Raw genomic sequence first — 144,179 nt, 5'->3', positions numbered from 1 at the left:
AGATGCACATAATATTTTCTAACATGTAGCTGAAAGTATCAATATTCATACCAACATATTGGTTCTTCGTAATAAATTCTTCCTTTATTTTATTTAAATAAAAGTAAGAAAAATGACCCCAAATTTCTTAAAGGCAGTAACAGTCATAAGCGCTTTTCATAATTATAAGCAATAACATCATTTAATGCACACTTTAACGTCAGAACCCAAGATCAATATCATGAACTTAGTACAGACACTTCATTAGCTATCCTTTTGTTTTAATTAGCCAATCAATAATTGTCTAGTAATACTTTATTGGTGACTTATCAACTTTAGATGTTAGAGAAACCTTAAAGTAAACATTATCAGTAAACATTCACAGGCAATTCAAAGACACGATAAAACGACGAAAACCCTTGAAACAATGGTTTATTATCGATGCCACCTCAGATTCGAAAGCAGTACCAATTATAATGGCGAATTGAAAGCAATTCGATAATCACGTCGGAACAGTTATACATACATCATAATCTAGTCTTTCTTTCAAGAAAATTATCCGTTCAAATATCCAGGCTCTTGATACCACATGTAAGCATAAATTATAATTCTACCAGGATCTTGAACATGATAATCTTACATGTAATCGTTATAGAAAATATACATGAAGCGGAATCCATTATTTTGAAGCGGAAGCGTTAATTCAAAAACTGGTTTCTCGCCCCTTGCCCTAACTTTATGTTACCGCCGCCTTTAGAGATGAAAGAGAGAATAAAGAAAATACGATAACCCTAATGGGTGGGAGAGGACCAATTTATAGAGGTTCTCACTTAATTTGGTACGTCCATCAAGTAACCAATCGGACGGATGAGATTTGATAATTAATTAAATATTAATTATGGGCCTTAGACCTATTGGGCCACACATACATAGGAAAATAACTTACAATTTTTACTAAGAGACTTCGTGCTCTTGATTTTGGTTAGTAATATAGTCCAAAATTACCTAATATTTCTGAATAAATAATTAGGTCACGTATTTTAAACCTTAAAGTAATACCTAATTTGTGCAAGTTAGACGAGTTAATTACATATATTTATGGATCTAGTAAATACAATATTGGCGTGTGAGATGCGTGGCTGGTCCACATATGGAAAATAGATGCTCATGTTACAATAGGCAATTGCTATATTCTAAGATCATGATTTTACACGCTAGAAACTTTTGTGCAAATCCACCACAAATCTAGTGTTATCTATGTGCATCAATGGAATCGAATGTATTATAGTAAGAGTTAACAACAAAAATTGATACAATCTTGACCCATATATGTGAATGGTATTAAGAGATAACTACAATGTAATGAAATATATAGCAAGATAATTAAATGAAGAATCAAATATTTACGATGTGTATGATTCAAACTAATAGTATTACAGTTTGAATTGTGACCTCTTGATCCGTACAAGATCGTATATTTGTTATTGTACGTGTACCAAGTCAACCATTAGTGAAAAAAGGATCTTTACACAAATAGCTGATCATATTTATTGTTTATTTTTTTCCAATCATATACATAAATTATGCATTAATTATACATAATTATATATATGTAATGCATAAATTATGTATATATTATACATCCACCGACTATTTTTAATTTAAATGGTCGGATGAGCTGCTATGTGGGTTAATATGAAAAATTGGATTGATTTTTTTTTGTTGGACACTAAGGAGTCGTTTGGTAGGGTGCATAAGAATAATGCTGAATAGAGTGTATTAGTAATGCTGGTAGTAGTTATGCTGATATATTTCTTATCCATTGTTTGGTTTGATGTATTAAAACATTGTACAATTTCTAAAAGAATTATTTGTTTATAAAAATGTCCTCTTAACTAGTCCACGCTCTAACTTTTTAAAAGTAACATATGTTGAGAAATGTTTTTATATGAAAAAGTTTTAAAAAAATTATTTTATTTGTCTACCCATATTGTAAAATAAAATTAAATATTTATTTATAAAAAAGGAAATATGCTAAGTATTTATTTACTTACTAGGGATATAAATTTATTTCTTACTATTTGGATTATTTTGAACTTGCATTAATATACTAACTAGCATATTTTACTCAAGCATAAATTTTAAAGGACAATTTTATCTTTAACTAAGCTAATTCATGCATTAAACCCCATTACATTGTTAATACCATTGTTTTCTATGCATTAGTTATGCATAGGATAATACCAAATAGTATGTATAACTAATGCTTGCATAACTAATGCATATGTTCAAAATGTCTACCAAACAATATATTATTAATACGTAAAGTTAATGCATGCATTAGATTATCTAATGCATCCTACCAAACGACCCCTAAAAATAATTACTCCTATTACCTTTTTAGTTATTTTTTTTATAAAAAAAAAAAGGAAGGAAAAGGCAGAGATTCAAAACATGAAGCATGTGTAAGAGAGACATAGATAGAAGGGCAGTGTGCAGTTGTGCCAGTTAATATAAACCGGTATATTATACACCTTTTCCCACTTTCCTCCCTTTTTTTAGTCAAGGTCAAATGTTAATAAACATATGTAAAATACCACTAATGTACTTGTCCTATATTCCTGTCTTCAACCTCTTATTAATTACACTAAGATTAGTACTTAATAATCTAACCTAATTAATAATTCCAAAATTTTCTTAATCATTGTATTATAATTTCTTTTCCTAAACATTATATTATAGTATTATTAAAGGGCAAGAACATTAATTTTGCGATACGGTATAATCTAGATTATTAAATTAATTATATTGACATTGATAGGGGTAATAAAAAATACCCGGTGCCATTTTAGTAAAATTACCTCCCTACCCACCCAACAAAACCCTTCTAACGCTTCCGCCATCTATATAAACTCTCCCATCGTATGCTTAATTCCTTCCCTTTTCTCCCTCTCTTCCTCTCTCTCTACTCCAATTTCAGTTTCTTGCTCAAAAGCAACAGCTGCTCCAATTCTCCAGCAGTTTCTCATTTTTTCTTGTATGTAAGTCCTCTTTTTGTTCTTCTTGCTCTCGTTTAATTTTCTTTTAAACTCGCTTTAATTCCTTTATGTTTACAGATTTACGCATCTCTCTCATTCCCGTCATTGAATCAATCTCTGGCCTGATCACTTCCTTTGAATTTTATTAAATTCATGCAAAAAAAATTCTCTAAGTTGTTATAATTGTGATGGTATATGATCGGTGTATAAAAATTATGATAATCGTCTTATATGCATTCAACTTTCTGATATCGCTGTCGTCGTCAATGGCGGTGGCATTCTCAGGTGCTAGCGTTGAGGTCATTGATTTTGTTTTTTTTGTTTTTTTTTTTGTTTTTGTATTTTATTTTTTGTTTTTTGTTTGTTTGAAGTAGGAGTGGTTTTTTCCTAGTGATTTACGGCGTATTTGAGTGACTAAAAATGGTATTTATGAGGGCACGAACAAACGAAAAAGCGGTTGGTGTTCGTTTTCTTTTTTACCGGAGGACCAACTTGAGTTCCCACGACCTCACGCACGTGAAGTGTAATCGCTTGATTTAACCTCCCGAATGTTGGCGTTCTTATCACGCGCTAGGAGTAGTGTTAAGACTCGCTACTTCGAGACTTTTTCGGTTACTTTACCGGCAGTTACGTGTGGTATATGCACTGTACGCGTGTATTTCATGGGGCCCACAAACTTGACTGGGCTAGGGTCCATTTTTTGACCCAGGAGGCCCACTTAACTACAAATCTTATTTTAGGTCTTTCTATTTTTGCTAAATAGCCTAGATTTTGATAACACGTATTTTATGACTGGATTGCACTTTCAGTTAAGCCCCGGGCTTTTTTAGTCGGCGGCGGGTAGAGATTAAGAATTCGGGCCCCATTTGCCGACCCTTTGGATATCCTTTTTTTGCTGGATGTTGCTTTTCGTGAATCAAACTTCCACTTAAACCGTATTAGCTGTTATATTGTTAAGAGATTACTGATATTGGTAGGATGCATTGGATTTAATTATCCAGATAGATTTTGGAGATATTTTATGCGAGAGGGTGGGTGTGAAAATTTAACCCTTTTGGGATTTTCTCGGTACGAGGACTTCATTACATAGACGAATACAGTAACACTATTTTCGACATGGAACATATATTTATATAAAAAATTTATTAAAATTTAATTTATATTAGATTCATAATTTTAAAAGTACAACGAATTTTAGTGTAAGGAATTTACCGGTCAATTTCAAATCTTCGATCCACAATTCCACATATATCTGAGTCCCTCCACCCTTTCGTGTTCTCTTTTCATTTTCTACGACGTTTTTTTAATTTCCCGGAAATTTCTCTCTTTAACAGTCCTCAGGGAACATCCGATTATACTTTTATTTAATTTTTTTGTTGGTTTGACTTTATTATTCATAGCCTTTTTGTTCTTGAAATTTGAATTATTTCTCGTTCACTGATTTTTAAAATTCGTTCAAAGCAAGACATTTTTTTCTCCTCTCATTTTCATGTAATATCAAATTCATATGTTTAGCTAGTCCCATTTTTTAAATTTATTTGGTTTGCTCTTGTACTAAATCTTTCATCCTGGATACACAGTTTTCTGACTCGAGGTTTTTCACAAGGGAAATTCAGTTAACAAATGACTTGACTGTTTCTAGTATGGAATCTTTTTTTCTCTACCTAATAAAATTTCTATTTTTTCAATGAGGAGCATCAAGGTTTTATTAAAATACTAGTTTTAATAGTGTTTTGCGTATGAGATTGTCACTGTTGTTGCTAAATAAGAATACTTGGAGAAAGAGTAATTGACCAACTATGATTGGATTAACTCATTGTACTTCTGATACTCTTCTTTATATAAAGTATTGGGACCACATTTTTATTAACCAAACAGCGTGTTTCTTGGCAAGAAAGTCGTTAAATATTTTGATAAATCAAGTGATACATCACAACACCTAATTTCTTTATGTTTCCTTCAGTTACTATGTTGATTACTTGCTCATTTTTTACCTAAAATATTAATAGCACTTTGGACTTTGTCGTATGTATTAGTTGAATATATACTTATCATTATTCTAGATCATATTCTACTTCTAGGTAGTTTCTCTGGACTTCTTAAGAGTCGTCTTAGTCGTTGTCCCATGTGTGTCCCTTTTGTAACATCCATTAAAAAAAAAAAAAAATACTCCTATAGTTTTAATTAGTCACTTTCTTAAGCCTTGTCCAAAAGGGTATCCTAATGTGTCGAGTTTATAATCCTCAAAATGCCCGACCTTCCCAATGATCTTTTCCTCCTTGTTTGTGACACGTAAATAATCTTTGTCGTTTTGAACCTTTTTCTTAATTAGTTGAAAAATGGTCCTATGACTCTTGCCTTCAGTTTCATTTTCTTGTTCACACACTGACACACATACGCTTTCACAAGTCAAATCACCACCTCGTTTTTCACTCCACCTTCTTTTACTAATAATAATTAAATAAAGTGTAGATGCCCTTCATTTTCTACACGTCTTAGTTTTTTTTTACGTGGCAAAGATGTACTGGTTTTTGTGTCCAGTTTCATGTGATTGTACATGCACGAGCATGTTTTAGTTGGTAATTTTGTGGGTCGCATGAATTATGAAGGTAAAGTGGTGGTGGCTCCTTCTACACCAAAAGTAGAAAAAAAGAGAAGCAAAGATAGTGGCCGGAGTACATTCTGTTGGGACCTAGAACTCAATAGATAAGATGAGATTGAAGAGGTCAGAAATAAACTGGGGTAAAGATGATTAATTTTTAGGATTCCTCTGTATTACTACCAATATAGTAGTAAAATAAACTCCAGAGTAGTTCTTTTTAGGGGGTTGACGCGATATGTCATAATTTTGATTGAATTGTTAATGTTATTTATTGCAGAGTCTTAGATATTAATGCAGGGTTGAAAATTGACAAACTTAAACACTAGATTTTCTGTCGAGGGACAACTTTGTCTAACTAGCAATTAATGATTACAGAATTAAACTTTAGTTTGAAATTTCGCCTGCATAGTTGGTCTCAGTCGTCAATTTATACTTGCATAATATGCAGGGTTATCTTTAACTATCTTTTTAGATTAAAAATTACGTACCACGCTTCCTTTTAAATGTTATAAGTACAAACTTATTTTTAATTTGATGCCCAAATACTCACCCGCTTATCATTTCGTCAGTCCAACATGTTTTATTTCTATATCAAAAAGTTTTTTTTATTTTTTTTTATTTATTTATTTTATCTCTCCCTCACACACACATAGAGGCGGACCTACCCTTAGGGTAGAGGGTTACGGACCCCAATAATGTTGAAAAAAATATATCTTGATACTTATTTATATCTTATATAACATGTATATATTTTGATTGACATCCTAAGACTCAAATCTTAGGTAGGTGGATTGATCTATTTGGGACTTTTAATGCACTACCTAGGTTCAACATTACTCTAACATTTGCTCAAATTTTAAAAATTCGACAGTTCTACTTTAAAATCCCGGATACGTCTCACACACTCATTTATTCCCTAGTCTTTTTGGGAGGTTTGCGTCTCTGTCATTGGAATGCTTCAATTCATCATGTGAGGAAATTTAATATAGGTGTGTTAAGGAGCTATCTGTCTGTACATACATATATTTTTTCCATATTCTCGTTGTAGTTTTTAGACAGATGGAATTGAAAAGCAGGATTGGGTGGGTGACTCTATGGCTGGATTAAAATTTTAGTATCCGAAACAGTACAGTTGGCAACCATAGAAAGCGTAGTTAGAGCAAAGCCAACGGTATTAACGCATGATAGTCTTATTCTTATACTACTATATTTGAGAACTCCATTAATTGAATTGTTTGTCGGTGTTTGCTGAATCAGTTTGATTAAGACCTCAGCTCTAAACAACTTTTCTAATGTTGCCATGTAACGTTGAGTCACCGAACCTGACTTTAATATTTGATTGATGCCATTTATTTTTAGTTGCTTTTGTCTTCTTCTTGTTTTTATTTTATGTCACTTCTTTTCAAATCAAATTTGTTGTTATAGTGACCTTTCTTTAAACAAAGGCATTTTTTAACTCCTGAGGAATCTGTGCTAATCATTTACTTACACATGTATTAGTAATTATTTTTCCCTACCTAATATCTTATGTTCCAAATTATTTGTCACACTGATAGCTTTGACAAGGACTTTATTTCTATTTTATACAATCTCAACTTCTTAGTTATTTACTTCTATTATTTTAGATTTAGATTAACCATTTACTTGCACCTAACATCTACCATGTTAAATACGTTTTAAAAAATAAAATATTCTTAGGTTCTTGTGGTCTTTGCCCTGTTCCTAATTAATTATATGGGATTGTAACTGTAGTTTATATTGATTATTTTGCGGGATTCATGATCTTAATATTCCTTCATAGAGGAGCTTTCCGTTTTGACTTAATGCTTTTCTTTGTCTACTGTTGAAAAATAAATGATATGGACTTTCGCGGTTCTATCGCGTTGGTTTTTCAGGAAAATTTTCGACCCACCATTTCCTTATTCTTCATCCCATTTCACCCATGGACACGTACAGAATCAACCCTTAATTTATTCTTTGCAAATAGCTAGCTGATATTCGTTAAAAACAAACACAAATGCAATTCTATTGTTTGTCGGGTTATAAAAAGGCACTGTTGTTCTTAGTAAGTTTCATTTAAACTTCTTGAAGATGGTGTCGAGGAAAAGGCCAGAAAAATATTTCCTCACCCAAGGAAAATGTGGATCATAATAATTAAGTGTTGCGTTAATGAAGACGTGAAATAAAATTGACATTATTATCATCTGACAAAAATCTGCGCATCTTCGAAGACAATTTGATGTGTAAATTTCCTTTGTTATTTTTTTAATCTATTTTTAATGAGAAAAATGCTTTTTGTTTTTCCAATTTAAAGGCTACAATTCAACTTTTGTGTCTATTACTTTGGTCATAGCAAGCCCATTGATTTCAGATTTTCAAAACTCCCCTAAGCTTATAAAGCAATTTCCTTAAGTACATATTCTTATTTGGGTACTTTTATACAGCAAGATGAGAGAAAATTTGAAAAGGTGGCTATACCAGGCGATGGGATTCCAGAACGAGCTGGCTAGAAATCAAAGAATTGAGCCCATTTCAAAAGCTACTAAGCCTAACAAGACGGAGCCGAATGCAGCAGGGGACCCGAAAGATTCTAAGCCTGATTTGTCCCTTTGTGCGGATGTCAAATACATTTCTTGGTTGGTGAGTAGCCCACTTTTTATGCTTACTCAAATATTTTTGTTATCTATGATTTTATTAAGACACACTGCAAGCTTGTTAATTTTTTATTTTTATTTTGGAGATAGCAAGGCCCAGTGAAGATTGGTTTTCACTTAAAATATTTTTTCTTTAAATTTATAGTATTGCTAGTAGAATTGCACAAAACATGTGATAAAATTGATTATGTGTGTCACATTTGCTGAACTTGTGTGATTCATAGCACACAAGCAGAGATAGAATTGCATTAAGCTGGTAGACTTGTATGACACTGTTTTGGTCATGGCATTGATTCAGGAAGATTAGAAAGCAGAATAAACAAACTATTTTATTCTAGGTCATTTAAGTAAAGAAAGACAAGCTAGTATCCAATAGTTATCTTAGACTGTTAATTGTGCGTTAGAGTCTCATTTATACGCTTTTGTTTCAGAAAGAGCACCCTTCAGCATTGAGCTCCTTTCAAGAGATGATAAGTGCAGCAAAGGGGAAATGCATCGTCGTGTTTTTAGATTATGATGGGACTCTATCTCCAATTGTGAATGATCCTGACAGTGCCTTCATGTCTGATCTGGTAATTAATCAACCGTGTTGCAATCTTCCTTTGATCTCTTTCTTTGTCTCTATGAAGACCTTCTAATAGCATGTATTACATGCAGATGCGTTCAGCTGTACGCCAAGTTGCAAGGCTCTATCCGACAGCTATAATAAGTGGAAGAAGTCGACAGAAGGTAATTAACTATATTAATCATTCTTTTCTCGATCTTTAGTCGGTTGATTTGATGAAAAAAAGTTAATATATCTTATTAATATGTCGTATGCTTAGGTTTATGGATTTGTAAAGTTAGATGAGGTATTTTATGCGGGGAGCCATGGAATGGACATAATGGGACCTACAATTCAGGCCAGCTCTTATGATGGAAAGTACCAAAGCAAATCCCTTGATAAAAAGGTTTTTCTTATTTCCTTTAAACATATTTTGGCCTAATACAGTTGATTCCTTATAGTTAGTTATATATACTTATCAACGTGGGCAATAAATTGTAGGGCAATGAACTCACTGTCTTCCAACCTGCTCAAGACTTTCTGCCTTCAATTGAAAAGGTTGGCTAACACTTCAACTTGTCTATGGAGCTATTAATTTGTAATTTAATGCGTCCAAAACAGTCTAGTTATAAAGCATCATGTTGTTGATTATGTAATTTTGGCAAGAACTAGGAGTACATATTTCCAGCTGCATCTTATTTTTTATTCAACAAGATGTTTTTGTATGTGGCAGATGTTGAATGAGTTGGAGGAAACAACTTCAGAGATAAATGGAGCTCTGGTTGAGGACAACAGGTTCTGCATCTCTGTACATTACCGGCATGTCTTACAAGAGGTAAAAGTTCAATTAGATATACTCTATCGATCTTTTATTTCCCGAAATTGTCAAATCATATGCAGAATGTTGAATAAGTATTCCAAATCTTAATTAATTTTCAGGATTTTGGATTGCTGGAAAAGAAAGTCCAAGCAGTAGTTGCAAAGTACCCCGGTTTTCATCTTACAAGGGGTAAGAAAGTTATAGAAATACGGCCATCAATAAAATGGAATAAAGGGGATGCTTTGCTTTATTTGCTTGAAACTCTAGGATTTGCAAATTCAAGTGATGTTCTCCCAATTTACATAGGGGATGACAGAACTGACGAAGACGCTTTTAAGGTATATTCTAATTGTCTTGCTATAGTTGTATACATAATGTTTTAATCTAATTTTCTCCTTTAGATGTTGTGTTTGTACAACATATATAATAATGTAGTGATGCGAGTTGTTGAGCCGGATTGTGCAGGTACTCAACTGTAGAGGACAAGGGTATCCTATTATAGTGTCTAGTAATCCAAGGGACACACTGGCATCTTACTCGCTGCGAGATCCATCAGAAGTTTTATCTTTTCTGATTAGGCTGGCGAGATGGGGGGATCTTTCTTCAGTGTAGATTTTGCTTAAGAAGTTCATGGAGCTGGCATAAGTTTATAAATCAATGTACAGTTTCATATAATATATATATATATATATCGGCATAGATGGTAAAAAATGAAGGAATGGGAGCTCCCTAATACAAGGCGTTTTTTATAGTCGCCTGTTTTTACTCCCATTAGGTTACAAAGTACTAGTAATATATATAGGCTTTAAGAATGAAACTGCAGTTGGCTGAAGTTTTTTGTATCATTGCGCAACTGCAGCTTATCAATGAAGAAAAACATTTCAACTTTATTTGGTTTTATGTCATACTAGTATGATACACTAATCATGTCAAATATTTAAGTTATTTGCATTTTATGTAAATAATTTTAAAATTTACACTTTCTCAGTAAATATAAACAATCATTAGATATTAACTATATGAAAAAATTAACAATTTCTTTTATTTTTCTTTTTTGATATCATTCTTGCCGGTGTCATTGGATCCTAAAAATAGTCAGGAAGCAAAATAATAATGCATATTTATGGTAAAATAATCAAATGTTGAGACAATGAATGACTCTTTGGATAAGATTTAACTCTTTTACCACTATTTGAACTCTTATTTGATGTGTTGATATATCTTAAAAAGTATTTCTTTCTTAAAATTTCAGTTTCTAAAAAATTATTTTTCAATAATAATTATTTTTATAATAATGTAATTGAAAATAGTATTCTTAATTAAAACACATTTTAGTTGGCTTTCTAAAAATATAAAAAATTCTTTAGCTAATGAATTTTTTTTACTCCATTTTGATATTTGACATTAACCATGTTAAATATCTGAGTTATTTGAATTATATGTAAATAACCTTAACATTTAAACCTTCTAAATAATTATAGATAATTGTCAGATATTAATTAAGAAACACTACATGAAAAAAGACTAACATTTTCTCAATTCGTAGTGATAATTTTATTTTTGCACTATTCTCATAGGTGTCATTGGAACCTAAAAATAGCCACAAAGTGAAATAATAACTAATATTTATGGTAAAGCACAAAGGTTGCCACGATATAAACGATTCTTTAATTACGATGTGACTCTTATACTACGACTTGAACTCTTATTTGGTATGATTTTATCTTTCAAAAAATATTTCTATTTTGAAATTTCAATTTCTAAAACTTTATATATATTATAATAATGATTATCTTTATAATGATGCAAGTGAAGATATTATCCTTAATTTAAAATTCACTTTAATCGGCTATCTAAAACTTTAAATAATTCTTTGGCCGTGTTTATTTCAGTATGACGCCACTTTAAGTTTATCGATATTTCTAGCCCCAGAATTTGAATTTTTAATACTCTATATATACAAAAATTTGTTCTTTGAATCATTAAATGTTAAATTAGTTGATTATTATTATAAAATGTTGCATATATTGTCTTAAAATTATCAAGTAGTTTTTTTTTCGACACCATACTTGGCTTAACCTCAATGCAAACTACTCAAATTGTATTCCAATTCAAATTCGAATATCATATCAGTTTGTTAGTAATAGTAATTTTTTAAAAACGACACATAATGTAAATTACAAAAAATATTCGAAGATATCTTTATCTTAAAATCTATGTATTTGAGTTGAAAAAAAAATTATTTGAAATCGATGAGATTAACTTTCAAATTTTTTATACTCAACAAAGATGAAACATAAGAAGAAATTTGTTGTCATCTTTTATTTCTCGTTTTTAGATCTTTCTAACATTTTTTTCAATATTTATTTTTTTTTATCTTATTTTTTATGTCATTATTTCTGTTGTTACAAAAAATTAATTTATTTTACTATAAAAGGATGAGTTTTAATAAAAATTGTCTACATATGAACTTTAATTATATTTTTAGTCTTTGGTTGACATTATTTCATATTTTTCTTTTGGTTTTATCTAATCCGCCTAAATAGGTGCTCACCCGACCATTTAAATTAAAAATTTGAATGACGTGTAATTTATATATATTCCATATATAATATGTGTATAATCATGTGTTGTCGGTAAATCATCTATTTATATTAGCTATAAAAATTAAACAATAAATATGGCCAGATATTATGTAAATATTTCATAAGATTTCGGTTTTTTGAGTTTGTCTATGATATAACTTCTATTATAATTTTTTAAAACTCTCTACTAATGTTCAAAAATATCTTATCTTTTTATTATATTTGAATTAAAAAAAGTAAAGAGATTTTTCGAAATAATTTGTTTACATTTTAAAAAAAAATATTTCACGTCATACTAATTTTTTCTTTATATATACTCCTTATTACACTTAAAAGTCGCTATTAAAACTATCAATTAGAAATTAATTTATCTCTTGTTGAGTTTGGAAAAAAAAATTCACATAATCTAATGATTCAAAACTAATATTCTTCAACGAAAAAAATATATACCTTTGCAATATTGGCTTGACTACAACTAAATGAAGAGGTTTCAGCTTATACCCTTCAATTCCTTGAATGTGCTAAATTGAAATTAATGATAGCAATTGTATAGCCAAAGTTTTGTTATTTGTTTGATGTACATTTATGCAAATTGACTCTTCAAACAAATATTCTTCAAGAAGAAAAAAGAAACAACTTTTTTTTTAATATTGACTGATTTTGTGATGTTTCTTTCTCCAGCATGTATGTTTATGAGAATCATTATCTGATTCCTTTCCAAAATTCCATAATCCCTTCCCGAACCAAACATGAATCTTTCGATTCATTTGGCTCCCACGCTCAATTACTTAAGGTAAATTCTCATATCTTTTTTTATGAATGTAATGAGCCTATCTTCTCTTCTTTGTTCATATTCCAAAAACATATCGAAACTAATGTATGACCAAAATATTCGGAGGACTCTTCTGACAAAATAAAAAATATATAATTGTCCGCAAAGTTTTTTTTTTCAAATCCAAAAAGCTCTTCTTACTTAAAATAAGTGGTCGATTCAATATTAGATAAAGGGAGTAAAATCCCCATTTTTATAATTTACAATAAGCGGTTCAAATCATTTTATGAATATAAGTATCCTATATCGATAAAATATTTATTTTGAAACCACCTCTATATTAATATAATGGTAGAAAGAGTACCATGCTGCGTCTAGACTTCAAACAGAAACCATGTTAATAGTTCCACATTAGTGGTTAATAGAGAATCAAAATCGATTTACCAATGAATTACGAAATGCTATGGTTCCTGCATATAATTTCTGAATTTATTCAGAAGTAATTCACGAGATCATGCACCTCTCTTTCCTAATTATAACGGAAAAGGGTACAACTGAGTGGTCCAGCCTATTCTTGAAATAAACAACTCGCACACACTCCTTTTCCAAAAAAAAAAAAAACAATTTATGTTGATTGTGCAATCTTTTTTAAAAACAATTATTTAGACACTTTAATGTGCACCTACTCAGAATTGGGCCGCTAGAATTATCAAGCCCACTCTTTTTATTTAGGTAGAAGGAAGAACAGGTGAAATTCAAAGATAGCCAAATTTATAAGTGATAATTGGAAAATACCCACAATTTCAAAAATAATTAAAATTTAGTCATTTTTTATGTAAAGATAATCTGAACGAAAACACTATTCAATATACGAAAAATACTCTAGCATAATATACTGGAGTTTGAATTTTTTACATGTGAACTTCCAGCATAATATATATACACATGCGCTCCAATCTCCAGTATATTATGCTGGAACTTTTCGTGTGCTAGAGTTCCAGCATAATATACTAAATAGGGACTATTTTTCAATAACTTTGTAAAAGCTGGCTATTTTTCAATTACTCGTTCGAAAACTGGCTAACCCGTACTATTTTCACAAGATGAACCGCTTCTCAATAGACTCAATTTCTCTTTAGAAGGCCCAACATTTTATGTTTCTTGCGTAATAATTGGGAGAAATTCAAAAATAGCCAGATTTACAACTGGTTGTTCAAAAATAGCCCAGTTTTAAAAGTAATTGAAATTTAGCCACTTTTCATGTAAAGATAAATCTTAGCGAAAATAATATCCAAAACCCAGAAAATACGCCAGTATATTATTCTGGAGTTCCAGCATAAGTATACTTGAACTCCAGCATATTATACTGGAGTTTCAGGATAAGTATGTTGGAACTCCAGCATAATATGATGGAGTTCCAGCATAAGTACACTAGAACTCCAGCATAATATACTGGAGTTCCAGCAAGTATACCGGTCCAGCATAATAATATACTGGAGTTTGGAGCACCGGTGCTCCAGTCTCTAGTATATTATACTAGAGCCAGCAAAGTATACCGGTCCAGCATAATATGCTGGAGTTCATTCACATGTGCACCGAACTCCAGTATATTATGTTGTACCGGTCTCTGTTGCAGCAAAATAGTGGTTATTTTTCATTGACTTGGTAAATGCTGACTATTTTTGAATGACCAGTCCGAAAACTGGCTATACCATACTATTTTTACGTAATAATCCGTTCGCCAGACACACTTGCATTAGAAAATATAGTAAATAATAAATAATAAAAAACTAACATTAGACAAAAAAATTACGACGGATCTGTGTATTAATCGAGTAACTTGGCTGGTATAGTTTGTAGCTAGGCCTACCTTTCAGACTAAAGACGGATAAATGAATGGTAATTATTCAGTCATGCTATTTGTATTTTATTCATCTATCGTGCCAGAAAAATAACACAATGTTCACACTTCAACTTTAGGATCCAATTTTCTAAAATTATTGTAAAAACAATTAATTCTGAGCTTAGGACAATGACCTTTTCACTACAGTATCAAGCCGCTCGAGTAGAGGTGACTAAATGCTAAGTCGATAGTATTCGACGAACAGTACATACAATTGATTATATAAAACTATTTTTTTTGTGTAATTATTTTCCTTTGTAATATATATCTATATATAATATAAAGCTGGGCAATAGGCTAGGCGCTTTCTTATGTCAGCTTATCTTTTTTCTTAGAATTTTGCCTTTTTCTTTTTATGCAACTTTTGAAAAACGCGGCTTTATTAGAAAATTCAACAGTTACAGCTTTTAGAAATGTTGCTACATTAACTATTACAGTGAATTTAATGTTAATTAATCCCAAGAATTGTTGTTACTTCTCAAACCTTTCATATTCCTTAACTTGAGGAGGTATCTTAAAGTCTCCAGCAATCACCTCACTTTTGCAGATATATGTGTGTGTGTATGGCACCAATAGAGATATGCAACAATCCATGCAAGATGTGAAGTAATCAGATCAAATATTCTATACTTATATAGTTGAAAACATAGCTGCGGCCGATGGCTTTTCTGACCATGTTTCTTCCCTCACCCGCTAGCCCTCTTCTGTTCAAGGTACTTTCTCCGGGTTAGAGTTTGGTTTCAACGGATCATCCCTAAATGGAGAAACAAGATAACTTTGTTTGCCCCGGAAGAAAGAGAAAATTTATTTATCGAAAAGGTAGGTAACTGAAAGAAACAAAAATTTTGGCTTTGTTGTAGTTGTTATTGCAGCAAAATCTGAACTAACCAACGAAATTTTTACTTTTTAGTCGGTTTGGTCTCCCCTTCCTGGTGCTATCTGTGATAAATTTAAAGGAGGAGTTTTAGGAGTACTAGAACAATAATTAAAAAAGAAAAGGTAGAATTATTAAATTTTGCATAATATTTTGTAGCATAGAGAAGATTTTACTTATTTTAGATCGAAATTAGGATGAAGAATGAAGAGAAATATAAAAAGGGAAAAGAATAAGAGAAATAAGAAAAAATATAAATAAAATGGCTGGAGATGGCAACTATGCAGAAGTTATAGGGAAGGTGAGTGATGACCGGTGATCTGGAAGAGAAAGAAGAAAATGAAAATGCATAGAAGGAATTAAGGAAAAATAAAAATAAAGGAAGAGAATACGAGATTCTATCATTCACGGGTGGCCCTTATTAGTGTTGATGTGCATTCCATCAATTTATTATTTCTTTCCTATGTTTGAGCCTTCCGTTTTTTCTTTTTATTCTTTTATTCTAAATTAATTTTTTTTTTTTTGAAAAGACGAAAGTTGCCAAAAAGGAAGGTTGAGACGCCCGCGTGCGTACACTACATCCTAAAACTCCAACTGTAGAATACAGGTGACATTAACTTCGTGTGCAATCAATTGCAAATTTCCTAGGAGATACTAAGAAAAGCTTTCCCAACCATTTTCTTAAATTTTATTTTAAAAATGTAGTGAATAGTAGTCTCTTTATAAAAGTTCTAGAGATGTTGCCTTTCTAAAAAATCGAAGATGTTGCCTTTCTTCTTTAGTTGTCTCAAAGAAAGTCAATTACTTGAAAGGAAAAAACCCACCTCTGAGTATATCATTGAATATTTTGTAACAGAGAAATAAATAATATGTGGTTATACGTTGTAACTCTATTATTTACTGTTTGTGACTATGAGACGATTACAATATTCACTGTGTTGGCAATAGCCAAGTGAAAATGAGGCTTGACGCAAATAAAATTGGACTCACTTTATACCATCTAGAAGTTTGATTTAGTAAAAACAGGATATGTCTGTTACACTAAATTGTTGATTATTGAGAAAAAAAGACGGTAATGATATTTTTTGACAAATTCTATAGGGATAAGCTTAATGCCTATATAAAGGAACTCAAGCCTGGTCCCAAAGCAGAAGTGTTTGACTATTGTATGTATTAACTCGTGAACAATATTTACATCTAAATATAGTCACTAATAAATATATTATTATTATAATTAATAAGTATTATTTATGTACAACATTTAACACCATTCAAAGGCTTACGTTACTTTGATTTTTAAAACTACTAAAAGTTATGTGATAATTTTTATTTGGATTTAATTTTTTATTGTACTACCATCTCTTTCTGTTTTAAAACATCACTTTCTAATATATTGATATATGTTCGCGCGAAGAGCGGACAATTTAACTAGTTTTTATATATTACTAGTAAACTTACCCACGCTTCGCGCGGTAATAACGTTCACTAATCCACTACTTTATTACAAATGGATTGTCTTAAATCATTTTATTAGATCTCTATAAAACAAAAGAATATCTAAAATTGAAATTTTGGTTTAGTAGCCTTTTTTTAAATAGGTCAGTTAGTAGCTTGTATATTTTTATAGGTATTTCTGTCTGATACATGTCAAACACAATACCTTAAGAATCGTATGATATATACACCTATAAGTAGTTAATATATATACATATAAGTTAATAAAATATTAGTAGCATTTACAAAAAATTTTCGCAAAAGTAAACCGTAAAAATATAACCGAAGTTTTTTAGACCTAAATCGAGTTCTAAAGTCTTTCTAGCTTGATCTATAGAAAGATAGTAAGGTGATCATCTAAAAAAGACAATGATGTTATATGTTGTTTTATAAAAATAAGTATTTGATTCCCTCACTCGATCTCTCTTCCCTCTGCACTCTGTATTCAATGTTCATCCATTTCCCAGCTCCCTTTTCTATTTCCTTCATTTTCTTATCCTCTTCACCAAATGCAACTATTTATAATCATTAGATAACACTAACATTGCTTCTCATTACAGAAAATTAGTAGAAGGAAAAATAATAACTGTTTGTAGTCATTAGACAACATATAAATGTTGTTTTTTTTTTTTACAAAAAGAGAGGAAAATAACAATAGTGTAAATTCTTATTCTTGCAATAGGATTGAATACAAAATTAAAGAGAAACGTTAAAAATGAAGAAAACGATAAAATGGGAATATATCATGTTGAGTAATAGTATCCTCTTGAGTACACAGTAATAGTAGTGCTAGTGCTACAAGAGAAAACATGATTAAAAGGAGAGCTAAGCGATTAGTTCCATTGAAAATAGAGTTAACCTGCATACAAGAAAATATTTATCAATGAATGAAGACCGGATTTGGAGGGTGTTTGGATTGGCTTAATTTAAATGCTTATTGGCTTTTAAGCACTTTTTCTTTAGTTTGTGTGTTGTTTGATAATGATAAAAAATACTTAAAAGCACTTACTTTTAGGCATAAAAAGTACGAAAATAAGCCAAAAGCTAAAAATTGGGTATTATTAACTTATGACTTTTGGCTTTTAGCTTAAAAGAGTACTTTTTATAAGTCAATCCAAACACCCTCTGAAACTTTAGAGTGTCTCGTTGAGAAGAATAATGCATATCTATAATTTTCTTTTAGATGAAGGAAGAATACTACTACATACTTTAATAATTAAATACTGCTTTAGGGATGATAGTGATGACAAGATTATCATTAAGAGACCACATGGTGCAAACATTCTCTCTAATTATGTGTAATGGACGAAAATAGTTAAAATCAAACCGAATCAATCCTATCAATGATACACAGGTGATTTTGCCACTAAATATGGATATTAAAACAAAGGAAGATGAAGGAAGAATTTGAGTACATGTGAGAATCTTTAAGAAAAAATAAAACGAAGAACCGAGCAAAACAAATTACGAAAAGCAAAATATGCTAGGTTAGAAATAAAAGTAAGGAACAAAAATGTACAAAAGAAAAACAAAAACAAAGAGAAAACGAAGGAAAGGCAACTTACATGATTTGGTTTTTGTTCTTCATTAAGCTTAAAAAATTTGGTTATGTGTGGGTAATATAAAGGGAAGCTAGAGTGATTCTTTAATGAGAATTAAGAGCAGAGGCGGATCCAGGATTTAATGTTTATGGGTTCCTGCAATGACTTCGAGTAAATTTTCAATAGTAACTGGGTTCACATTTAAATATTTGTAGATATTTAATGAATTTTTAGAACACATTTATACTGTTTGGACAAAAGTTACTGGGTTTACGGGAACCCATCGATGACATGCTAGATCCGCCCCTGAATTTAAGAGGTACTATCGACCTCTTCATATTTTACCGTTTCAGAAGGGTACGTTATTGATTCAAATAAAAAAATTTGAAGAGGAAACTAAAGAGAAGCTGAATCTTCTTCTTGATTAATACTGATATTTGGGGTAAATTGCTGCTTTTATTGCTATGTCAGTTTTTATTGCTATGAACATATTTAATAGAGGATTTATAGGGGAGGGGAAAAGTTTGAAAGAGACAATAATTAGCTATTAAGGTATCTAATAGAGAAACGGTTATATGTAGTCTTATAGAGATTATTGGGCTACTAAAAATAAGATAAATGCAAAAATGAGGGGAAACACTCAAAAAAAAAGAGAAAAAAGATTAGTGAATTTCTTAGTCAAAGAGAGATGTCACCTCACACTTCTATTTTCCCCAATTACACACACACACACACACACACACACACATATATATATATATATATATATATATATATATATATATATATATATATATATATAGAGGGTTGGATTAAGTCGAACTTAAATGAAATAATATTATAATAATAATAATAATTTATATAATCATTCCTAACTTACTCGGAATTGAGACATAATTATATGTTTCTATGTAAAGCAATTGGTACTTTTCCGGGAGGCATTAATTGGTCGTTATTGCTGCCTCTTCAGCTCTTCATCTTCTGTTATGAATCGGATCTTTCCTATGTAAATTTTTCTCAACTCGGTCATGTTGACATCTCGAGTAAATGCTACTGGTGACTTGGAAAATTAAATGCCTCGGATAAACATGTAGTGGAATAGAGGGTAGACCAGTGACCGCACACCGACATAAGCCCCAACCTCAAAGTAGCCTTAGCCACCAAGCAAAGCTAAGAGCCTGTTTGCCCCAGCTTAGCTTCTGGAAAATAAAAAGTATTTTTTTTGTTTAAAAAAAAACTTTTTGAAAACTTTACAATATTTGCTTAAAATTGAAAAGTGCTTTTGAATAGTAGCACAAGTAATTTTTCTATTTTTATGGAAAGTTGCATGTGAGCACGTGATTTTTGCTTCACGGAAATTACTCCAAAAGAAATCGAAAAAAGAAAGAAAAGAAAGTCGCCTTTGGATACAATTTTAAAAATTTGCATGACATTTTGGTAATTGTTTTGTCCGTAAATGTTTACCTTGTCGTAGTTAATTTTAAAAATACAAAAAAATACGGGTCGCATACATATTTAGGATTTAATTGTGCATTTTGAAATTAATTAAACCGTAATTTAGTTTTCAAAGGGAAAACCACAAAAATATGCATTTTTATTCTATCTGTCGTCATTGTGTGATTTTATTTTAACTAAACGTTTTAATTTGTGTGTTAATTTTGTTGAATGTTAATTAATATTTGTGTAGTTTTGGTTTTAATTTAATTAGGAATTTTTGTTTAAATTAAAAGAATGAAAAGGGAGGAAAATATCGGATTTGGGCCAAAAATTCAATTGAAAATCACGCCCAATCCATTACACTGACCCAGTCCACGACCTGGGCTTCCAAACGACGTCGTTTAGGTGTATTTGATCTGAGCCGTTCATCTCACTTCATCTAACGGCTTCAGGCTTTCCCAGATACCCGACCCACTGGTACCCGGATTGACCCATTCCCAACACTAAACGAAACGACGTCGTCCCCTTAAGTGAAAAAATCAAGGCCGTTGATCATCAATGATCCAACGGCCGAAATTCAACTCCCCGTCCCGTATATAAACCCTCCTCTTTTACCTCACGCCCCCGTAACCAAACACCCCCCTGCACCCCTTCGTCTCTATCAACTCAGAGACGAAACCCTCAGTAAACCCTAGCCGCCGTTGAATCCCTAAGCTTGAAACCAGGCGGAGACGATGTCGGTGACCACCAAATTAACACCTCTAGTGCACCTCGACCCCCGGGACACGAATCTGCAAACCATTTGGTTCGAATCAACTTACATCGTCTCGAATCTTCATCTGAAGATTCGAGCCAAACCTCAACTTGTACTAACCGATCCCAAATGCACACCAGTTACTCCCCTGACCTCCCTCGTGACCAAACCAAGCATGGTTTGGTTCGAATCGAACCAGAAAAGCTCGAACCCCTAATCTGAGCCCCAAGAACCCTAGAAATCCAAGAACCAGGAATTTGTCCAAATTAGCAGAGGTTTGGGGTCGAATAGACCTTAGTCGAAGTGTTCTCTGTTGAGAACACTTGATTAAGGTCCATTCGACCTCAAAAAGGTCGAGTCTGAGTTCAGACCTGGGTCATCTAGTTTTACTTGAGGTATTTCCTTTTCTCTTTCTGTTTGTTCTATTTTTTGTTTGTGTTGTTATTCGTTTGTGTGGTTAGAATAATTTTATTTCCAATTTATGTGCTTTGTTCTTCTTATTCTCCAAATCAGACCTCTTATTTGGTCGAAATTTTCGTCTGCTCGTTTGTTAAGTGTATGTGCTAAACTGTATAATCGATTGGAATGAGTTTGGTCGATTAATTAGTTTCCAGGGTAATTCCCTGTTTTGTCAGTACAACTTGAATCACCTATGTGTACTGTTTGATTCTGATCATTAGCTATTGACTTGTATGTTGTAATTCATATAGTCGATTGGATAAATGTCGTCAATTAGTTGGGATGTTAGAAACCTGCAAATTGTTCAAGTTTTAATGGTCTGTCAGTTTAATGCTAATATACCACTAAGCTAATGAATAAAGTAGGGATCAATAATGAGAGTGATAATGTTGTTAAGTGCCTTTAATGGCTGGAAATCAGAAAGAGCATGAGGTTTAATTTTAAAATAGAAATGGCCAATTAAAAAACTGACAGATTTTTTGAATTAACTAGTGAAAAGGGTACTACTTTAGTTGGCTTAGTGACTTTACTGGTGGGAAATCAGTAACAACATGGGTTTAATGATAAAAAGGTAGAAATGCACATGAGGAGGGAATAAAACAGGCTGGAAGTGAAATGTTTGAATAAAAGAATGGCCAATTCTAGTCTTTAAATAGACTGGATTTCGGACAAGAAAGGGGAGAGCCTAAGAGAGTCTATTTCTTGAACTAGAGTTGGAGATAGATAACAAACAAAAGCAAAAGAAAACCTCTTCAGATTCTTAGAACCTAAGACAATAGAGTTTTCTTTGAGTGTTCGAAAATCAGAAACTATTGTTCCATTGTGTTTCGGATTCACCTGTTTTTGCCTGTGATTAACATTGTTATTTCCGGGTCTCAACTGAATTTCCCGAATCTGTTTTTGGTTGGATATTGGTACTTTTTCATTGGGTTAATTCTTGTCTGTTCACTAGGTTTCATTCTGCTGTTACTGTTGTTATTTGCTGTGTTACTGCAGCCATATTGCTTTTGCTGATCTTCTTCTTCTTCTTCTTCTTGTTTTTTTTCAACATCCAGGTACGCACTCGAATTAAGCTTTGATGTATCTCTGACTTGAAAGATGAAGAAATGGATATACTCATGCTTTTCCTCTGTGCTCATGTAGCTCACCCTATACTTATGTTTCAAAAAATAGATATTAGTTGATGTGTAATTACTTAATACAACTTAGTTTTGGTTGGTATTTGTTTGGATAGCTATGGTATAATTTGATTTACTTTGGACTGTTAATGGACTATATAGTTGCTGGAATTTTGCGTAGTTAGTAATCTTAATAACGTCATTAGTTTAATTGAAAGTCAGCAACAGAATTAACTGATTCCTGATCTGCATATTACAATTAATCATCAAACAGTCAAGTAGTGGACTAACTTCAAATCATTTGCATTTAGTTTTGGATTGTTTTGGGCTGGCGTAATTGGAAATTGTATTAATACAGTTGCTTAGTATAGTTTTAGTATGATTCAAATCTGTTACTGGGTTATTCTACTGGTTGTTACTGGTTTTGCGGTGTTGCTGAACCTGCTGTTGCCGCGTTATTACTGTTGCTGACTCCTACTTCTTTTGTTCTTGTACTGCTGTTTCCAGGTACACATTTGTACACTCTTGGCTTGAAGCGAAAAATGAAATATTAATCAGGCTCCTGTTCCTGTTGAATTCTTTTGTTCGGATCTGTGTTTGAATATTAATTTTCCTCTCTTTGTATAAAAATGTAGCCGATTAATTAATGAATAATGAGGTTGCATATGTATACTTTCTTCATCTAATAATGTTAGTTTACATTAATCGAAGAATAGTTAATCTGTTTTGATATTATTGTGTATTTATCTCATGTTCTAGCAAATAATAAAATGTGGAATGAAAGCAGTTTTTCCTTGTACAAACGCGATCGCAATTTTCCGTTCACATTAGCCGTAACTTAATAACTAATAAGTTGCGTTTTTCAGCATGTAAATAATTAGGAGATTTTTCTTTTATTTTAGAGACGAACTTAATAGAAAAATGTAGTCGCTATAGGTTTATCCTTTTAAAATAAAAATGAGACGAGCCTCGCCAAATAAATCACAAACCGCCGGGGCCCTCAATAAAATACATAACCATTGACTAGACTTTGGATTTGGCCGTTTAATGAACCTTCACGGCCTCTTCCTAAAATAACAATACGCTAGTTGCTTTAGGCGTACCTTTAATAATTTAACCTTCTTAAACACGGGTGCACATTGATGTGACCCAAATCCAAATCTCAACGGAGTCAAAATGTGTCGACGACCACGGGTGCATTGATTGTGACGTGGTTCGAGATGCATTTTCACGACGTTGCAATTCTATAAAAATAAATGATAATAATAAAAGCGGTTTAAACTTAATAAAAGCACATAAGTCACAACATGTATTTAAATCAGATATTTAGCCATTATAACAATTTAAGCGACCGTGCTAGAACCACGGGATTCGGGGGTGCCTAACACCTTCCCTCGGGTCAACAGAATTCCTTACTTAGAATTTCTGGTTCGCAGACTTCATTTGGAAAGTCGAATATTTTCCTCGAATTGGGATTCAAGATAAACCGGTGACTTGGGACACCAAAAGCCAAACCTTTCCCAAGTGGCGACTCTGAATTAAATAAATAATCTCATTTCGAATATTGTCACTTAAATTGGAAAAACTCCCTCACGCATTTATCCTTCGGGGTAGGCGCGCAAAAAGGAGGTGTGACAGCTCTGGCGACTCTGCTGGGGACTTCGAACCCAGAATCTCTGGTTCAAGGTTCAAGAATTCGAGCTTAGAATAATTGTTATATTTGGCTTTATTATCTGATATTTATTACATGTTTGGGCATAACGTGCTAAATGTTGCCTTTTACCATTTTGATATTATCTGAACTGTATATAAATTGTGTCGAAACCCTTCTCTTCTTACCTCCGGGGAGGAGCTTGCTGGTCAAGACTCCCTATTCTATTAGTGTCAATACCTGAAATAAGAAAGAGGCCGGACAAGTTACAAAGCCGGACGATCCCGCGGGTCCCCGGTACGTAGCCCCCTTCTCGACTCGAGTTGTCCGCTCGGGTACACAGCCTAGAACAAATACCCAGGTTACGAACCTAGAATAATTCAGCTTCATGCCGGATCCCTAGTAGGAACGCTTGTTTGCATCATGTGCATTTGACTTTGGAGGCTCAACACAGGGGTTGAGTCTGTCTAGGACAGGTGTACCAAAATGACAAAAGACCATCCTGATGCATCTTCCTTGCTTCTACTTGTGCATTTATTTGCTTCGGACTTGCATGCTGACCGGCTTTTGAATATTTTGAGGAAAGAGAGATAGAAGTACAAGGGTTAAAAAAGGTTAAATCACCCGCTTTGAAAAACTAGTAGTGTCGGAACTCTGCCGAATTTTTGAAGAAAATGAAAAAAAGAAAAAAAAAGAGAAAAAGAGTCTTGTTTTCAAAAGAAGTTTGTTTTATCGGCCCGAACTACGCCGGTTTGATTCTCACAAGGTGTGAGATACGTAGGCAACCCTCATCGGGTCCAACCTCCCTTTTTTCAGGAATAGCCGAAATGTCAGAATTTTAATTTCATCATAAATGAGTTGGGTGATGCCGCTTTTGTCAAATGTAGCCGAATGTTCCCGAAAGGGACGCGCCGGAAGGTTGATTTTGCATAAACAACCGCTTTTGGTCATTTTTTGAATTTTGACCAATTTGCCCAACAGCCTTAGAATCCTCGTCCCCGAGGCTCTGTGAGACCGTGTTCCCAATGTCGGGCCACTATTTTGAAAAAAAGAGTCATAAATAAATCAAGTGATGCTATTTTTGTCAAAAACAACCAAATGTTCCCGAAAGGGATGGCAGAAGGCCGACTTTGCATAAACGGCCACTTTCGATCATCCTTTAGAGTTTTTGATCGGTTGACCCTCACAGCCTTAAAATCTTCATCCCCGAAGTGCTGAAAGGTCGTGTTTGAAAATCGGATCTTTTTTCTAAAACATAGTCAAATCATCTTTGAGTTAAATAATCTTTTACTTAAATCACCTTAATAAATGTGCAGGATGAGCACAATGCAAAATGAACGCTTTTCGATAATGACTAAAGTCCCTGTCAAGTTGCGGCTATGGTGAGATGATTTAGGCGGTGAAGGGCAAGGTGAGGTCAAGAAATATCTGAAAGGTCTCACGAGTTTATTGGAAATCCAGCCTCGGGAGATATAATAAGAGCTTTAGTCATCTACTGGGACCCGACACACAATGTCTTTCATTTCTCCGATTTTGAACTCACTCCGACTCTGGAGGAAATAGCCGGGTACATCGGAAATGCTGAAGTTCCATTAAATCAAAAATACCTGGTTGTCCCAAGAGCTGTCACTGTACATCGGTTTCTAGATTCATTAAAGATACCCAGGACGGTCCATAACCCAGATTTGGCTGCAGGTTTCTGTAATTCGCGCTTCATATACGACAGATATGGTCATGTAAGAGGATTCAACAATCCGGGTAGCAAGTTATGCAGCAAAGGCAACCGTCAGAAGTGGGATGAACATAGACGAGTGGCTTTCATGATAACATTTTTGGGCCTTTTGGTGTTTCCGAGGAAAGATGGAAACATTGATCTGAAAATATCCGGGGTCGTCAGTACTTTGCTCACTCAAAATGAAAGCACTCTTGCGCCTATGGTAGTATCTGATATCTTTCGAGCTCTCACAGCCTGCAAAGCCAGAGGGAATTTTTTTGAGGGGTGCAATTTGCTGCTACAAATATGGATGACTGAACATCTCTGCCACCGCTCCGAGCTTTTGAGTTATGGTTCCTCGAAGAAGACTTGCATAGAAGAATTTTACACGAGAATCAAGGAGGCCAGTCTACCCGAGGGAGTTACGGCATGGACGTTATTCTTTCGAACCCTCACCACCAGCCAAATACAGTGGACACTGGGATGGTTGCCTGTTGATGAGGTCATATATATGACGGCAGCTAGGACCCATTTTCTATTGATAGGACTTAAGAGCATTCAGCCTTACGCGCCCTATCGAGTTTTGAGACAACTCGGGAGATGACAGATAGTGCCACATAAGGAAGATCTTAGTGCTCAAGCAATTGAGATTAGCCCTGACGGACAATTTCCTGAAGCTAAAGTCCGCCAGATCTGGAATGAATGTCAATGTTTAAAAGCAGATACTTGCGTGCAGGATCGGGCCAAAGGTGAAGTAGCACCAGGGTACCTCGTGTGGTACAGAAGGGAACTTGAGCACAAAAGACCGGCTAAAAGACCCCATATCCTGAATTTTGCCGAGTCATTACAGGAGCAATGAGATTGGTTAGCAAAAGAAAAAAGCTACCAGGCTGAAATCAGCAAGCTAAAACAACAAATTGAAGGTCTAAAATTTGAGAACAACGTGCAAGTTGCTACTGATCTGGGAGAAAAAAATAGGTTGGCCCAGGAAAACGAGACGATTAGGGCCCAAATCCAGCAAATAAGGATAGCCTCTGATAACCAACAAAGGAGCCGGTCGGATGAGCGACTGATAAAAGGTTTAAAAATGGAAATTAGTGAGTGCCGGAGTGAGTCAGAGAATTTTGAGAATATCATAGCAGGACTCGAGGCACACTGGGCAAAAAGAACAGAGGAGCGCAACCGGTACCTACAACAGTTGAAAGGGGATCACGAGCAAACCATTGCCAATTTGAAGAGAAAGGTGGCCACTCTTGAGGACAGAGCGGCTGAGCAAGCCCGAACTTTTGAAGCTGAAAATAAACATTGTTATGATTTACTGGCCCATATGAAAGTAGAAATTCAGCAGTGGCAGAATCAACATCTCCAGGATTCTCGGGTTTTGAAGGCCCGTAATAATCAAATAGAGCGCCTACTCATAGAAAAGGGGCAAACCAGGGATAAGATTATGACCATTGCCCATGCCATCATTAGGAGGTGTCTACGGTGCGAAGATATGACCCGCACTACCTTCTTCTCGGCAGTGATGATTTATGTCAAGCGAACCATGTATGAGCTGGAATAACTTGAAAGGGACCTCGCACCTAAGCCCGCGGCGAGGCCGAACGATGCCCCGCGGGCGCCAATTTTTAAAGCTTTAATGTATTTATAGGTCGAGTCTGTATTTTCCGTCTTGGCGTCTTTTGTTTGTCTTTTCGCATCAGGGTGTATCAGTAGTTTTTGAGTTTGTATTTATTTCAAGTCCGTTATTTTCCCTTTTTCAAAAAATGTTTAGTTTGTAATAGAATGTTTTAGTAATAAAAAATGTTTCTTTATTTTTGCACTTGTTTGTCTTGAACTACGTAATGATCTGATTCACGCGGCGTCGTGATACGGAGGTAATCCTCATCGGATCCGGTCACGTTTTTAACTTCAAATAAAAAAAAAATATATATATATATATAATAAGAAAATATAAATAAAGGGAAGTATAAAGAAAAGCCGGAATGACGCATGCCATCAATGCAAACATGTAGAAACTCACTTAACTGTATAGGTGCATCACACCCCAACGTGAGATTACCTGTCTGTTATTTGTTTCAAACTAACCGTTTGCTTGCTGCTAAGTCCAGGTTTTTAGAAAGGTGGTTTGGTTTTGTGGAGGTCTGGCCTCACATTCATACTTTACGAGGTCAAAAGGAAGTGTTCAGCTTCCCGTCACTAAGTCAAGAGGAAGTATTCACACTTACTCCTTTGCCAATGATTCCTATTTCCGAAGAGAGTTCAATCTCGGCCATCCCAACTTCCGAATCAGCAACTGCTGAAGAAAACAGAATCTTGCGGCTTCGCATGTTGGAAATGTTGGATGACTGGAACAATGGAAAAGAGCCGCCGAGTGTAATCCCTGGATTCCCCAAGCTGTTCTCTAGGACAAGTGGGACTTCCAACGTCCCCATAAGTTATCCAACCACCCCATTCGGGTATCCTACCATTTCAGCCCACTCCGCTGGATCACCCTCCAATTCTTATCCCTGGATGTCACCGACAGATGTGGCTACAAACATATTCACTGCACCGCCCTGTCCAATCACGGCATAACCCGCTATACACAGGCCTAATTTTGACTCTTCCTCATTCACATTTCAAGCACCATCCTTCTCACTGGAACCAACTCGGTTTACCACCAACGCTCACCCTCAGCAGCCTCAATGCGAGTTTACGCCTGGGCAAGACCGAAATCCCAAAGCTCTTGAATAAGATGAAATGGCGAGAAGAATGAGGATCCTCGAGCAGAGCTTAAAAAATATGCAAGGTTTAAGTGGGCAGAAGAGTGTCTCCTATACTGATCTATGCATGTTCCCTCACGTGCACCTTCCCGTAGGGTTCAAAACACCGAAGTTTGAGAAATATGATGGGCATGGCGATCCCATTGCTCACCTAAAAAAGTATTGCAACCAATTGCGTGGGGCTAGCGACAAAGAAGAATTGTTGATGGCATACTTCGGAGAAAGCTTGGTGGGCATAGCCTCAGAGTGGTATATGGATCAGGACATATCTCGTTGGCACATTTGGGACGATCTTGCCAGAGATTTTGTAAGGCTGTTTCAGTATAATATTGACATCACGCCAGACAGGAATTCTTTGTCAAACTTGAAAAAGAAACCCTCAGAAAGCTCCAGAGAATACTCTATTAAATGGCGCGAGCAAGCATCAAGGGTAAAACCTCCTATGGATGAAATAGAAATGGTCAATACTTTCCTCCAGGCTCAAGAATCGGATTACTTCCAAAACATGATGTCGGCCATGGGAAAACCTTTCGCATAAGCGATTAGGATCGGGGAAATGGTAAAAAATGGGCTAAAACGGGTCGAATTCTAAGCCAATCTGCTATCAGATTTACCTCCCAAGCCATTCAGGGTGGGTCTGGAGGAATAGCAAAGGGAAAGAAAAGGGAAGAAACATTCATGGCAGCATCGGGTACAAGGAGAAACTATACTCCCAGATCTCTTTTTTCAGAGAGGACCCCGCATCACTATTACCCTCACCAAGATTTGGCCTATACTCCTCAGCCATACTCGGTCATGAATACTCAGCCTTATGTCCCGCCACCGCAACAAGCCAATCGGAGCCAAGCTCCACCTCCCAGAAATCAGCCTCCTTACCGAAACCACTATAATCCACAACTACCCTAGAATAACTTCCATCCTCAAGAACCACCCAGAAGACAAACTTTCACACCCATTGGTGAACCGTATTCTACCCTATTCCCAAAACTGGTCCAGATGGGTTTCCTGCAACCAGTCCCTCAGACAAGGCAAAATCCAGCATCACCTGCTTACAGAGCCGGTGTCAGGTGTGCTTAGAGTAGAAGGGCATGATACCAATGATTATTGGACTTTAAAAAGGGCAGTAGAGAACTTAATAGAACAGGAAAAGATAGTATTAAGGGACGAGGAGGTCCCAAATGTGACCAACAATCCGTTGCCCGCTCACAATAATGGGCTGTTGATTGGGATGATTTGTGAGGACAAGGAGTTTGATCCTGCCCTAAAAGCTATAATCGCCATTGTCAATGCAGAGAAAAAGCTTAAAGCAGCCCCGAAGCAAGAGAAAGGGGAAAAGAAGACTAATACTGTCAAGGTTGAGCTCGAAAAGAAGGCTGAGACAAAGACAGAAACGATGGTGCCTTCGAAGAATGAGGTTCTCTATGTTCCACGAGGTCGATCAGAGAAGCCACAGAGATTCGAAATGAAAAGGGGAATGCCGATGTACGTGTCAAAGGGGGCATATGTGGTCCGGGGGACGATTAGACCGCCTCGGCTGAATGAGCCAGCGGTTATCGGACGCGTGCCACAGAAGCCAATGACAGACCCATCTACGATACCGTGGAATTATCACCAAACATTGGTTACATACAAAGGCAAAGAAATCACGAGGGAACTTCCAGAAAATACTTCTGCTGGAAAATATTCAGACATTCAAGAAGTGAACAATGTCACACGGAAGCGCTTCCCACCCAAGAAGCCCGTAAGCGCTGAAGAAGCAGAGGCTTTCTTCCAGAAGATGAATATTCCTGACTATGCAGTGGTGGATCAGTTGCGCAAATACCCTGAACAAGTGTCTATGCTATTTTTGCTAATGAGGTCCGCCGAACATCAAAAGATCCTGCTCAAAACCCTGAATGAAGCGTATGTGCCGGCTGAGACTTCAGTTGAACAACTTGAAAGAATGACGGAAAGGTTCTTTGTGGTTAATCAAGTTTCTTTTAGCAAGAACGATTTGCCTCCGGAGGGAGCAGCTCACAACAAGGCTTTACATCTGACAGTCAAGTGTGAAGACTACTACGTCAAGCGAGTAATGTTGGATGGGGGTTCGGGTGTTGACATTTGTCCGCTCTCTACGCTGCAAAGAATGGAAATTGGGACCGGAAGGATTCGCCCCAATAATGTCTGTGTAAGAGCTTTTGATGGCATCAAGAGGGACACCCTCGGAGAAATAGACCTGATATTGACTATCGGGCCGGTGGAGTTCGAAGTAGCTTTCCAGGTACTGGATATGGACACATCTTACAACTTCCTCCTCGTAAGACCTTGGATTCATATTGCAGGGGTTGTACCCTCCACTCTCCACCAAATGGTGAAGTTTGAATATGAAGATCGGGAAATTGTGGTCCACGGAGAAGACGAACAGTCTATTTATCGGGACCCATCCATCCCATATCATGAAGCAAGAGAAGGGAGTGAGCACACAATTTATCAGGCTTTCTAAATTGTGCTGGCGGAGCAGTATGAAGAAGGGAGCCCTTTCCCCCAACCTTTCTTGTACAACGCTTCAATCATGGTTGCTAAAGAAATGATCCGACGGGGATTCAAACTGGGAGAAGGACTTGGAAAATCGTTGCAATGAATAATTGAACCTATCACCTTGCCTTCCACTAAGAAATTCTTCGGGGTAGGTTTCAGACCCACTTCAGCTGATATAAGATGGGCAAACGATAGAAAGAAGAATGGTTGGGTCTTGCCTCAACCGGTTCCGCATCTTTACAGAACGTTTGTCAAGCCAAAATACCAGAATAAATAAGAAGATGAGGCCTTTACTACCGAAGAGATTAAGGAGATCTGTGGGGCCATGAGAAAGATACTATATGAAACCCACATGGTTCAGCTGGGAGAAGGCACAAGCACCGCTGAGGTGCTATACATGGGGCCAAATGCTAAGCTTCAAAATTGGGAGGCTACACCGTTCCCAGTTAGGCAGGAGTCCGGGTAGACTTGTCTGCCACCTTTCCTGCATCACGGGTTATCCCAGGGTGTAACTCGGATGTTTTTCTTTAGTTTCCCATTTTAACTTCCTGAAATATAAACCCTGTTATCTTCCCAATTCCAAGGAATAAAATCAGTATTTCATTTATTTTCTTTATTCTTTCTTATTTTACTATTTTTCTTTTATCTTTTCCTTTCAGTTATAATAATACGGATTTAAATAATATGACATGCTTGCGGACTTCACGCCCAAATCCAAACGAGCCATCTAATTGTGAAATAATGAACCAAGAACCGGAATATGACGAAGAAGAGGCTTTTAGGGAAATAAATCGAGAATTGGAACACTTTGAGAATAAACCTAAGCCGAATTTGAATGACACCGAACCGGTTAATTTGTGAACTCCTGAAGAAATCCGAGAAACCAAAATAAGCATTCACATAGATGAGAAAACGCGAGATGCAATAATTCGACTCCTCTTTGAATTTAAAGATGTGTTTGCTTGGTCATACGATAACATGCCAGGATTAGGTGTTGATCTAGTGGTGCATAAATTGCCAATTTACCCTGATTGTCCTCCAGTTCAACAGAAGCAGAGGAAGTTCAAGACTGACATCAGTGATAAGATCAAAGAAGAAATCACAAGGCAGTTGAAAACAAGAGTAATTCGGGTAGTCCAGTATACTACGTGGTTGGCTAATGTAGTTCCTGTACCAAAGAAAGATGGGAAAACTCGGGTGTGTGTGGATTATCGAGATTTGAATAAGGCAAGTCCCAAAGACAATTTTCCGTTGCCCAACATCCACATCCTTGTTAATAACTATGCCAAACATGAGATACAGTCTTTCGTAGATTGTTACGCTGGATATCATCAGGTGTTGATGGATGAAGAAGATGCCGAGAAAACCGCCTTCACTACACCTTGGGGTACTTACTATTATTGGGTTATGCCGTTCGGTTTAAAGAATGCCGGGGCAACTTACAAGAGAACCATGACTGCCATTTTTCATGATATGATGCATCAAGAGATAGAGGTGTATGTAGACGACGTGATAGTCAAGTCCAGGACTCAGGACGATCATGTTCGAGACTTGAGGAAATTTTTTGAGAGGCTGAGAAAGTACGACCTGAAGCTGAATTCGGCTAAGTGCGCCTTCGGAGTCCCATCGGGCAACCTTCTGGGTTTCATAGTAAGCAGGAGAGGTATCGAGTTAGATCCAACAAAGATAAAGTCTATCCGAGATTTACCTCCTCCAAGAACGAAGAAAGACGTGATGAGTCTATTGGGCAGGTTAAACTATATCAGTCGATTCATTGCCCAACTAACTAGCACATGTGAGCCCATATTCAAGCTATTGAGGAAGGATGCAGGAATCAAATGGACGGCTGAGTGTCAAGAGGCTTTTGACAAGATCAAAGAATATCTTTCAAATCCTCCAGTTTTGGTCCCGCCAGAGCTAAAGAGACCCCTGTTCTTGTATCTGACGGTCTTGGAAAATTCTTTCGGTTGTGTCCTCGGACAACATGACATAACTGGAAAGAAAGAGCAGGCGATCTATTACTTAAGCAAGAAGTTCACCGGTTATGAGGCCAAGTACACTTTGTTGGAAAGAACGTGTTGTGCTTTGACGTGGGTCGCTCAAAAATTGAGACATTATCTCCAAGCTCATATAACTTACCTCATAACCAGGTTGGATCCTTTGAAGTACATATTCCAGAAACCGATGCCTACTGGGAGATTAGCAAAGTGGCAAATCTTGCTTATTGAATTCGACATAGTCTATGTCACTCGCACGGCAATAAAAGCCCAGGCGTTAGCAGATCATTTGGCTGAGAACCCGATTGATGATGAGTACCAACTATTGAGTACTTATTTTCCAGATGAAGAGATAAACACCATAGGGTTAGTCTCGGAAGACGCTCATGCTTGGAAGATGTTCTTTGATGGGGCTGTAAACACCAAAGGTGTAGGAATTGGGCAATCTTGATCTCACCCACTGGTCAACACTATCCGGCTATAGCTAAGCTTCGTTTCTTTTGCACGAACAATACAGCTTAATATGAAGCCTGCATTATATGCATGAATATGGCGATCGATCAATATGTTGAAGATTTGTTGATTATGGGGGATTCTGATCTGATTATCCGACAAGCCCAGGGTGAATGGGAAACTCGAGATGTCAAGCTTAATCCTTACCGGCAGCACGTGGAGGATCTCAGCAAGCGATTCAAATCAATAAAGTTCAAGTATATCCCGCGGTGTCACAATAAACTAGCCGATGCACTTGCCACCTTAGCTTCAATGTTACCTTATCCAGGCAATACCCACATCGATCCCTTGGAAATCCAAATCAGGGAAAGACATGGTTACTGTAATGTAATCGAGGCGGGACCAAGTACCCAGCCATGGTACCATGATATTAAGAGGTTCTTGAAAACACAAGAATACCCCGAACATGCTACTGGAGATCAAAAGAGAACTATTAGGCGGCATGCGAGTGGATTCTTTTTGAGCGGCGAGGTATTGTATAAAAGAACCCCGGATCTCAATTTGTTGAGATGTGTTGACGCAGAAGAGGCTGGAAGAATCATGCATGAGGTACACGTGGGAGTATGTGGGCCCCACATGAACGGGTATGTTTTAGCAAAGAAAATCCTTCGAGCGGGTTATTACTGGATGAACATGGAAAAGGACTGTTTTAGTTTCGTTCAAAAGTGTCATCAGTGTCAGGTGCACGGTGATTTGATTCATGCACCTCCCACAGAACTGCATCCCGTGTCTGCACCTTGGCTATTTGTTGCCTGGGGTATGGACGTCATTGGGCCAATTGAGCCAAAAGCCTCAAATGGACACAGATTCATATTGGTCGCTATTGATTACTTCACAAAATGGGCCGAAGCTGTCACTCTCAAATTGGTCACTAAGAAAGCCGTGGTAGATTTTGTACATTCAAATCTTATTTGTCGTTTCGGTATTCCTGCAACTATCATCACAGATAATGCGGCAAACATGAATAGTCATTTGATGGAGGATGTATGCGAACAGTTCAAAATAACGCATAAGAACTCCACTCCTTATCGGCCCAAGGCCAATGGCGCTGTTGAAGCAACAAACAAAAACATCAAGAAGATTTTGAGGAAGACAATCCAGAGTTCCAAACAATGGCATGAACAGTTACCTTTTGCCTTGCTGGGATATCGCACTACAGTACGCACATCGGTAGGGGCAACCCCATACTTGTTGGTTTATGGGACCGAGGCTGTGATACCGGTAGAGGTAGAGATTCCTTCACTCCGAACCATTGTTGAAGCAGAGATTGAAGATAACGAATGGGTTAAGACTCGATTGGAGCAGTTGACCTTAATTGATGAAAAGCGAATGGCTGCGGTCTGTCATGGGTAGTTGTACCAACAAAGAATGGCCCGTGCTTACAACAAGAAAGTGCGACCCAGGAATTTTGAGGTAGGTCAACTAGTGTTGAGGCGCATTCTTCCACATCACCAGGAAGCAAAAGGAAAATTTGCTCCTAATTGGAAAGGTCTGTACATCATCAGGAAAATATTGCCAAGAGGAGCGTTGTATCTGGGTGATATTGAAGGAAATGATCCTGAAACAGCTGTGAACGCAGATGCAGTCAAAAGGTACTATGTCTGAGTTTACTTCGGTGGTGTGTTGGCACATTTGAGATGATGAAGGCTTTTATTCCCACTACCCAAACACTATCAACTCTTTCTACAAACCCTTTGAGCCGGTTACATTTCTTTGGCTACCCTCTTTGGAATCCAAAAGCACCGTTGAAAAAAAAATGATTAGCCTGAACTACGTCTCACTTAATTCCGAAAGGATACGCAGACAGCCTCTCTCTGGGGTTCAGTCACACCAAAACAAAAATCCAATTTTCCCTGAAGTTGAAACTGGGGCAAATGTTATAATGGTTCAACCACGGGCACACCAAATGGTTCCCAAGTTGTAATTTCATCCACAATTCTCTTTACCAAAAACCAAGTATAAGTCCTTCGGATCAATTGCCAAAGGCGGGGGAAACCGAGAAATATCATGGTTGGAAGTCGATGCATTCTAAAATTGAGAGAAATAAAATGAGAGAGTCTTGTCGGTGAAAACCTTCGGGCACCCTAAGGCGACGAGAGTAGAGAAACCAAGAATGAGAGAGTCTTTTTAGTGAAAACCCGCAAAAAGTACTATCGGGCGACGGTGAGAAGAGAAATGAGAGAGGTCGGCTAGCGAAAACCCGCAAAGGGCGCTGTCGGTCGAAAAGATGATTTCACCACAGAAAGTTCTGGCAAGGTTCCCTGGTTGGGAAACATAGATCCGTTTTGGTTCATGAGGAAATGCAAGTTCATGAGGTTCGGGCATCCAGTCCAAAAAGCATGTCATGTCAGTTTGAAGCCAACATGCACCTTAGATAAGTCCTTCTTTTCCCCCGAAAGGGACGCTTCTCTTTTAAATTCGTTTCTCCGCTCTTTGTTTACCTTTCCTTGAATCCCTTTTGTCTTAACCCTAAATTCCAAAATGTGTTAGAAAGAAAAGGTGGCAGGACCGGTTTCACAGAGCTCCATCTGGCAAGAGGTGAAGAAAATACCCAGCCTCAGTGGTGCGTCAGTCCAATCCCGACTGATCATGATGTTTGATTACCTCCAAAGCAAAGGCATTAAAAAAAAGTCAAAGGCAAAGGTCTGGGAAGCGGAATGAGAACCAAAGCCTTACACAGGCGAGTCATCATGAAATCCTAAAATCTGAGTCTTATCAGTTTGGAAGGGGGTCGCCTTTGAAGCAAATCAATGGCAAAGTTTCTCAACAGAAATGAGGCCGGGACCAAGCAATTGGAATGATCAAGGCCACCGAACCAACTACCGTTTTCAAACTGACAATTGTTCTTTGTTTGGAAAATTGAAACAGGTGCAATCCAAAGCAACCGTGCAAGAAGCAGGTGCAACCAAAAAGGAAAAGAAATGCACAAGTGCAAGAAACAGCTTTGCAGCAAGGAATCAACCCAAAAGGAAAGTTTCCTCCAAATTCTTTCCTGCATTTTTACTAAACAAAAAACGAAAAGAGAAATAAGAAGAAAATTCCAAAAAAGGGGTTAGTTTAGAATCCCCAATATCAACCTATTATTCGCCAACATTAGGACTCCAATCCCTAAGTTGAGATTTTAGACATAGGGCCTCCATTCCCTAGTCATCTTTGCCAACATTAGGGCTCTAATCCATGAGTTGAGATTTTAGACATAGGGCCTCCATTCCCTAGTCACCTTTGCCAACATTAGGGCTCCAATCCCTGAGTTGAGATTGTAGACATAGGGCCTTCATTCCCTAGTCACCTTTGCCAACATTAGGGCTCCAATCCCTGAGTTGAGCAATTTTCCTTTAGCCAACATTAAGGATCCAATCTCTGAGTTGAGATTTTAGACATAGGGCCTCCATTCCCTAGTCACCTTTGCCAACATTAGGGCTCCAATCCCTAAGTTGAGATTTTAGACATAGGGCATCCATTCCCTAGTCGCCTTTACCAACATTAGGGCTCCAATCCCTAAGTTGAGATTTTAGACATAGGGCCTCCATTCCCTAGTCACTTTTACCAACATTAGGGCTCCAATCCCTAAGTCGAGATTTTAGACATAGGGCCTCCATTCCCTAGTCACCTCTGCCAACATTAGGGCTCCAATCCCTGAGTTGAGCGATTTTCGTTTAGCCGACATTAGGGCTCCAATCCCTGAGTTGAGCGATTTTTTTTAGCCGACATTAGGGCTACAATCCCTGAGTTGAGCGATTTTCTTTTAGCCGACATTATGGCTCCAATCCCTGAGTTGAGCAATTTTCGTTTAGCCGACATTAGGGCTCCAATCCCTGAGTTGAGCGATTTTCCTTTAGCCGACATTAGGGCTCCAATCCCTGAGTTGAGCAAGTTTCCTTTAGCCGACATTAGGGCTCCAATCCCTGAGTTGAGCAATTTTCTTTTAGCCGACATTAGGGCTCCAATCCCTGAGTTGAGCAAGTTTCCTTTAGCCGACATAGGGCTCCAATCCCTGAGTTGAGCAATTTTCCTTTAGCCGGCATTAGGGCTCCAATTCCTGAGTTGAGCGATTTTCTTTTAGCCGACATTAGGGCTCCAATCCCTGAGTTGAGCAATTTTCTTTTAGACGATATTAGGGCTCCAATCCCTAAGTTGAGCAATTTTCTTTTAGCCGACATTAGGGCTCCAATCCCTGAGTTGAGCAATTCTCTTTTAGCCGACATTAGGGCTCCAATCCCTGAGTTGAGCAATTTTCTTTTAGCCGACATTAGGGTTCCAATCCCTGAGTTGAGCAATTTTCGTTTAGCCGACATTAGGGCTCCAATCCTTGAGTTGAGCAATTTTCCTTTAGCCGACATTAGGGCTCTAATCCCTGAGTTGAGCAATTTTCTTTTAGCCGACATTAGGGCCCCAATCCCTGAGTTGAGCAAGTTTCCTTTAGCCGACATTAGGGCTCCAACCCCTGAGTTGAGCGATTTTTCTTTAGCCGACATTGAGTTGCATCTTTTGGACTTGAGGTTTCCAATCCCCTCATCAATTCTGTAGATTTTTTATGGCAATTAACTCACAAAATTTTCATAGTGAAACTGGGGCAGAACAATTTTGTTTGTTTGTTTGTTTTGTTGTCTGAGCAGGTTTGACCTCGAGGCACAGGGATCGAGATAACCTACGGAGGGAGTTTCAATCCAGAATAAAGGAAGTAAGAAAAGAACAAAAAGAAGATGAGCCCAAATACTAGAGCAAACAAAGTGCGGATCGCTCAAGATCTGATTGAAGTCACGAGCTCCGTCAATCCCACTTCACTCAATGCTGCAGAAATAAACAATCGCCTACAACTTGCGAGCATCAAGATTCAGATCGACGTCTACAAGCAGAATCAGCTAAGACTCAAGATCAATTTGCGAAAGAATTATAGATAGGAATCTTGTAACTAGTAGTTGATAGGCATATCTAGCTTAGTTTTAATTCTCCTTTGGTGTAATAAGGAAGTCGGTAAAGTAGTAGTAACAGCATGCAACAACAGTAACAGCAGCATTGCAGTCCCATGGTAGTCCCAGCTACCAAAACTTCTCGAACTACATTGACTTGATTCCTGTTTAACCCAGGATATGTAGGAAACCTCTGAAGCAAAGGTTCGGTCAAATATTTCAAAAAAAAAATGCTTCACACGGAGTATTCAACGGGAAAAAATCGCTCGTATCCGCTCACTTTATCTTTGCGCGAAAACTCTTCGCGTTTTCAGACAAAGAGGGGCAGCTGTGAGCACGTGATTTTTGCTTCACGGAAATTACTCCAAAAGAAATCGAAAACAAAAAGTCACCTTTGGATACAATTTTGAGAATTTACGTGACATTTTGGTAATTGTTTTGTCCGTAAATGTTTACCTTGTCGTAGTTAATTTTAAAAATACAAAAAAATACGGGTCGCATGTATATTTAGGATTTAATTGTGCATTTTGGAATTAATTAAACCATAATTTAGTTTTCAAAGGGAAAACCACAAAAATATGCATTTTTATTCTATCTGTCGTCATTGTGTGATTTTATTTTAACTAAACGTTTTAATTTGTGTGTTAATTTTGTTGAATGTTAATTAATATTTGTGTAGTTTTGGTTTTAATTTAATTAGGAATTTTTGTTTAAATTAAAAGAATGAAAATGGAGGAAAATACCTGATTTGGGCCAAAAATTCAATTGAAAATCAGGCCCAATCCATCACGCTGACCCAGTCCACGACATGGGCTTCCAAACGACGTCGTTTAGGTATATTTGATTTGAGCCGTTCATCTCACTTCATCTAACGGCTCCAGGCTTTCCCAGATACCCGACCCACTGGTACCCGGATTGATCCATTCCCAACACTAAACCAAACGACGTCGTCCCCTTAAGTGAAAAAATCAAGGCCGTTGATCATCAATGATCCAACGGCCAAAATTCAACTCCCCATCCCGTATATTAACCCTTCTCTCTTACCTCATGCCCCCGTAACCAAACACCCCCCATGCACCCCTTCGTCTCTATCAACTCGGAGACGAAACCCTCAGCAAACCCTAGCTGCCATTGAATCCCTAAGCCTGAAACCTGGCGGCGACGATGCCGGTGACCACCAAATTAACACCCCTAGTGCACCTCGACCCCCTGGACACGAATCTGCAATTCGTTTGGTTCGAATCAACCTACATCGTCTCGAATCTTCATCTGAAGATTCGAGCCAAACCTCAACTTGTACTAACCGATCCCAAATGCACATCAGTTACTCCCCTGACCTCCCTTGTGACCAAACCAAGCCTGGTTTGGTTCGAATCGAACCAGAAAAGTTCGAACCCCTAATTTGAGCCCCAAGAACCCTAGAAATCCAAGAACCAGGAATTTGTCCAAATTAGCAGAGGTTTGGGATCTAATAGACCTTAGTCGAAGTGTTCTCCATTGAGAACACTTGATTAAGGTCCATTTGACTTCAAAAAGGTCGAGTCTGAGTTCAGACCTGGGTCATCTAGTTTTACTTGAGGTATTTCCTTTTCCCTTTATGTTTGTTCTATTTTTGTTTGTTTTGTTATTCGTTTGTGTGGTTAGAATAATTTTATTTCCAATTTTTGTGCTTTGTTCTTCTTCTTCTCCAAATCAGACCTCTTATTTGGTCGAAATTTTCGTCTGCTCGTTTGTTAAGTGTATGTGCTAAACTGTATAATCGATTGGAATGAGTTTGGTCGATTAATTAGTTTCTAGGGTAATTCCATGTTTTGTCAGTACAACTTGAATCACCTATGTGTACTGTTAGATTCTGATCATTAGCTATTGACTTGTATGTTGTAATTCATATAGTCGATTGGATAAATATCGTCAATGAGTTGGGATGTTAGAAACCTGCAAATTGTTCAAGTTTTAATGGTCTGTCAGTTTAATGCTAACATACCACTAAGCTAATGAATAAAATAGGGATCAATAGTGGGAGTGATAATGTTGTTAAGTGCCTTTAGTGACTGGAAATCAGAAAGAGCATGAGGTTTAATTTTAAAATAGAAATGGCCAGTTAAAAGACTGATAGATTTTTTGAATTAACTAGTGAAAAGGGTACTACTTGAGTTGGCTTAGTGAATTTACTGGTGGGAAATCAGTAACATCATGGGTTTAATGATAAAATGGTAGAAATGCACATGAGGAGGGAATAAAACAGGCTGTAAGTGAAATGTTTGAATAAAAGAATGGCCAATTCTAGTCTTTAAATAGACTGGATTTCGGACAAGAAAGGGGAGAACCTAAGAGATTCTATTTCTTGAACTAGAGTTGGAGATAGTAACAAACAAAAGCAAAAGAAAACCTCTTCAGATTCTTAGAACCTAAGACAATAGAGTGATATGTAGGCAGCTCAGATACCAGGGCTCGGTCACATTCCCTCCCTTTCCTTAAGTGTAGTCCGTCCAAGTAATGGTCGGGTCAAAAACACGTCTAGTCGTTCTTTGTCGGAAAACTCTTCGTGTTTCCAGTCAAAGAGGGGCAGCTGTAAGCACGTGATTTTTGACCCTCCCCGAGAATTTTCACATTTTTAGCGTGAATATGTGAAATTGGGTCCAATATAGTCATTTTAACTATTTTACTTTATTTCGTTGCAAAAAGAAAAATCACAAAAAATATATATATAATTTTAGTTTATGTATTTCTCATAAACTTGAAAAATACAAAAAAAATTGTACTTTATTTTGGTACTTTATATAAATTCAAAAATTACAAAAATATAGTTCTATTAATGTTTGCAGTCATTATAATTTTGAAAAATACAAAAAATATTACTTCATATTTTTGTCTTTATTAAAGAACGAAAATTACAAAAAATAAATAAATATAAGTTTTATTAATATTCTATAGTCATTTTAACTTTGAAAAATACAAAAAAATTACTTCATATTTTATCTTAAAAACGAAAATTACAAATAGTTTTATTAATATTTTGTAGCTATTTTAAACCTTGAAAAATATTTAAAAAGATATAGTTTTGTTTAAATACTAGTCTTATTTTTGGTAGTTATTTTGCTTACATAGGACTAGTTAAGCAACGTGTTCCTATTTCTCGGGTCCGGGCAAAAGAATAATATTCGGGTTCAAACTACCCGGTTTTAGGCCTAATTTTCGGACCTAGCCCATAATAAACCGTGTCCAGGACACGTGGGGAACCCCACCACGCGTGGGGGACATATGCCTCGAACCCCACCACGCGTGGGGCTCATTTTCATGGGCATTGTATTACAAAAACACGGACCAACGAAAAAGGACCGGGGAGGAATTGAAAAAGAGACTTTGAAAAATTTAAAAAGGGGGGACTACTGTTCATTTTCGTTCTTCTGGGGAAAACCCTACAAAAACCCACGAAAAACCCCAGCTCCTCCCATCGCCAAAACCTCCAGGCAACCACCCTCCTCCTACCAGCCTCCTCCATCGCCTGAAACCACCCGAATCCATAACCAGTCCGTCACCTCCTCTATCACCTCCTCGAACACAAAAAACCACCGGACCCCCTAACCGTCGTCCTCTTCTTCAACTCACCAAACGACGCTATAACCTTCGACGTCAACCAGTCCGTCACCTTCCCCGACGCCGGAACAGCAACCTCCAGCTCCACCGCGTCAACCACTGACCAACATCACCAAACGCCCACCTCCATTGACGCCGGCACCTCCGCTGTCGCACCAAACAGTCCACCAAAACCTCCGACCCTAAACCATCATCAAACAACCAACCCTACTACCCGCGACGACCAGTCGAAGACCGGACCCCTAACCATCGTCGAGGACTGTATCCTCGTCTTCTTCCTGAAGAAGAAAGGAAAAAACCCTACTGTTAAAAACAACCATCCGCAACCCTCCCCCTCGTCGGAGCCCTTCACCACAACCAGCCTCCCATCATCACCTCCAACGACCCCTTTGTTGCAGCTTCTCGCAACAGTTGCTGCGTCGAAAAATACAGCAGCTGTTGCTGCGTCGCTGCGTTGCTGAGCAGCTCAGCCGTTGCTTCAATCCGGTGAGGTTGTTTTGTTCGTCGAGGTCCGGTACGTCGAGGCGCTGTCCGAGGTTCCGTCGTTGTTCTTCGTTCAGAAAGGTCCGGCTTAAGTTCCATCGGAATCGTGTTTGTCGCTCTGAGTTGGTCGAGGTGCTAAGGTTAGTAAACCTCGATGTATTAGATAAATAAACTTACGTTGAATGTTTGAGATGTAATATAAAAATTGGTATGGAAATTTTCTGCCTATGTTTCATTGTCTGCATTTTGGTTCATTCTCATGTTATGTTATTCTTATTTATTTGATGTCGTTTAATTAAGTTTGACTAGTTGTTCTATGACACAAGTTTGACGTTAATTTGTTCGTCCTTTACTTCGCTTAGATCATTCGAAAAAATAGTATTATTGCATGTTGTTACTGCTGCCGAAACACTCATTCACTAAACTCCTTTTATTAAACTTCTAACAAGTCATGGGATTTTAGTTGTAAAGAGGCCGTAAGTTTTAGTATGGTTAAAAGCGTAAAAATGGCATCCCTTTAAAAATATAAAAAAATAAATAAATAAATAAATAAATAAATAAATAATAATAATAAAAAAATAAAATGAGACGAGCCTCGCCAAATAAAAGGGACAAATTGCGGGGCCCTCACAAAGTATATGTATTAAATACTTAGATTCCGGGATGGGTCGTTTAGCAAATTTCACGGCCCTACCCCAAAATAATAATGCGCTAGTTGCTTTAGGCGCGCCTTTAATAATGTTATCTCCCTAAACTCGGGTGCACATTTATGTGACCCAAATCCAAATCTCAACGGAGTCGAAATATGTCTCTAGTCACGGGCGCATTGATTGTGGCGTGGCCCGAGATGCATTTCCATGACGTTGCAAATTCTTTAAAAAATAAGAATGAGATGAGCCTCGCCGAATAAAAATACAAATTGCGGGGCCCTCAGTAAATACTTGTTTAAAATTACTTAGAATTCAGGAGGGTCGTTTAGCGAATTTCGCGGCCTCCGCAAAATAATAACGCGATAGTCTCTTTAGGCGCGTGTTTAATAATTTACTTTCTTAAGCTCGGGTGTGCATTTCATGCGACCCAAATCCAAATCCTAAAACATCAAATAAAATATGTTTCGGATTGTGGGTGCATTTCATGTGACACAGTCCAAAGATATATTTTAAGCGATGTTCACATTCTTGTAAAAACAATAATAATAAAGCGGTTAAAAGATAAATTTGCACATAAGTTCATATTGTATTAAAAATCAGATAAATAAGCCAAATATAACAGTTGAGCGACCGTGCTAGAACCACGGAACTCGGGAATGCCTAACACCTTCTCCCGGGTTAACAGAATTCCTTATCTAGATTTCTGGTACGCAGACTGTAATATAGAGTCATTCTTTTCCTCGATTCGGGATTAAAATTGGTGACTTGGGACACCCTAAATCTCCCAAGTGGCGACTCTGAAATAAACAAATAAATCCCGTTTCGGTTGTCCTTTAATTGGAAAAAACTCCCCTGCGCCCCGCGGGCGCGGAAAAAGGAGGTGTGACAGTTACTGCTGCTGTTGCTGTTGTTATTTGCTGTGTTACTGCTGCCATATTGCTTTTGCTGATCTTCTTCTTCTTCTTCTTCTTGTTTTTTTTTTCAACATCCAGGTACGCACTCGAATTAAGCTTTGATGTATCTCTGACTTGAAAGATGAAGAAATGGAAATACTCATGCTTTGCCTATGTGCTCATGTAGCTTACCCTGTACTTATGTTTCAAAAAATAGATATTAGTTGATGTGTAATTACTTAATACAGCTTAGTTTTGGTTGGTATTTGTTTGGATAGCTATGGTATAATTTGATTTGCTTTGGACTGTTAATGGACTATATAGTTGCTGGAATTTTGCGTACTTAATAATCTTAATATTGTCATTAGTTTAATTGAAAGTCAACAACAGAATTAATTGATTCCTGATCTGCATATTACAATTAATCATCAAACAGTCAAGTAATGGACTAACTTCAAATCATTTGCATTTAGTTTTGGATTTTTTTGGGCTGGCGTAATTGGGAATTGTATTAATACAGTTGCTTAGTATAGTTTTAGTATGATTCAAATTCATTTAGCATTAGATACTTTATTCATAGACAATGAGTCATAATTTAATCTGTGCTTAAGGGAATCCATCAATGACTCACGTAGTTTGTTAGTTAATAGCATGAAGTTGAGTTTTAACTTGGATTGTTGGGTTTATACAACTATATACGTTTGGATTCAAAAGCACTAGATACATCTGCTATCTCCGGGGATGTGCTTACTGGTTGGATTAAATGCCGCTTTTACCGCTTTGATATTATTTGAACTGTATATAAACTGTGCCGAAATCCTTCTCTTCTTACCTCCGGGGATGTGCTTACTGGTTGAGACTCCCTATTCTGTTAGTGTCATACCCTAAATAAAAGAGGCTCGGAAAGTTTCTAAGCCGGCTGGCCTTTTGGTTCCCGGAAAGGAGCTCCTTCCTCAGCTCGAGTTGTCCGCTCGGGTACACTGTCTAGAACACCGACCCAGGTTTTTTGAACCTAGTATAACAAAGCCACATGCCGGATCCCTAGTAGGAACGTTTATTTGCATCATGTGCATTTGACTTAGGGGACTCAACACAGGGGTTGGGTCCGTCTAGGACAAGCAACCTGAAAATAATAGACCATCTTATGGCATCCTATGTGCTACATGTTGTATTCAGTCAAGGGCGAATGGGTCATTTGGTCATTTCCAGCATGATGTTATTTTAATCAAAGCATGGGGAACATTTGTGGAATCCAAGAAGCCTTGAAATTCCCTATGTCCCCCACGCTTGCTTTTGGGAAAGCACATGGGGAACATTTGTGGAATCCAAGAAGTCTTGGAATTCCCATATGTCCCCCACGCTTCATATGTTGGGAAAAGCGCATGGGGAGCATTTGCGGAATCCAAGAAGTCTTGGAAATCATTATGTCTCTCATGCCACATTTTTGAAAGAAAATAACAATAAATATAAAAAATAAAAAATACATATAAAAACAAGGCATGAAAATTCAAAAGATTTTGTATGTTGTCATCGTTTTCCACAAATTAGAAAATCGTGAAAAGATGAGGAAATGGCAGTATAGAAATATAACTACTTATTTTTAGAAAAAAAAAACAAATGTCCAAGTAGTGTCGAAACTCTGCCGAAATTTTGAGAATATAAAATAAAAAATATATGTCTTATTAGTTTGTTTTATATATAAAAAAAAAAGCGTTAATAGAAAAGAAAATTGTTTGTCTTGTCATAAAAATGAAAAAAAAGTGTCTTGTTTTTAAAATATGTGTTATTTATTTATTTATGAAAATGACAAAAATTAAAATAATCCAAAAATATTTTCTCCATTATTGGCTTCTCTAGGAAGTTTTTCTAATTGTTTTCAAAAAAATAATATAATATAAAATAAAATAAAATAAAAAAGCAAATCCGAAAATATTTTGATTCTTTTTTTCAAAATTGAAAAGAAGATTCAAAATTCAAAAAAAAAACATTTTGAGAAAGCACTTCTTTTATTAAAAGTAAAATTTCGAAAAAATATTTTCTTCTTCTTCTTTAGAATAAAGAAAAAAAAGAGCAAATGAAAATTCAAAAAAAATATATCTTAGAAGTGTTTATTTTAAAAAGAAAATCAATCAAAAAAAATGCTTCCTTTCTTCTTTTAAAGTAGTTCATTGGACCGAACTACGCGGGTTTGATTCTCACCGGATATGAGATACGTAGGCAACCCTCATCGGGTCCAACCCCACCTTCTCAAAAAAGAAGGAATGTTTTATGTTTTTCGTTAATTCGTTTGTTTGTTATAAATGAAAATAATAGAATAATAGTTTATTTGATTGTTGTGAAAATAATAATAAATAAATAAATAAATATATATATATATAGAAAATGGAAAAGGGTCTTCTCAAAAATAGTTTATTTACCCGAACTACGCGGGTTTGATTCTCACCGGATGTGAGATACGTAGGCAACCCTCATCGGGTCCAACCCCACCTTTTGCAAAAAAAAAAAAAAGAAGGAATGTTTTATATTTTTCGTTAATTTGTTTGTTTGTTATGAATGAAAAATAATAGTCTATTTGATTGTTGTGGGAAAAATAATAAAAACAAAAAATATAGAAAATGGAAAAGGGTCCTCTCAAAAATAGTTTATTCGCCCGAACTACGCGGGTTTGATTCTCACCGGATGTGAGATACGTAGGCAACCCTCATCGGGTCCAACCCCACCTTTTGCTAAAATAGCTAAAAATCAAAAATTTTAATCTTGTCATAAATAAGTCGGGTGATGTCCAACCCACCTTTTGCTAAAATAGCCAAAAAACAAATAAATAAAAAATATATGTCAAATTTTAATTTTGTCATAAAGAAAGTCAGGTGACGCTGTTTTATCAAGACATAGCCGAATGTTCCCGAAAGGGACGCCGGAAGGCTGACTTTGCATAAACAGCCACTTTTGGGTCATTTTTAAGACTTGGTCCAGTTGACCCCCACAGCCTAAAAATCTTCGTCCCCGAGACGTTGAAAGGCCGTGCTTGCAATATTGAGTTTTCTAATTTGAAAAACGACAAAAGAGTCATAAATAAGTCAGGTGATGCTGTTTTGTCATAAATAGCCGAATGTTCCCGAAAGGGACGCCGGAAGGCTGACTTTGCATAAATAGCCACCTTCGGGTCATGTTTAGAATTTTTGGTCCAAGTTGACCCACACAGCCTTATAAATCTTCGTCCCCGAGGCGCTGAAGGGCCGTGTTTACAACGCCAAGTCTTTTATTGTAATTTGAAAAGAAAAAAAAATCAAAGAGTCAGCGGTCATGTGAATACCGTCTTTTGTCATAATAAGCCGAGCCAGCTTCGGCCGCATCTTAAACCGTTCTTGCCGAAATAGCCTTAGAGTATCTTTCAGTTGTCGAAAGGTTATTTTCGTAAAAGAATGGACAAGTTTGTAAAGTGTCGAAATAATCCTCCCCGGGCTCAAAATTCATGTGAAATTTGGAAGGGGACACATTTGCAAAAAATAACCGTTTGGTTGCGCATTTGTCGAACAAAGAAAGGGAGCTAGCCTTTTGTTTGTGAAGTTTGTAAACCTTTTGATTAAAATAGGCGGGTTGTTTGATTTTCAAGTTTGTAGGTCATCTTTAAACCTTTGAAACCCAGTTTGTTTTAATAGGAAAGTGAAAAAAAAATGTGTGTGTGTATTATTGTTTATCTTTTATTGGTCCGAACTACGCAAGGTCTGATTCATGCGGGGTCATGATACGTAGGCAATCTCCATAAGATTCGACCACAGCAAAAAAAGAAATGAAAAAAAGGAAAAAAAATGAAAAAAAAGAGAAAGGGGAGAATGAAAAAGAAAAAAAATCGAAAAATGAAATGAAAAAAAAAAAAGCAAAACGAAAAGAGAATGAAAAAAAAAGAATGAAAAAATGAAAAGAAAAAAAAAGAAGAATAAAAAAAAAAAGAAAAAAAGATGTTGTCAATAATGAGGACCGACTGAGTCCATTCTAACCTGTTTGTTTTGCAAATAAGTTAAGGTGGTTGGTTTGTGGTAAGCTGGACAATGACACCCATAATCCTTTACTTGCACCTCCTGATGCACACTCTGCGGGGATCAGGCCTGATGATGGAAGCACTTAAATCCTATTGGGAATTTGCTGACAGAGGACGATGATATTAAAGCTGGTAATAGTCTTGGCAGTATTGATGTAAAGCTCAGTGGCTAAGATGCCAATTTTTTTTTTGGGAGGACGCTTCGTTCCTTGGTCAGCAAGAGAGAAGCTTGTGGTGGCTTATTTTGTTGTCATTTCTGTTGTCCGGATTATTAAGGTTGCAATATGGATTTTGTCCTGTGTCAAACCTTCTTATCTTTTCCTTTTGTCATATCAGTTTGTTTAAGTTTTGTCCAGGTTGTTTAGGATTTTATTCCGGTTGTTTTGTTTGTTTTTTTTATTTCAAACCATTTCGCCGGTAGTCTAATGCAAAATCCGGTCTTTGATTATTTCCAGTTATCTTTTTGTTTAGTCATTGTATCATTTTTGTTCAGCGCCGATTCTAGTGACATGACATGCGCACACAGTTTGGGCCTAATCTTTAAAGTTAATCATAAAACCCTGGAAAGGCGATCAGACCATTTAAAGAAAATAAGGACGGTTTGAGATTATTCAGAGCTCGAGTCATGTGGAACTGGGGCAAGTTAAACACAAAGAAAACCGTTAAAGAAAGATTCGCCTAAATTGGCATGAGGGTCGTTCATAATAATGAGAATGAGAGTGTCGCCCAACGGTGCTTTAGAAGTGACAAATGAACAAACAGATGTTGAATATAATTGTCAAGTCCAGCACCATCGGAAGAGACTATAAATCTATTGTTCAATTGTGTTGTTTGCACTTGGCATGTTTTGAAGACTGGAATGACGAAGGCATTTTATTCTGCTACCTAAACACTTTATCCTTCGTTACCCCTTTTGAGCCTTATTTATTTTCTTTCATACCCCTCGTTCGGAATCAATAGCAACGACTAGAAGATGCGAACATGGAAGATAAAAAAAAGAATAGCAAAACAAAAAAAAAACAAGCAAAAAAAAAGCAAAAGAAAAAGAAAAGAAAGATAAGAAATGAGTGAAAAGAAAGTCAAATGAAAAAGGAATTGGGAACTACGTTTGACCTGATTTCTCAAAGAGGATACGTAGGCGCTTCACGGCTCGGTCATAGTTTTGAAAAATGAAAAAAAATTCAATTAAAATATCCCCAAGCAGGAAACTGGGGCAAAAAGTTGCGTTTGATGTAAATAAATCTAATTCTGAAGGTTGTAACTAATAACCCAAAATTAATGCATTTTTGAGCCTTTTATACCCTTTCTTTCTAGCCCTATCCAAAACCCACATTACGGTCCAAAGAAAGACCTTCCGATCAGTCTTCAAAAGATGCCAAGTCAAGACAAATGAAGAGTCTTACCGGCGAACATAACATTCTGTTCCACAGCAGAAAGGACTCTAATCTCCAACAGAAAGAGTCATACCAGCAACACTCCAAATCCCCAGCTGGAGAGAGATATAAAACGAGAGAGTCTTATCGGTGAAAACCTTCACAGGCACCATAAGGCGATGAAAGCTGAGAGAAGAACCCAAAAATGAGAGAGACTTGATAGTGAAAACCCTTCGGGCACTACAAGTCGAATAAGAATTGAGAATCAGAGGGGGAATCGCCAATTGAAGATCTTGAAAGATGATTGACGGTAAAGGATAGGCCCCATATGCGTGTCATGGCCATTAGAGTCGGTATCTGCGTTTGGTAGGTTTTTATTTATAGTTTCTTTTGTAAAAGAGTCATCGTTTCCTTTGTCTTTTGTTTTGTATCTTTTATCTTTCTCCTTTCATAAAAAAAAAAAAAATTCCCCAATAGAGTCTGTCCGGTCAAAACAAGTATGAAATGATTTCAGAATATGCCATCAGCTTTCCAATATGAGATCTGACTAGTATATCCAAATGGTATAGTCAGCGAGGAACAAGCGCGAGGCCAGTGTCACAAAGATATCCCCAGCAAAAGGGAATTGACAGAAGGATTGACAAGCGTCAAGAGGGATACCATTGCCTTAATCAAGGTTATAAACCTCAAAGACAAAGCCCGTGAACAAATCAAGGAGAGCAGTGAGCATGATTCGGCGAAATCCATACTAGACTAAAAGGTCGGGGAAATGCCAGTTTCCAAGCTATGCCACAAAAGAAGAGGGATATTCCCCAGCAGGAAGGGATTATCCCCAGCACATAATATCATATCCAACAAGTTGTGCAACGCAAAGCAAGGAAGGAAAAAAGGAAAAGCCATCCCGTTGGGAGTATCACAACCAACCACCATGTTTTAAACTAACAATTTTGTTTGATTTGAAACAGGTAAAGGAAATGGCATTGATGCCAGAACTGCATGCCACAAGGGATATTATCAAACTGGGGCAGAAAATTTTCCTTCCATTTAGAAAATTTTCTGGAAGTCAGGTACCCCCAGCTGATAACATTTTACCCCCAAACAGGTAAGTAAATCAAGGAAGGTAGTCTTTGAAGGAAGAAGCTATGCAAAAACAAAACAAAAAAAGAATTAAAAAAAAATAATAATAATAAAAGATGGGGAAGGTAGAAAAAGAAAATTCATCTCAATCCCCAGCAAGTATTCGAGGTAAGACATTTTCAAGTCTTAAGGATATGTCGGGTTCATCCGCCCTCAAATAGGATCTGTTGGGTTCATCCACCCTCAAATAGGATATGTCGGGTTCATCCGCCCTAAAATAGGATCTGTTGGGTTCATCCGCCCTCAAATAGGATATGTTGGGTTCATCCGCCCCCAAATAGGATATGTTGGGTTCATCCGCCCTCAAATAGGATCTGTTGGGTTCATCCGCCCTCAAATAGGATATGTTGGGTTCATCCGCCCCCAAATAGGATATGTTGGGTTCATCCGCCCTCAAATAGGATCTGTCGGGTTCATCCGCCCTCAAATAGGATCTGTCGGGTTCATCCGCCCTCAAATAGGATATGTTGGGTTCATCCGCCCTCAAATAGGATCTGTCGGGTTCATCCGCCCTCAAATAGGATATGTTGGGTTCATCCGCCCTCAAACAGGATATGTTGGGTTCATCCGCCCTCAAATAGGATATGTTGGTTTCAGTCTTTACATTTCTTGACCAGGCGCCCACCTGAATAACGAGAGGAATACATTTTTGTCTTTTCATTTCTGTTCAAGGTCACCCACCAGTATAATGCGGGCATATCATTTTTCATATCTTTACCACCAGGCGCCCACCTGAATAACGAGAGGAATACATTTCAGTATTTGCATTTTATGTTCTAGGCACCCACCTGTATAATGAGAGGAATACATTCAGTCTTTACTTTTAAGTGTTGAAACCAGGCGCCCACCTGTATAATGAGAGGAATACATTCAGTCTTTACTTTTAAGTGTTGAAGCCAGGCGCCCACCTGTATAATGAGAGGCATAAATTCAGTCTTTTATTTTAAGTGTTGAAATTGGGAGCCCGCCCAGATAACAGAGGCATACATTCAGTCTTTTATTTCAAGTGTTGAAATTGGGAGCCCGCCCAGATAATAGAGGCATACATTCAGTCTTTTATTTTAAGTGTTGAAATTGGGAGCCCGCCCAGATAATAGAGGCATACATTCAGTCTTTTATTTCAAGTGTTGAAATTGGGAGCCCGCCCAGATAATAGAGGCATACATTCCACGTCTTTACCCATAGGAGATGCATTTCCTCCTAAGTTTTAGTTTTACCCATAGGAGATGCATTTCCTCCTAGGTTTGTTCAGTTTTACCCATAGGAGATGCATTTCCTCCTAAGTTCAGTTTTCACCATAGGAGACGCACTTCCTAAGTTTCAGTTTCACCAATAGGAGACGCACTTCCTAAGATATGTTTCACCATAGGAGACGCACTTCCTAAAGTTCAGTTTCACCATAGGAGACGCACTTCCTAAGCAAGTTTCATCAATAGGAGACGCACTTCCTAAGTCAGTTTCACCATAGGAGACGCACTTCCTAAAGTTCAGTTTCACCATAGGAGACGCACTTCCTAAGTTCATTTCACCCATAGGAGACGCACTTCCTAAGATATGTTTCACCATAGGAGACGCACTTCCTAAAGTTCAGTTTCACCATAGGAGACGCACTTCCTAAAGCAAGTTTCACCAATAGGAGACGCACTTCCTAAGCAAGTTTCATCAATAGGAGACGCACTTCCTAAGTCAGTTTCACCATAGGAGACGCACTTCCTAAAGTTCAGTTTCACCATAGGAGACGCACTTCCTAAGTTCATTTCACCCATAGGAGACGCACTTCCTAAGATATGTTTCACCATAGGAGACGCACTTCCTAAAGTTCAGTTTCACCATAGGAGACGCACTTCCTAAAGCAAGTTTCACCAATAGGAGACGCACTTCCTAAGCAAGTTTCATCAATAGGAGACGCACTTCCTAAGTTCAGTTTTACCATTAGGAGACGCACTTCCTAAGTTTCAGTTTCACCAATAGGAGACGCACTTCCTAAGATCAGTTTCACCATAGGAGACGCACTTCCTAAGTTTCAGTTTCACCAATAGGAGACGCACTTCCTAAGATATGTTTCACCATAGGAGACGCACTTCCTAAAGTTCAGTTTCACCATAGGAGACGCACTTCCTAAGCAAGTTTCACCAATAGGAGACGCACTTCCTAAGTTAATTTCACCAATAGGAGACGCACTTCCTAAGTTTATTTCACCAATAGGAGACGCACTTCCTAAGTTTCAGTTTCACCAATAGGAGACGCACTTCCTAAGTTTCAGTTTCACCAATAGGAGACGCACTTCCTAAGATAAGTTTCACCAGTAGGAGACGCACTTCCTAAGTCAGTTTCACCAATAGGAGACGCACTTCCTAAGCAAGTTTCACCAATAGGAGACGCACTTCCTAAGTTAATTTCACCGATAGGAGACGCACTTCCTAAGTTTATTTCACCAATAGGAGACGCACTTCCTAGGTTCAGTTTCACCAATAGGAGACGCACTTCCTAAGCAAGTTTTACCCAGTAGGAGACGCACTTCCTAAGAACAGTTTTCCCAATAGGAGACGCACTTCCTAAGCAAGCTTCACCAATAGGAGACGCACTTCCTAATTTGATTCATTTTAAGTTCGACCATAGGAGACACAATTCCTAGTCCAGTTTTTGAAGTTTACCCGTAGGAGACGCACTTCCTAGTCGAGATTTTATTCATAGGAGACGCACTTCCTAGTTCTAGTCACTGAAGTTTTCACCCTTAGGAGACGCACTTCCTAGTTTAGCTCATTCCGATTCAACCATAGAAGACGCACTTTCTAGTTTGAGTCATTGAGGTTTTTATTTTAGCAGACACATTTGCTAGCAAGAGTTCTGGTTTTACTCATAGGAGATGCACATCCTAGCCTAGTCTTTAGTTTACTCTCATCATTGCATCAGTAGTGTAAGTGAGTTACGATTTTGCTAACGACTCACAAATCCTCCCAGTACAAACTGGGTTAGGAAATTTTGTTTGTTTTGTTTGTTTTGATTGTCAGGGACCCGCCTGTAGAACGGAGGTTGTTGCGTGTCGAAGATAGAAGAAGTCAGGAGTCCACCTGTAGAACGGAGAAACATTTTTCAAAATCAAGCAGTGACCCACTGGAGAGCAGAAGGATTACAACAGAAATCCCCAGCATTCAATCCAAGTTAGAAGCTCGCCTCAAGAGCGCGAATCAATAGTCTGGGATGATCAACAGAAGCTGGTCACAAAAACAAAAAAACCAAAAAAAAAAAAATAAGAAGAAAAAAAAGAAGAAAGAGAAGAGCCCAAAATACGGAAGTGGAGAACAAATGTGGTCTGCTCAAGAACTAGCACCTACAACTAGCAAGTATCAAGGTTCAGATCCAAAGTCTGTATGAAGCACCATTCAAGACTCAAGACCAAGTTTCAGAAGACTTAAGAGATAGGAATCCTTGTAACTAGTAGCTGATAGGCTTAGTTAGTCTTTTTCAGTTTTCATTTTTGTTGTAATGACAGGACCGCGGACCGGAACCTCAACGGAACGGCACCTCGATCGGCTCTTCACCTCGGTACACTTCACTATCTCTCTCATTCCCGAACTACACGTGGCCTGATTCCTGTATAACCAAGGATATGTAGGCAGCTCAGATACCAGGGCTCGGTCACATTCCCTCCCTTTCCTTAAGTGTAGTCCGTCCAAGTAATGGTCGGGTCAAAAACACGTCTAGTCGTTCTTTGTCGGAAAACTCTTCGTGTTTCCAGTCAAAGAGGGGCAGCTGTAAGCACGTGATTTTTGACCCTCCCCGAGAATTTTCACATTTTTAGCGTGAATATGTGAAATTGGGTCCAATATAGTCATTTTAACTATTTTACTTTATTTCGTTGCAAAAAGAAAAATCACAAAAAATATATATATAATTTTAGTTTATGTATTTCTCATAAACTTGAAAAATACAAAAAAAATTGTACTTTATTTAGGTACTTTATATAAATTCGAAAATTACAAAAATATAGTTCTATTAATGTTTGCAGTCATTATAATTTTGAAAAATACAAAAAATATTATTTCATATTTTTGTCTTTATTAAAGAACGAAAATTACAAAAAAAAAAATAAATATAAGTTTTATTAATATTCTATAGTCATTTTAACTTTGAAAAATACAAAAAAAATTACTTCATATTTTATCTTAAAAACGAAAATTACAAATAGTTTTATTAATATTTTGTAGCTATTTTAAACCTTGAAAAATATTTAAAAAGATATAGTTTTGTTTAAATACTAGTCTTATTTTTGGTAGTTATTTTGCTTACATAGGACTAGTTAAGCAACGTGTTCCTATTTCTCGGGTCCGGGCAAAAGAATAATATTCGGGTTCAAACTACCCGGTTTTAGGCCTAATTTTCGGACCTAGCCCATAATAAACCGTGTCCAGGACACGTGGGGAACCCCACCACGCGTGGGGGACATATGCCTCGAACCCCACCACGCGTGGGGCTTATTTTCATGGGCATTGTATTACAAAAACACGGACCAACGAAAAAGGACCGGGGAGGAATTGAAAAAGAGACTTTGAAAAATTTAAAAAGGGGGGACTACTGTTCATTTTCGTTCTTCTGGGGAAAACCCTACAAAAACCCACGAAAAACCCCAGCTCCTCCCATCGCCAAAACCTCCAGGCAACCACCCTCCTCCTACCAGCCTCCTCCATCGCCTGAAACCACCCGAATCCATAACCAGTCCGTCACCTCCTCCATCACCCCCTCGAACACAAAAAACCACCGGACCCCCTAACCGTCGTCCTCTTCTTCAACTCACCAAACGACGCCATAACCTTCGACGTCAACCAGTCCGTCACCTTCCCCGATGCCGGAACAGCAACCTCCAGCTCCACCGCGTCAACCACTGACCAACATCACCAAACGCCCACCTCCATTGACGTCGGCACCTCCGCTGTCGCACCAAACAGTCCACCAAAACCTCCGACCCTAAACCATCGTCAAACAACCAACCCTACTACCCGCGACGACCAGTCGAAGACCGGACCCCTAACCATCGTCGAGGACTGTATCCTCGTCTTCTTCCTGAAGAAGAAAGGAAAAAACCCTACTGTCAAAAACAACCATCCGCAACCCTCCCCCTCGTCGGAGCCCTTCACCACAACCAGCCTCCCATCATTACCTCCAACGACTCCTTTGTTGCAGCTTCTCGCAACAGTTGCTGCGTCGAAAAATACAGCAGTTGTTGCTGCGTCGCTGCGTTGCTGAGTAGCTCAGCCGTTGCTTCAGTCCGGTGAGGTTGTTTTGTTCGTCGAGGTCCGGTACGTCGAGGCGCTGTCCGAGGTTCCGTCGTTGTTCTTCGTTCAGAAAGGTCCGGCTTAAGTTCCGTCGGAATCGTGTTTGTCGCTCTGAGTTGGTCGAGGTGCTAAGGTTAGTAAACCTCGATGTATTAGATAAATAAACTTACGTTGAATGTTTGAGATGCAATATAAAAATTGGTATGGAAATTTTCTGCCTATGTTTCATTGTCTGCATTTTGGTTCATTCTCATGTTATGTTATTCTTATTTATTTGATGTCGTTTAATTAAGTTTGACTAGTTGTTCTATGACACAAGTTTGATGTTAATTTGTTCGTCCTTTACTTCGCTTAGATCATTCGAAAAAATAGTATTATTGCATGTTGTTACTGCTGCCGAAACACTCATTCACTAAACTCATTTTATTAAACTTCTAACAAGTCATGGGATTTTAGTTGTAAAGAGGCCGTAAGTTTTAGTATGGTTAAAAGCGTAAAAATGGCATCCCTTTAAAAATATAAAAAAAAATAAAAAATAAATAAATAAATAAATAATAATAATAAAAAAAATAAAATGAGACGAGCCTCGCCAAATAAAAGGGACAAATTGCGGGGCCCTCACAAAGTATATGTATTAAATACTTAGATTCCGGGATGGGTCGTTTAGCAAATTTCACGGCCCTACCCCAAAATAATAATGCGCTAGTTGCTTTAGGCGCGCCTTTAATAATGTTATCTCCCTAAACTCGGGTGCACATTTATGTGACCCAAATCCAAATCTCAACGGAGTCGAAATATGTCTCTAGTCACGGGCGCATTGATTGTGGCGTGGCCCGAGATGCATTTCCATGACGTTGCAAATTCTTTAAAAAATAAGAATGAGATGAGCCTCGCCGAATAAAAATACAAATTGCGGGGCCCTCAGTAAATACTTGTTTAAAATTACTTAGAATTCAGGAGGGTCGTTTAGCGAATTTCGCGGCCTCCGCAAAATAATAACGCGATAGTCTCTTTAGGCGCGTGTTTAATAATTTACTTTCTTAAGCTCGGGTGTGCATTTCATGCGACCCAAATCCAAATCCTAAAACATCAAATAAAATATGTTTCGGATTGTGGGTGCATTTCATGTGACACAGTCCAAAGATATATTTTAAGCGATGTTCACATTCTTGTAAAAACAATAATAATAAAGCGGTTAAAAGATAAATTTGCACATAAGTTCATATTGTATTAAAAATCAGATAAATAAGCCAAATATAACAGTTGAGCGACCGTGCTAGAACCACGGAACTCGGGAATGCCTAACACCTTCTCCCGGGTTAACAGAATTCCTTATCTAGATTTCTGGTACGCAGACTGTAATATAGAGTCATTCTTTTCCTCGATTCGGGATTAAAATTGGTGACTTGGGACACCCTAAATCTCCCAAGTGGCGACTCTGAAATAATTAAACCAATCCCGTTTCGACTGTCCTTTAATTGGAAAAAACTCCCTACGCACCTCGCGGTGCCGGAAAAAGGAGGTGTGACAGCTCTGGCGACTCTGCTGGGGACTTAACCCAGAACCAGTGGTTCAGGGTTAGAAATTCGAGCTCATATAAATTGTTATATTTGGTTTTATCTGATTTTTACATGATTGAGCCTAATGTGCTAAATGCTGCTTTTACCTGAAAGATGAAGAAATGGAAATACTCATGCTTTGCCTATGTGCTCATGTAGCTTACCCTGTACTTATGTTTCAAAAAATAGATATTAGTTGATGTGTAATTACTTAATACAGCTTAGTTTTGGTTGGTATTTGTTTGGATAGCTATGGTATAATTTGATTTGCTTTGGACTGTTAATGGACTATATAGTTGCTGGAATTTTGCGTACTTAATAATCTTAATATTGTCATTAGTTTAATTGAAAGTCAACAACAGAATTAATTGATTCCTGATCTGCATATTACAATTAATCATCAAACAGTCAAGTAATGGACTAACTTCAAATCATTTGCATTTAGTTTTGGATTTTTTTGGGCTGGCGTAATTGGGAATTGTATTAATACAGTTGCTTAGTATAGTTTTAGTATGATTCAAATTCATTTAGCATTAGATACTTTATTCATAGACAATGAGTTATAATTTAATCTGTGCTTAAGGGAATCCATCAATGACTCACGTAGTTTGTTAGTTAATAGCATGAAGTTGAGTTTTAACTTGGATTGTTGGGTTTATACAACTATATACGTTTGGATTCAAAAGCACTAGATACATCTGCTATCTGAAATAATACACGCTGCATTCGCATGTTGAAAGACCATCTCATCCCCACCCCTTTATAAATGAAATTAATGTTCACGTTCACCATATATGCGCACTGTTAAATGAATCGAATGGTTTGAGTGTCCGTTGATTGAGGACTAGCACGCAATTTGAATCAAAAGGGGTTTATTTGGGCGTAAAACACTGGCAGGCCTCGAAATTGAAACCTTTGTCATGTTTTTGGGCTCACTATGGGCTCAAACCGTCCAGCCTCCCTTTGTGAACACAATATGGGCCGTTTTGAACAAGTCGCTAAAGGATATATTTTTATTCATTTAGTTATTGGGCTTGGCTGATCTGAAATGGATTTATAAGGATTTGTTTTCTTTCAAATAGGTCAAATAATTAAGGTTTCTTCTTCTATTGTTAGAGACCAATAAAAATAGAAAAATTGTAGTTTGCTTTTAGTTTTGGCTTTCAAATAAAAAATAAAAATGAGGCGCGCCTCGCCAAATAAATTACAAATTGCGGAGCCCTCAATAAACATATACAATAATTGGTTGGACTTCGGAGTTGGCCGTTTAGCGAATTTTCACGGCCTCTTCTTAAAATAACACTACGCTAGTCGCTTAGGGCGCGTCTTTAATAAAATTATTTCCTTAAATACGGGTGCGCATTTATGTGACCCAAATCCAAATCTCAACGGAGTCGGAACGTATTAACAACCACGGGTGCATTGATTGTGACGTGGTTCGAGATGCATTTTCACGACGTTGCAATTCTACTAAAAAATAATAATAAAAGCGGTTTAAACTTAACAAAAGCACACAAGTCATAACATGTATAAAAATCATATATTTAGATATTAAAACAATTTAAGCGACCGTGCTAGAACCACGAGATTCGGGGGTGCCTAACACCTTCCTTCGGGTCAACAGAATTCCTTACTTAGAATTTCTGGTTCGCAGACTTCATTTGGAAAGTCGAAATATTTTCCTCGAATTGGGATTCAAGATAAACCGGTGACTTGGGACACCAAAAGCCAAATCATTCCTAAGTGGCGACTCTGAATTAAATAAATAATCTCATTTCAAATATTGTCACTTAAATTGGAAAAACTCCCTCACGCATTTATCCTTCGGGGTAGGCGCGCAAAAAGGAGGTGTGACACTGCAAATTCTAGCTTCTTCCAAAAATCAGAAACAAAAGCAGAAAATTAATTTATTCAAAACAAAAATATTTTTATATTAAATTTATATTTTTTATGTTATTCCTTATTAATTTAATATCTTTATTTTGTTTTTCTCTTTTTACCATACATTTCTTCTATTTTTTTATTCTATCATATTTTTATTCTCTTTTTCCTATTTTTCTTTGAAATATTCTCTCTACTATAAATAGATCTCTTCTTTTATAAGAGCATATTTTTAATTTATATTGAGTGATGTATTTTGATATTGATATTATCTCTTTGAAATAACTATATTTTATATTGATTAAATTTTTAGATTATATTTTTATTATAATAAATATTTAAATTCATTTATCTCGTTCAAATAAAACTAATTGCAAATTAAACTTTTACTGTCATTTTCGTAATTTGATACTCAAAAGTACTTTTTGGAATAATTGGTCAAATATAATTTATTTGCAAAAAGCACTACTCAATAAATTGGCCAAATATAAACTGTTATTTTGTAACAGTACTTTTTAAAAAAATACTTTTGAATAAAAATATTTTTTAAATAAATAATTTTTGACAACACGGTCAAACGGACTCTGAGGCTTTTCTTTCCCGTAATTACTTTTGGAAAGTGGAAAACCTTTAGAACCACACGCAAACCATTCGTGACCACTAGCTTGGTCAAATTTCTATCTAGGGGTGTACAAATGACCCGATAAATCGTACTAACCCGATAATTCGAGTTAAATCGAGAAAAAGAATCTGATGATGGTTTAGTTTAATTTAGTTTGGTGTTGAAAAAAAATCCGATCATATTTGGTTTGGTTTGATTTTAACTAAAAAAAGTCAAATCGATATCAAACCAACCTGATGTTATATGTATAAAAGTTTTAAATAGATTTGATACATAAAAATATTTATTGTAGTATAGTTTATAAATATTTCTTAAGCTTTTTCATAGTTTTATCTTTTAACTTATTATTTCAAGTTTGGACTTATAATTTTTGGATGTTTCAATAAATTTTTGTATCCCATAAATATTAGGAACTCAAATAAATCCTAAACCAAAATCAAATCAACACTAATACTAATAAAAGATATTCAATTCAATTGTACTATAAATTAAAATAGTGTTGGATATTTATTTTTTAGTTTTTCTATAGTTTAGATAAAATGCATAACTTATTTTTCTTTAGTGTTTAATCATGTAAATAATAGTACTACTTAGTTGTACTTATTTTAGCAACTTACTAGTAATTTTAAATTATGTTAGTTTTCATTATGGCTTATTAATAATATTTATTTTATGCGATTTTATTATTATTATTGTTGAATATTTTAGTACAATGCCATGACTCATCTCATATTTATGTTATTTTATTTAAAAAAATACCTTAATAATTATATCTTACTAGGATTAAAGAAATATTTGGAGCACAAATTCTATGTTTTGTGCTATAAAGACTTTATGGGAGAAAAAAACCCCGAAAACCCCTAAAATTCGAAAAAACCGGGATTAAAAAGTCCGAATTTATTGGTTTGGTTTAGTTTGGTCTTTAAATTTAATAACCCAATACAATTAATTTAATTTAATAATTAAAAAATCCGAACCAAACCCGACTTATTACGCCCCTATTTCTATCTAATCAGTCGCTACCATCCCTACTAACTACCCAATCATGAGATAAAATTTGATGTGATTTCAGCTTTCAAATTAATGGTCAACAGAATGAAGAGATCACTTCACTTCTCACTTGTATGTAGTAGCACTCCACTTTCTAATAGCTAATCATCTGCTAGACTTAGCTAGCGTTTGGATATAGATTTGATTGATAAATAATTTTTGAAAGTTGGAATTATGTTTGGACATACATTTTATTTAAAGAAAAGCTGATATTTTATGAATGGAAAAAATGTTTTCACCAAAAAACTGCCCTAAACCAGTTTTTGGAAACTTGGAAGCTTCTGAATTTTTCGCCCAAAACAAGATCATATTTTATAAACAAATAATGTTTAATTTTTTTTTTTTTGAAAAACTAAAGCCAAAATCTATGGACAAACGGGTGCTAAAATTATTGATCTTCGTTAAAGTTGGATATCTTTGTATACGGTCAAAATCATAATCCCCCGATTTATAGACTCAGGGTACCATCCTGAGTCCGAAGTCCGGGCAAGATCAATTTCGAGTTCGAGTTCGAAGACGAAGCACAATGCATACCGAGGCCGAGTGTGTTCGACTCCGAAATAGTACCGTTATGGATTTGTACCAGAACAAGTTAAATTCCTGCCACGTCCTCAAAGTCATTGCACAAATCCCGGAATATGATTGTATTATTTCGTACTAGGCGGTTAGACAGTTGTACCAAGAATATTCCTTACTGCAAATAGAAATATTCCTTATTTAAGGCTCCGCTATTATATAAAGGGGACCCCAATCATTGATAACATCATCTTATCATCTTTTACTATGAAAAGAATATACTCTCTACTTTTTGCATGTTGTTCATCAGAATTGTCTCTTAGCTTGATTGTTCTTACTTTGATTGTCCTTCTTGTTGTTCTTACTGCCCTAAGCCATCTCAAGGTCACCGTCTCGAGGTCACTACTGTTAACTAACATTGGTTACATTCACTTTTGTTTTCCATTTCTACTTCATATTTCTTGATTATTAATTGGTATTGAACTAAATTACATATCTTTAAAATCACAAATCAAGTTTAATTGTTACTTATATTTTCGAGATAAACAATTTTATATATTGGTCATTGTCCAGAACTTTAATGAGGATTAATTGAGGATAACAATATATAAGTAGAATACTAATTATGGTTTAGCAAATTAAATGTATTGGACAAACATATATGGATCGAATATAGAAGCTATAGAGCAGAGTGACCACAATAAAGTCCTAGCCGCACGTAGCTAATAGTAGTATATACTCTAATTGCTTTCCCACCTTAGCTTGTATTGAACACGTACAAAAATCAAAAACCTTTAGAATCACGTAAACCATGGGTCGGTTGTATTTACTCATAATTGCTTCAAAATGGGTCGGTTCAGTATATATATATATAGACATAAAGCTGAAGAATAGTAGAAAAAAACATATATAAAAGGTGGAGATTTGAAGAATGAGCTGAAGAAATGATGTGTGTCAGAAGATAAGATTAATAATTCACAAAGAGAATAAATAAAGAAAAAACTTTATTAAGGTCATGTGAACGATGGTGAAGCACATGACTTATTACTTTTAGAAATAAGTAAAAAATTGGATAAAATTATTAAAGAAAAAGAAGTCAGTAAAGAGCCGATAACTAAAGACATAAAAGAGGTGACACAAAAATTTAGTAAAACAGAAAAAACGTCTTGGAGTGATAGATCAAGCACCAAGTATGGACCTTTTTCTAGATAGGTCAAGAATAATCACAGAAACACCTAGACCAAGCACCAGATTTTTGTACATATGATACCTTTTAGATGAGAAAAGGTATTTATGCATAGTTTTTCACATTCTTGTATCAGTTGATATATATGATACCTTTTTCTTTTTCTAATCTTGCTGCCTCTCGAGACGGTTGTCTGCATTCGAAATGATATTACTCTAACCAACTTCCAAATTTTTAGGTATACCTTTTTAACATTTATTTAAACTAACTTTCAATTGTTAGAAGGGGTTTTGGAATAACGGATAAGTTATATTCCTGTGATCTATAGGTTACGGAATCGAGCAGTAAAATTACTCATTGATACTTGTATTAGGGTATGCTGCCTATATCAATGCTTTATGCATTTTTCAACTGTTATTTTAATATTATTTAAGCAACTACTATTGCAATATACGAGTTAATTAGCATTTCACACTCTGGTATCTAATCAAATAATACCAAATAAAAATAGAGAGATTTGTATAAAAGTATAGCCCAACACACTACACCTACGTACTACGTAGCCATGTTTTTAAGTTTACAGGTGCATATTTCATTTTTGCAACAGTATTTATACGTCCAGTATACAACATATAAACCTACTATACAATTGTATACAATAATTAGATTTTGTAACTCACGGAAAACATCACTAAATTCTTTTAAATTTTAGCCATAACTTCCATGACATCATCAATGAATCTCAATCATCATTTTATCAAAAATTTCAGCGCATCACAAAACTCAATTAGGAGTTTTTTTAGCTTTTAAAATACCCCAACAATGGAGTTTTTAGTTTCACTTTAATTCACCCAACAATGCTTAAATTCGGGATGATAAACATGAATATTCTCAAATCTGTTTCTAACATAGATCTTTTTAATCCCTTGTTAATATATAGGTGATTTTTTTAAAAAAAAAATTATATACTAAATTATGTAAGGAAAAAAAAAGAATATGGTAAAAATTGGTTCGAGCCGTCACAACCTGTACTTCCCCGTAATTATTTTTTTTAACACGGGTGGAATAATTAATTACCGTTTGAAAATTGGGACAAAAATCTACTCCTTTACAATAGAGAGAATGGCCATCAAGGATAGATTCAATAATGAAAGTCATCGAATTCTACTAGCAAGTAGCTAGGTTTCTATTAGTAGCAAAAGTTTTATTAGAACAAGAAAAGCAAAGTCAGTTGTCAATTAAATGAGTAGAAATTGAACTTGGAAGTATGTCTCTATAGCTTATGCTCTGACAAAGGCTCGTTGAAGCAATTGTACAATGTCCACACGTTCTCATGGATATGTTTATTTTATGATCAAAACTATGAGAAGTACCAACTCTACATTTTGAATTGTATAGGCTCAGCATGCTAAAAGCTAAAGGAAATTAAATGAATTGGATAAGTATGAGATGTAGAACACGAATTTTTGGATAAATATAGCAGTTTATATAAAGCACATGGCCACAACTCCGCCAAAAGTTAATTCCAACCACAAAGTAGCCACTAGCAAAGCAAACTTTGTGATTAAATTATTGCACAAAAGGTCAAAAAACCTTTTAATAGAATCACTCAAAGTGCTGGTGGATCGCTAGTGTACTAGTTGCAGTAAGAGCCTTTATTCAACAGGATAAAGCCAATTAAGTGTATTAATTGTCAATGAATGAGTTGTATATGAACTTAAAGTATGTCTCCTTGTCCTATACATTTTCTGGATCAGAACGTACGTTGTGAAAGTTTGACTATAAATTAAATGCCAATTCCAGCAGATTTTGCATGCACGTTCAAAGTTCAGCTTATAAAGTATAATAAGAAAGGGAATTAACTTATATAACTTCTTTAATTTATACCAGCTCTCTAAGGGAATCCGCGGAAGATATGAAGATATGATATGATTATTGTTAGCTTTCTTGTATTTTGATGATCTAACAAACTTTATAAATCAAATTGGAATTACACATCCTCAAAGTGCTCAAGAACAATAAGTCTCAAGTCCGACACAAGTTCCAACAACTTGAGTCAAAGAAACATCAGAGAGAACAAATGGACATCAGTTCCTCCGATGACAATACAAGTCAATTCTCTACACCTGTAAAGTCGTTGCATTGTTTCTCTGCACACGCAACAATACAACAGTCACTTTATGGAACATACCTTGTACCGAATAATTGCATACATCATCCCAATAACCTCACATATATATTACCAACATGAGGCAAGGGGAAAACACACACTTGCATAACCCTAAATCATCAAGTTTCTCTCTCAAGTGTGTTGCTGACTTTGAGTGACTGCAAGGCTTCAAGAACAAAGCAACAATAGAACGAAGAGCAGATCCCAACACTGTGTTACCATATATCCTTAGTATTGTTGTACCTTTGTTAGTATGATCTACTTGTAATTCCTACTCATCTTAGTTAGAAGCATTCCGTAGGAAATCGTTTGTAAAACTATAAACCTAGTGTTTGTGTTTTGGCTAGAGTTAGTCAAAGTGTGAGCTTTGTAATAGAGTTATTACAAAGAGACTTGTAATAGAGTTATTACAACTAGGTAAGGGATTAAGAGGTTAATTCCTAGATTACAATAGTTTGTAATCTAAAGTTTGCTCAGTTAGTTAAGTTGAAATCCTACGAGTGTAGGCGTGATTTTTAATCCCATGAGCTGGGAGTTTTCCACGTAAAATTTTGTTGTGTCATTTATTTATATTTGTGTGTGTATATTTTGTGGGAACTAATAGAAAACCAGGTTCTCTATACAATTTGGTGGACCCTTAATTTCTATCAATTATTAAGAATCTTAATTTAAGATGGTCAAATCGCGGTGAAAGATACTACAAACTAGTGTATATATCTTGATATAAATTAGTATCCATTGACTTCTCTGTTTTCTTCTTCTTGTGAGTGCAGGGTTTCCAGCTAGAAAATACAATGCATGCTTGTAGTTGTAGTTCATAAAAGAAAAGAGATTCTACTGTTCTTAATTTAGATAGTACTTTTTCTGTTTCAATTTATGTGTTTTACTTTTCTTTTTAGTCTGTTCAGATTCGAAATAACGCCCTTAATCAGATTCATTGGCGACTCTTGGTTTTGTGCTCGGGGGATTTATGTTCCATATAAATAGAGGAAGCTTGTCATTCGATTGACACACTTCTTCATCTTTCACTTGGAAGAATCCTACTGATATACTTTCTTTCCGAAACCTCAAGTTTCTACGTGCCCCCTTGTTCACTGAAAACTTTCATCTCTTCTATGTTATTTCTTTGACGTATTTTCTGACAAGAATGGCTGGTGATTCTTCTCGTGACAATCTCCCTGCTGTTGATCTGGTACAGGAAAGTGCGGCTCAGATCACCGGAAATAGAACAAATGATAAAGAAAATAGAGGAAAAATGCCATAGGCATCTCCAAATAATTTTTGCTTGTTTTTCTTGTTGTGATGACTCTATGCGAGGATGAAGAGTCTTGCATTAAAATTCCATGTTGCTCCAAAGTGTACATGCCACGAAAAGGAAAAGAACGAAATAAGAAGGATTAGAAACTAAGGAAACTAATTCTTATTAATATATGAAAGCCAAAATAAGAGAAACATAGAATGCACATTCGTCAAATATATAAATGACTTGAACCTAACATGAAACTTGCATATGCCTAGAAACTTAACAGTGTTTCAAACAATGGCATTGTAATGAGATCCTAAAGAAAATGCTACTTGATATTAATACACTCAAACTCAAAATGTTCTACTCTACGATCATACTATTGCAACTTGGAGTAATTTTTAAACAAGCCGTGAAACTAACTAAATTCTTGAGTGATAAATTATATTTAGACAAAGGTAGGTGATTCAAGTTTTATGGATAAGAAAACTATGTATCGGGTGTCTATAATAATATTACAAAATTATATCTTCTCAGCAAATCAAGTTTCGGCCAGATAAAGAAACTAAAGCTATTTTTTTTTTTATTATTATTTAATCAAACCAAACTGCTGTCCTATAATAGTCTAGGAAACTAGAATACCAAATCACACTTTCGTTTCTATATAATATATATCTCGGGTTAAAACATAAAAAGAGAGACATGACAGAATAGAAAATTCTTTATGAGCATCTCAATATTTATGGAAAGAAATATTCATAGACAAAGAGGGTTCCAATAAATCAACACAATCGCAAATCAATCCAGACATAAATATTATTTAAGATAGACTTTAGACATGGTTTCTAAGACAGAGATAACTCTATAGTCATATTTGAAGAAGAACCAAAATATTTTTATTTTTATTTTTTATGATGGCATGCTATTCAAGATTCACAACAGAAATTAATCTATATCAACATTCTGTAATACAAAGATCCTAACTCATAAATTTCTAAAACGCAGTATTTTAACAATCAAAAAATAAATAGAGTGGAGTAGAATTTACCTTTTGTAGGGCAATGAACTAGGACTTTGAGGAATTAGATCTACTACTCCTTAGTTGTCGAGAATATAAAAATAGAGACTAAATATTGAGAAATTTTCCACATATTGTAAAGCTTGAGATTAAAAAAAAAGCAGAGTAGATATAAATTGAGTTTTTTCTGGGGGGATTTTTCTGATGATTCCAGCTTGGTTTTCGGCTGAAGGTTTTAGGAGTATTTATAGGAGAAAACAACTAGGGTTTCATGAGCGGGAATTGAAAGAGTCGTTTGAAATCTGATCCGTCACATGCAGAAGGCTCCGAGTGCCAAAATTTTTGAACGTAATCATATTACAATTTATATTGTCTAAATAGGGTATAAATCTAATCGGTTTGGTCTATTTGGGTTTCAGTTCGGATTATTCATCTTTGGAGTTAATATAAACAAATCGATCGAGCAAAAAGATTACGTAAAAATTATGATAACATGAAAAACAAGTATAAAAATTCAACTGGATTATGCATTTTGTACAAGAACAAAGGCTCGTTATCATTTTAGCTACTTAAGGCAAAAACTTATACTAATAAGCACTCCAAAGATTAAGTAAGTTTACAAACATTTTTCAATTTATATTGTTTATGAAAATTAACTCACTAGATATTATATACAATTGTCCTACTTTAGAGCAATCAGACAACAAAATAAACTTTTATTCAATTTTTTTTTTAAATTTTAGTTTCGGCAAATAGATTACGAAAGTTGTGGTCCTAGAGAAAACAATTAATTTTTCATTATCTATTGATAAATCACGGAGGAGTTAGAAAAATGCAACAAGGGGGATTTCTTTGAATAGATTTGTGAAAGAATTTTTTTCTTATATTTTCTGTTAATTGTTTAAAGGAAAAAAAGGAGAAAAAAATTCAAAATAAATTATTAAGATCAAAGAAAAAGTCAATAGGACCTACTAATAAAAAAGAGCAATTAAGTAAAGAGAAAGAAGAGACAACGAATCCTCATGTAATGATCTTAAATGCACCAAACAAAAGTTATTAAAATAGTGAGCTAGGCTGGATTCGAACCCCATCATTGGGGTACAAATAACAATGCCTTGCCAGTGGGACCTTGAGCATTTTTTTTACTAACGGTGCCACTTAAAATATTTGTATAAATTCCTTTTATATATATAATATGTATGTATACATACTATTTCATAGTCTCGGCCAAAGCTTGCAGGTGGTGTACCACCTGGTCCCTTACACGTAGATCCGCCCATGGTCACATGATCTCCTTTGCTCAGCAGATCAGATTTTATGAACGTTTTTCTTGGCTCTTTGTGGCACTCTTTGTTTGACCGAATCTTGTAGCATAGAGGAGAGATAAGAAAAGTCATGATGCTTTAGAGATATCAAAATATCTTATTCGAAATCGGATGAGCAAGTTCTGCCATGGCTGATGGGGTGAGGTAACTTTCACCAAAAAAGAAAGGAGGAGGTAGGCGGCTATTAGGGGTGTAGGATTAGGGTTTGTAAGTTTGAAATAGCGGATAATAGATAGTTAAGAGGGCTTCAAATTTTGGGCTTCTAGGATTGTTAGACCCCTGACAAAGCTGATCGGCAAGTGGCACGGCAGTGGCGAGGATTTTGGCATGATGGCCTTGCCATTGGCCTATGTGCCGGGGAAAATCAACATGCAAGACAATGCGGGGGTGTTGTCAATGGCAACAAACTGTTGCTAAGACAAGTGAGACGGACTACACTTGTATTAGAGGTCTAAAGTGTGACGGACTACACTAAAGCAAGAGTGGGTTGCGTACAAGCAAGGCCAAGACCTTGACGGAACTAGGCGGGCTGGATGGGAGCTTGACAAGCCAAAACGGGAAAGACCTCGGCGCTAAAGTGAGGCAGCTTAGTGCCAAGGCAGTGGCATTGGCAATGTGGTGTTGCCATGACTTAGGTGAGCGGACTGGCACCTAAGTTAATTGTGGGCAAACGACTTGGCAAAGGGAAGGGCATCAAGGCTTGGTGACTTGATGTTAAAATCAGCATGGGCAACGGGCAGACTTGATCAAGTAGGGGCGACTTGACAAGGACAAACAACTGTGGCAGCGGATTGGCGTGCGGCTAAGTCAAGGGTGACGAGCTGTGGCGATGGCATTGAGCGGGAGCAGTGTCAAAGGCTAAGGCTGGGCGCAAAGTCAGCCTTAGGCGTGCAGCAGCTGGACAAGAAACGCGCACATGCAGTGCACATGAAGTGGTTTTCAAGTGTGCTGTGCACATGCCATGCAGTTGGCGGTTACAACTACCCATGTCCAAGAGTTGCTGATTATAGGCTGAGTCTTTGCACGGTTTTGGGGCATGTTAGAGACATGTCCCACACGTTTTGATCATGGGGATCATGTCCTATCAGTTGGGGGATGTCAACTGAACATAGGAGACTTTTTGGGGCTGACTACATTATATATATGTGTGCTAGCAGCCTTAAAAACGGGCTAAGTACCTAGGGAGGGAAATATCTGAAAGATAGACATAGGGTTGTCTATTTTATGGCTTGAGCATGGCAAAATATGTGCCATTGCCTTGCCAAACGAGTGGCAGCACGAGTAGCCTTAGGCAGGGGCTTTTATAGGGCTGATTCGTGCATGAGTAGGCCATTTTTGTGAGTTGGTGCCTGCCAAGGGTGGCAGCACCTTGCCTAACTCGAGATTTTCCTTTGTAATTTGATTTATTATAAAAGGTTGGGAAAGGGTTCCCGTAAATCTGTGTTGCCTTTGTTTTTCTTGTTGCCTTTAAATTATTCTAAGTGTTGAACCTCGAAACCAAACGAAAATTGGGTAAGGCTGAGGTCAAGTGGGGACTTGACTGCCGCACATCGGGCAGCATTTTCGGCGGACAGAAATTGCCGGTGTGACAATTGGTATCAGAGCAAGCCAGGTTAGGCTTGGTTTGGTTTGGTTCGTGATGAGGTCGAGATGGCCATGGACAAGACTGCAAGACAAGGGGTCAGTGTGCTTGTTCGTGGAAGGGACTGTCTTGGCTTAGAAATTCAGAAAAGGCAAGGAAGGCAGTGATGCAGAAATTTCGAGTTTGAGGGTGCCAAAAATCAGTGTGGGTTCTTACAAATCAGTCAGTTGGCGTGCTGGTTTTGCTGTGGGAACGACGGACAAGAAATGCAATGAGAAAACAAAAACGTTGCACTTGAGGGCAAGGACAACGTAATTCTCAAAAGGGTGCTGAACTTGTGATGTCTTTGCAAATGGCAGCATGTGTTGGGATCTATTCGACGAGGGCGTCGAATTCAACTGGTTGGGGTGGTTTGTTAGACCCCTGACAAAGCTGATCGGCAAGTGGCACGGCAGTGGCAAGGATTTTGGCATGATGGCCTTGCCATTGGCCTATGTGCGAGGGAAAATCAACATGCAAGACAATGCGGGGGTGTTGTCAATGGCAACAAACTGTTGCTAAGCAAGTGAGACGGACTACACTTGCATTTGAGGGCTAAAGTGTGACGGACTACACTAAAGCAAAAGGGGGCTGCGTACAAGCAAGGCCAAGACCTTGACGGAACTAGGCGGGCTGGATGGGAGCTTGACAAGCCAAAACGGGAAAGACCTCGGCGCTAAAGTGAGGCAGCTTAGTGCCAAGGCAGTGGCATTGGCAATGTGGTGTTGCCATGACTTAGGTGAGCGGACTGGCACCTAAGTTAATTGTGGGCAAACGACTTGGCAAAGGGAAGGGCATCAAGGCTTGGTGACTTGATGTTAAAATCAGCATGGGCAACGGGCAGACTTGATCAAGTAGGGGCGACTTGACAAGGACAAACAACTGTGGCAGCGGATTGGCGTGCGGCTAAGTCAAGGGTGACGAGCTATGGCGATGGCATTGAGCGGAAGCAGTGTCAAAGGCTAAGGCTGGGCGCAAAGTCAGCCTTAGGCGTGCAGCAGCTGGCCAAGAAACGCGCACATGCAGTGCACATGAAGTGGTTTTCAAGTGTGTTGTGCACATGCCATGCAGTTGGCGGTTACAACTACCCATGTCCAAGAGTTGCTGATTATAGGCTGAGTCTTTGCACGTTTTTGGGGCATGTTAGAGACATGTCCCACACGTTTTGATCATGGGGATCATGTCCTATCAGTTGGGGGATGTCAACTGAACATAGGAGACTTTTTGGGGCTGACTACATTATATATATGTGTGCTAGCAGCCTTAAAAATGGGCTAAGTACCTAGGGAGGGAAATGTCTGAAAGATAGACATAGGGTTGTCTATTTTATGGCTTGAGCATGGCAAAATATGTGCCATTGCCTTGCCAAACGAGTGGCAGCACGAGTAGCCTTAGGCAGGGGCTTTTATAGGGCGGATTCGTGCATGAGTAGGCCATTTTTGTGAGTTGGTGCCTTCCAAGGGTGGAAGCACCTTGCCTAACTCGAGATTTTCCTTTGTAATTGATTTATTATAAAAGGTTGGGAAAGAGTTCCCGTAAATCTGTGTTGCCTTTGTTTATTCTTGTTGCCTTTAAATTATTCTAAGTGTTGAACCTCGAAAGCGAACGAAAATTGGGTAAGGCTGAGGTCAAGTGGGGACTTGACTGCCGCACATCGGGCAGCATTTTCGGCGGACTAAAAACGCCCGTGTGACAATTGGGCAATAACTGATTGGGTTGGTTTAGACTATTAAAGAGTGAACTAATGAAAGAGATGACCGAAATTGGTAGGCTTTTCCCTTCTTTAAATTAATTTAATTAGGCTCCCATATCTTAATAACTTGGACTCAATAAATAAATAAAAAAGCATATATAATATTACATATTAAATTAGCTCGTTAACTCAATAATAGTCATATTAATAATAATGCTAATAGTATTAATAATATAAATAATAATCTTTGTAATAGTGGTAATATCTTCAATTATTATAATTATAATAAATAATAGTAATAATAGTAGTAGTAATAAATAACTAAAAATGGAGCATTAGATTATTAGTGACTAGGGAGCACCAGAAAATTAATTAAAAGAAAGGTAGGACTAAATTGGGTATCAACAGTAGTTCGATCGTGGTCGAACCCTTCTCTTTTTTGGCGAAGGCCCTTGGCCTTAAAGAGTGTTATTTCGAACTTATCAAAATAATCAGTCCATCGTCGTTCGATCGTGATCGAACTCTTCTCCTCTTTCGTGATGGCCCTTGGCCTTAAAGGGCGTTATTTCGAACTTATCGAAATAGCCAGCCCGTCGTATTCGATCGTGGTCGAACCATTTTCTTTTTTGGTGAAGGCCATTGGCCTTAAAGGGTGTTATTTCGAACTTATCGAAATAATCAGCCCGTCGTCGTTCGATCGAGGTCGAACTCCTCTTTTTTTGGCGAAGTCACTTGGCCTTGAAGGATGTTATTTCGAACTTATCGAAATAATCAGCCCATCATCGTTCGATTGTGGCCGAACCCTTCTCTTTTTTAGCGAAGGCCCTTGGCCTTAAAGTGTGTTATTTCGAACTTATCGAAATAATCAGCCCATCGTCGTTCGATTTTTTGGAGAGTCGGACATCTCTCGTGGGAGTCCTAGTCCATTTGATATTGCTTGCATCAGGAGGTGCAGTGTTGGTCAATATGAGACGTTGACATTTCGTTTAGGTTCGCGTTGTGTATGCATTATAGTTTTCTTGTCTGACTCTTGCCGTCCAGCCCGGAGATATCGCCAGCAGTAGGTGTTTCGGCTGTGCTGAAGCAAATTTTGTTCTTCAATCGAGATGTTCCTTTGTGCGCTCACCCACGCGAGTCTTATGTGCTTGCTTGGACAAAAAGTGGGTGGTGGGGGAGAGGGGGGGAACAGGTCTGTAACAACGTTTTCCTTGTTTGATATATCGATGGCTGATGGGACGAGGATTTCTAAGCTTGGTAATTCTACTCAGCTCTCTTTCCCCTACTGCGCTGCTCCCGTGTCTCGTGTGGGTTGGATTTTCCCTCCGCGCTTCTTTTGGTTGGTTATCGTGCTTCTTGGTTTCGATCTGAGATAAACTAAGAAATTTCACTAAGAAATCCCTATAGACGGTGCCAAATTGTTTGACTCAAAAGATATTAGAACCTTTATGAACAAATCAATCAAAGATGAAGGGGTAAATCTTAGTCAGACATAATTAATCTAGATCAAGAAGCTAAGAGTAAGGATAGCATACGGGATGAAAGTAATGTGAATGATCTTATTGAGATTCAATGTGGTATCTCTCATCAATCGATGAGAAAGTCGATTTACATATTTTTCTAGAAGCCATTTTTACTGTCTCTAGGATACACGAAGAGAGCTTTTCATTTTTTAGAGAGAGGTAGGAGGAGCAGCCCCTTCTGTTGAAAGCTTTCCTTGGCTATATATAATCAAGGCACTTTTGCCCTTTGCTTGACTCGACGTCCTCGTGTTACCAATGTGTCTAGGTCATGATTTTAGGCGCCGCTCTTACCGACTCGTCGGATGTTGGAGAGGAGAAATGGAGTGGACTCTATTAACTTTCGCTACCTGGTTAATTAGGCAGGGCGTCGGTCAACTCGATCGTGACGATCAAATTTTGACCAATACACTGTTCATTTTTTGTTGCTTTGATTCTTACATTTCATCGTAACTTTCTGTACGAAGCAATAGAGTATCAAAGAAGTAGAAATGCATGGAAGAATCTTAGAATTAAGGGGGAAAGTATTAATTAAAAGTGGAATTTTCTACGAAATGTTGTGAGATGAAAAATTAAGGGGTTTTAATTAGAAATAGAATTTTTCCCATGGAAATTGGTGGTGTGAAGATGATCTGAGAGAAATATAGAGTAGTCACTAATACTGGGGTTTGTAGATAGTTATACTCCTTTAATTTGAACTTATTTGTCTTTTCGCTTGAAAATTACATTATATAGACAGGTGAAAAAATTATATGTATATATGTCATATGTTAGAATCTCCTTTGACTTTTTTGTGATTTACCTTTTTATATTTTAATTTTCTCTTTGTAAGCCCTCATTCCGTAAAGGGTTCAAGCACTACTTTGCAATATGTTCTTCTTTCTTTATCAAGGAAGTTAGGGATTTCGTCTTTTAAGAAGGGACTATACTTTTTTCTAAAAGTATGTTTGGTTTACGTATTTTAAGGTATGAGAATCCAAGCTTTACTCATACAATATTTCTGAAGGGAAAATTATGTTGTCCTATATATTCTTTGGTGCTCGGATTCCAACTTTCTGTACAAAGAAATTGTGAGTCTCCAAGAAATGGAAATGGAAGAATCTTACAAAAGGTTTATGCATATATATCTTCGAAAGAATGATTTTTGGGGAATAAATTTCAAAGACTTGCAGCCCTCGGGTTTTAAAGGTTAATTTGAACCCATAACTTCCTCTTATACTTTGTATTTTTGCCCAAAAAATCATTAGATATATACAAATAATAAATTTTAAACTCATTAAATTAGATGAGATGTGGTAGATTGTGATTCTGAAGTCTGAACTCATAAAATTCAAATCTTGGATCCGCCTATGGAGGAGGCAGGAGAGAAACTGAATCAATTGTAAGCTGAGAAGAATGTTTAATGGAAAAGAATTCCATATATTCTTATTGTTTTCTATGTCCGACTAGAAAAAATGTTGCATCGGATTTAGATACAATAAAATAATCATCAACTTTGGGCATATTTTAAAGACTTTTGAAAAATAGTGTTCTAACTGTAAATATTAATTACAAGTCAGTCGAATATATCATGAATAATGTTTATCCCATTGTTTACTCCAACAAAATACATAGTTATCCTCTGTTATTTCTTTGATCTACAAACTTACTCTGTGTATAGTTAAAACTAAATGCAATTAAGAAAACAACAAAAACTTGCATATGTCGGCACTGAGCAGCAACTATGAGTGGACAAAAAGTAGTGGAGAAAATATAAAAGTAAAGATGGTCCAAAATTAATGTATTAATAAATTAAAGCCTGTGAACATGTTGGGAGGTAAACGTGCAACTTCAGTCCCACTATTTTGATTTATCACAATCGTCTTTTATCTTACAATATTCTTTATGGAAGTATGAATTGTCACGAACTTTATGATAGTGTTATATAAGAAAGTTATAAAAGTATTAAATTAATCTATAAGTGAGGTGTAAACAGTTTGCAATAGCCAATCCTAATAAATGCAAAGACTTCGACAATTATTATATAGTTTAGGTGCTTGAGTGTTGATATTATGACATTAAAGTTGATCAAACAAGACAAGAAAATTACAAATTAAAAGGCACAAAAAAAAAACTTAGAAGAAGCAAAACATGTAATTGGTCCTTTGCCAATTTGCTAAAAGAAAGCAAGCTTTTATGTATGAAGGAAAGTTTCCTACTAAATGATGTAGCTTTTGTTAGCGAAGTGAGGGCTAGCCCATGCTTATTAATTATGTCATGTTATGGCAATAAATAATAGTAATGCATTATAAGCTGAATGATGCTCGCAAATTCACTTTGTCCCTCCAAGTATATAACCTATTTGAAGTTTATGGGTTCGGAATTATAGTCTGTTCAAATTACTAGGTTTAAAATTAATAATTGTAAATATTAGTTTAATGAATTTTTTAAGACAAATACCAAGTTTGAACTAAAACTATTGAGTTTGGACCCATATCCCGTATGCGGTATGCTAACTCCACCCCTAACCATAATTTATCATTTCTTTTGCTATCAATTGACGGATCTCACAACATTAGATTTTAGAGTTTTCATTTTACTTATTGCGGTGTTTAAAAAAAAAAAAAAGAAGTTACTCAGTCAAGTCACTTTAAAACTAACTGTAGGTAAGCCGTTAATTATGTGAAGTATGAGTTAGTAATCAAAAAAAAGTTAGACTGCCGTTAGCAAGTCGTTCTCAAGAAATCCCTAAGTTACTGAATTGGTAGTGTATGAAGAGAATAAAAAGTACATAAATTTAACAAAGTGATCATTAAATAACTTGTAAAAACCAAATGCTAAAAAGCATAATCAAAGATGGTGCGTTATCAACTAATGGCGTAGTGGAAATCAATGGATTGAAGCGAGAATCGCGTTCGTTTTGGGTCCATATGATCAACGTACGTTATAGATTTCTAACTTGGACGAACGTAAGCATTATCAATTTTCAATTCATATGAAAACAACAACACACATAACATCTAATCATTAAGTTTTTTTAATCAATAATGTTTGCTTACTTATTCCATTCACCGTGGTATAATATTCTCGAATAACATTTTCTGAATTTTTCTAGGTTCTCTCTTGTCTAACACAGTCAATTGTCAGTTTGTAATGTAATACTTATCTGAATTGTATATCGAACCGTACTTCAGTGAAATTCGTACTGTAAAGCCTGTTACAAGAAGAGAAAAATCGAAAATACGTCTTTTTTGTTTCTATTTAGAAAAAAATCTTGGATTTTCCAAAAATTTTAAAAGTTGAAGAACACATAAGAGGGTTGAAACATTAAAAAGATGACCCTATATCCCTAAGTTTGGATGCGCCTTTTCTTATGAACAAGTGAGTTTTCCAACAGCCATAATCAAAGTTTATATAGGATTAGACCTAATTGGTCGATTAATTAGCTAGCACCTCTTATAAGTGTACCTGACCCAAAATGCTATTTTTTCCAATAGGTGTCTCTATTTTGGTCATATCATAAAGATGATTGAAGTTTTTCAAATTTCATCTTGGTTTCAACTTTCAAATAACGTCAAAAGAAGCAAGAGACCACTTCACTTCTTACTTGGACTCACACTCTACTTTTTAACAGCCAATGATATATTACTAGACTTGACTCGAAATTATCATTGGTTTCACTTGTTCTCTCACTCCGCTTTTTAATAGCCAATCATCTGCTAGAATTGTCGAAAGTTATTAAATTGGGATATCTTATTGGTCATTGCTTGGAATAGTAACTTTATCACGAGGATTGAGGATAAAGACAACTTCAAAGTTTCTAAGCTAATAAATGCAAAACGAAAGTTAGTTCCTCCCATAATTACTACTACAATTATTTCTTCGGCTTGACTTTCTTCCTCAATTCTCAGCATAAATTGAACTATTTTTTCCTTGTCTGGCTGCAGTCTGTAGTAATTTCCCTCTTCTAGAAGAGAAAAGGAATTTGTGTTATCATGTATTGGTTGTAATATTGGGTATATATCAAATGTCACCAAAACTTCTCTGTTTTCTTTATATTTTCCTTAACTTCTATATATTCACGGACCTAGCCCTCACAAAATAAGTTATAAGCTTATTTTACTCCTACTAAATAAGGTATCACTTAATTACATTTATATACAAATTAATAATAATTGAGTATCTCTTAATAATAGGGCATTTAATTGGTAGTAACAGCTAATAACCAATACACACGCTACAATTACTCACCCTACCTACATTGCTCATCTAACCTGCCCACTTGCTTAAATAATTATTGAAGTTGCTTAAATAACTCAATTAGTTATTTAAATAACTAATAAAACTGTTGAAATAAATCAATCATTTATTTAAACACCTATCGAAATTGTTTAATCAACTGAATCAGTTGTTTAAACTGAGTTCATCTAGGTAAATTGCAGTTATCATACATCATAAATTTAAGTAATATAAAACTATCGCACCAAAAAATAATTTCTAGCCGAAAAGTGCATCACGACTTTCTTTGTTCAAAAAAAAATATCAATTGCTTTCTGAAAGATTTTCTTTTGTTATTTGAAAATTTTTAAACGAGTTTTTTTTTTAAAAAGGTTTCTTAGCTAAAGCCGCAATCTTAGAGTCAAAGGAAGGAAAACAAAATAGACCAATAGAATGATAGATATTGAAGAAACCTAACTTAAGAAGAAGAAGAAGAGACATGTGACTGCCGCAGCACCGCTGGTGGCGGCTGCTAATTCATTCTTCAAAAAAGTAAAAGGATGTCCTGACATGCACATTTAGCGCGTGGATCATTAACAATTTTTTTTTAGCTTTTCGTCCGATACGTATTTACTTTGGAGCTAAAACTAATCCGGGTGGACCATTAAAGGGAAAGTATTTTTCCATCAAAGATTTTTCATTCCAAAACTTAGGAACCCAAAATTTCTAATTAAGGATGAAAGAATCTTATTCATCTCGTCACATTCTTTGAGCTATGCTCGTGAAAAATCTATATTCCTCAAATGCATTTTTTCCAGTTTTTATTTTTTTTATTTTTTGGAAGTTACTTTTAAAGTTTTTATAAAAATAATTCGACAATGATAACTGTATTGGTCAAAATCTGATCGATACGGTCGATCCAACCGACATCCTGTCCAAGCGGCGAGACAACGAAAGACGACATAGTTTGTTCCAAATCCCGTACTCTCAATACTCGTCAAGTAAAAAACAACATTCAGAGGACGACAAAGGCGGACGTAGCATAAAAGTGTATTAAACCAAGCATATAGTAAGGATTCCCTAACTATATATAGGGGGAAATCTTGTGAAGAGGGGGGCTGCTCTTTCTCTCTCTTTCCTCAACATCTCAGCCTGAGAATGGGAAACTACTGCAAGACAACCGAAATATCGCCCACCTGACAATCCAACTTCTAGAAAATGACGCCTATTAAGCTGTGCTCTCTCTCCCTCACCTAGGAGTTGCCCCAATAGGGTTTTCCCGGGAACTTAGGAACCGAGTCGACGAGGAAGACATCCCCAAGTTCAAAGTATAATTTATCGTCTTGCCCATCAATGACACCTCCAGACCGGAAAGCGAAAAGATTAGACAAGGAAACTCCAATGTATGCACGAAGCGAACGTGAGCAAAACAGCAACGTTTCATACTCTCCAACATTACCCTCTCCGATGCAAACAAAAATCAAGCAAACTGAGACTCACCCAGGAAGCTGATCGGGTCCAACCCTACACCACTATGGAGTGGCAAGAGCGATCGATGCAGCTTTTACCCGAGAAGGTCGGGATCGAATCCACAGGGAACTAGAATGATTGGGAATTGGATTCATATCTAAGCTAGCAGTGTGTAGTGCTTTTAATTACACTTTCAATCATAATTGTTTGTTTGATACTTCTAATTTTATACTAATGATGTGCGAAATTAAGCTACGTATAAATGCTTGTAAGGTTTTCTAAATGGTTAATAAGGCACTAGGGAAGTGGCTTTCTCCTAGGTGAATACTTGACGGGTTCTAAAGCCTAAAGCAAAATTGTTATGTTAGGGGTGTCACACCTCCTTTTTCCTACCCCGTAAGGGTATAAAGGAGTTTTTCCAATTAAAGGACAATCGAAACGGGATTTGTTTATTTAATTCAGAGTCGCCACTTGGGAGATTTGTGGTGTCCCAAGTCACCGATTGAATTCCGAATCGAGGAAAATATTCGACTTTCCAAATGAAGTCTGCGAACTAGAAATTCTAAGTAAGGAATTCTGTTGACCCGAGGGAAGGTGTTAGGCACCCCCGAATCCCGTGGTTCTAGCATGGTCGCTTAAACTGTTGTAATGACTAGATATCTGATTTTAATACATATTATAATTCAAGTGCTTTTATCAACTTTAAACCGCTTTTATTATTATAGAATTGCAATGTTATGAAAATACGTTTCGAACCATGTCGCAATCAATGCACCCGTGATTGTTGACACATTTTGACTCCGTTGAGATTTGGATTTGGGTCGCATAAATGCACACCCGATTTTAAGAAGGTAAGATTATTAAGCACGTGCCTAAAGAGACTATCGTATTATTATTTTTGGGAAAAAGGCCATGAAATTCGCTAAGCGGCCGATCCCGAGTTCTAAGTAATTAATATATACATTTGTGAGGGCCCCGCAATTTGTAATTTTTTTTTTTTGGCAAGGCACGCCTCATTTATTTTAAAGGGTAATCCTAAAGTGACTACATTCTGCTAATTAAGTTCGTCTCTAAAGATGAAAGAGAAAAAGTCCTAATTAATTACATGCTTAATCGGGTCGTGGTTTATTATTTACCAACTTACGACCATTGTTGACGAAAAATAAACATCACCAAAATTGAAATTGTAAATAAATTACAAAATTGACAAGTAGTATTTTTCAAAAGAAACTAAACATCTTATAACTATCCTAAACCCATTTTGTTAAATGAACAAACCCTGAGTGTTAACTACTTACAAATATTGGCAACTAGAATTAACTTTAATTACTAATGCTCTTTAAGAGATTGAATTTATATAGGGGTGGGGTGGTTTGATCTCGGCCGTTCGATCAAGAGAGATCAATGGCCTAGATCAATTTGCCTAAAACGGCGTCGTTTCAACTTAGCCGGGGCTGAACTGGACCGTTTGATTGAGACAAATCAACGGCTCAGATTTGAGATGCCAATACGGCGTCGTTTGGATTAATTGCAGGTGGACTGGATTTGACCGGGTCTTTTGGAATGTTTGGGCCTGATTTTTTGGTCTAAATTTCTGGCCCAGATCTGATTGGCCCTATATTTTAACTCTTTTCATTTTCTTCTTTTAATTAACAATTCCTAATTAAATTGTAAAAAATAAAAATAACACTACACAAATATTTATTAATATTTACAACAATTAACACACAAATTAAAACCTTAAAATGAAATCACACAATGACAACAGATAAAATAAAATGCATATTTTTGTGATTTTCTTTTATAAAGCAAATTGACGGTTTTAATTAATTCCTAAATGCATAATTAAATCCTAAATATGCATACAACATGTATTTTTATATTTTTGTTTTCGTATTTTTCAATTAACTACAACAAGGTAAATATTTACGGACAAAACACAAATAATTATCCAAACATGCCACGTAAATCCTAAAAAAAATTGTACATCAAGAGAATTTTGTTTTATTTTTCGATTTCTTTTGGAGTAGTTTTCGTTAAGCAAAAATCACGTGCTCACAGGGGGTTGCGATATAGCCAATGCACGAAACTACTCACTCTATACCTCTCGGTAGTTTGAGTGACTTTGCTCTAATTGACTTTCTCAAGACCAATTGGGTGTCAAAATTGTGCAAGCAATATAGGCTCAAGTTGGGTATTACTATCTCTAGGTTTAACCCTTTAATTGGGGCTGTCAATCTCTTGAATACACCCCAATTCCTTGTTGGACTGATTTTCCTAGACTCAAGCTTCTTTCTCAAGAAGAGCCCAAGTCAAAAAGACATAAATTAGTGTTTGCAACCACTAATTCAACATGAAAAACACAAATCAGTCCAAATATCAACTACCCATAAACATCTAAGCCTTAAAACAAAAGACCCATCAAATAACAACACTAGGGTTGAGCCACAACCCTAACTAATGCGTCTAGCTACTCATAATAATGGAGGAAATCAGATATTTAGATGAAGAATAACCTATAAAATATAATTACAAGTTAAGATTAGAAGATTCAATGTTAAACTAGCTACAAAATTACTCAAAATAGCTTAAAACCGCCGTTCACGTGCTTTGCTAAGATAAAGATACCTTAAAAATCTGAAAAAGAAGTATTTATACAAGGCCGAATTTTCTGGACAAAAATACTCGTGACGAAGGTACCGCGGTCCGCAAGAAATGAACTGCGGCCGCGGTGGAGCTTTTAGCTTCAATTCTTTTCTCTCTGACTCTGGCCACCACGGACCGCATAAAATGGACCGCAGACACGGTGACTTTACCGCGGACCGCATAAAATGGACCGTTGACCGCGGTGTCTTGAAACTTCCAAAATACCATCTCTCTGAATTCTCTCTCCGCGGATCGCATAAAATGGACTACGATCGTGATGATGTTGCCGCAGCCACGAAGAATCTACCGCAAACCGCAATGCTTAGAACCTCAGAATTGCATCTCTCTAAACTTGTCCACCGCAAACCGCACTAACTGGACCGCGGTCGCTGTGGGTCTTTTGCAGCTGTAGTGGATTTTATGTTGCAGCGGTGCTTTGACTTGTTCTTGGCACTTGTGCAGACTTCACTCCTTTTTTGAGATGGTTTTGACTTCTACTCACTTTTCTGACCAAACACTGCAAAGAAGCAAAACATGTAAGCTTTCGGGATTACTTGTATATATTTTTAATCCAAAACTCAAGCAAAAAGGAGTATAAAATAGACTAGAATCCCTAGTTATCATAAGTGCAGAGGTCAAGCGGAACTAGGACTCCCCCAGAGGATACCCAGTTCCCCAAAAAACTGGAACAACGACGGGTTAATATTTCGACGAAAATTCGAAATAACACCCTTAAGGCCAAGGGTCTTTGCCAAAAAGAGATGAGTTCGACCTCGATCGAATAGCGACATGTTAATATTTCGACGAAAGTTCGAAATAATACCATTAACGCCAAGGGCCTTCGCCAAAAAGAGACAAGTTCGACCTCGATCGAACAGCGACGGGTTAATATTTCGACGAAAGTTCAAAATAACACCCTTAAGGCCAAGGGTCTTCGCCAAAAAGAGACAAGTTCAACCTCGATTGAACATCGACGGGTTAATATTTCGACGAAAGTTCAAAATAACACCCTTAAGACCAAGGGCCTTCGCCAAAAAGAGACAAGTTCGACCTCGATCGAACAACAACGGGTTAATATTTCGACGAAAGTTCAAAATAACACCCTTAAGGACAAAGGCCTCCGCCAAAAAGAGATGAGTTCGACCTCGATCGAACAACGACGGGTTAATATTTCGACGAAAGTTCAAAATAACACCCTTAAGGCCAAAGGCTTCTGCCAAAAAGAGATGAGTTCGACCTCGATCGAACAACAACGGGTTAATATTTCGACGAAAGTTCGAAATAACACCCTTAAGGCCAAAGGCCTCCGCAAAAAAGAGATGAGTTCGACCTCGATCGAAAAACGACGGGTTATCATTTTGATAAAAGTTCGAAATAACACCCTTAAGGCCAAAGGCCTCCGCCAAAAAGAAATGAGTTTGACCTCGATTGAATAGCGACGGGTTAATATTTCGACGAAAGTTCGGAATAACACCCTTAAGGCCAAAGGCCTCCGCCAAAAAGAGATGAGTTCGACGTCGATCGAACAACAACGGGTTAATATTTTGATGAAAGTTCGAAATAACACCCTTAAGGCCAAAGGCCTCCGCCAAAAAGAGATGAGTTCGACCTCGATCGAACAATAACGGGTTAATATTTCGATGAAAGTTCGAAATAACACCCTTAATGCCAGAGGCCTCCGCCAAAAAGAGATGAGTTCGACCTCGATCGAATAACGACAGGTAAATATTTCGACGAAAGTTCGAAATAACACTCTTAACACCAAGGGCCTTCACCAAAAAGAGACAAGTTCGACCTCGATCGAACAACGACGGGTTAATATTTCGACGAAAGTTCAAAATAACACCCTTAAGGCCAAGGGTCTTCGCCAAAAAGAGACAAGTTCGACCTCGATTGAACATCGACGGGTTAATATTTCGACGAAAGTTCGAAATAACACCCTTAAGACCAAGGGCCTTCGCCAAAAAGAGACAAGTTCGACCTCGATCGAACAACAACGGGTTAATATTTCGACGAAAGTTCAAAATAACACACTTAAGGACAAAGGCCTCCGCCAAAAAGAGATGAGTTCGACCTCGATCGAACAACAACGGGTTAATATTTCGATGAAAGTTTGAAATAACACCCTTAAGGCCAAAGGCTTCCGCCAAAAAGAGATAAGTTCGACCTCGATCGAACAACAACGGGTTAATATTTCGACGAAAGTTTGAAATAACACCCTTAAGGCCAAAGGCCTTTGCCAAAAAGAGATGAATTCGAACTCGATCGAACAACGACGGATTATTATTTCGACAAAAGTTCGAAATAGCACCCTTAAGGCCAAGGGCCTTCGCCAAAAAGAGACAAGTTCGACCTCGATTGAACAACGACGGGTTAATATTTTGACGAAAGTTAGAAATAACACCCTTAAGGCCAAGGGCCTACGCCAAAGAGACGGGTTCGACCTCGATCGAACAGCAACGGGTTAATATTTCGACGAAAGTTCAAAATAACACCCTTAAGGCCAAAGGCCTCCGCCAAAAAGAGATGAGTTCGACCTCGATCGAATAATGACGGGTTAATATTTCGACGAAAGTTCGAAATAACACCCTTAAGGCCAAGGGCCTTCAACAAAAAGAGATAAGTTCGACCTCGATCGAACAACAACGGGTTAATATTTCGACGAAAGTTCAAAATAACACCCTTAAGGCAGAAGGCCTCCGCCAAAAAGAGATGAGTTCGACCTCGATCGAACAGCTACGAGTTATTATTTCGACGAAAGTTTGAAATAACACCCTTAAGGCTAAGGGTCTTCGCCAAAAAGAGATAAGTTCGACCTCGATCGAACAACGGCGAGTTAATATTTCGACGAAAGTTCGAAATAACACCCTTAAGGCCGAGGGCATTCGCCAAAAAGAGACGAGTTCGACCTTGATCGAACAACGACGGGTTAATATTTCGACGAAAGTTCGAAATAGCACCCTTAAGGCCAAGGGCCTTCGCGAAAAGAAATGAGTTCGACCTCGATCGAATAGTGACGGGTTAATATTTCGATGAAAGTTCAAAATAACACCCTCAAGGCCAAGGGCCTTCGCCAAAACGAGACGAGTTCGGCCTCGATCGAGCATCGACGGGTTACTATTTCGACAAAAGTTCGAAATAACACCCTTAAGGCCAAGGGCCTTTGCCGAAAATAAATGAGTTCGACCTTGATCGAATAGTGATAGGTTAATATTTCGACGAAAGTTCGAAATAACACCCTTAAGGCCAAAAGCCTTCACTAAAAAGAAGAGTTCGACCTCGATCGAACAACGATGGGTAATACTTTGACAAATTTTTGAAGTTACACCCTTGAGGGCAAAGCCATCGCTGAAGAGAAAGTTTGAAATATCCATAGGTCCATAAAAAATGAATGGGACTCACGACGGGATAACACTTCGATATAAGCCCGAAAGTAATATCCCTATAGCTAAAGCCGTTATTAGAAAAAGAGTTCGATATCATTCGGACTATGGTGGGATAGCATCTCGACACATGTTCTAAATCACCTTTTCGCAGCCAAAACCGTCATAAAGGTCCCAGTCAACCCGCATGACACCAAATCCCCAAAGAATAGGTAACTCGTTAAGCGAGAATCTACTTCGCAATAGAGTTATGAAAAACAAAACAGGGAAAAAGTATAGAAGGCGTATGACAATGAAAAATTCCTCTTTATACAAAGTCACTGCGCAAACAGTCACAGATACATACGACTTGAACCAACAGAGTCCGGAAAAAAACAACGACCACAAACAACAAATAAAAAAAAGATTGAAAACAAAGACAACAATTCTTTCACTCGGCATCATCATCGTCGCCCTCTTCACCACCATCTTAGGAAGCCCCCCCTTGTCATCTGCGCCCTCATCAGCTTCCGGTGTCACAGAGTCATATCCATAATTAACACGAGCCTTACGTGCCTTCGCCCGAGCTCCTTCATATGCGGCCTCGATAACATTGCCCGCCTCCTACAAGTTCTTATATATGTCCCGCTTGGCTTCAGAATGAACCCAAAGCTCATGCAAACGACGGGGAACAGTGGCGGAGGAAGATTCGACTTGAGCCAACAGTTGCTCTTTTTTGGCCTCAAAAGCAGTGACCCGGTATCCTAAGGATGATGCATCCCGGTCGATCTCACCAATGCGCTTCTCGAGCCTTGCTTCCCTTAGCGTGGTCGTCGCCCTCTTTGACTCCTGCTTGGAACGGAGGACCCAGATAGTGTTCTCTAGGGTCGCCGCCCTCGCCAATGCTGATGACCAGGTGGTTTCGATGTTCTCTAACCCAACAACCTTTCTCTCCAACTCAGCCAATTTTCCCATCCACTCCGCGCTCATCGCCTCGGGCCTAATGAGATTCTGATCCATCTCGGACTGCATCGACCTCAGCTTCCCCTGAAGATATTCGCACTCCGCGACAACCCCTTTGTCTAACTCAAGCTCTTCTTCCTTCGCACGAAGTTGCTCCTCGAGCATGTTACTTCTGCGAATGGCCTCCATCAATTGCTGGTCCTTCTTCTCTAATTCCTCGCCAAGGGCTCGAGCACCAGGATTCTCCTTCAGCCGCTTGTGTATCTCACGACACTTATCGCGATAGCGTCGATATTTCTCTAACGCCTTTCGGAAAATCTTAGTCCAAGTGTCAGCCCTACGAGTGCTCTCGGTCTCCAACATGTATATCTGAAAAACGAAAAATGGGTCAAGACCATATCATCCAAAAAAATAAAGAAAAACATGAAAGAAAGGCGGAACGTACCCTCAGGCCCATAGCGGCCACTTCATGCATCAAGTCGATATCAGGAACATTCTGAAGGGCCTTGTTCTCGGCAGTGGAACACAAAAGGTTGAACTGCGACACCAGATCCTCCGTGTCCCCTAAGAGATTAATATCCGAGGGGATCTCAAGAATTCAGGACGGGCCTCCTACATGAACCACTGAGTGGGTAAGACCCTCTTTAAACATCCTAACATCATCGGAATCGAGGTCCGAATCGGATTCGTAGTCATCGACCACGATGCCCTTTCCCCTTTCAACAACTAAGGAGGAAGCACGACTAGGTATCGAGGACAAAGGCCCGCCCGAAATGACAACAATGGCCTCAGAAATTTGACCCCCCATCGTGGCAGGTTGTTGATCAACGACTGTGGTAGGAATCTCCGTCGACGGGGCAGATGCAATGGCTGGTTCCGTCTCTACGGGCGGAATGGTATCAACTCCCGCCCCAAATACCGTCAAGGGAGAATCTTCTTCCAAATGTATTACAGTCGGAGGTGTTGTCCCGGACTCCACTCGCCGCCTTTTGGACGGTCCCTCTCCTTCCTCAGCACAGGAAGATTCACCAGTCGGATATGCGGCACGGGTTGGATCCCCAGTTTGAGGAGTGGCCTCCATAGGTACAACCATAACCATAGACTCAACTGAAGCAGCCCTCGATGAAGGTCGAATAGTAGACATTGCAGTAGGGCGAACAGACAATACAGGCTGGCGAAAAGCTAATGGAGGAGCCCTCGCTCTCTACACTCTCCCTAACATCGACGAATAGCACATAAGAAACCAAGTAAAAAGGGAAAAAGGAAAAATGGCGAACAGAAATAAAATCTCACCTATAAGGGGCTTGCATCCATATTTTTCATAAAAGGTCGACCATGTGCGGACCCCCGCCATATATATATATATAACAGGGTTTAGTACTACAACGGAAAGCGGTCGGACATCTCTTCGACTAAAAGTATAGAGACTTACGTCCGAAGTTCCACTTCTCAAGGAGCCCCGTAGGATCTGCCACAAGGTGCTCGGTCCGCACATAGAAGTAATTCTCGTAGAAGCGACGGTTAGTCCTGTCGTCCATCTTCACCACCAGACTCTTCGACCCTCGGTGGCGCATGTGAATCATCGTGCCACGAATGAGCTGAGGGGCAAAGATATTGAGCATATGCCCCAAAGTGATCTCACGACTAGAGAGCTCCGCAAACTTGAGCAACATAAGGAACAATCTATACAGGTACGGCGAAAGTTGAGCGGGACATACCTCGTAGAAGCGGCAGAAATCTACCACCAGGAGAGGGAGATGAAGCGTGTATCCAACAAGAAATGGGTAGGCGTAGAACACGCAGTACCCTGGGCGGTCAAAATGGATTATATTATCCCCTACCGCTGGCAATATTTCGACGTAGCAAGGAATTCCCCACCTAGCCTTCAAATCTGCGATCCCCTCCTCATTCATAACAGAGTGAACAGGTTTCGACTCCTCCCCGACGAGACTGTAAAAGTCGGTCCATGCTTTCCTGGAGTGAGGCAGGATCTCGACTACCAACAGGACCTCCTCATCCTCTACCACTTATGCTCCTCCGGTGGCCAGAACATCACTTTCCGGCCCCGGAATTGTGACAAGGAGGTCAGTGCGAGAAGAATCACCAGCCATTGTGTCAATTTGGTAAAATAAAAAGATAAAGAAAAGGGAGGGTGAAAATTTTCGGCTAACTAGGGACAATTGAAAATTCAAAGTATCAGGAAGAAAGAATATTCGCAAAGTTCTTTCAAGTAAAGGGCAAAGAAGTGTGTCAATCGAATGATGTATTCTTTCTATTTATAAGAGACATAAATCCCCCACGCACGAAACCCAAGAGTCACCAATCGAGTCTGATAGGGCACGAAACGTTTCAATTCCCTGGGAACGTGTGTCATAATGGCAGCAACTACGAACAACGTTTCAATCCAAACGACATTTCGGTTCCGAAACGGCCGCAACGATCCGAGGATATCGAAAGGGCGCCGGTACCTCACTTAAACCTAAGGATCAGACCCAAGGGGTAGGTAGTCAGATTTCTCTCGATATGTAGCAATTATAGTCCGTCTGCCAGGCCCGACAGGGGACGACCCTAGCAGACGGAGAGACTAATTGTATTGGTCAAAATCTGACGGCTACGGTCGATCCAACCGGCATCCCGTCCAAGTGGCGAGGCAGCGAAAGACGACATAGTTTGTTCCAAATCCTGTACTCTCAATACCCGTTAAGTCAAAAACAATGTTCAGGGGACGACAAAGGCGGACGTAGCATGGAAGTGTATTAAATCAAGCATATAGTAAAGATTCCCTAACTATATATAAGGGGGGGGGGGAATCTTGTGAAGAGGGGCGCTGCTCTCTCTCTCTTCTCTCCTCTATAACCTTCATAGTAGAAGGAAGAACAAAAAAATCTCCAAGAGAATATGTAAAAGGGTTTCCTCCATTGATTAATGGGACGCAAAATGAAAACTATCAATGATATCGATTACTTCTATCTCATCTTATGCATTATCTTCCGATTAGTTTATAGATCTGAAGTTTATTATGTTTGAATAAGATTTACCCCTTCATTGTTTCTATTGATTTAATCCAAAAAGTTTCAATATCTTTTTTGGTCAAACAATAACAATACCAAACGTTTACATCTAAAATATCTAAAATTTCTACATTGCCTAAGTTTAAACTTTCAGGCTTGAGCATATGGTAGGAGTGTTCTTTGCCAAAATTTCTACAAGCTAAGGTCCCGTTTTGTCCATAATTGTTTTTTCATAAATGTGTTTGTTCATGAAATTTTACAAGTATTTGAACTTTTTACAAAAATGAGTTTTCAAAAATCAAAAAGTAGTTTTGATCACTTTTTCAAAATTTTCAGAATTTTTTTCCCCACTCACAAAATTATAATACTTTTTAAATGAAATGCATACCAAATATAATTTCATATTCCAAATACCATTACTCGAAATACTTATTTTTTTTTCCAAAAGTTATAATTTTTATGTCCAGACGCCTTCTCAAAGTACAATCATTTGGAACAGTTGAAAACATAGATAAAAAAGTGTATTTCTCAAACGATTTAGAAATGAATTTAAAATGAACAACATTTTAAAATTTTAATCTTTTTCCTCATATAAGACTTAAACTTAGCTTTAAAAAAAAATTTTTTATAAAGTATAGCCTGCTCTATTCTTGTTTAATGGAATTTGGAAGAGGGTATCGAGGATATCAATCTTTTGGAAAACTGAGCAAAATTTTGAGATAGCTAATATAAAAAACTATACTGAGACTATAAAAAGCTGAAAAATGTTTAATTTCTCCCCCCTCCCCCCCCCCCCAATTTTGGGGAAGGGGTTAATTTCTACCATTACCTTAGTGATAATCGCCCTCATAATATTTTTCTTAGTGATTTGATTTACGAATAAAACTATACTGATACTATAATGTATTGATCATAATAACTGAAACAAATAAATAACAAAAAATACACATTATATTATTTCGTCTTTGATTAGTCATTTCTTATTATCTCATGTTTGCTTGTTATACAATAATTATAGTACTGATTTTAAATAACAAAAAAAAATGTTTGAAATTAGTCTTCATTTTGGGAATAGTAATTCAACAATTAACCCAAAATAATATTGACAGAAAAGAACCTGAAGTAAAAAGTTAGAAGGAGAGGGAAAAAAAAAAGGAAAATCGTGTTTTAAACAATAAAGACAAAAACAGTTATTTTGCTGCTATAGATTTTTTTACCGTGATATTGGTTCAATAGCATAGGGAGCTGAAACTGAGAAACATACCGTAAATAAAGGGTCCATTTAGGGGTATTTTGGGGATTGCAAAAGTTTCAAGTTCAGAAACGGACAAAAACAGTGGCTCGGTGCAAATACGGACAATATGAAGGGCAAAAGAAAGAGGAAAAGCAACAAAGACGCCGAAAATGATAAAATATTCAGAGGGGAGATAATTAAATACTAAAATCGATAATGGAGCTGCTCTATTTGTAATGGCGGTGGCGACTTCCCAAACGCACCGAGTCTGACTCGTCCACTTGCGAGTTCATTCAATACGCGTGAAGCTGTTAACCAGCTAACAGAATCTCGGAAATTCCTGCTCCGGTCGCCGGCGACAGAAATAGACGGCGTTAACTGTTTGATGTTAGCGGTGGAGAGAGACTAAGCGACGATGAGCCCGAACGGATTCAGCGGTGTAGAGAAAGAGTATATAAGGAAGCATCATCATCATCATGACCTAGCGGAGAATCAATGCAGTTCCTTTCTAGTCAAGCACATTCGAGCGCCTGTTCATCTCGTTCGTCCTTTTCTCTCTCTTTTGCATTTTATTTTTTCGCGGATCCATTGCTTTAACTTTCAGCTGAGTGTTTTTCTCGAGATTGATTATCTTATGAAATATCTTGAAGCTAAAGCAATAAATTCGTTATATTTGCGATGATTGTATGAGTTCCGAATTAGGTTTAATTTTGTGATGTCTTGACTGGTTTTTTTGTTTGTATTCATCGTTATATTTGTGTTCATTGTATGGTTCCGAATTAGGTGAACTTTCATGTACACTAAGCTTTGATTTAGATAACCTGACCATCAATTAGTTTTATGTCTTGGTCAAATTTGTATAGGAGATGAAACGGGGGGAAATTGAATTGTTTCCTGTTTTAGGTCAAGCAAAGATTGTATATGTTCTTTGAGTTCCAGTCGTTTAGCTGTTTGGTTTATCTGGTTTTGAAAGTGACTCTTAGGACTCGTTTGGTTAGTTGTATAAGAAAAATGATCGTGGTATAAAACTCTATACAACTAATATATCAAGAATCTATTTTTCATTTGATCGTGGAATAAGAGTACATGTATTAGTATTACCAAGATTAGCTAATTCTTGGTTTTGGCATCACAATCTCTGCAAATCTTCCATGTAAGATATTGTCTTTCATGACAGAGAAATTCATGTATTATTATTTCTCATAGCAAACCCTGGATTATAATTCTTGCATAACTAGTTTGCGAACTAAAACAATCCCATGAAGAACTACCAAATGCAAGTGATTATAGTTATCAAAGAGAAAAGGCTAAATGCATGAGCGGTTGATATGTTCATTGATTATGCAAAAAGGGGCGAATGCCTCATCTGCTTATTCTCGAAATTTGATTAGCATCGCTTTTACTTTGACTGAAGTTCTGGATCAACTCTTATAACTGCAAGAATGGCAAATTATTTTCTCATGTAACTTACATTTTGTAGCTTGTGTTCAGTCAGTCCTAATGGTAGCTGGGTCTTCCTCTTTTCATCAGGTTTGGTCATTGGTTAGGAGGTTTGATCAGCCACAAAAGTACAAGCCCTTCGTCAGCAGGTGCATTGTGCAAGGAAATCTTGAGATTGGTAGTCTTAGGGAAGTCGATGTCAAGTCAGGCCTCCCTGCAACCACGAGTACTGAGAGATTGGAGCTTCTTGATGATGAAGAGCACATCTTAAGTGTCAGGATTATTGGCGGGGATCACAGACTTAGGGTATTAAACAATTCTCTCTTCTTTTGTTTTTCCTTTTTTTTCCATTATTTTTTCTGATTTTCAACAACTTAGAGATTTCATTGTTATTACGCACACTTGAGCATAGGTTTCTTTCTCAGTGGATGATCATTTCTATGGTGGAGAATTGCCTTCAAACTAGTTAGAGTACCAAAGTGCTTATTAATATGTGTATAAAGAGAAGCTCAAATCATCTGATATTGATATTTGTGTGGTAGTGGCATTGCATATCTACTATTCCTCTTCCTCTAAAATAGCCTTCACAACTTGTCAATGAAAAATTGAGATTTGCAGTTGTGCTACTCTAGGCAAAAAAGTAGATATAAGCATGTTTCTCACCTAAGATTATTTTTCGCTATTAAGCTTTATTGCTGTTGGAATCATAGTAAAGATACTCTCTTATTCTACCATGTCACATTATATGTTTAATGCCACCTTTGACTTGTGCATTGAGAGCTGAAGACAATAAATGAGCTTATAGGCATTTGAGGAATAGATAAGTGTGTTTCCTGATGCAAATCCTTTCTTAGAGCCAACTCTATGGGTTTTCTGATTTGGCACAAACAATAAGGTTTGTGTTATATGCACCAGAGTATGACAAACATTGTAGAAATAATCAGGTTGTTTGTGGTGAAAATTTTCTGAGCTAGAGCAACACTTCGATTGATGATAGTGCTATGAAACTGAATGATAAATACACCGCAAAGTGATAGTTAATTAGCTCTTACGGTTATATTTAACAGAGAGCCGAGCATGTACTTTTAAAAGTATGATAAGCTTTGTCAGAAGGTTCATCAGAAGGCCGAGATAGATTCATTTTAAATCGCTATCTTACTGATAATAAAGGGAGGATGATACATTATGTAGCCCAACGTGGGTGTCTGAACTTGTGACTTGGATTGGGTTATGGACATCCATGCATTTCCTGTATAATCGGAATGCGGAAAATTGAAAATCCGTTGCTGTATGATTGTGATGTCATGTCTTGTAAAGGCAAGTGTAATATGTATTTGGATTCTTTTGAAGAAACCACTAGATGAATGATCTGCTTTATTTTAGCATGTCAAACATGATAGGTTAGTTTTCTCTTGCAGAGAGAGGAGAGATTGTGGTTGCTTCCAACTATAGTTACTTCTTCACTACATTCAATTAAAATAATGCGTTGTGTTTATCCCTCATTTCTTTTCTTTTTTTCAACTTGATCTTTTTTCCAGAATTACTCATCAATCATATCTGTCCACCCGGAGGTGATTGATGGAAGACCTGGGACACTGGTGATTGAATCATTTGTGGTGGACGTACCCGAAGGAAACACCAAAGATGAGACGTGTTACTTTGTTGAAGCATTAATCAAATGCAACCTAAAATCACTTGCTGATGTTTCAGAGCGACTTGCTGTGCAGGACAGGACAGAGCCCATTGAGCAGGTCTAATTGTTCTGAAGGTTATTACAGTAGGGATGAAGCTTCCTCAAGGCTACTAGTTCTCTAAGGCTTTGGAGGCGGACTGGATGTCGCTGCTCTCTTCCCAGCTTCCCGTGCTTTTGGTGCTCTTTTTTTTATTTATTCTTTTTTTGCAGTGTATGTTTAGCATTCAGAACCACAAGTTTTACCAGGATCTCTAGACACCCCGTAAATGGATGAAAAGACTAGTTTGTTTCAATTCTTAGAATCTGATAGTGGTTGTGGTATGTCACTTGTCTTAGTTTAGCGTTGTTCCAGTGTCTGTTGATTTGGTAGTCTGAGTCTTTTAAGTTGCATTTGTTATCTCTAGTTACAGTAAATAATGGTGGTGTATAATCCATGAGCTAATGTTGTACAGACTAGTTATAGAGAAAGGCTCTAGATCTGCAAACATTCTCGTTTATATCGTCATTATTCATCATTGATGAGAAGACTTCTAACTGTTGCATAATGGCTGGAGCCATAAGAGGAAAGTTGAAGATGACTTCTAACAGTGCTTTATTGTAACTGATAATGATTGCCATGTGACTGCGTTGAGCAGTTTCAATGGCTATGTTTATTGACTGTGTCGAGATTGTAACTAACAGTACGAATCAACCTCCATTGAAGGTAGAGCTTGAGCTCTCATTGTGAGAGGAGAAGCTTCTGGACAGAAATGAAATTTGGAAAAATAGTATACTTTTCTATTCAGCTGAAGTGAGTCTTGTGATCACGTGATTTTTGTTCTACATGAATTACTCCCATAAATTCAAACAAAATAATTTCTTTTCATTATTTGGAATTTTTGAGGATTTTGTGGCATTTTCTGATAATTGTTTGCATTTGTCTGTGTATTTTTATTTTTATTTAATTAATAAAAATTACAAAAAAAATATGTTGCATTTGCATTTAGGATTTAATTTTACATTTATAGGACTAATTGACAAATTATAGGGAAAAAATCACAAAAATAGTTTATTTTGCACTTTTAATTTTAATTTTGAATTTTTGGTAGTTTTTCCTTTAATTTGATTTTTAATTGTTTGTAGTAGCAATTATTAGAGTTAATTAATTTAATTTGGTAGGATAATTTGGTTTAGAATATAATTTAAGTTTTAATTTTAATTTTGGAAAAAGAAAAAGATTTTTAAAAGAAAATGAATTGAGAATTAATGGAAAATTGGAAAAAGAATTGAAGAGATAGAATTGGGCTGCCTTTAGTTAAAAGTGCCCAGGCCCAAAGCCATTTTCCTCGTACCCGTCCGTTTGACCCAGGCCCAGACCGTCCAACCCGGTCCAAACCCCCCCAGTACAATACGACGCCGTTTCAGCAAGCTTGATCTGGGCCGTTGATATCGCCTGATCCAACGGATCAGAACGGGGGGGGGATTTCAATATATATATGTCCGAACGCACTCTACCCCCCTCATTTCATCGTTCCAACACCCCGTCTTCAGAGAACCCAAGCCTAACCCTAACGGAACCGCCACTATCCACCGGCGGCGCCACCTCCAACCACTCCCAAAATAACACCCCATGACCATCAAGAGCCCTTCATTCCAAATTCCCCCTCCGTTTGCCTCGAATCAACCCAGAACGTCTCGAATCTGGTTTTGAAAAAAAAAAACTAGCGCCACCCTTGTGCTCTCCGGTGGCGTTGCCGCCTCCGTTCAACCCCAAACTAACACCCCACAACCCCCAGGATCCCCTCATGCCAAATCCACAACTACTCTCCTTCGAATCGGCCCGGAGCTCCGCGAATCTCGAATCTGAGGTCAACCCCAAAAGTTCAAAACCACTTTTTCGTCAATCCTGGTACATGCATGGTCAGAAGGCACCGTTCTTCGAGTTCTGAAGTTCGGATTCAAATGATCGACCTTAGCTCTGTTAGGGCTTTCATCTCCGATGGATTCCGAGTCTAAATCGGTAAGCTCTTTTCTTCTCTTATCTTTTCTTCCTTTTTGATTGTCTTATTCTCTTCTTCCTCCCCTTTTCTTTAGCTTAATCTTCTTATACCAGTCTGGCTGAAACTCGACTAATCTCTCGAGTTTAGATTGGTCTTCCGGTCATTGTCCTTCTCTTCTTCGGGAAAGTTTGTTTTCTGATATATTTAGTCCGTTGTGTCAATAGCATGGATAACTCTCCGATCTTGTTTTCTGTTTAGCCATCCAAGTTATTTTAAAATTAAGTTACTTCAACCGAGTTAAATCCTTGCCTAGTCATTGTTAATTGATCAGTAAGTTAGTAGATTTGCTTCGAAATCATTGCATGTTAGCATGACCTGCAAATTTTTCTTTTCAAATAGATAAGTATTCGTCTAGGCTTTGGTTTGTCTTTGGTCCATTTGGCAAAGAGCAGCCCGTCCAAATTGGTTTGGGTTCTTGGGGTAAATTCTGCCGTGGGTCAATTTGACCCATGTCTCAGTTGGGGTTCAAGGTAAATAACAGGGGTATGGGGGTTAGTTTGGTAATCTTAGTGAGGGAATCTATTTGTAACTGTCTAGGAAGCTTCTAGGAAGTTGGGGAGGGGACTACTTTGCAAAAACTAAATTTAAATTAGAGGTGTTTAAGCTAAAATGGAAACTAAAAAGGGACTGAATGGCAAAAACGTATCTCCTTGGGTCTGCCCTATTTGCTTGCCTATAAAGGCATTTCTTCCTTGTCATTCAAGGCAGAATTAGAAGACCTAAGAGCTGAAATTCAAAAAAAAAAAAAAACCAAAAACAGTTGAAAATCACTTTTGCATTGAAATCCTGATTAGAACTTTTGGAGTTTGTTTCTTTTACTGCTGAAAGAATACCTGATCCTATCTGAGGTTCAAAATGGTTTGAACATTGGGTAATGAAAGCAATTCTTTGATCTGGGGAATTGGTTCTTCTCTTCTGGACTGATTTCGTTGCTGTTTTGTTAAATCTGGGTGAATTCCTGTTGCTGCTGCCTACTGATCATTTCTTACTTTCCCCTTGTTCCCAGGTACTCATTCGACCTCAAATGACATGTTGAAATGGGAATGGGAATGTTGATGATACCATGTTTTATGACAGTATATTTCTGATTATTAGGTTCTGAACTCATGTGTGCCTTGTTAATTAACTTGTGGCTATTTACCTCTTCCAGATTTTGGTTTAAGTGTTTGAACAAAGTCATTGTATGTTACTGTATTTTGTTAGTTGATTCGAATGGTTGTAATACTCTATTGAAGCCCCTATTTAGTTTCAATATTGATTAGTAGTAATTCTGATTTTAAGATGTATAAGATTGGTTGTTCTTTGAGCATGAAGTGTGCTATGTTACAATACAGAAAAGTCTCTTACTTGATTTAAGTGAAATCAACCTGTGTTTGTGTTTTCTTTTCCAGGTTTATAGTTAGGCAGCTCCAAGTCCATTTGGTGACTTTAAATTGTTGATTAGTAATAAATGAAGTCTTTCTGAAACTTTAAATTGTTTTCTTCTTGCTGGAAGTTCGATTTGGTGATTTTCAATGATGAAACGACCTGCATATGAGCTGTTGATAATCAGGAATTGTAGCTTCATTTCAGCATGTATGTACCCAGAATGTGTTATGTATTGGCTTAAGGACGTTGGTGTTTGTTCAAACTCTAAAATCTCCATAACAATGTATTTTATTTCAAGTCTTAGCTTCAGATCTTGAGATTGGGCTACCATCAGTGGCCCAGTCGTGATCGATTTTGCCTTCTGCAATTAGACTATCGGTTTGGACTTTAGGATTGAGCCCAGTTGTCTCGTGATGGGCAACCAGTCGTTGGGCTACAACTATGCCTAGGCCTTTCAGCAATTTAGCATCGGCTTTGTCTATTGTTAGCTCATTAGCTATTAAAGTTTAACTCAAACATTGGCTTAAAATAAATAGAAACTCCCTTATGCCTTTTAATCAATTACTTACGCTCATTAATTAGTTGAGGTATGCCAAATTAGCCAAACATACATTTTATGGCCCTCGAAAGAGTAGTTCAAACATCCTTTGAAATTAGAATTGAGGTGCACCATTTAGCGAATTTTCCATGGCCCTCAAAAAGTTAAAACGTATAGTTGCTTTAGGGCGCGTTATTTAATAATTTTACTTTCTTAAATTCGGGTGCGCATTTCATGTGACCCAAATCAAATCTTAAAATGTTGAATGAAATATGTTTAAGATTTCGGGTGCATTTCATGTGGCGTGATCCAAAGACGTGTTTTAAACGACGTTCAATCTTCTTTAAAAATCAATTAAAAGCGGTTAAAAGGTTAAATTTGCACATAGGTTCAAAATATCCTAAAATCAGATTATTAAGCCGAATATAACAGTTGAGTGACTGTGCTAGAACCACGGAACTCAGGAATTCCTAACACCTTCTCCCGGGTTAACAGAATTTCTTACTCGGATTTCTGGTTCGCGGACTGTTAAACAGAGTCATATTTTCCGATTCGGGATTCAACCGGTGACTTGGGACACCATAAATCTCCTAAGTGGCGACTCTGAATCTTTTAATAATAAATCCCGTTTCGATTGTCCTTTAATTGGAAAAACTCTCTTATACTATAGCCCTTTACGAGGTATAGGTAAAAAAGGAGGTGTGACAGCTCTGGCGACTCTGCTAGGGATCGAACCCAGAATCTCTGGTTCAGGGTTCAAGAATTTGAGCTTAGAATAATTGTTATAGTTGGATTTATCCATTATCTGATTTTGTTACATGATTTAGGTCTAATGTGTTAATTGATTGCTTTTACCGCTTTGATATTCCGTGAATTGTATATAAACTGTTGCGAAATCCCTCTTTTCTCGGAGTCTTCTAAATAATGAAGAAGTGTGCACTTCGTGTGACTTCTTTTCTGTTAGAGTCATATTCTAAATTTAGAACGAGATTCGGACAAGTTGCAAAGCCGGTGAAGCTTCTGTATTCCCGATACGCTGCCCCCCCTCGGCTCGAGCTGTCCGTTCGGGTAAGTCAGGTCTAGAACAATAAACTCAGGTTTTAAACCTAGTATAACAAAACTTCATGCCGGATCCCTAGTAGGAACGTTTGTTTGCATCATGTGCATTTTGACTTTGGAGACTCAACACAGGGGTTGGGTCTGTCTAGGACAGGTGTACCCGAAACAAAAAGACCATCCTGATGCATCCTACTTGCTACTTGTTCATTTATTTGCTTTGGACTTGCATGATGACCGACTTATGAATATCGGGAAAAGTCGAGGAAAGAGAAATAGCAGTATGAGGGGTAAAAAATGTTAATCGCCTGTTCTGAAAAACCAATGTCCAAATAGTGTCGAAACTCTGCCGAATTTTCAAGAAAATGAAAAGGGAAAGAAAAGAAAAAAAAAGAAAAGAGAAGGTTTTTGCTTTCAAAATAGCCTGTTTTATTTTAATGAGAGAAAAATGTTTTTGTTTTCAGAAATGGCTTTATTTATAAAATAAAAAAAAGAGACTCTTGTCTTCAAAATAGTTCGTCTTATTTGCCTGAACTACGCCAGTTTGATTCTCACAGGGTGTGAGATACGTAGGCAACCCTCATCGGGTCCAACTTCTTTTTGCGAAAATAGCCGATTTTTTTTTACTTTAATTTGAAAATAATTGGGGTGATGCCATTCTTGTCAGAAATAGCCGAATGTCCCTAAAAGGGCGCCAGAAAGCTGTTTTTGCAAGAACAACCACTTTTGTCACTTTCAAAGGTTTTGGCCGGTTAGCTGACATAGCCTTAAAATCTTCGTTTGGAAGTGCTGAAAGGCCGTGTTGGCAAGGCCGGATGTTTTGTGGAAATTTTGAAAAATGGTCATTTCTCTTAAGTCAAAATAAATCATAGTTTTCTTTCAATTAAAATCACCTTAATTTGGGGAACGACAGCAAGAAAGTTGTGGCAAAAGCATTGGGCGGTCTCATTGGGCTTTTGAAAATTAAGCCCAGAAAAGATGTGATTGAGGCCTTGATACTATTTTGGGACCCAACACATAATGTGTTCCACTTTGCGGATTTCGAGTTAACTCCTACGTTAGAAGAGATAGCAGGCTATGCCGGTTTCGAAAGGAATCTCAGAAGTCAATACCCGGTAGCACCAAGAACAATGACTCCCCACAAGTTTTTGGACTTGTTAAGCATCAGTCGGGATGTCCGAGACGGAAATCTGGCCAAAGGATTTTGTACCTTCTGCTTTCTGTATCGACGTTACGGAAACCCCCGTGGCTTCGAAACACCAGATACTGGTCTTACTCATGCTGGGAATCAAGACAAGTGGGAAGCTCGGAGAGGATTAGCTTTCATAGTGGCATTCCTGGGTATTTTGGTTTGCCCGAGAAAAGATGAGAACATAGAGATGGGGTTAGTAGGGATAGCTGACTTTATGGTGAAAAAGGCAAATGGGACTATAGTGCCGTTGATCTTGGCAGAAATTTACCGAGCTCTTACTCGTTGTCGAGAAGGAGCAAAGTTCTTTGAAGGGTGCAATATGCTGTTACAAATATGGATGGAGGAACATGTTTGCCACCGTCCCGGATACTTGAATTGCGGTATGACTGGCCTCGAATGCATTGATAAACATGAAAAGAGAGTAGAGGATTATGAGTTTCCAGATGGTACGGAAGCATGGCATGCTCATTTGAGATCTTTGATCGCAAATAAGATCGAATGGACATTCGGATGGCTTTCGGTCAACGAGGTAATCTATATGTCGGCTGAGGTATGTTTTTTTGCTGTTGATGGGTCTGCGGAGTATCCAGCCTTATTCTCCTCACAGAGTCTTGCGTCAGTTGGGCCGATACCAGACCATCCCACACAATGAAGATTTGAGTCAGCAAGTCATTGAGTTAGATCCAAAAGCTGCCTTCCTAGAAGAAAAAGTGCGTCAGGTTTGGCATCAGTGCAGATTTTAGGGCTTAACACGCAAGTACGAGACCTATCCAAAGGCGAGGTGGAGCCCAGTTATATTGCTTGGTATGGTAAAAGATCCCGAGTTCAACATGAGCCTGACAGGCCCGCAAAGAGACCCCATGTCCAGCAATTCACCGACGGAGCTCAGGTACAATGGGATTGGCTGACCAAAGAAAACGAGTACAGGGCTACCATAAGCAATTTGGAAAAGCAAGTCAGAGAACTTCAATTCGAGAATAGCTTGCAAGTGGCGGCAGATGAAGGAGAAAAGAAAAAACTAGCCAAAGAAAATGAGGCCTTTCGATCTCAAATTCAAAAATTGAAAGTAGCGGCAGAAAATCCAGTCCGAAGTGACAGAGATGAAAAACTCATAGCTAACCTGAGGCAGAAAGTAAATGAGTATAGTTTTGATTTGAATAAAGCAGAGAGTGAATTAGCCAAGGCTCGAAAGCAATTGGATAAAAACGCAGATGAACGAGTACGCTTGGTTAAGCAATTGAGAGAAAGATACGACGATGAGGTCGCAGGGTTAAAGAAAAGGGTCATCGCCACGGAAAACAAAATGATCAAACATGCCAAAGACTTCAAAGTTTAAAGGGAACATTGTTATACCGCATTGGCACAATTAGAAATAGATTTGCAACAACTTCAGGAGCAAAATCATGCGGCTGAGCAAACTTTGGAAGCCAGGGCCCAGCAGATTGGGCATTTGTTACAAAAAAAGGGCGCCATAAGAGAGAGAATTAGAAGCATTGCCTACTAAATCGTTATGAAGTGCCAGATTTGTGAGGATATGACCCGCACTACCTTCTTTGCAGCAGTAATGACGTTTGTCAAACAGATAATGAATGACTTGGATCGACTTCAAAGGGAGCTTGCATATAGGCCCGCGGCGAGATCGAATGATATCCCGCAGGCACTAGGAGCATTGATGTATTCATGATTTTTTCGTTTGAGTCTGCATTTCCTTTTGTTAAGCGTGTGTCAGTCATGTTGAGTTTTCTTTCTGCTATAGTCCGTCCAATTATTTTCGAGTCTGTATTTTCTTCTGTTGGAATATAATGTCTATTTTTGGAGTCTGTATTTCATCTTTGCATCGAAATCTGTTAGTTTTTTGGAATTTGTTAGTTTTGAGTTTGTAATGGAAGCATTTGTTGTTTTATTTTATGAAAACTGAAAATCCCAAAAATGTTTTATTTCGCACTTATCTACAAGAACTATGCTTGGTCTGATTCATGCGGGGTCACGATACGTAGGCAATCTCCATAGGATTCGACCGCAACCAAATAAAAAAAAGAGAGAGAGGAAAAGAGGGAAAGAAAATAAGAGGAAAAACAAGAGGAAAGAGCGAAAAAACAAGAAGAAAAAAAAGAGAAAATAAGAGAGGTTAAAAACAAAGAGAGAACAGAGGCCAGAATGAAAGTAAAGGAAAGAAAAGAAAAGAAAAGGGGATGTTTGCAACTAAAAGAAAGAAAAGGCCGGGATGATGCATGCAACTGATCAAATACATAATAGAGACGGTTAACTATTTAGGTGCATTCATGCCCAATGTGCGGTTACCAATCTGTTAAAGCCTAATCGCTAACAAGGTTGTTTTTTTGATGTATTGAGTCCAGGCAGGTGGTTAGTTGGCTAGCATTCTGGCAACTCACTCCTACAACACCCAATCGAAAGACAGGCTGAATATGGTCGACCGGGAACCGGAAACAAGTATTGTCGACCCATCGAAAGAGGTGGAAGAAATGGACGTTAATGCAATGAGGGAAGAAATGTATAAGCTGAAACAGCAGATGGCTGAAATGTACCAAGCTTGGGCGAAGGGGCATCCACCACCGGTTTATCCCGCCAATCCTGCTTATATCCCACCATCAGCCCAACCTCCGGAGCCTCCCACTGTGAACTCATCTCCAGCCTTTCCCCTCTACCAACAATGTCATGGCGCCATTTCCCATACTTCTCAAGCTCCACCACCCAAACAAGTCTCATACCCTCCTCCACCAATTACACCTTTTTTTGTGGCACCTCCACCTGCTACATTACACCGATCCTCCAGTGAACCTCTGTTCCAGATTCACAACAACCTATATTATCCCCCTGAACCCACCTTCAAAGTTCCAAAACCATATCCTTACACTCCTCATCTTGATATCCCTGCGGAGACCGAGAAACTGCCTAAAAATCCCGAGCATGAAGAGATGATCATAAAGGTCAAAAGCTTAGAGCAATCATTCCGAGATATGAGGGGGTTAGGGGGACAATTAAGTGTGGCCTACAAAGATTTATGTCTGTTCCCAGATGTTCAGTTGCCAGCGGGGTTCAAAATGCCCAAGTTTGATTTGTACGATGAGCATGGTGACCTAGTAGCACACTTAAGAGGATTTTGTAGCAAAATGAGAGGAGAAGGCAGAAGAGATGAATTGCTGATGGCGTATTTCAGCCAAAGTTTGAGTGGGTCGGCACTAGAATGGTACACCAGACAAGATCATAGCAGGTGGTACATATGGGACGATTTGGCCCAAGCCTTCGCCTGTCATTTTCAGTATAATCTCGAAATCATCCTAGATCGTCTGTCGTTGACAAAACTTGAGAAGAAGCCCGGTGAAAGCTAGGGAATATGGATTTCGTTGGAGAGAGCAAGCGGCGAGGGTTGACCCCCCGATGAAAGAAAGCGAGATGGTTGATTATTTCTTGCAGGCTTTGGAGCCCACTTATTTTGGTCACTTGGTGTCAGCAGTGAGCAAGTCCTTTAATGAAGTTGTGAAAATGGAAGGCATGGTTGAGGAGGGACTCAAGTTCAATAAGATCATGAGTTACTCAGCAATCAAAGCAACCACCCAGGCCATTCAAAACGGTACTGGGGGTGTACTCGGAAAGAAGAAGAAAGAGGATGTTGCAACGATCGAGTCAGCAGCTTGGGGTGGATCTAGGAACCTTCCACCATTCTATAACCAGCCTCGACCCTATCCCCAAACATACCCCCACACTCCATATAGCCCACCACAACACTACTACCCACCGCCAGATCCCCATTTTTCTGTCTATCATGCACAAACCTATACCCAACCTCCCGCTCACATACAATGGCATGCGCCAGCTCCACAGAGTCCCTACCAAGCTCCACAAAATACCCATCCACCCCCAAAAGCCTACAAAAACCCTCATGGAACAGGTTTTCGACCCAATCAAGCCTTTAAGAATGAAAGGTTGCAGAAGCAGAAGACTTTCACTCCATTGGGAGAATCATATACCAGCCTATTCCACAGACTGAGATAGTTGGGTATGTTGAATCCGATCGAGGCCAAAATGCCGAATCCCCTTCCCAGAAATTTTGATCGCTTGGTGAGTTGTGAGTATTGTTCAGGGGCCCTGGTCCATGACACAGAGAAATGTTGGAAACTAAAAACAGCTGTACAAGAGCTCATTGATACTCATCGGATGGAGGTTCAGACCCTAGAAACACCAAATATCAACCAAAATCCGCTACCAGCTCACCATGAGACCCATATGATTGAGTTAATACACAAGGGGGGAGGCTAAGAAACCCTCGCAGACGGTGATGATGATCCGCTCCAGTGAAACCAGTTCAAAGGAAAAGGCAACCAGTAGGAAATCAGTGGTCCAGTTGAAAGGGGTAGACAATAAGCCAGCTGTGGTAGCCGAGAAAGGGTCTTCAAGCACTGTTGCAGTAAAACCAGAGAAAGATAAAGTGGTGGTATCAGGGGTTACAAGTAAACCTGTTGTGATCGTGAAGGGTGCTCACACAGAGCCTGTTAGTATAAAACCAGTAACTCAGCTTCCAATGATTAACAGCAAGGCGGTCCCGTGGAATTATGAACGAGTGACAGTAACTTACTAGGGGAAAGAGGTTAAAGAAAAAGTGTGTGAGACCCATGGTTTAACTCGATAGGGGAGATGCTTTGCCCCCGAAGAGTTGAGAAAAGCTAAGACCTCAAAAGATAATCCAGTGTTGGTGAAGAAAGCGGTGACTGAGGAAGAAGCAGAAGAATTTCTGAGAAAGATGAAAGCGCAAGACTATTCCATTGTGGAACAGTTAAGGAAGACACCAGCTCAGATCTCGCTCTTGTCATTATTGATCCATTCAGATGAACACCGTCGTGCTTTGATGAAGATCTTGAACAAGGCTCACGTTCCTGACAAAATCTCAGTAAACTACTTGGAAAAATAGCTAACAAGATATTTGAGGTAAACCGAGTCACTTTTTCCGATGATGAGTTGCCCGTGGAGGGTACCGAGCACAATAGAGCCCTCTATCTGACGGGGAAATGCGAAGACTCCATGGTTACTCGAGTACTGGTTGACAACGGGTCTAGCGCGAACATCTGTCCTCTCTCCACATTGAACAGGCTGCAAGTGGAGGATGAAAGAATTTACAAGAACAGTATTTGCATTCGGGGATTCGACGGTGGAGGGAAAGATTCAGTCGGGGACATAGTGCTTGAGCTCACAATAGGGCCAATTGAATTTACTATGGAATTCCAGGTGCTCGATGTGGCTGTTTCGTACAATATGCTGTTGGGACGACCCTGCATCCATGCGACCAAAGCAGTCCTGTCTACTCTGCATCAAGTGGTCAAGTTTGAATAGGATCGACAGGAAATTGTTGTACACGGCGAAGATAATTTGTGTGTGCCCAATGGTGCCATCGTTTCGTTCATAGAGGTTGACGATGACAAGGGACCATGGGTTTATCAGGTTTCCGACACAGTATCGGTAGAGAAAATTCCGGAAGGAAAGTGCGTGCCAACTCCAAAGATGGCTGCGGCATCAGTTATGGTAGCTGTTGAAATGTTGAAAAATGGTTTCGTACCGGGCATGAGTTTAGGTGCATCTCTGCAAGGTATTGTGCAGCCGGTTTCTCTTCCAAAGAATCTGGATACTTTTGTTCTTGGGTTCAAGCCTACCGTTGCAGACGTGAGAAGAGCTAGAAAAATGAAAAAGAAAGCATGGGCATTGCCAAAGCCAATCCCGCATCTGTCTAGATCATTCGTCAGGCCGGGTATCAGAAAGCAACTACTGTCAAAGGTCCCTTGACCACTGATTGGTGTTGATGGAGATTTGGATAAGGGGTTTGAAATTTTATTCGCCGAGGTTAACATGGTTCAGGTTGGGGAAGGGTCCAACAAGGTAGATGTGCAATTTGTGGGACCACGTGCAAAAGTTAACAACTAGGAAGCTACTCCTCTTCCAACCCGGAGGGAGTCTTGGTAGTGGGTTTTGATTTTCTTTAGTTGTTTGGATTATTCCAGGGTATGTAATTCAGAATTATGTTCCGTCCAGTTGGATGTGTTAAAACCCTGTTATCTTTATATTCAATGAAATGCAATTGTTCCTTTTCCTTCATTTCTTCTAATTTTATTTTTGTTTTCTTCTTTTGTACAGTTCTTTTTATGCTGATATCAATGACATGACATGCATGAGGAATCTTCGGCCCAGTTTTAAAAGCCAATCTAACTCTGAAATAACAATATAAGAAATTGAGTGCGATGATGAGTTGGAATTTGAGGATGATGAGGCCTATGAAGAAATTAGCAAGGAACTAAGTCATTTTGAAGGAAAAGCCCAAACCTAATTTGAACGATACAGAAGCAGTTAATTTAGGGGACCAAGAATATGTCCGTGAAACTAAAATAAGTGTCCATCTGGAACCTCAACTCATAGAGGAGATAATTAAAGCACTGTTCGAATACAAAGATGTTTTTGCATGGTCCTATGACGACATGCTGAGTCTGAGCACTGATTTAGTGGTTCACAAGTTTCCCATTGACCTGACATTCCTTCCTGTCAAACAGAAACTGAGAAAGTTCAAAACGGATATGAGTGTAAAGATCAAAGAAGAGGTCACCAAGCAGGTCGATGCGAAAGTTATTCGGGTCACGCGGTATCCCACCTGGTTAGCCAATGTTGTGCCTGTGCCAAAGAAGGATGGCAAGACCAGGGTGTGCGTTGATTATCGGGATCTCAACAAAGCAAGTCCGAAGGATAATTTTCCCCTTCCAAACATCCATATATTGATTGACAATTGTGCCAAACATGAGATTGGTTCTTTTGTGGATTGTTACGTGGGTTATCATCAAATTTTGATGGACAAGGAAGATGTAGAAAAGACGGCATTCATCGCGCCGTGGGGAACGTACTGCTATCGAGTCATGCCATTCGATTTGAAAAATGTTGGGGCAACCTATATGAGGGAAATGACAACAATATTCCATGATATGATACACCAGGAAATCGAGGTGTACGTGGATGATGTGATCGTGAAGTCTAGAAAGCAGTCTGACCATGTCAGGGATCTGAAGAAGTTCTTTTGAAGGCTTCGCAAGTACAATCTGATGTGATCGTGAAGTCTAGAAAGCAGTCTGACCATGTCAGGGATCTGAAGAAGTTCTTTTGAAGGCTTCGCATAATCTCAAGCTTAATCCTGCAAAGTGTGCTTTTGGGGTACCGTCTGGAAAGTTGTTGGGGTTCGTAGTCAGCCGCCGGGGTATTGAATTGGACCCATCGAAAGTCAAGGCCATCCAGGAATTGCCACATCCGAGGAACAAGACCGAGGTGATGAGTTTGTTGGGGAGATTGAATTATATCAGCAGGTTCATCGCTCAGCTCACGACAACTTGTGAGCCTATCTTCAAGTTGTTAAAGAAAGACGCTGCGGTCAAGTGGATAGATGAATGTCAGGAGGCATTTGATAAGATAAAGGGGTATTTGTCAAATCCACCCATGTTGGTCCCGCCAGAACCAGGGCGACCTTTGATTCTATATTTGACGGTATTGGACAATTCATTTGGTTGTGTATTGGGTCAACATGATATCACTGGCAAGAAGGAGCAGGCCATATATTATCTCAGCAAGAAATTCACACCGTACGAGGTCAAGTACACTCAGCTTTAGAGGACATGTTGCGCCCTAACTTGGGTGGCGTAGAAGCTGAAACATTATTTGTCATCTTACACTACCTATCTCATATCTCGCTTGGATCCATTGAAGTATATCTTTCAGAAGCCTATGCCCACAGGGAGGCTTGCAAAGTGGCAGATCCTGCTCACAGAGTTTGACATTGTCTACATGACTCGAACTGCAATGAAAGCACAGGTCTTGGCGGACCATTTGGCCTAGAACCCGGTTGATGAAGATTATGAACCTTTGAAAACTTATTTCCCTGATAAAGAGGTGATACACATTGATGAGTTGGAACAAGTCGAGAAGCTTGGATGGAAACTTTGCTTTGATGGAGCCGCAAACATGAAGGGCGTGGGGATAGGAGCGGTACTTATTTCTGAGATAGGGCAGCACTACCCTGTTACGGCTCAACTTCTTTTTTACTGTACCAACAACATGGCTGAGTACGAGGCATGTATTTTGGGTTTGAGGTTAGTTGTGGATATGGGTGTCCAGGAAGTTTTGGTCTTGGGTGACTTGGACCTCCTGGTGCACCAAATTTAGGGAGAATGGGAAACACGGGATCTGAAATTCATACCGTACAGACAGTGTTTGCATGATCTTTGTCAACGATTTCAGTCAATAGAGTTCAGGCATATCCCAAGAATACATAATGAAGTCGACGATGCTTTGGCCACTCTGGCATCAATGTTATATCATCCAGATAAGGTTTATGTGGACCCTTTGCAGATTCAGGTCTGTGATCAGCATGCTTATTGTAATATGGTAGAAGAAGAACTTGATGGGGAGCCATGGTTCCATGATATCAAAGAATACCTCCGGATGGGGGTATATCCGGTACAGGCCACTAGTGATCAAAAAAGAACAATTCGACGATTGACAAGCGAATTTTTCTTCAGTGGAGGGGTGTTATACAAAAGAACTCCACACCTTGGATTGCTAAGATGCATAGATGCCAGACAAGCCACAGTTATCATGACTGAGGTACACTCCGAAGTTTGCGGACCGCATATGAGTGGGTATATTCTGGCAAAGAAGATTCTCCGAGCAAGTTATTACTGGCTCACTATGGAACGGGATTGCATCAGTTTTGTGCGTAAATGTCATCAGTGCCAAGTGCATGGAGATTTGATTCATTCTCCACCATCTGAATTACATACAATGTCGGCACCATGGCCCTTTGTTGCTTGGGGCGTGGATGTCATTGGGCCAATCGAGCCAGCAGCATCAAACGGACACAGGTTTATTCTGGTAGTCATTGATTATTTTACCAAGTGGGTTGAAGCAAAAACTTTCAAATCTGTGACCAAGAAAGCAGTGGTTGATTTTGTGCATTCAAATATCATCTGTCGGTTTGGGATTCCGAAAGTAATCATCACGGACAATGGCACTAATCTCAACAGTCATCTGATGATAGAGACATGTCAGCGGTTTAAGATTATACATCGCAATTCCACCCCATACTGCCCTAAGGCGAATGGAGCAATCGAGGCAGCCAACAAGAATATAAAGAAGATACTTCGAAAAATGGTGGAAGGTTCTAGACAGTGGCATGAAAAGTTGCCGTTTGCATTGCTGGGTTATCGCACTACAGTCCGTACTTCAGTAGGGGCCACCCTTTATTTATTGGTGTATGGTGCGGAGGCGGTAATACCCGCAGAAATTGAAATCCCATCCCTTTGGATTGTCGTTGAGGCAGAAATTGATGACGTTGAATGGGTCAAACCCCGCTTGGAGCAATTAAGTCTGATTAATGAAAAGAGATTGGCAGCAGTATGTCACAGTCAACTATACCAACAAAGAATGGGAGAGCATATAACAAGAAGGTACGTCCACGGAAGTTCGAAGTGGGTCAGTTAGTGTTGAGATGTATCTTGCCTCATCAGGCTGAAGCAAAAGGAAAGTTTGCCCCAAACTGGCAGGGGCCATTTGTCGTAAATAGGGTGTTGTCCAATGGCGCGCTATATTTGACAGATGTGGAAGGGAAATGTGTAGAAATGGCTATCAATTCCGATGCGGTCAAGAGATACTATGTATGATTTCTTTGTTTGATTGTACTTGGTTGTATTTGGCATATTTTGAAGATTGAAATGACGAAGACGTTTTGTTCTGCTATCTAAACACTTGATCCCTCATCACCCCTTTTGAGCCTTATTTATTTTCTTTCTTTCCCCTCTTTTGGAATCGGTAGCAAAGTTCATAAACGCAAAGCGCAAAAGATAAGTAAAGAAAAAAAAAGAGAAAAAGAGAAAGAAAGAATGAAAAGATAAAGATAAGAATGAAAAGAAAAAAAACAACAAAAAGAGAAAAAGAAAGAAAAAAAGAGAAAGAAAAGAAAGAGAAAAGAGAAAATCACAACAACAAAGTAATTTCTATGACATGAACTACGTTCGACCTGATTCCTTTTAAGGATACGTAGGCAGCCTCATGGTTCGGTCTCATCAAAACAAAAATCCAAAAGTCCCCCATGCAAGAAACTGGGGCAGAAGTTGTGGTTGTTGTGAGAAACCTGATTCCGAAAGTTGTAACTTTAACTCATTTGAATTGTTTTGAGCCTTTTATACCCTTTCCTTCTAACCCTAGCCAGAAGCCTACATTACGGTCCAAAGAAAGACCTTCTGATCAGTCTTCGAGAAATGCCAAGTCAAGCAGGTAAATGTAATTCATGTCAGGGGCAACACTCTGGTTCAAGCAGGAAAAATAAAAATGAGAGAGTCTTATTGGTGAAAACCTTCACAGGCACCGTAAGGCAATGGGAGTTGAGAAAAATAAAAATGAGAGAGTCTTTTGGTGAAAACCTTCACAGGCACCGTAAGGCGACGAGAGTTGAGAGAAAAATGAGAGAGTCTTATTGGTGAAAACCCTCACGGGCACCGTAAGGCAAAAGTGAGTTGAGAGATGAACGAATGAAAGAGGTCTGCTGGTGAAAACCTTTCAAGGCACCGTAGGATGCACAAGGTCAAGGTTTGGGTAAAGTAATCAGGTCATGGAAATTCTGGGGCAACAAAGTACGATAACTGAAAGTTGATGGTTGGACAGATTGGGCCGATTAGTCCGAAATACATGTCATGATCATTGGTACCAGCTGTTCCACTCAGATAAGTTTCTTTTTCTTTTTCTTTTTCTTTTTCCCTTTGTAGCAGTTATCTGGTTTTGGATTCCTCTTATCCTTAACCTGCAATGTCATTGCATTTCACTTTCCTTTAGGTTTATTTGTCTAAGAGGTTTTAATGTTATCACACCTCCTTTTTTACCTGCGCCCCCGCAAAGAGCGTAAAAGGGAGTTTTTCCAATTAAAGGACAATCGAAACGGGATTTATTATTTAATTTAGAGTTGCCACTTGGGAGATTTATGGTGTCCTAAGTCACCGGTTGAATCCCGAATTGAGAAAAAGATTGACTCTGTATTACAGTCTGCGTACCAGAAATCCGAAAAAGGAATTCTATTAACCCGAGAGAAGGTGTTAGGCATTCCCGAGTTCTGTGGTTCTAGCACGGTCGCTCAACTGTCATATTTGGCTTGTTTATCTGATTTTAATACATTTTGAACCTATGTACCAATTTTAACCTTGAACCGCTTTTATCATTTATTATTTAAAGAATTGCAACGTCGTGAGAATGCATCTCGAATTGCGCCACATAAATGTACCCGCAAATTTCGATACGTTCCAACTTCGTTAAGATTTGGCTTTAGGTCACATAAATGTGCACCCGAGTTTATGGAGGTAACATTATTAATACGCGCCTAAAGATGCTAACGCGTTATTATTTTGAGAATGCCGCGAAATTTGCTAAGACGGCATATCCCGAAACCTAAGTGTTTATCAAAAGTACCTATTGAGGGCCCCGCAGTTTGCAACGTATTAGGCAAGGCACACCTCGTTTATTTTAAGGATATCCTAAAGCGGCTATGGTTCTCTATTTACTTTTGTCTCTAAAGATAGAGAAAAAGGCCTAACTAATTTACAAGCGTGCAATGTCCCAGCTTTTGTTGTTCGAACCGACAACTTAACGATGACGCACCTCAACGACAATGCATACCTTCATTTTAATTGACAGATATGAACTCCAAAATTCCTAAACCAATTCATCATACCCATTATCTATTACGAATTATGGGTTTTAATGAGCTGATTTAATGTAAATGAGCCTTTCTTTTCCTGACTTTTAATTGATTTCAACACTGATCTACCGACAACAATTCAGGTTTTGCTTACTATCGAATTCAGAAACTGTTATTCAAACGAAGACATCCTAATACACTAGCATGATTAATGATAAAATTACTAGCGAGTAGGATGAATATTACTAGATCAGCTCATGAATTGAAATCCTATTACAAGTTCATTACCCTTTTAATCTGACATTAATCTAGATCCATCTATTACTGATGACAATCGAGTTTCTCCAAACTGATTCAACAATCCCATTTCACAAACCTATTGAACTGACTACACTTCATGCCATTCCAAGGGTTCAATTTAACAGTTCAATGTTATACAATGTTTAACAGATAACCCACCTTAAGAAACAGTCTTGATTATACACATAACTATCATCTATATAACAGGAAAATATCTAATCTACTATCAATTAAAATGCAGGCAGTCCTCAGTTGAACAATAAATGTGTTCGAACATTTCATTTCAAACTTCAACGAGCTTACATCAATGTGGTTCAGGGTAGTGTACCTGGTATTGGAATACAAGAAGAAGAAGATCGGCAGAGTAGTATGCAACATAGCAACAATAAATTTGGAGTTCAAATAGCCACGAACACAACCAGTTCAGCCCAGAACACACAGCAGAAATAACACCCAACACAAGCAGTCCAAAAACCCAGGAGTGAAACCAGAAATACCAAGCAGTTCACAGACAGGAATAGAATGTATTCAGAAATGAGACAGGAGAGTAGATTTTCTGATTTCTGTTCTTCAGATTCTCAAATAAAGACACTTAGAACCTCAATTAAACAGTAACAAACTGATCCTGATTTTTAGTAGTAAAGAAGACCTCACTTTTCAGTATTTAGCTCTCAACCTATTGAACTCTTTAGGGTAAAAACTCAGCTTGTATTTCACTCTTAAACTCTGAATTTCTGATGTCAAAATCCAGTCTAGACTCTCTGGAAAAAAAACTGAAAGAGAACTGATTTTTCTTCTCCAAAAACCAGCCCCTTTTCTGTTTTGAATGACCCTATTTATAACCAAACCTCAGCCCCTTTCCAGCTCTAAGGAGCACTTAGCTAATTAAGAAAGTATTTCTCCCCACTACTACATGTTTTGTTCTCCTTTTAATTCACTTGTTCCCCACTAGAGTATCTTTTTCCCATTATCCCTTGTCCTTCCCTTTATTTAAATTCAAATAGGTATGGGCACCTATTTCTTAGTCCATTTCCTTTCAACCTTCCCCCCACTATTATGTTTTGTTCCCCATTAGCATTTAAACAATTCATTAGTTTAATGGTACTTTAGTACCCTACTGTCAGAACATTCAACTTAAACCAATTTCAAACCTTTCAATCCCAAAATACCCTCCTAAAGTCCCTGAAATTACTGAAATTACCATTCTACCCCATCAGCTATATCCAATCCTCCTAATCAATTAACCAAACTATAGCAGCTATAACCAATCTTAAGTAAGAAATCCTAACAATTGACTAATCAAATCATATGAGACTAACTCCCAATTGACAACACTTAGGAATCAGTTCATCATGGTCAAATTCATATCAACATTCAAGATCAGATTCATATCAAAACAACATTAAGATTCATCAAACTCAAATCACAATTTAAGCTTGAAACTCAATTCAGACCAAATATCATCAAAATAAAGTTTCAGTGATTAAACTAACACACTTCTAAATTAAACCTAAACAAGAACAAATGAACATTGTCAACATACTGAATGAAAACAAACTGACTTATATGAAAAAAACATGGTGAATAACAATGAGAAAGGGAAAATGGAACAATTTGAAACAAATGATACCAACAAGCTTATTTCAACACAAAATTAGAACAGAAAATAAACAGGAGGGTAAACCTACTGGAATAAACCAAAAATTAAACTATTATCATGCTAATCTAACATTCAAGCATACAAGACTAATCGACGACACTTATTCAATCGATTACACAAATTATAACATATAACAATCGACAACAAACAGAAGCAATGATAAAATTGGACCAAATAAAAGGTCTGATTGGAGAAAGAAAAGAGTAATCGATAAAAGATGAATTTGAACTCATCTTAACAAACAAACAACGAAACATGAAAAACAAACAGGGAAACAAAAGAAATACCTCCGAACTCAGAAACTGGATGACCCTGACTTGGACTCTGACTCAGACCTTTAATTGAGGTCGAACGGACCTTAATTGAGTGTTCTCAACTGAGAAAACTTCGACTAAGGTCCACTGGACACCCAACTTCCTTTAATTTGGACAGATTTCAACCTTTGATTTTCTAGGGTTCTTGGGGGTTCGAACGATTTTGGTCTGATTCGAACCAAACCAACGGTGGTTTGGTGACGAGGGAGGTTAGGGAGATGTCCGGTATGAGTTTGGGATTGGTTGGGGTAGGTTTAGGTTCTGCTCAAATCTTCGATTGAAGATTCGAGAAGCTGGAGGTTGATTCGAGACAAACGGTTAGCGGATCTGTAACGAGGGTGGTCAGATGTCTTAGGGGTGTTAATTTGGTGACCGGCGGCGTTGTCGCCGCCGGGTTTCAGGCGGAGATGTAACAATGGCGGCTAGGGTTTGGGTCTGGTCCGTCTCTGAGCTTGAGAGAGACGATGGGGTGAGGGGGGTTTGGTTTGGGGCGTGGGGTAAGGGATTAGGGTTATATACGGAAGGGGTGGTTTAATCTTGGCCGTTGGATCAAGCACGATCAACGGCCTGGATCAATTCACTTAAAGGAAACGGTGACGTTTGGTCATGCATCGAGACTGGGTCGACCCGGGTTGAAAGGGACCGGGTTATGGGGGAAGGCTGGGAACGTTAGATCATTGGGAATGGATGGATCGGATCAACTTGCCTAAAACGGCGTCGTTTCAAATAATGCTAGGTTGAACTGAGCCGTCTGATGGAAACAAATCAACGGCTTAGATCTGAGGCGCCGAAACGACGTCGTTTGGACTGTCTGAGAGACCAGGCTTATTGGATTGGATCGTTTGATATGATTTGGGCCTGATTTTGCATTTGAAATTGGCCCAGTTCCGATTTGGTCCAATTTTTCACTCTTTTCTTTTTCCTTTCATTTTCTTTTAATTCCTAAAAACCAAAATTCCTAAATTAAATTGTAAAACCAAGATTATTTTAAAAAGATATTAATTACACAATTAACACACAAAAATAATTAACACACAAGATCAAACATTGATTAAAATAAAATCACACAATTAAACAATAAAAATGACAAAGCTACCAAAAATTCATATTTTTGTGATTTTCATTCTTTAAAATAGGACATGGTTTAATTAATTCAAAAATGCATAATTAAATCCTAAATATGAATGCAACATGTATTTTGGTATTTTTCAATTAATTAAAACAAGGTAAACATTCACAAACAAAAATAATTATCCAAAATGTCACGCAAAATTCTCAAAATTGTACCCAAAGGCAATTTGTTTTATTTTTCGATTTCTTTTGGAGTAGTTTTCGTGAAGCAAAAATCACGTGCTCACAGCTGCCCCTCTTTGTCCGAAAACACAAAGAGTTTTCGTGCAAAGATAAAGTGTGCGGATACGAGCGATTTTTTGCCCGTTGGAATACTCCGTGTGAAGCATTTTTGAAAATATTTAACCGAACCTTTGCTTCACAGGTTTCCTACATATCCCCTGCTAAAAGGGAATCAAGTTAATGTAGTTCGGGAAGTTTTGGTAGCTGGGACTACCATGGGACTACATTTTTGCTGTTACTGCTGCTGCATGCTGTTGCTACTGCTTTTCGATCTCCTTATTACACCGTGCCAAAAGAAAACAAGAAGATAGACTTAAACTAGGAATTACAAAATCTTATCTATCTCCAACTTGTTCTTGTAGTCTTCTTTCTGATTTCTGTGATGGGATTCATGCTGGGGGTAATTTTTGTTGTAACCCTCCGCATTACTGTCTTCTGACTTGATCTTGAAATGTATTCCTCTGTTCTGCAGGCGGGCTCCTGACTTCAACTTGAATGTGTACTCCTTTATTCTACAGGCGGGCTCTTGACTCCAATAGCGACTTTGCAAATAAATCAGACTCTATTCTCCAGGCGGGCTCCTGACTTCAACAGCAACTTTAAAGTAAACACCTCCATTCTACAGGCGGGCTCCTGACTCCTTCAACTTAAAATATGATGACCTCCGTTCTATAGGCGGGCTCCTGACTCCTTTAACTTAAAATATAACAACCTCCGTTCTAACAGGCATGCTCCTGACTTTTTCAACTTAAAATATAACAACCTCCGTTCTACATGCGAGCTCCTGACTCCTTCAACTTAAAATATGACAACCTCCGTTCTACAGACGGGCTCCTGACTCCTTTAACTTAAAATATAATAACCTCCGTTCTAACAGGCAGGCTCCTGACTTCTTCAACTTAAAATATAACAACCTCCGTTCTACAGGCGGGCTCCTGACTCCTTCAACTTAAAATATGACAACCTCCGTTCTACAGGCGGGCTCTTGACTTCTTTATCTTAAAATATAACAACCTCCATTCTACAGATGGGCTCCTGACTCCTTTATCTTAAAATATAACAACCTCCGTTCTACAGGCGGGCTCCTGACTTCATCAACTTCAAATATAACAACCTCCGTTCTACAGGCGGGCTACTGACTTCAGCTACTTCTTAAAAATATAATACCTCCATTCTCCAGGCGGACTCTTGTACTCAACAATTTCTTAAAGACATAACACCTCCATTCTCCAGGCGGGCTCCTGACTTCAACAACTTAAAAATATAACACATATGTTCTCCAGGTGGGCTTCTGACTTCGACTACAACTCAAAAATATAACACCTCCATTCTCCAGGCTGGCTCCTAACTTCCAACACAACTTAAAAATATAACACCTCCATTCTCCAGGCGGGCTCCTGACTTCAACAACGACTTAAAAATATAACACCTCCATTCTCCAGGCGGGCTCCTGACTTCAATTATGAGTTAAAAAATATAACACCTCCATTAACCAGGCGGGTTCCTGACTTCAATAAACAATTTAGAGATTATACCTCCATTCTCCAGGCGGGCTCCTGACTTCGACAACTTCTTAAAATGTAACACCTCTGTTCTCCAAGCGGGCTCTTGAATTCAACAACTTCTTAAAGACATAACACCTCCATTCTCCAGGCGGGCTCCTGACTTCAACTATTTCTTAAAAACATAACACCTCCATTTTTTAGGCGGGTTCCTAACCTAAACAATTTCTTAAAAACATAACACCTCCATTCTCCAGGCGGGCTCCTGACTTCAACAACTTTTTAAAAATATAACACCTCTGTTCTCCAGGCGGGCTCTTGTCCTCAACAATTTCTTAAAGACATAACACCTCCATTCTCCAGGCGGGCTCCTGACTTCAATTATGACTTAAAAAATATAACACCTCCATTCTCCAGGTGGGTTCCTGACTTCAATAAACAATTTAGAGATAATACCTCCATTCTCCAGGCGGGCTCCTGACTTCGACAACTTCTTAAAATGTAACACCTCTGTTCTCCAAGCGGGCTCTTGAATTCAACAACTTCTTAAAGACATAACACCTCCATTCTCCAGGCGGGCTCCTGACTTCAACTATTTCTTAAAAACATAACACCTCCATTTTTCAGGCGGGTTCCTGACCTCAACAATTTCTTAAAAACATAACACCTCCATTCTCCAGGCGGCTCCTGACTTCAACAACTTCTTAAAAATATAACACCTCTGTTCTCCAGGCGGGCTCTTGTCCTCAACAATTTCTTAAAGGCATAACACCTCCATTCTCCAGGCGGACTCCTGACTTCAATAACTTCTTAAAGACATAACACCTCCATTCTCCAAGCGGGCTCCTGACTTCAACAATTTCTTAAAGACATAACACCTCCATTCTCTAGGCGGGCTCCTGACTTCGACTATTTCTTTAAAACATAACACCTCCATTTTTCAGGCGGGTTCCTGACCTCAACAATTTCTTAAAAACATAACACCTCCATTCTCCAGGCGGGCTCCTGACTTCAACAACTTCTTAAAAATATAACACCTCTGTTCTCCAGGCGAGCTCCTGACTTCGACTACAACTCAAAAATATAACACCTCCATTCTCCAAGCAAGCTCCTGACTTCAACAATGACTTAAAAATATAACACCTCCATTCTCCAGACGGGCTCCTGACTTCAACAACTTAAAAATATAACACCTCTATTCTCCAGGCGGGCTCCTGACTTCAATCTTCTAAGCAATGCGTTTTATTGTTGCTGCTCCTTCTTGCCTCCTAAACCATTTTCCTTCTAACTTAAAATTATCTTTTTTTAGAACTGCTTCCCTCAAAACTGGTGTTTCATTCCTCTGAAAACTGCTGGGGATAACACCGGTGTTTTATTCAAAAATATGTTATTTTCCTCCTTCAAAGACTACTTCCCTTAAAGCTGGTGCTTTCCTTCCACTGGAACTACTTCCCTTAAGACTTATGTTATCTTCCTTCCAAAATTGCTTCCTTTATAACTTGTTTGTCCTTCTTCTGAAAACTGCGGGGATACCATTTTTCCCCAAACTTGTGTTATCTTGCTTCTTCCCCAAGTGGGTACCGGACTTCCAGAAAATTTTCAAAATGAAAGAAAATTTTCTGCCCCAGTTTGACAATCTTTCTTGTATCATGATGTCTTTTCATCATCTATAACATTTCATGTCCCTGCTTCAAATCAAAGAAAAAATTTTTGTTAGTTTAAAACGTGGTGAATGGTCGTGCCACTCCTGATGGGGATGGTTTTTTCTTTCTTCTTTCCCAGCTTTGTGTTCCACTACATTAACAAAACTTGTTGGGGATGAGATTATTTGTTGGGGATGATATTCCTGCTGGGGATGGTTTTCCTCCTCTTCTTTCCCTGCTCCGTGTTGTCCGACTATCTTGGAACTTGGTCGATAATATGCCAGGGATGCTCTTGTTTCTTGACGATTCTTTATTCACCAATTGTTGCTTCCCACTTTTCTCCATACTCTCCCCGAAATCCTAGACCAATCCATCATTTGGTCTTGCAACGAACATCTTTCTCGTTCCATTGCATTATCTTTGGCCCATCATATCCACATTGTGTTTTTGCACCATCTTGACAACTGGTAATAAGCTCTGAAAATCCTTTTTTTTTAAAACAAACTGCTAGGGGGATAAAGTCTTTAAACCAAGAAATGAAAAAGTGATGATTTCAAAAGATAGAAAAAGAAGAAGTCTTTCTGAATAAATGTTGGGGAAAAGAAAAGAACTTATCTGAATGATATAACCAATCCCAACGATCATGTCGTGCATTCCCGATTAATCAACCCAGTCTATTTGTATCAATCAATCTTTCGGATGACCTCATCTTGCTGGGGATAAACAGTCACTCAACTCTTCACCAAATGCGGATCCTTTCCGCCAATCTTGTTTTGTCGCCTTATAGTGCCCTTCGAGAGGGTTTCCACTCATTTCTCTCAACTCCCGTCGCCTTATGGTGCCTGTGAAGGTTTTCACCGATAACACTCTCTCGTTTTGTTTCTCTCAACTTACATCACCTTATGGTGCCTGTGGAGGTTTTCACCGATAAGACTCTCTCATTTTATTTTATTTTTTCCAGCTGGGGATTAGAGTGTTACCGATATGACTCTCTCTGCTGGGTATTCTTTTGGCTACCAATTCATTTCCAGCTTATAATCCTCTTCTCTGTTGTAAATCAGAGTGTTATTCCCGACTTCCGTTTGCATGACTTGGTACTTCTCGGATACTGATCGGGAGATCTTTTTTTGGACATCAATATGGGTTTTTGTGTATGGCTAAAAGAAAAGGGGTATCAAAAAGGTTCAAAATAATTTTGATGGGTACAACATTACAACTCTTGGAATCAAACTTCCTTCCCAAAATTACAAACACACCTTCTGCCCCAGTTCCTGACTTCTTCAACTTAAAATATAACAACCTCCGTTCTACAGGCGGGCTCCTGACTCCTTCAACTTAAAATATGACAACCTCCGTTCTACAGGCGGGCTCTTGACTTCTTTATCTTAAAATATAACAACCTCCATTCTACAGGTGGGCTCCTGACTCCTTTATCTTAAAATATAACAACCTCCGTTCTACAGGCGGGCTCCTGACTTCATCAACTTCAAATATAACAACCTCCGTTCTACAGGCGGGCTCCTGACTTCAGCTACTTCTTAAAAATATAATACCTCCATTCTCCAGGCGGACTCTTGTACTCAACAATTTCTTAAAGACATAACACCTCCATTCTCCAGGCGGGCTCCTGACTTCAACAACTTAAAAATATAACACATATGTTCTCCAGGTGGGCTTCTGACTTCGACTACAACTCAAAAATATAACACCTCCATTCTCCAGGCTGGCTCCTAACTTCCAACACAACTTAAAAATATAACACCTCCATTCTCCAGGCGGGCTCCTGACTTCAACAACGACTTAAAAATATAACACCTCCATTCTCCAGGCGGGCTCCTGACTTCAATTATGAGTTAAAAAATATAACACCTCCATTAACCAGGCGGGTTCCTGACTTCAATAAACAATTTAGAGATAATACCTCCATTCTCCAGGCGGGCTCCTGACTTCGACAACTTCTTAAAATGTAACACCTCTGTTCTCCTGGCGGTCTCTTGAATTCAACAACTTCTTAAAGACATAACACCTCCATTCTCCAGGCGGGCTCCTGACTTCAACTATTTCTTAAAAACATAACACCTCCATTTTTTAGGCGGGTTCCTGACCTCAACAATTTCTTAAAAACATAACACCTCCATTCTCCAGGCGGGCTCCTGACTTCAACAACTTCTTAAAAATATAACACCTCTGTTCTCCAGGCGGGCTCTTGTCCTCAACAATTTCTTAAAGACATAACACCTCCATTCTCCAGGCGGGCTCCTGACTTCAATTATGACTTAAAAAATATAACACCTCCATTCTCCAGGTGGGTTCTTGACTTCAATAAACAATTTAGAGATAATACCTCCATTCTCCAGGCGGGCTCCTGACTTCGACAACTTCTTAAAATGTAACACCTCTGTTCTCCAAGCGGGCTCTTGAATTCAACAACTTCTTAAAGACATAACACCTCCATTCTCCAGGCGGGCTCCTGACTTCAACTATTTCTTAAAAACATAACACCTCCATTTTTCAGGCGGGTTCCTGACCTCAACAATTTCTTAAAAACATAACACCTACATTCTCCAGGCGGCTCCTGACTTCAACAACTTCTTAAAAATATAACACCTCTGTTCTCCAGGCGGGCTCTTGTCCTCAACAATTTCTTAAAGGCATAACACCTCCATTCTCCAGGCGGACTCCTGACTTCAATAACTTCTTAAAGACATAACACCTCCATTCTCCAAGCGGGCTCCTGACTTCAACAATTTCTTAAAGACATAACACCTCCATTCTCTAGGCGGGCTCCTGACTTCGACTATTTCTTTAAAACATAACACCTCCATTTTTCAGGCGGGTTCCTGACCTCAAAAATTTCTTAAATACATAACACCTCCATTCTCCAAGCGGGCTCCTGACTTCAACAACTTCTTAAAAATATAACACCTCTGTTCTCCAGGCGGGCTCCTGACTTCGACTACAACTCAAAAATATAACACCTCCATTCTCCAAGCAAGCTCCTGACTTCAACAATGACTTAAAAATATAACACCTCCATTCTCCAGACGGGCTCCTGACTTCAACAACTTAAAAATATAACACCTCTATTCTCCAGGCGGGCTCCTGACTTCAATCTTCTAAGCAATGCGTTTTATTGTTGCTGCTCCTTCTTGCCTCCTAAACCATTTTCCTTCTAACTTAAAATTATCTTTTTTTAGAACTGCTTCCCTCAAAACTGGTATTTCATTCCTCTGAAAACTGCTGGGGATAACACCAGTGTTTTATTCAAAAATATGTTATTTTCCTCCTTCAAAGACTACTTCCCTTAAAGCTGGTGCTTTCCTTCCACTGGAACTACTTCCCTTAAGACTTATGTTATCTTCCTTCCAAAATTGCTTCCTTTATAACTTGTTTGTCCTTCTTCTGAAAACTGCGGGGGATACCATTTTTCCCCAAACTTGTGTTATCTTGCTTCTTCCCCAAGTGGGTACCGAACTTCCAGAAAATTTTCAAAATGAAAGAAAATTTTCTGCCCCAGTTTGACAATCTTTCTTGTATCATGATATCTTTTCATCATCTATAACATTTCATGTCCCTGCTTCAAATCAAAGAAAAAAATTTTGTTAGTTTAAAACGTGGTGAATGGTCATGCCACTCCTGATGGGGATGGTTTTTTCTTTCTTCTTTCCCAGCTTTGTGTTCCACTACATTAACAAAACTTGTTGGGGATGAGATTATTTGTTGGGGATGATATTCCTGCTGGGGATGGTTTTCCTCCTCTTCTTTCCCTGCTCCGTGTTGTCCGACTCTCTTGGAACTTGGTCGATAATCTGCCAGGGATGCTCTTGTTTCTTGACGATTCTTTATTCACCAATTGTTGCTTCCCACTTTTCTCCATACTCTCCCCGAAATCCTAGACCAATCCATCATTTGGTCTTGCAACGAACATCTTTCTCGTTCCATTGCATTATCTTTGGCCCATCATATCCACATTGTGTTTTTGCACCATCTTGACAACTGGTAATAAGCTCTGAAAATCCTTTTTTTTTAAAACAAACTGCTAGGGGGATAAAGTCTTTAAACCAAGAAATGAAAAAGTGATGATTTCAAAAGATAGAAAAAGAAGAAGTCTTTCTGAATAAATGTTGGGGAAAAGAAAAGAACTTATCTGAATGATATAACCAATCCCAACGATCATGTCGTGCATTCCCGATTAATCAACCCAGTCTATTTGTATCAATCAATCTTTCGGATGACCTCATCTTGCTGGGGATAAACAGTCACTCAACTCTTCACCAAATGCGGATCCTTTCCGCCAATCTTGTTTTGTCGCCTTATAGTGCCCTTCGAGGGGTTTTCACTCATTTCTCTCAACTCCCGTCGCCTTATGGTGCCTGTGAAGGTTTTCACCGATAACACTCTCTCGTTTTGTTTCTCTCAACTTACGTCACCTTATGGTGCCTGTGGAGGTTTTCACCGATAAGACTCTCTCATTTTATTTTATTTTTTCCAGCTGGGGATTAGAGTGTTACCGATATGACTCTCTCTGCTGGGTATTCTTTTGGCTACCAATTCATTTCCAGCTTATAATCCTCTTCTCTGCTGTAAATCAGAGTGTTATTCCCGACTTCCGTTTGCATGACTTGGTACTTCTCGGATACTGATCGGGAGATCTTTTTTTGGACATCAATATGGGTTTTTGTGTATGGCTAAAAGAAAAGGGGTATCAAAAAGGTTCAAAATAATTTTGATGGGTACAACATTACAACTCTTGGAATCAAACTTCCTTCCCAAAATTACAAACACACCTTCTGCCCCAATTTCTTGCTTGGGGATTTTTATTTTTATTACACTATGACCGAGGCGTGAGGCGCCTACGTATCCTTTTTGAGGAATCAGGTCAAACGTAGTTCCCAATTCCTTTGTTTTTCTTGTGACTTTTCTTTTGTCTTTATTATCATTATTTTTCTCTTATCTTTTTCTTTCATTTTCATTACTGATTCCAAAAGAGGGGTATGAAAGAATAAATAAGGCTCACAAGTGGAAGCAAAGGTTGAAGTGTTTGGATGGAAGAACAAATTGCCTCCGTCATTTCAATCTCCGATACCATGCCAAATGCAAACAAACAACAATTACAATTAAAAGAAATCATACATAATATCTCTTAACTGCGTCAGAATTGATATCCATGTCGACGCATTTCCCTTCGATATCTATTAAACATAAAGCGCCATTGGACAACACTCTGGTTACAATGAATGGCCCTTGCCAATTCGGGGCGAACTTGCCCTTTGCTTCGGCCTGATGTGGCAGGATTCGTTTCAACACCTGCTGCCCCACTTCAAATTTTCTGGGGCGCACCTTCTTGTTGTAGGCTCTTGCCATTCTCCTTTGATACAACTGGCCATGATACATAGTTGTCAATCTTTTTTCATCAATCAAGTTCAACTGCTCCAGACGAGTTTTGACCCACTCATCATCATCAATCTCAGCTTCAGCGACAATCCGAAGGGACGGGATTTCAACTTCCGCAGGTATTACGGCTTCAGTTCCATATACCAATAAATAAGGAGTTGCACCTACTGAAGTACGAACAGTGGTGCGATAACCCAACAATGCAAATGGTAATTTTTTCATGCCATTACCTCGAACCTTCTACCATTTTCCGAAGTATCTTCTTTATATTTTTGTTGGCTACCTCAACTGCTCCATTCGCCTTGGGATGATATGGGGTGAAATTGCGGTGTGTAATCTTGAACTGCTGACATACTTCTTTCATCAAACCGCTGTTAAGATTAGCACCATTATCCGTGATGATCACTTTCGGGATCCCAAATCTACAGATGATATGGGAATGAACAAAATCTACCACTGCCTTCTTGGTTACCGACTTGAAAGTTTTAGCTTCAACCCACTTAGTGAACTAATCGATGGTCACCAGAATGAACCTATGACCGTTGGTAGCTGCCGGCTCAATAGGTCCAATGACATCCATGCCCCAGGCAACAAATAGCCATGGTGCTGACATTGTATGCAATTCTGTCGGTGGAGAATGAATCAGATCTTCGTGTATCTGACACTGATGGCATTTCCGCACGAAACTGATACAATCACGCTCCATAGTGAGCCAATAGTACCCTGCTCGAAGAATCTTCTTTGCCAATACATATCCGCTCATATGTGGCCCACAAACTCCAGCATGTACCTCTATCATAACTGTCGCGGCTTGACTAGCATCTATACATCTCATCAATCCCAAATATGGTGTTCTTTTGTACAACACTCCTCCAGTGAGAAAAAATCCATTTACCAATCGCCGAATGGCTCTCTTTTGATCTCCGGTGGCCTTCTCTAGGTATATCCCCATCCTGAGGTATTCCTTGACATCATAAAACCATGGCTCGCCATCCATTTCTTCCTCTATCATGTTGCAATAAGCATGCTGATCACGAATCTGGATATGCAATGAGTCAACATGAATTTTATCTGGGTGGTGCAACATTAATGCTAAGGTGGCCAAAGCATCGGCAATCTCATTATGAACTCTTGGGATTTGTCTAAACTCCACTGATCGAAATCGCTTGCTCAGATCATGCAAACATTGTCGATATGGTATGAGCTTCAAATCCCTTGTTTCCCATTCACCCTAAATCTGATGCACCAGGAGGTCCGAGTCTCCTAAGACCAAGACGTCATGGACATCCATGTCTGCAGCTAGCCGTAGACCCAAAATGCATGCCTCATACTCAGCCATGTTGTTGGTACAATAGAAATGCAGCTGAGCCGTAACAAGATAATGATGTCCTATTTCAGAAATAAGTACTGCTCCTATTCTAACTCCCTTCGCATTTGCGGCTCCATCGAAAAAAAGTTTCCATCCTGGTTCCTTGGTCATTTCCAACTCATCTATATGCATCACTTCTTCATCAGGAAAATATGTCCTCAAGGGCTCGTATTCTTCATCAACAGGATTCTCAGCCAAGTGATCAGCCAATGCTTGGGCCTTCATGGCCTTCCTCGTCACATAGACGATGTCGAATTCTGTGAGTAATATCTGCTATTTCGCCAATCTCCCTATGGGCATAGGCTTCTGGAAAATATACTTCAGTGGATCCAAGCGTGAAATGAGACAAGTAGTATATGATGACAGATAATGCTTCAATTTCTGGGCCACCCAAGTTAGGGCACAACATGTCTTCTCGAGTTGAGTGTACTTAACCTCATAGCCTGTAAACTTCTTGCTGAGATAATAGATGGCTTGCTCCTTCCTTCCTGTAATGTCGTGTTGCCCCAGTACGCAGCCAAATGAATTCTCCAGGACTGTTAGATAAAGAATTAACGGTCTTCCCGGCTCAAGTGGAACCAACACAGGTGGATTTGATAAATATCCTTTGATTTGGTCAAATGCTTCCTGACATTCTGCCGTCCAATCTACCGCAACATCTTTCTTCAGTAGCCGATAAATGGGTTCACAAGTTGCTGTGAGTTGAGCAATAAACCTGCTGATATAATTCAACCTTCCCAACAGACTCATTACTTTTGTCTTGTTCTTCGGCGGTGGAAAATCTTGGATGGATTTGATCTTTGACGGGTCCAACTCAATGCCTCGCCGACTGACGATGAATCCCAACAGCTTTCCAGATGGAACACCAAATGCACATTTGGCCGGGTTGAGCTTAATATCATACCTTCGAAGTCTTTGGAAAAACTTTCTTAGGTCCACTACGTGGTCTTCCTGATGCTTGGATTTTATGACCTCATCGTCCAGGTATACCTCAATCTCTTTATGTATCATGTCATGGAACACAATAGTCATTGCTCTCATGTACGTTGCCCCAGCATTCTTCAAACCAAATGGCATTACCCGGTAGCAATAAGTCCCCCACGGCGTAATGAATGCCGTCTTTTCCGCATCTTCTTCATCCATCAGAGTCTGATGATACCCAGCATAGCAATCCACAAAAGACCCGATCTCATGTCCAGCATAATTATCGATCAAGATATGGATGTTGGGTAATGGAAAGTTATCCTTTGGGCTTGCCCTGTTTAGATTGCGGTAATCGACACACACCCTGATCTTCCCATCTTTCTTCGGCACTGGCACCACATTAGCCAACCAATCAGGATATCGAGTGACCCGAATAACCTTTGCTTGCAGCTGCTTGGTTACTTTCTCTTTAATCTTCACACTCATATCTATTTTGAACTTCCTCAATTTCTGCTTGACGGGAGGGCATACTAGGTTAATGGGAAATTTATGAACCACTAAATCCGTGCTTAACCCCGGCATGTCATCATACGACCATGCAAAAACGTCTTTGAACTCAATAAGTGCCTTGATTAGTTCTTCCTTGATATTTGATGCAATGTGGATGCTTATTTTAGTTTCCCTGATATCATTTGCATCCCCTAAATTGATGGCTTCCGTGTCATTTAAGTTGGGCTTGGATTTCTCTTCAAACTAGCTTAACTCTCTGTTTATCTCTTCGAAGGCTTCATCCTCATCGTATTCCGATTCATCATCATAATCAACCTCTTGTACAATTAGTTCAGAATCAGATTAATTTTTTAGACTGGGTTGAAGATCCGTTGTGCATGCCATGTCATTAGAACCACTATAAAGAGAACTTTTTAGAAAGAAAAAAGTAGAAAACAAAATTAGAAGAAAATAAGAAGAAAAAAAAACTTTCACTTTATTAAAATACGGGATAACAGAGTTTCACACTTTGCCGAATACAAAACAAAACTGGATTACAACCCTGGAATAATCCAAAAAACAAGAAAGAAAATCCAGAACCTACTACCAAGACTCCCTTCGGGTAGGAAGGGGAGTAGCTGCCCAATTGTTGATATTGGCCCTAGGCCCCACAAACTGTATATCTGCCCTACTAGAACCTTCTCCAGCTTCTATCACGTTGACGTTGGCGAATAGCCTTTCAAAGCCCTCATTCAAATCTCCATCTGGCCCAATCACTAGTCCGAGAACTTTCGGGACCGACAACTTTCTGATACCTGCTCTGACAAATGATCTTGATAGGCGTGGGATTGGCTTGGGAAGGACCCAGACTCTTTTCTTCAACTTGCGGGCCTGTCTCACATCCGCCGCTGTAGGCTTGAAACTCAACCCAAAGGTATCCAGATTTTTGGGCAAAGAAACCGGCTGAACAATACCCTGAAGATCAGCCCCTAAACCTTTGCCTGGCACAAACCCGTTCTTCAATATCTCCGAGGCTACCATGACAGTTGCAACTGCTATTTTGGGAAGTGGGATGCTTTCACCTTCGGGAACTTTGTCCACTAAAACCGTATCGAAATCCTGGTAAACCCACGGTCCCTTATCATCATCAGTCTCTATGAAGGGTACGACGACATCATTTACGGCGCTTGCATTGTCTTCCCCATGTATTACGATCTCTTGCCTATCCCACTCAAATTTGACCATCTGATGTAATGTAGAAGGCACTGCTTTGGCGGCGTAGATCCAGGGTCGCCCCAACAGAAGATTATATGACACTGCCACGTCTAACACTTGAAACTCCATGGTGAACTCGACTTGACCAATTGTTAATTCAAGTATGATGTCACCCACTGTGTCTGTACCACCACCATCAAACCCTCGAACATAGATGTTGTTATTGTGAATCCTGTCGCCATCGACCTTCAGTTTGTTCAATGTGGTCAAAGGACATATATTGGCACTGGACCCATTATCAATCAGTACTCGAGTAACTACCGAGTCTTCGCACTTCACAGTTAAATAAAGGGATCTATTATGTTCTGTACCCTCCACGGGCAACTCGTCGTCTGAAAAAGTGACCCTGTTGACCTCGAAAATTTTGTTTGCTATTTTCTCCAGATGGTTCACAGAGATCTTATTCGGAACATGGGCTTCGTTCAGAATTTTCATCAATACCTGGCGATGCTCATCTGAATGGATCAACAACGATAACAATGAGATCTGTGTCGGGGTCTTCCTCAACTGCTCCACAATGGAGTAATCTTGCGCCTTCATTTTCTTTAAAAATTCTTCCGCCTCTTCCTCGGTAACTGGATTCTTTGTCGCTACTGGATTGGTCCTTCTTAACTCTGCGGGAGAAAAACACCTTCCTGAACGAGTTAACCCATGTGCCTCACATATTTCCTCCACAACCTCCTTCCCCTTATGCATTACCATTACTTGACTGTAGCTCCATGGCATAGCTTTCTCGCTAATTATCGGCAACTGCATTACTGGCCTGATAACAACTAGTCCTATGCATGCCCCCTTCATGGCTACTACCTTGCTTGATATCCCTTGCACCGTTACTTTGACCAGCTCTGGATTCTTGGAAACATCAGACAAACTCTTCCCCATCACCACCGCTGGCTTGCCTTCTACCCTTTCTGACTGTACTACTGCTTTTCCACTGATCAACTTTTCTTTCGGACTGGCACGGATTATCATTACCGTTTGTGAGGGCTTCTTGAGCTTCCCTCCCTCGTGCACTAGTTCGATCATGTGGGCTTCATGGTGTGCCGGCAATGGGTTCTGATTGATGTTAGGTGCCTCTGGCTCCTGGACCTCGATCCTATTTGTGTCAATAAGATCTTGTACGGCAGTCTTCAACTTCCAACATTTCTCAGTATCATGCCCGGGAGCCCCCAAACAATATTTACAGCTTACCGAGTGGTCCAGATTTTTGGGAAGGGGATTTGGCAATTTGGGCTCCACAGGACTCAATAGGACTAACTGTCTCAATTTGTGGAACAGAGTAGTATAGGTTTCTCCCAGCGGAGTGAATGTTCTCTGCCTCTGCACCCTTTCATTCCTGAAAGTCTGATTCCCACGGAAACCTGGTCCCGAAGGATTCCTGTAGGCCCTTGGTGGTGGATATGTGTTTTGTGGAGGTGGATATGTGTTTTGTGGAGGTGGATATGTATTCTGGGGAGCCAACGCACGCCATTGCGGGCGAGCCGGAGGCAGGGTGTAAGTTTGGGCGTGATGGACAGAGAAATGTGGCTCTTGTGGTGGGTAGTAAGGCTGTGGAGGGCCGTATGGAATGTGTGGGTAATTTGTGTGATGGGGTCTAGGTTTGTAGTGAGGGGGGACCTCTGGATCTGGACCAAGTTCCTGCCTCGACTGTTGCAACATCTTCCCTTTTCTTCTTTCTGAGCGCACCTCCCGTTCCGCTCTGGATGGCCTGAGTGGTTGCTTTAATCGTCGAATAGATCAGGATTTTGTTGGACTTAAGTCCCTCTTCAATCATACCACCCATTTTTACTACTTCGTTGAAAGATTTGCCAACTGACGTCACCAGGTGACCAAAGTAAGTTGGCTCCAGAGTCTGCAGAAAGTAGTCCACCATCTCCCCCTCTCTCATCGGAGGATCAACTCTTGCCACCTGATCTCTCCAGCGGAACCCAAAGTCTCGGAAGCTTTCCCCGGGCTTCTTCTCAAGTTTCAGCAATGTGAGACGGTCAGGGACGATCTCAAGGTTGTACTGGAAGTGGCCTGCAAAGGCTTGTGCCAGATCGTCCCAGGTGTACCACCTGCTAGGATCCTGTCTTATGTACCATTCTAGTGCAAACCCGCTTAGACTTTGACCAAAATGAGCTATTAACAACTCATCTTTTTCCCCGGCCCCTCTCATTTTACTGCAAAAACCTCGCAGATATGCCATTGGATCACCGTGCCCCTCGTATAGATCAAACTTTGGCATCTAGAACCCTGCCAACAATTGAATGTCGGGGAATGGGCACAGATCTTTGTAGGCCACACTGACTTGGTTGCATAACCCATGGATATTCCTAAAGGACTGCTGTCACACCTCCTTTTTGCGCGCCCGCCCCGAAGGGTTGAATGCGCGAGGGAGTTTTTTCCAATTTAAGTGACAATATTCGAAATGGGATTATTTATTTAATTCAGAGTCGCCACTTGGGAAAGGTTTGGCTTTTGGTGTCCCAAGTCACCGGTTTATCTTAAATCCCAAATCGAGGAAAATATTCGACTTTCCAAATGAAGTCTGCGAACCAGAAATTCTAAGGAATTCTGTACCCGAGGGAAGGTGTTAGGCACCCTCGAATCCCGTGGTTCTAGCACGGTCGCTTAAATTGTTATAATGGCTAGATATCTGATTTATTACATGTTATTACTTATGTGCTTTCATTAAGTTTAAAACCGCTTTTATTATTATTTATTTTTTATGGAATTGCAACATTGTAAAAATGCATTTCGAACCATGTCACAATCAATGCGCCCATGGTTGTTAATACATTCCGACTCCGTTGAGATTTGGATTTGGGTCACATAAATGCGCACCCGAATTTAAGAAGGTAAGATTATTAAAATGCACGCCTGAAGCAATTATCGTATTATTATTTCTGGGTAAGGCCGTGGAATTTTGCTAAACGGCTCATCCCGAAGTCTAAGTAATTTTAATTAAACATTTATCGAGGGCCCCGCAATTTGTGCGTTTTATTTGGCGAGGCTCATCTCATTTATTTTTATCAGGATAATCCTAAAGTGCCTACATTTTCTATTAAAATTGTCTCTACAAAAATGAAAGAGAAAAGGTCTTAATTTATTTACATGCTTGAGTTGTTATAGTTGAGTTTCGAATATGATTCGTAAATTCTAAAAAATGATACAAGCAAAGCAGTCCGTTGCCAATACGGGCACAGGCTCACGTATTACTACCTAATTATATTATACTAGGCATGTTCTCAGTTTGTCAAATTAAAAAAAACTTGGCAATCTAATTTTAATCCTAAAACAATTACATGCTGGAATTAACCAATATTATTTAACAAAACAATTTTCTTACAAGTTCCGAAATGGTCTATTCGTTTGATTTTTAACTTAGACGGAGTTACTACACCATTTATTTATTTACTTGGCAATCTAATTTTAATCTAAAACAATTACATGCTGGAATTAACCAATATTATTTAACTAAACAATTTTCTTACAAGTTCCGAAATGGTCTATTCGTTTGATTTTTAACTTAGACGGAGTTACTACACCATTTATTTATTTTTAAGCAATATATAGATAGTTCATCCGTTAAGCTATCGTTGGATGTTCCACTATATATACATTAAATAGCTACATGATTCCGATTTTTGTAAGCTAAATAATTTATATATACAAATAAAATTAAGAATATAATTCAAAATAAATTTAGAACTTCAATTCTTCATTTTTCGTATTCATGCTTCCTGTTTCAGTTTACAATAATCAGCGTGTCAGTTGTGTACCTGATATTGGAAGCAAAAGAAAAGTGAGAGATCAGCAGAAATTCAGTAGCATACAACAACATCAATCCCAGCAACTAGTAACAACCAGCGACGAGAAACTTAGTGACAGATTTTAAAATCAAGACAAAATCCGGAAACAACAACAACCAACGGACAGAAGCAAAGGGAAACTTTTTTCAGATTTTTGAAAGACTAGTTAGTGTTTAACCCTTAATTTCTCAATCCGTATCTCAGAATATTTGGACTATATATCAGGTGTATATTCTTCTTCTTTTGGATTTCCAGAATGTTTATCTTTTTGTTTTTCTAAAGTCTTAGTATTTTTTTTCGGAATTTTTTCTCTTAAATTTTTTCTCTCCCTATTCTTTTTTTTCTCTCTATCTCTGTCTGTCTGTTCTTAAAATCTGATTTCAAGACCTCTCTATATATATCCCCCAATCCATAAATCTTTTAATCAATAAAAATCAACCCATTTTCTCTAGCAAACCCATTATCTTCCACTCATCCCCATTACATTAAATAAACATATCACACCACCCCATTATATTTTGTCCCCCATGCCTAACATAAAATAATGCAAGATTCCCCCACTAAATTTTGTCTTGTCCCCCCTTTATATTAAATAACCATATCACAACCCACCCCATTTTATTTTGTCCCACATGCTTCATATAAACAATTACAAAATGTACAATTCCTAAACTACCCCTCCGATCCTATTGCAAATTACTATTTTACCCCCGAAAGTACTATAAATTACCAAACTACCCATAAGCTATAACACATCAATTAATCAAACTTAACCAAAATATAGACAATATGATTAATTTCTAACAATGTTCAAACAACAAATTTCATGAACATGATTTCTTCAACATTTTAACAACAAATCACATGAACATGATTTCTTCAACATTTCAACAATAAATCACATGAACATAAATTGAACAACAAAGAACAACTAAAATTTGATTGAACAATATTTTAGCAACAAACAATCCTATTTTCATATTCAACAAGAACAACAACAACAACAACAACAACAAACAAGTATATTCAAATTTCTAAATTCAATAATATTGAACTTAAAACCAATTCTAACAACATTACAACCAACAATTCCTATATTAAACTTAAACAAGATTATGAGACCAATTCAAGAAATAATCATAAATGATAAACAAGAAATTAAACTATACAAATTTCGGATTCAAGATCAACCAAACAAAGTATGAACATGAATGAAAATATTCAATAACAATAACAAACATACTTTGTTCAAACTTCGAATTAAACTTAAACAAAACAAATAAACATATTCAAATCACTAATCTTCAAATAATCAACTAATCTTTCTTAAATTAAATCCAACAAAACTTATAACAAAGATGCATGATCCAAAAATTAAAACCAAAACATAACTTCGCATTAAATTACTAAATTAAAAACGAACTTCAAACAAGATGAACACGAACTAAATCTATATTAACAACCAACAACGGATTTGAACGATTTAAACTAATATTTTTCTATATTAAAACTAAATCCTCTTAAAATTAATAAAACAAGCTGAAAAATAATTAAATTGGATCTTCAACTTAAATCTAACAACAATATAATTAAACTAACAATTTTTATCTAAAATAAATAAGAAAACTAAAGCAAACTTATACTAATTCCAAATCTGAAAATATCAAACAAATTATGGACAGAAATAAAACTTAGAACAACTAACCGTAAATGACCAACGACGAACTCGAACGAACTTTAAACGAATCCAACGAAACTTTGACATAAACGGACTTGAAGACGACGAAGCGACAACAAAACAATAGCAGCGAAGAGGACGATGAAGTGAAGCAGCAAATAGCTGGAAGAAAAGTGCAGCAGCAGTGGCGACGCGGGCAGCAGTATTAGGGTTTTCATGCGAAGTTTGGGCCAACCATGGATGGAGATCATTTGGAGCTTGAAGAAGAAGAAGAAAGAAAATGAGGGGGGGTGGCGGATGGTTAGTATTAGGGTTTTCTTGTTTTTTTTTATTTTTTGTTTTACTTTGTTTTATGAAAAATGAAAGAAAAGACGGTTTGGATCTCTTTGGGTTATGGACTGGGTTGATCCAGTTCGAAATGGACTGAGTCGTAGGGAAGGTTGGGCCATTTTTTTGGGCCTGTGGCTTGAGATTGAAGAAGAGGCCCAATTCCGATTTTTTTGTATTTTTGTCTTCTTTTTTCTTCTTTTATTTATCTAAAACTAAATTATAAAAATAATTAAATTATTATTAAGAGCTAAATTAAGTTATAAAAGCGCAAATTAACTCCCAATAACAATTAACGCACAATTAAGTAATAATTAAGCATAAAATTGTATATTTGGACATTAAATGCTAAAAATGCAAACGATGCCTATTTTTGTAATTTTTATTTTTTGTAAAACAAATTTAATTACTAACAATTGTAGAATTGAATCCTACATGCAAAATGCGACATATTTTTGTATTTTTTTATTAATTTAGCAAATAAACAAACACAAACATATACAAATAATTATCCAAAATATCACAAAATATCACAAAATTGCACACCAAGAAAAATTATTTTATTTTTGATTTTTTGGGAGTAATTCTCATATTGGGCAAAAATCACGTGCTTACAGCTGCCCCTCTTTGCCCGAAGACACGAAGGGTTTTCGTGCAAAGATAAAGCGAGCGGTTTTTGCCCATCCGAGTACTCCGTTGAAACATTTTTTGAAAAAGATTTGACCGAACCTTTGCTTCAAAGGTTTCCTACATATCCTGGGCTAAACAGGAATCAGGTCAATGTAGTTCGGAAAACTTTGGTAGCTGGGACTACCCTGGGATTGCGATGCTTACTGTTACTGCTGTTGTTGTTGCTACTACCGCTTTACTGATTATTACAACCAAAGGAAATTGAAACTGAACTAACTACTTATGCCTGTCAACCGCTAGTTACAAGATTCCTATCTATAATTCTTTTGCAACTTGATCTTGGGTCTCAGCTAATTCTGCTTGTAGACTTCGATCCGAATCTTGATGCTTGCAAGTTGTAGGCGTTTGTTTATTTCTGCAGTATTGAATGAAACGGGATTGGCGGAGCTCGGGAATTTGATCCAATTTTTTGAGCGACCTGCCCTTTGTTTGTTCCAATATGTGGGAACATCTTCTTTTTTGTTCTTTTCTTCTTTTCTTTATTCTGGATTGAGACTCATCCCGTAGGTCGTCTCGATCCATGCACCTCAGGGTCAGACCTGCTGAGACAACAAAAACAAACGAACGAAATTTCTGCCCCAGTTTCACTAGGAAGATTTCGTGAGTTAATTGTCATGAAAATTTACAGCACTGATGAGGGGATTGGAAAAAACCCTAATCTACAAAGCGCAACTCAGGGATTGGAGCCCTAATGTCGGCTAACAGAAAAAATGCTTAGTTCAGAGTTGGAGCCCTAATGCTGGCTAAATGGAAACTTGCTCAACTTAGGGATCAGAGCCCTAAATTGGGAGGATTGCCAGGTTATGCTGGACACTGTTCGGGTTATGTCGAAAAGATTCGTCGGGTTTTGCCGGAAAAAGGAAAAGAATTCTCGGGTTATGCCGGTAGGTCATCGGGTTATGTCGGAAATATTCATCGGGTTATGCCGGAAAGATTCATCGGGTTATGCCAGAAAAGGTCCACGGGTTATGCCGGAAAGATTCATCGGGTATGCCGGGAAAAGGTAAGAGTCCTCGGGTTATGCCGGGGAAGTCATCGGATCATGCCGGGAAGATTCATCGGGTTATGCCGGGAAGATTTATCGGGTTATGCCGGGAGATTCATCGGGTTATGCCAGAAAGATTCATCGAATCATGCCGGGAAGATTCATCGGGTTATACCGGGAAGATTCATCGGGTCATGCTGGGAAGATTCTTCGGATCATGCCGGGAAGATTCATTGGGTTATGCCGGGGAAGTCATCGGGTTATGCCGAAAAAGGTCCACGGGTTATGCCGGGAAGATTCATCGGGTTATGCCGGGAAAAGGTAAGAGTCCTCGGGTTATTCCGGGGAAGTCATCGGATCATGCCGAGAAGATTCATCGGGTCATGTCGGGAAGATTCAACGAGTCATGCCGGGAAGATTCATCGGATCATGCTGGGAAGATTCATCGGGTTATGCCGGGAAGATTTATCGGGTTATGCTGGGAGATTCATCGGATTATGCCGGAAAAATTCATCGGGTTATGCCGAAAAGATTCATCGGGTTATGCCAGAAAAGGTCCACGGGTTATGCCGGGAAGATTCATCGGGTTATGCCGGGAAAAGGTAAGAGTCCTCGGGTTATGCCGGGGAAGTCATCAGATCATGCCGGGAAGATTTATCGGGTCATGCCGGGAAGATTCATCGGATCATGCCGGGAAGATTCATCGGGTTATGCCGGGGAAGTCATCGGGTTATGCCGAAAAAGGTCCACGGGTTATGCCGGGAAGATTCATCGGGTTATGCCGGGAAAAGGTAAGAGTCCTCGGGTTATTCCGGGGAAGTCATCGGATCATGCTGAGAAGATTCATCGGGTCATGTCGGGAAGATTCAACGGGTCATGCCGAGAAGATTCATCGGATCATGCCGGGAAGATTCATCGGGTTATGCCGGGAAGATTTATCGGGTTATGCCGGGAGATTCATCGGATTATGCCGGAAAAAATTCATCGGGTTATGCCGAAAAGATTCATCGGGTTATGCCGGAAAAGGTCCACGGGTTATGCCGGGAAGATTCATCGGGTTATGCCGGGAAAAGGTAAGAGTCCTCGGGTTATGCCGGGGATTTGGATAGAAAAAGCTCCTTGGGTGATGCCAGGGAGATCCGTGGTTTATACCTTGATAGTTGAGGAATGAGGTTCTATGTTACCATGATTTGTTTTTCTTCTAGGGATTTTCATTTTCCTTTCCTGTCTTTTTTTTTTATTTAAAAAATGCATGAAAGAATTCCGGGGAAACTTACTTTTGGTCGTTTTCCTGCTGCAAAGCTGTTTCGATGCTCGCGCGCTTCATTTCTTTTGGGCTAACCTGCTTCTTGCATGGTTGCTTTGGATTGCACCTGTCTCAATTTTCCTAAGCAAAGAAAAATTGTCAGTTTGAAAACGGTGGTTGATTCGGTGGCCTTGATCGTTCCAATTGCTTGGTCTTGGACTAATTCCTGTTGAAAAACTTTGCCATTGATTGGATTCACAGGCGACCCGTTTTAAACTGATCAGACTCGCATTTCCGGATTTGTGATGATTTGTTCGTGTAAGGCTTTGGTTCTTTCATCCCATTCTGCTTGGGGATTCTTTACGAGGCCAACTCAGTGGGGATTTTTTATTGGGGAGACTCTGTGGGGATTTGTACAAGGCAGACTTGTTGGGGATTTGCTGGGCAGACTCTTTGGGGGATTTTTACAAGGGAGACTGGGATTTTTACAAAGGGAGACCCTGTGGGGATTTGTCGATTTTGTGTCAGGGATTTTGATCCTCAAACCTAAACTGCAGTGGCTAACCGCGTGGGACTTAACCTTTCCAACTTTATTTTGCCTTTGTAGGCTTTTCTTTTCTTTCGAAGTCTTTACTTTGGAAGCAAATCAACTACCATGGTCAGTCGGGATGGGACTGACGCACCACTGAGGCCGCGCATTTTCTTTGACTCTTGCCAGGCGGGGCCCTGTGAAACTGGTTCTACCACCTTTTCTTTGTAATTGTTACGGAATCAGAGTTAGATCGAAAGGGATTCAAAGAAAACTATGCAAAAGGAAAGCATATGAGTTTAAAGACAATTGTCCCTTTCGGGGGAAAAGGACTTATCTAGAGTGCATGCTGGCTTCAAACTGACATGACATGCCTTTTGGACTGGATGTCCGATCCGTATCAAACTCCAGCTTCTCATGAACCTATTGATCTGGGTTTCTAAACCGGAGAACCTTTCCAGGACTTTCAGTGATGAAGTATCCTTTTTCCGGTCGACCACGCCCTTTGCGGGTTTTCGCTAATCGACCTCTCTCATATTTTATTTCTCTACTCTCATCGCCTCATGGTGCCCGAAGGTTTTCACCGATAAGACTTTCTCACTTTATTCTTCTCGATTTGATTTCTATCAGATTCCAACAATGATGTTTTCCACTTTCCTGTCTTTGCCGATTGATCAGAAGGACTTGGACAAGGTTTGGGGTGAAAAGAATCGGGATTGAACTACAACTTTGGAACCTTTTGGGCGGGATCATTGCCGAACCATTATAACTTCTGCCCCAATCTCACTTTTGGGGGACTTCTTGGATTTTTATTTTGGTGTGACTGAACCCCAAGGAGAGGTTGCCTACGTATCCTTTCGGAATCAAGTCAGACGTAGTTCAGGCTGCTTTTGTTTTTTTGGAATTTCTTTTTGTTTTTCTGCTTTACTTTGTTTTTCACTTCCTTTTCCTTTTCTCATTTTCATTGTATCTTTTCTTTCTTTTTTTTTCTTTTTTTTTATATATATATATTTTATTATTATTTTTCTAATTCTTTCTTCTTCTTTTTTTATTTATCTTTTTCATTTCAATTTTTTTTTTTCATTTTATTTTTAATAATACTTTCAGGTTCCAAAGAGGGTAATCAAAGAAGAGTAACCGGCTCAAATAGGTTTGCAAAGGGTTGATAGTGTTTGGGTAGCAAGAATGAAAGCCTTCGTCATCTTAAACTGTGCGAAGACATCGCCGGAGCGATTTAGGCATAGTACTGCATCTGCTTTCAAAGCGGGGTCGGCGTCATTTCTTTCGACGTCGCCTAGATACAAATGCTCCTCTTGGCAATATTTTCCAATGACGTATGGACCCTTCTTTGTCGGTACAATTGCTCGTGACAAACCGCAGTCATTAAGGTTAACATTCCGTACGGGTATAAACCCATTTACTGTCCTCAAACTCTGCTTTAGTGACGGACATTTTCCAAACCATGAACCAATTTTCTTTAGTTGTCCCTATTTTCTCAAATTCTTTATATTTCAAATTTTGACTCATTATTTGAAGCCTGATGGAGTTCTCTGGATCTGGGCATGAAGTCCGCAAGCATGTCATGTTATTTAAAGCTGCATTATTAGAATTTAAGAGAATGAAAATCTAAAGAAACATGATTTCATTTCTTGGAATTTTGGGAAGATAAAAAAAAAGTTGACATTCAGGAAATTAAAAACAGGAATCTAAAGAAAAACATCTGAGTCACACCCTGGGGTAGCTCGTGATGTAGAGAAAGTGGCAGGACAGGTCCATTAGGACTTCCGTTTGATCAGGAATGGCGTAGCTTTCCAGTTTTGAAGCTTGGCGCTTGGTCTCATGTACGATACCTCAGCGGTGCTAGTGCCCTCTCCTGGCTGGAGCATGTGTGTTTCGCATAACTTATTCCTCATCGCCTCACATGTTCCCTCACTCTCTTCGAGCGTGAACACCTTATCATCTTCCTCTTTACTGTACTTTGGCTTCTGTGGTATGCATCCAATAACCACTAGCTCATTCAGCCGAGGTGGTTTGATCATCCCCCATACCACATAGGCCTGCTTGGATACATTAATTTTCTTTTCTGGTTCAGTCTCGGTGATTTTACTCTTCTTTTACCCTTTTTCTTGCTTCGAGGTTGACTTGGGCTTCCTTTCTATTTTAGCAATAGAAATTATGGCCTTAAACGCCGGATCAAATTCCTTGTCTTCACAAATCATCCCAATTATCGGCCCGTTGTTGTGGGCGGGCAGCGGATTATTGGTCACATTGGGGACATCCTCGTCTTTCAACACAATTTTCCCTTGCTCTAACAAATTCTCTACCGCTTGTTTCAATGTCCAACAGTTGTTTGTATCGTGCCCTTCTACCCCTGAATGGTATGCACACCTGACACCCCACTGATATGATGGTGATTCCGGGTTTTGCCCGTTTGGCGGTATGGGCTGCAACAAATTCATCTGGACAAGCTTAGGGAATAGGGTGGAGTAGGGTTCACCGATTGGTGTATAGTTGGGTCTCCTAGGTGATTCCCGAGGACGGAAGTTATTTTGGGAAGGCCGAGGATTGTAGCGGTTTCGGTAAGGAGGCTGACTTCTAGGAGGTGGAGTTTGATTTCTGTTAGCCTGTGGTTGAGGTCGACTGAAAGGTTGAGCATTCATAACCGCATAAAGTGGTGGAGCATAGACCATATCAGAATGAGGATAGTAGTGTTGAGGGGTTATTTCATAGAACACAGGTCTAGGGGCCCGGTATCTTCTTCCCCATGATGCTGCCATGGTTGTTTCTTCTCTTGTCCTATTCTTTGCCATTCCTCCGGATCCACCTTGGATGGCTTGGGAGGTTGCTCTAATGGATGCCTGACTTAAAATCCTACCTGTTTTCAAACCGTGTTCTACCATGTCACCAATTTTGATGGCCTCTGCAAAAGGTTTTCCCATGGCCGACATCATGTTCTGAAAGTAATCGGGCTCTTGGGCTTGCAGGAAGACAGTGACCATTTCTATCTCATCCATTGGAGGTTTCACTCTTGAAGCTTGTTCGCGCCACTTAACTGCATATTCTCTGAAATTTTCTGAGGGTTTCTTCTTTAGATTTGTCAGAGAGTTCCTATCTGGAACAATATCGACGTTGTACTGGAATTGCCTGACGAAATCTCTAGCAAGATCATCCCAGATGTACCAGCGAGACATATCCTGGTCCATGTACCACTCAGATGCGAGGCCAACCAGACTTTCTCCGAAATAGGCCATGAGTAGTTCTTCCTTTCCACCGGCTCCCCGCAGCTGATTGCAATATCTTTTGAGATGAGCAATAGGATCACCATGCCCATCGTACTTCTCGAATTTTGGGGTTTTGAATCCCAATGGCAGGTGCACATGAGGGAACATGCATAAATCGGCATAGGATACACTTTTCTGTCCGCTCAAGCCTTGTATGCTTTTGAGACTCTGTTCCATACTCCTCATCTTTCTGGTCATTTCCTCTTGTTCAGGCGTTTTCTCGGCTTTCTCCTGTCCTGCGATAAACTCGTACCGAGACGGCTGAGGGTAAGCGTTGGTAGTGAACTGACTAGGTTCCAATGGAAGAGGTGGTGCTTGAAATGTGAAGGATGATGAATCGAAGTTAGGCCTGGGTAAAACAGGTTGTGCCGTGGATGAACAAGGTGGAGCAGTGAATATGTTTGAAACCGCTCCGGCAGCTAACACCTGGGGGCGAGACTCAGAAGGTGTTCCAGTAAAGTAGGTTGAGATGGTAGGAAATCCCAGTGGGGTATTTGGATAACTTGTGGGGATGTTGGAGGTCCCACTTGCCCTAGGAAAAAGCTCAGGGAATCCAGGGATCGCACTTGGTGGCTCTTTTCCATTGGCCCAGGCGTCCCACATTTCCATCATGCGGAGACGCAGAATCCTATTTTCCTCGACAGTTGCTGACTCAGAAGTTGGGATGGCTGAGATTGAACTTTCCTCCAAAATAGGAATCGTTGGCAGAGGAATTTCTGAAGACATTTCGACACTTCCCTTCGACCTTGTGAAATATGTATGAGCAATTCCTCTCGATTTAGCGACGGGTGGCTGAACGTCTCCTTTTGATCTCGTGAAGTACGTATGAGAGGCCAGATTACCACAAAACCAAACCACTTTTCTAGGAACCTGAACTTATCAGCAAACATGACGGTTAGTTTAAAACAAATAACAGACAGGTAATCTCACATTGGGGTGTGATGCACCTATACAGTCAGGGGAGTTTCCACATGCTTGCAACAAAGACATGTGTCATTCCGGCTTCTCCTTAAGGCTTCCCTTTATTTATCGTTTTTTTTTTATTATTTTTTTATTATTTCCTATTATTATTGTTTTCATTATTTTCAGTTAAAAATGTGACCGGATCCGATGAGGATTGCCTACGTATCACGATGCCGCGTGAATCAGATCTTGCGTAGTTCGGGAATCGAAAATGGAGTAACTACACTAACCCTTTTTTTGGAATTTTTTTTAAAGAAATGCTTTAAAAGAAGAAAAAAATATTTTTTTTATTATTTTTATTTTGATTTTTGTTTTATTTTTTAAAGAAAGACTTCTAAAAATTTATTTGCTTTTGACTTGAACTTTGGGAATTTTTTTTTGTTTGGTTGATTTTTTCATTTGTTTCACCTTTTTCTACGGAAGAAAGAATATTTTTTTTTATTTATGATGTTGCCTCTTAAATTTTTGAAAGAGGGACTTTTAAGAAAATGATTTGGAATTTTTGAGTTTTTATTTATTTACGAAAGCACTTCTAAAGAAAAGTGAAAATATTTTTGGAATTCAATTTTTCAAATATTTTTTTTTGGACATTTACAAAAGAAAGACTAAAAAGAAAAAAGTATTTTTTTTGGATTTTTGTTGCTGATTTTTAATTCTTATTTCATTTTTTTCGTATGAAAGACTTTAGAAATAAGGAAACTATATTTTTTTATTTGAGTTTAAAGAAAACTTCTATATTATTTTTTATTTCTTTTTTTGCATTTTCTAAGGAAAGATTTCTAAAGAAGGAACTAAAGGAAAATATTTTTGGATTTTTTTAAAATTGGGGTCGGAACCGATGAGGTTTGCCTACGTATCTCACATCCGGTGAGAATCAGACCCGCGTAGTTCGGTCCGATCAGGCGTAGAGGAAATAAACTAAATCCCTTCTGAATACAATCTTTTAAAGAAAAGAAGAAAATATTTTTTCTGGATTTTTATATATATATATATATATATATATATTTTTTGTATTTTTGAAAAAAGACTAAGGAAATATTTATGAATTTTAAACTTCTTTTCACTCTTTTTTTTTTGGGAAATTTTCGAAAATCTTTTAAAGAGATACTACAAATGAAACAATAGTTTTTGAGTTTTGAATTTTCTCCCTTTTTTTTTTAATAAATATCCCTTTTTTTTTGATTTTGAAAGTGATTAAAAGGAAAAAAATTTATATGTTTTTTTTAATAAATCAAACTAGAAGACAAATTTTGTTTTCATTTTTTCTTTTCTTTTTTTTTTAAAGAAAATTCCGGCGAGGTTTTGATACTACTTGTACATTGGTTTTATTTTTTCCAAAAAATAAGTAATTATCTCCCTACGCTGCTATTTTCCCCCTTTTTTTAGAAACCCGTCAGCATGCAGATCTGAGGCAAATAAATGCGCAAAACAGACGGGATGCAGCAGGATGGTCTTTTCATTTCAGGTTGCCTGTCCTAGACGGACCCAACCCCTGTGTTGAGTCCCCTACGTCAAATGCAACATGATGCAAATAATCGTTCCTACTAGGGATCCAGAATGAGGTTTCGTTATGCTAGGCTTATAACCTGGGTATATGTTTTAGACTGTGTACCCGAGCGGACAACTCGAGTCGAGGAGGGGGCTACGTACCGGGGACCCGCGAGATCGTCCGGCTTTGTAACTTGTCCGGCCTCTTTCTTATTTAAGGTATTGACACTAACAGAATGGGGAGTCTCGACCAGCGAGCTTCTCCCCGGAGGTAAGAAGAGAAGGGTTTCGGCACAGTTTATATACAGTTCAGATAATATCAAAGCGGTAAAAGACAACATTTAGCACGTTATGCCAAAAACATGTAATAAAGATCAGATAATAAAGCCAAATATAACAATTATTCTAAGCTCGAATTCTTGAACCCTGAACCAAAGGTTCTGGGTTCAATGTCCCCAGCGGAGTCGCCAGAGCTGTCACACCTCCTTTTTGCGCGCCCGCCCCGAAGGGTTGAATGCGCGAGGGAGTTTTTTCCAATTTAAGTGACAATATTCGAAATGGGATTATTTATTTAATTCAGAGTCGCCACTTGGGAAAGGTTTGGCTTTTGGTGTCCCAAGTCACCGGTTTATCTTAAATCCCAAATCGAGGAAAATATTCGACTTTCCAAATGAAGTCTGCGAACCAGAAATTCTAAGGAATTCTGTACCCGAGGGAAGGTGTTAGGCACCCTCGAATCCCGTGGTTCTAGCACGGTCGCTTAAATTGTTATAATGGCTAGATATCTGATTTATTACATGTTATTACTTATGTGCTTTCATTAAGTTTAAAACCGCTTTTATTATTATTTATTTTTTATGGAATTGCAACATTGTAAAAATGCATTTCGAACCATGTCACAATCAATGCGCCCATGGTTGTTAATACATTCCGACTCCGTTGAGATTTGGATTTGGGTCACATAAATGCGCACCCGAATTTAAGAAGGTAAGATTATTAAAATGCACGCCTGAAGCAATTATCGTATTATTATTTCTGGGTAAGGCCGTGGAATTTTGCTAAACGGCTCATCCCGAAGTCTAAGTAATTTTAATTAAACATTTATCGAGGGCCCCGCAATTTGTGCGTTTTATTTGGCGAGGCTCATCTCATTTATTTTTATCAGGATAATCCTAAAGTGCCTACATTTTCTATTAAAATTGTCTATACAAAAATGAAAGAGAAAAGGTATTAATTTATTTACATGCTTGAGTTGTTATAGTTGAGTTTCGAATATGATTCGTAAATTCTAAAAAATGATACAAGCAAAGCAGTCCGTTGCCAATACGGGCACAGGCTCACGTATTACTACCTAATTATATTATACTAGGCATGTTCTCAGTTTGTCAAATTAAAAAAAACTTGGCAATCTAATTTTAATCCTAAAACAATTACATGCTGGAATTAACCAATATTATTTAACTAAACAATTTTCTTACAAGTTCCGAAATGGTCTATTCGTTTGATTTTTAACTTAGACGGAGTTACTACACCATTTATTTATTTACTTGGCAATCT

At 38.3% G+C, this 144,179-nt stretch overlaps 3 protein-coding genes across 3 annotated transcripts; all 3 read left to right on the top strand.

Moving 5' to 3' along the window:
- The first annotated feature begins 2,931 nt into the window (after positions 1-2,931).
- LOC104244617 (probable trehalose-phosphate phosphatase 2) lies at positions 2,932-10,527 on the top strand. The gene is made up of 9 exons (XM_009800082.2): positions 2,932-3,020; positions 8,064-8,259; positions 8,705-8,845; positions 8,931-9,002; positions 9,098-9,223; positions 9,319-9,375; positions 9,551-9,652; positions 9,757-9,975; positions 10,103-10,527. Exons 2-9 carry the CDS (start codon positions 8,068-8,070, stop codon positions 10,247-10,249), a joined length of 1,056 nt encoding a protein of 351 aa, XP_009798384.1. The 5' UTR covers positions 2,932-3,020; positions 8,064-8,067; the 3' UTR covers positions 10,250-10,527.
- An 18,154-nt stretch (positions 10,528-28,681) lies between these two features.
- Positions 28,682-66,334, top strand: LOC138888114 (uncharacterized). The gene is made up of 4 exons (XM_070169927.1): positions 28,682-29,164; positions 29,720-30,772; positions 65,970-66,020; positions 66,107-66,334. The coding sequence occupies exons 1-4, from the start codon at positions 28,682-28,684 to the stop codon at positions 66,332-66,334; spliced, it is 1,815 nt and encodes a 604-aa protein (XP_070026028.1).
- Positions 66,335-90,497: 24,163 nt separating this feature from the next.
- Positions 90,498-94,000, top strand: LOC104234717 (abscisic acid receptor PYL8). The gene is made up of 3 exons (XM_009788333.2): positions 90,498-90,911; positions 91,901-92,116; positions 93,349-94,000. The coding sequence occupies exons 1-3, from the start codon at positions 90,786-90,788 to the stop codon at positions 93,565-93,567; spliced, it is 561 nt and encodes a 186-aa protein (XP_009786635.1). The 5' UTR covers positions 90,498-90,785; the 3' UTR covers positions 93,568-94,000.
- Positions 94,001-144,179: the final 50,179 nt, after the last annotated feature.

This window comes from Nicotiana sylvestris, chromosome 3 (assembly GCF_000393655.2).
Source record: "Nicotiana sylvestris chromosome 3, ASM39365v2, whole genome shotgun sequence".
Classification (NCBI taxonomy): domain Eukaryota; kingdom Viridiplantae; phylum Streptophyta; class Magnoliopsida; order Solanales; family Solanaceae; genus Nicotiana; species Nicotiana sylvestris.
This window is presented reverse-complemented; position numbering and strand designations above follow the sequence as displayed.

Bases quoted from the DNA above. Each gene is read 5' to 3' on its own strand.
- LOC104244617 (XM_009800082.2), top strand. From the start codon at position 8,068: ATGAGAGAAAATTTGAAAAGGTGGCTATACCAGGCGATGGGATTCCAG. The intron at 9,376-9,550 runs GTTGGCTAACAC...TGTATGTGGCAG, and splicing joins TTCTGCCTTCAATTGAAAAG to ATGTTGAATGAGTTGGAGGA. The intron at 9,653-9,756 runs GTAAAAGTTCAA...ATTAATTTTCAG, and splicing joins ACCGGCATGTCTTACAAGAG to GATTTTGGATTGCTGGAAAA.
- LOC138888114 (XM_070169927.1), top strand. From the start codon at position 28,682: ATGGCGAGAAGAATGAGGATCCTCGAGCAGAGCTTAAAAAATATGCAA. The intron at 30,773-65,969 runs GTAATGTTGGAT...TTTTCTTTTTAG, and splicing joins AAGACTACTACGTCAAGCGA to TCTGTTCAGATTCGAAATAA. The intron at 66,021-66,106 runs GTTTTGTGCTCG...TTCACTTGGAAG, and splicing joins AGATTCATTGGCGACTCTTG to AATCCTACTGATATACTTTC.
- LOC104234717 (XM_009788333.2), top strand. From the start codon at position 90,786: ATGAGCCCGAACGGATTCAGCGGTGTAGAGAAAGAGTATATAAGGAAG. The intron at 90,912-91,900 runs GTTCGTCCTTTT...TCTTTTCATCAG, and splicing joins TTCGAGCGCCTGTTCATCTC to GTTTGGTCATTGGTTAGGAG. The intron at 92,117-93,348 runs GTATTAAACAAT...TCTTTTTTCCAG, and splicing joins GCGGGGATCACAGACTTAGG to AATTACTCATCAATCATATC.